The 123,344-nt window shown below is 42.6% G+C and overlaps 3 protein-coding genes, 2 long non-coding RNA genes and 1 other non-coding gene across 14 annotated transcripts; 3 read left to right on the top strand and 3 right to left on the bottom strand.

Annotated features, from left to right (window-relative positions):
- Nucleotides 1-3,788: 3,788 nt before the first annotated feature.
- On the bottom strand, nt 3,789-68,602 carry BRCA1 (BRCA1 DNA repair associated). Of its 2 annotated transcripts, none has more exons than XM_010594486.3 (23): nt 67,782-68,602; nt 66,675-66,773; nt 59,272-59,325; nt 51,568-51,645; nt 50,794-50,882; nt 50,086-50,225; nt 48,979-49,081; nt 48,011-48,056; nt 46,872-46,948; nt 42,863-46,255; nt 42,377-42,465; nt 34,487-34,658; nt 26,312-26,441; nt 23,955-24,148; nt 22,091-22,401; nt 19,729-19,816; nt 16,663-16,740; nt 16,114-16,154; nt 13,128-13,211; nt 10,281-10,335; nt 5,809-5,882; nt 5,393-5,453; nt 3,789-4,667 (listed from the first exon to the last, which is right to left on the bottom strand). In XM_010594486.3, exons 2-23 carry the CDS (start codon nt 66,767-66,769, stop codon nt 4,543-4,545), a joined length of 5,577 nt encoding a protein of 1,858 aa, XP_010592788.2. In that variant the 5' UTR covers nt 66,770-66,773; nt 67,782-68,602; the 3' UTR covers nt 3,789-4,542. The 2 variants fall into 2 exon arrangements, with proteins under 2 accessions (XP_010592788.2, XP_003414318.3); XM_003414270.4 differs by having other exon boundaries at nt 68,061-68,602.
- NBR1 (NBR1 autophagy cargo receptor) lies at nt 68,450-93,364 on the top strand. Of its 7 annotated transcripts, none has more exons than XM_010594491.3 (21): nt 68,450-68,563; nt 72,177-72,287; nt 75,001-75,063; nt 75,761-75,779; nt 76,426-76,448; nt 78,513-78,707; nt 79,058-79,135; nt 79,620-79,834; nt 80,352-80,519; nt 81,015-81,224; nt 82,483-82,642; nt 82,728-83,018; nt 83,864-84,013; nt 84,509-84,584; nt 85,088-85,198; nt 85,460-85,624; nt 86,771-87,185; nt 88,124-88,218; nt 88,904-88,961; nt 89,631-89,736; nt 91,794-93,364. In XM_010594491.3, the coding sequence occupies exons 2-21, from the start codon at nt 72,186-72,188 to the stop codon at nt 91,965-91,967; spliced, it is 2,874 nt and encodes a 957-aa protein (XP_010592793.1). In that variant the 5' UTR covers nt 68,450-68,563; nt 72,177-72,185; the 3' UTR covers nt 91,968-93,364. The 7 variants fall into 7 exon arrangements, 6 of the variants coding, with proteins under 6 accessions (XP_010592793.1, XP_010592791.1, XP_010592792.1 ...); XM_010594489.3 differs by lacking the exon at nt 68,450-68,563 and adding an exon at nt 68,680-68,805; XM_010594490.3 differs by lacking the exon at nt 68,450-68,563 and adding an exon at nt 68,882-68,901.
- A 354-nt stretch (nt 93,365-93,718) lies between these two features.
- Nucleotides 93,719-100,058, top strand: TMEM106A (transmembrane protein 106A). Its single transcript, XM_010594494.3, has 9 exons — nt 93,719-93,816; nt 93,998-94,252; nt 95,003-95,226; nt 95,780-95,843; nt 97,394-97,547; nt 98,062-98,202; nt 98,310-98,353; nt 98,820-98,873; nt 99,188-100,058. The coding sequence occupies exons 3-9, from the start codon at nt 95,022-95,024 to the stop codon at nt 99,306-99,308; spliced, it is 783 nt and encodes a 260-aa protein (XP_010592796.1). The 5' UTR covers nt 93,719-93,816; nt 93,998-94,252; nt 95,003-95,021; the 3' UTR covers nt 99,309-100,058.
- A 1,731-nt stretch (nt 100,059-101,789) lies between these two features.
- On the bottom strand, nt 101,790-115,269 carry LOC104846289 (uncharacterized). 2 transcript variants are annotated; one of them, XR_010318246.1, is made up of 4 exons: nt 111,082-115,269; nt 109,218-109,380; nt 108,590-108,648; nt 101,790-101,903 (listed from the first exon to the last, which is right to left on the bottom strand). It is a non-coding gene; the product is annotated as an uncharacterized LOC104846289 (long non-coding RNA). The 2 variants fall into 2 exon arrangements; XR_002786865.2 differs by having other exon boundaries at nt 108,590-109,380.
- LOC135228188 (U2 spliceosomal RNA) lies at nt 114,705-114,895 on the top strand. The gene has a single exon (XR_010318518.1). It is a non-coding gene; the product is annotated as a U2 spliceosomal RNA (small nuclear RNA).
- A 1,947-nt stretch (nt 115,270-117,216) lies between the features above and the next one.
- LOC135228007 (uncharacterized) lies at nt 117,217-119,980 on the bottom strand. Its single transcript, XR_010318244.1, has 2 exons — nt 119,441-119,980; nt 117,217-118,791 (listed from the first exon to the last, which is right to left on the bottom strand). It is a non-coding gene; the product is annotated as an uncharacterized LOC135228007 (long non-coding RNA).
- Between the last annotated feature and the right edge of the window lie 3,364 nt (nt 119,981-123,344).

Here is a 123,344-nt window from a genome sequence, read left to right as displayed (position 1 = left end):
ACAGGCCCAAGATTCACCTCTCCTGGAGACAAAAGAATAGACCATAGGTAACAATTTATACCAATTAGCAGCCCCTTACACTAAACCAAAGGAGCCCTGGTGGTACAGTGGTTAAAGCACTCGGCTGCCAACCAAAGGGTTTGAACCCATCAGCTGCTCTGCAGAAGAAAGATGTGGCAGTCTGCTTCTGTGAAGACGTACAGCCTTGGAAACTCAATGGGGCAGTTCTCTGTCCTGTAGGTCGCTATGAGTCGGAATCGGCTTGAAGGCAGTGGGTACACTAAAACAGTGGCTCTCAAACATGCATTAGAATCACAGATGGCAGGGCCTCACACCAGGAATTTCTGATTCATTAGGTCTCAGGTGAGGCCCCAAACCAAAAACAAACCCACTGTCGTCAAGTTGACTCCGACTCATAGTGACCCTATAGGACAGAGTAGAACTGCCTATAGAATTTCCAAGGAGCACCTGGCGGATTCAAGCTGCTGACCTTTTGGTTAGAAGCCTTAGCACTTAACCACTACACCACCAGGGTTTCCGAGGTGAGGCCCAGGAGTATGCCCAGGAGTATGCGTATCTAACAAGTTCCCAGGTGATGCTGTGGCCCCGGCAGGGGACCATGCTTTGAGAACCAGGGCATTCAGCTGGGTAATTAAGCTGCTTTAGCATTCCAGGTCACTAAAGCGAGCCCTCCAAAATTCTTGTTCCTCAGCTACCTTAATGCAGGATGAGTCTCTCCAGTTCTCTTGATTCCTTCTAGACCCTCAAATCACTCCTTAGATTTTTCTGATTATGCAGACTTGCTTTGGGATCGGCTTCTTCCACACCTCCCCAGTCCTTGCTCTCCACAGGAGCTGGCTGTCTCCAGTTCTCCTTAATTTTCTATTTGTCCAGATTCATTTCTTTAATTTTCTCCTTGTCGTGGGCAGATTTACAGGCTGTGTGAGGGCTTGTGGAGCGAAGCCTCGCTGAAGCGTGGGGAAGGGGGCCTCTGGCTCAGCCATTTTACGGCTGATGATAGCAAGCTCCTGCGGTCCCTGTTAGCAGGCCCCATTCCCCCTCGGTTTCTTTGGGCAGATCTGCAGTCCCCTCAGGCTGCCACTCTCTGTACCGCCTGCCTCTGGGACTGCCCTTATCTGCTCCTCGCAGCCTTCACAGGATACATTCTGGGCAGCTTGGCTCCTTCCGCTCCAACCACCCCAACACTGATTTCTTTCTCTCCCCCCTCCCCCCCACCGGGAGTGTTTCTGAGCCGATGCTTTGTTGATGACCGTGGTTGCATTTTTTAGGAGATAATCTGCCCGAACTCTTCTCCAGGTCCCCTCCCTGTGCCTGCACGATGATAGTCCTTCCTCTCCTTCCTTTCCAGAAGTTCATTTTGTGAAAGGAGATAAAGTCAGTATAGGAACTGCTTCCCAAGTGCTGCTGTGCCCGGGGGGTGCTAAGGATTGTGGGTGGGAAAGTGGGAGGACATCTTAAAGCCAGAGGTCAAGGGAACAAGACTGACTCCATTATCAGATGAAACTGTTAAACGGGTTAGGCGGTGTGAGACCAGGACTTGAGGTTGACTTCCAAGAAAGGTTATACAGAGGTCAAAACAGATGGGCTGTGTATTTGTTTGAAGACCTTGAGGGCCAATGACAAAAAACTCTTTAATGTGTTTTAGTTACCTCTGCTTTTCCCTCTTAATTTCTCTGGCATGAAGAGAAAAAATCCTTTCCAGGACTCCTGGAAAGGCAAGTTATGCTAGATGGATGTTGCTTTTCCTATTAACCCATCAATGATGGGGACAGCCCATTGAGGCCTGGCTCACCCTCAGGCCCTGGTAGCACTTCCACTCGGTTCCTGCCTGCCTTTACTGCTAATACTGAGACCCCTAGTCTCCCTGGCAGGTAGCAGAGGAGCTGGCATGGGCTCTACAGAGGACATGCATACATGAGGGTGACCTGGAAGGCTTTGACAACTGTAAGATACACAATCATAAGCTGGGAGGCCAGATAGTAGTAGAAATTGAAACAGCTATGACCTGATCCTGTATGCCCCTTGCCTGACATCGGGCTGCTCTCCCAGGCAGAGCTGCCACTTGGGAGGCAGAAGAAATCTTCTATGGCCTTCTACCATCACCTACAAAAGGTAAACAAGGGAGTGCTGATTTCCCTTACAACCAACTCCTCTCCCAAAATTCCCTTGGAGGTTGAACTGATGCCTCTGTCCTGGGATCAGTTACTGATGCAGGTGGAAAGCTGAGTGATGAGGTGGAAAGCACACAACTTCTGATCTCCATGTGGTCACTTATTAGCTGTGCAAACCCTGAGCTAAATTTTAGACAAATAAGGAATTTGATCCTCAGTTCCCATTTTTCATATGAGGTGATAAATACCCACTTCATAGGGCTGTGATGAAGTCAGTCAGCTAAAGATATAATAAATGGTGACAGTTAGCTCCATTTTCTCTATTCTTCCTTCACCCCCACCCTCCTACAAATACGGCAGTACAGAATTTTGCTGACGATTTCATTCTTTGCCTCAGAGGATTCCAATCTCAGGACAGTGTGAGGACCAGGAAATGATGATACAGAGTTGTCGGTGGATAAAGCTTGTTAAATGGGAGTGGTAGGCAGAATTCTCAAGGTCTCCTCTTTAGAATCCTGTCCCCTGGGTTATTCAATCAAACACTAATCTAGGTACTGCTGTGCGGGGCCTTTGCAGCTGTAATTAAGGTTATGGACTTCGAGATGTGGAGATTACTCTGGATTATTCTGTGGGCCCAATCTAGTTACCAAAATAAAAACCCAAACCCAGTGCCGTCAAGTCGATTCTGACTCATAGTGACCCTACAGGACAGAGTAGAACTGCTCCATAGAACTGCAAGGAGCGCCTGGCAGATTCGAACTACGCCAGCAGGGTTTCCAATCTAGTCACAGGAGCCCTGAAAAGCAGATAAATTTCTCTGGTGGGAATTAGAGATGCAACAGTCAGAGAGTTTCAAAATGTGAGAAAGACTTTACCTGCCATTTCTGGCTTTGAAGATGGAAGTAGGGTGGCTGTGAATCAAGAAATATGGGTGGCCTCTAGACACAGAGAATGACCCTTGGCTGACAGCCAGCAAGGAAATGGGGATCTCAGTCCTACATCTGCAAGGAACTAACTGTGGCCAACCACCTGAATGACCCTGGAAGCAAGTTCCTCCCCAGAACCTCTAGAAGCAATGCAAGCCTGCCAAGGAACAAAGACACCAGCTGAGCCAACTCGGACTTCTGACCTATACAACTGTGAGATAATAAGTGGGTGTTGTTTTAAGCCACTAAATACGTGACAATTTGTTATGGCAGCAATGGTAACCTAATATAATAGGTGCTTAAGCTGCCTCAATAACCCCAGGAGGTAGGTATTACCATTATCCCCATTTTGCAGATGAGGAGACTGAAGCACACTGAAAAGACTCTGAGAAAGTCTGCAGGTATAAGTCACATGAACAGTGATGCTCGGTGAAAGTGTTTGCTACCAAGTTTATTTGCAAGTGAACAGAACAGCATTTACAAAACATATTTTGTACAATCAAGTCTGCACTGCCCTCACACTGGGGGGCTAGGGAAGACCTACTCCTTCCAACAGCTATAAACAGTCCTGGATAATGAGTTTGTGAAAAACACTTTCTCTTCCTTCAGCAAGCAAAATTATTTAGGAAGCTGTATGGTTCAGCAATAGGGAGCAAAAGGAAAAAAAAATTACCTCAAGGAAAGCAATAGCTTTCCTTGGTGGGATCCATCATTTTATAGACATGAAATATTCATCTCAAAGATCTTATATTTTTAAAAGGAATGGTTACATATCAGAGCTACAGTAACATTTTATTTACTACTAATGGGGAATTAGAAGATTATCTTTTGATGCAGGTTTTTGGAAGGATTCTGCTGTTTCAGGGCACATCACAGCTAACAGGTTCTTTAGAAATCTAGCAACTATAACCCAGACTTTCTGGAGGAGACCAGGGTCAGCACAACTCCCCAATCCTATAATTAATCCTCACGTTCCATATTCATACCCACTGTCTGCCTCTGAATTCCATCCCCAGTGTTCCACTCCAACATTTGAGAGCTGTCTGAGGACTGTTCTGATTTTAAGTCACATCATAAATCCCCAAGTACTCTCCTTCCGTTGAAGGTCTGACTCTTGGTATCTATACACTACGGGTTTTAGAGAAACAAACTAGGAAACCGGTTATATTCTCTAGAGGCCAAGCCACTGTGTGCCTCCAAGCCCTAAGCCAACTGTTTCCCAACAGCCCTAGAACCAGGATAGGGCTGATAAATAATGGATCAGCCATCTTGCTCGACTGGTGGGGTTTAAATGGTTCTAAATCTTTTCAGGTGAAAAATTACCACAATTTTTGTGCTCATGGCAGATTTCAAAGGGAGACTTGAAGGAGAAAATCTTTAAGGGACCGTTACACAGCCAGAAATTCTCTGAGGTACATAAAATATTTAGTAACCGGGACTGTGGAAGCACTAGGATGAGAGGAGCTCCCAGGGCCTGGCTGGAATCAGTAGTGGCTATGAGGGATCTGGGGTATCAGGTAGGTGTCCAGCTCCTGGCGTTGGTAGAGGGCTACACTGTCCAACACCCACTCTCGGGTCACCACAGGTGCTTCACACAGTTGCCCAATCGCTGCAGACAGAGAACACGAGCAGAGATTAGTGTCAATTCACATTCTTCTAGGCCAGACTCCTCAATCTACTCCAGGGACTGGATTGTGTGAGTTCTTAGGGTTCATCAGATCAGAGCAGAATTGTTGATCTTAAGCAATGCTTCAGGACACAGGATCTTACTTAGAAGCCTGCGGAGTGGCTGCTGGTGAAAGCCTCAAGCCTCTGGCAACTTTATTAATATGCGTTTCAATCCGTTAAAGGCAAAACCACCGGAGAGAGCAAAACAGCACTGAGATTTAATGATGTGGAAAAATGCTTGCAATATCTTGAGTGAAAAAGCAGAACAGTATGATGAGCACAATCCCATCTGTGTAAAATACGTGTGTGTACATATACGTATCTACACACGCACATGTGCATGGAAACATCTTATGGGGCTTTATCTCCATGTGGTGGGTTTACTGCGATTGTTTTCTCGTTTTTATGCTTTCTGTGATGAACATTCGTATTTAACCTCCCTTTCCCCAATGGCAATTCTCATGCATTACTTTTATAATACAAAACAAACAGCAAAAAGTTTAGAAAAGACATTTTAGTCATTCATTCACTCACTCATTCATTCAACAAGTATTTATTGAACACCTAGGATGTGCTGGAACTGTGCTAATCAAGCACTGGGTAACCTGTGGTGAACTACACCAATCCAACAGGAGCCGGTATGACACACGCATGCAGGCACCTTACCATGAAAGCCACTGTCCTCTGTCCAGGCATCTGGCTGCACGACCACAATTGGGTGAGTACCCTGTATCCCCAGAGAACAGAATTGAGGGTGTCAGAGCAGGGCTTTTGGAACAGTCAGTCACTTCACTATTTCTTGATGGTTTGTTGAAGAAGACTCTTCTGGGGCAGCCACACAATGGGGAGAGGAAAGAGTCTTCCCTTGGTATCTGATACAGTCATAGCTCCCAGTTCCTTAGTCATCTCTTACAGATGGAGTGAGTCTGGCCTAGGTGCATGGCTGGAGAGGCTTGGGGGGTGAAGGGAGGCTTCTGAGGGTACATTAGGAGGGGTCCACAGGGACTGAACGGTGCCAGCCCTGCTCAATCGAAGGAGAGAATATTGTGTCTTTTCCTTTTGACAGGGCACCAAACACTTACCGTACCAAGGGTGAATGATAAAGGCTCTTTCACAACAGAAGCCCCACACAGCTGCACCATCCACTCCAGTTGATCTAAATAGGACATTTAGACCTACAATTACCACAGTAATCTACATATTTAACCTGGGCCCTCTACCCCATACCCATCTGAATGAAGGCTTACAGCAAGACTTCTCAGTGGCACAGTCCCCCATCTCTTCTGCCCCAGAGACAGAAGGACCTTAAACTAGAATCCCTACCAGGTGTTATGGACTGAATTGTGTCCCCCCAAAATATATTCAGAAATCTTAACCTCTACGCCAGTGGTTAGGAGCCCTGGTGGCATAGTGGTTAAGAGTTATGGCTGCTAAACAAAAGGTCAGCAGTTCAAATCCACCAGCTGCTGCTTGGAAACCCTATGGGGGCAGTTCTACTCTGTCCTAGAGGGTTGCTCTGAGTCAGAATCAACTCAACAGCAGGTTTTTTTTTTTTTTTTTTTTAATGCCTGTGGTTACAATTCCATTTGGGAATGGGTTGTCTTTATTATGTTAATGAGACAGATTAGTGTAGAGTGTGTCTTGGGTCAATCTCTTTTGAGATATAAGAGAGATTAAACAGGCAAGCAAGTGAGCAGAGATGGTGGAAGAGAGATGCCAAGACTCATGGGAATCTCCAAGGAACCAGGAACAAGCCAAAGAGACAAGGACCTTCCTCCAGAGCTGACAGAGAGAGAAAGCCTTCCCCTAGAGCTGGCACCCTGAATTCGGGCTTCTAGCCTCCTAAACTGTGAGAAAATAAATTTGTTAAAGCCATTCACTGTGGTATTTATGTTATAGCAGCACTAGATAACTAAGACAGAATTTGGTACTGAAAAGTGGGGGTGCTGCTCTAGCAAATACCTACAATGTAGAAGTGGTTTTGGAATTGGGTAATGGATGGAGGCCAGAAGAGTTTTAAGGTGCCTCATAGTAAAAGCCTAGATTGCCTTGAAGAGACTGTTGGTAGAATTATAGGCGTCAAAGGCAATTCTGGTGAGGACTAAGAAGGAAGCGAGGAGAGCCATAGAGAAAGTCTCTGTCATCTTAGAGAATACATATGGCGCCATCAACAGAATGTTGCTAGAAATGTGGACCTTAAATGTACTTCTGGTGAGGCTTTAAAAGAGAATGACGAACATGTGATTGTACAGTGGAGGAAGGGCGGTGCTTTTTATGCAGTGACAAAGAACTTGTCTGAATTATGTTCAAATCTTTGGTGGAAGGCAGAATTTATAAGTGATGAATTTGGATATCTGGCTGAGGAGATTTCTAAGTAAGATCTTAAAGGAGCCCGATGGTGTCTCCTTACTGGTTATAGTAAAATGTGAGAGGAAAGAGATGGACTTAAAAATGAACTGTGCAAAATGAAAACAAACCTTAAAGATTTGGAATATTCTGTTGTACAAACTAAGGACACGTGTCCTAGAATGTTCACCAAGGACATGGCTACACAATCTTTTATTAAAGAGATTAAGCCTGTGACTTAATCCAACCAACCGCCAAGCAGAAAACCCATCACCTTAGACTGAAGGAGACAGAAACGATGAAAGGACAGAAAGCTGTCTGCCTCTTAGAATTCTACAGGCAGGAAACAGGCCAAAGGGGCTACATCTGTTGTCCTCCAATAAAAAAAAAAAAAGATCATCTTTGGAGCAGCTCAGAGATCAGCAGAACTGTTGGAAGGAGCATGGGAAGCAGGGTTGCATTAGTTTCAAAGGATGGAGTCATGGCCTCCAGGTTTCAAAAAGTGAGGTCTTTGTCAACTGGGTTCTGGAGTATGGTACTGCCATTAAGGTGTGCCAAGGGGATGAAACCTCTGCCCAAAACTGAGGGGGGGGGTACCATGCCCAAAGGGCAGAAGAATGGGGCCTGCTGGGGTCGCCACTCAGATGGACTAGGAGAATGGGGCCACCCAAAGCCGAGGGAACAGAGTTGCCATCCCAGAGGGCCTGGAAGGTGGAGCTGAAGCCCAGGGTCAAGGAGCCCCCACCTGGAATCCAGAGAGCATGGCCAACACCCAGAGTCGAGGTCGGGGCCCTTGCCCAGATGGTCCTAAAGAACAGGATTATTTTTAAGCCTTGCGAACTAATGTAAATTGATCTGCTGGGTTTTAGACTTGCTTGGTACCTGTTATCCCTTCTTTCCCTCCAATTTCTACCATATGTAATGGAAATATCTACCTTGTGCCTGATCCACCATTGTACTTTGGAAATAGATAACTTGTAGTCCAGAGTTCACAGGTTCACAGAAGAAGGGGAATTTTGCCCCAGGATGGAATATACCTAAACTCTCACCCATATTTGATTTAGATGATTCAGAAGATGAGATTTTGGACTTGGAGTGGATTTAAGACTTTTTGGATGATGTGATGGGTTGAATGCGTTTTACATGTGGCAAGAACATGAATTTGGGTGGGGGGGTCAAAGGGTGGGATGTTATGGATTGAATTGTGTCCCCAAAAAATATGTGTTGTAAAGCCTAACCTCTATGCCTGTGGTTATAATCCCATTTGGGAATGAGTTGTCTGTGTTATGTTAATGGGCAAAATTAGTATAGGGTATGTCCTGAGTCAACCTCTCCTGAGATATAAAAGAAATTAAACAAGCAAGCTAGGTAGCAGAGATGGGGGAAGAGAGATGCCAAGCTTCATAAAGATTGCCAGGAGCAGAAGCTCAAAGAGACAAGGACCTTCCTCCAGAGTAGACAGAGAAAACCTTTCCCCAGAGCCGGGACCCTGAATTTGGACTTCCAATCTCCTAAACTGTAAGAAGGAGCCCTAGTAGCTTAGTGGTTAAGGGCTTGGCTGATAACCAAAAGGCTGGCAGTTCAAATCCACCAGCTGCTTCTTGGAAACCCTATGGGGCAGTTCTACTGTGTCCTATAGGGTTGCTATGAATTGGAACCGACTCGATGGCACCTAACAACAACAATAAAAACAAACTGTAAGAAAATAAATCTGTTTTTTAAAGCTATCCACTTGTGGTATTTCTGTTATAGCAGCACTAGATAACTAAGACACTAGGTATAGGGATTCTGAAATGCCATCTACTCTGGTTTTCAGTCCTTCATAAGGCATGCTGGTAGATCAGATTTGATAATCTCTCAAACACTTTGAAAGAAAAAAAAAAAAATCCAAGATCTAATTTTCATTAATTTGCTACATTGCTGGCTAAGACACTGTTGGGAAAAAGCACCCTCTTCCTCCTAACTCTGTGTTGGTAATTAATAATCATGGCCACTGAGAGCACCATACTTGGTAGTAATCAGTATAAATGTCAAGAGACAGAGAGATAATTCATACAGGCAAAAAAATAAACGTCATCCTGGACAAAGAGTCAGCACATTGGTGGGGAAAGCCTACATGCTGAACTGGAACCAGCATGCTCAGCTCGGGGGAATAGAAGTGAGAAGAAAGTGCAGAGATGTTCCACTTGCAGCTGGAGCAGCAGCAGAACTTACCAGTGGGCCTTCTAGGCACGTCTGGGTGTGCACATCAAACCATCCATGCATGTTGCTCTTTTCTATAAGCCCATTTCTGGGGATTGCTAAGATGCTCCTGTTTGTCCTAGTGAGTGAAGTCAGCTGATACTCCCTGAAAATGATACCTGCTAGAGGCCCTGGTTTTCATTAGACCAAAGTATAAGAACACTGAGGAGTCCTTGAGTGGCACTTGGAAATTTCATAAAAATCCAATCAATAACCAATAAAGAAGACAGAAGCAAAATTACTTTGCCAGGCTCTCCTGCTGCCTCTCCTCTGTCCCTGACCAGAGTGCTATGGTCTTCTTCTGAGGAGTAAGAGGACCTGCTTCCCTGGGGCGGAAGTGGGGGCACACGAGGCAAAGGTGGGTAGCCTTTGTTTGAAAAGAACAAACCAAATTTATACACACACCAGGGTCTCAGTGCTGCACGACTCCAGAGCTGAGCCCCACAGCATTCCTAAACATAACATTACATTCAGTGTCAGATTTAATTAGAAAATGTTCATCAAGAGTCTTGCCCTGCTCTGGGCCTGTGTGGGGACCCGGGCCCACAGAGCTTATCCAGCTCTGCTTTCTTCTCTGTATCAAATGAAGATGGTTCAGGAAAAGCAGAGCTCTTTCTTGACATTTACAAGACCAAAGGTATCTTCTCCCTAATTTATTAGTTCCCTTTTCTCAAAACAAATGGGCAGTATATCTGAAAAAAGAACATACTGTGTCCTAGACCCTCTTTGCTGCCTGCCTTCTTGTATTTTGAGAAAGGGTGCAAGGTCTAGCTTTTTGCCATAGGACAAAATTTAGGTACAGTTTTGCCTGGATGGTGGTAGAGAAACAGAATAACCTTTAGAACATCTCACCAATCTGAACAGCCCTCATAAGACCAAAACCAAGGCAAGGTGATCTCTTCTGTAACACTTCTCTCTGTAAGGGAAAGGCGAGTGCTGGGTTTCTGCAGTTCTCCCAGTCTCTTACCTGTAGGCATGTTGGTAAAGGCCCCATAGCAACAGATTTCTAGTCCCTTGAAGATCTGGGAGAAGACGGGAGAGATGGAGAGAAAGGAGTACTTGTTATAATAGAGAATGAGGTTTTAAAAAAACAATATACAGAGGCTCTCAGAAAAGAACTTTTCTTTTTAACCACCTGACGATTTTTGCTGCTACTTCTGAAAGACAGTCCAATGTCCAGAACACTAAGGGACTTCAGAAGACGTTTTTGAAATATGCATGTAGTCGATCTATATTATACAGTTATTTCAAGGGCTCAGCATCTCATCTTGTTACTAATCAGGCCCAGGCTCCTTCCTGATGACCCATGCAGGTGATTTCACTTCTTGTTAGAGATGAGAGGGGGACGCAACTTGATCTTCCTTCATGTTTAATAAAAGGCTTGGATGGCAAGAAATTCAAAGCAATTGGCTGAAGTGTGATGTTTACCCAGATTTGGTACATCAATATCAACATGACCCCAGTTGGCAGAGAGGTCTATGCTTATTTTATGCATATGTGCTCCTTTTTTTCTCTATTTTCTGGCCCCCGAACATCTGTTGCTTCCTTCACACCGCTCCAGAATGGTCATTGTTCCATCAGGTGGCCCAAACAGTTTTTAAAACTAGAAGTGAAGCCTGGTTCTGCCTCTCCTCATTAAGCTAGTCTGACTGCCTGGTTTTCAGAAGACACAGATTACACTGCACCTCCCAGGGGCCTCTTCCAATTATAGTGCTCAACAGCACTGCCCAAAAAGAACTTTCTGTGCTGAAGAAAATATATGTGCGCTAATACAGTAGCTATGAGCCACATGTGGCTATTGAACTTGAAATGTGGCTAGGGTGACAGAGGAACTGAATTTCTTATTTTATTTAATCTGAATTATTTAAAATTAAAATTTAAACAGCCCCACATGGCTGGCAGCTACCACGCTGTACAGTGCAAATTCCTGCACATACGTTGGCATGGGTTCTTAGGAAAAAAGTTGGACATCATTTAATAGAAAACCAAATTTGAGTCATTTGAGTGGGTTCATAGAACTTATCTTTTCATATATTGTCTTGGGTAACCTGTATTCTCTTGACCCTCTTCCTCCCTCCCCATTCCACTAAAAAAGAAAATTGCCCAGGCCTAGAACCTCAGGCCCCAAATAAGAGAGATCAGGATAAAGTTTAGAAAACTAAAAACATATGGATGGCTTTTTAGCAAACAACCCCGCTCCCCTCACACATACGTTCAACCACAGTCAGGAATCAGAAAGGACAGCAGGACAAGGCTGCTTTTGCTTTAAGGGACAGACTCCATCTGTGCCATTCTCACTATCTGTGTGAATAAACTGCACCCCCAAACTGTCAACAGGGCCTAGATGTTCATAATGTTAGAAGTTCTCCCCAGGCAGCTAGCTGAGCCAAATGCTGCTGTGAAAAGTACAAAAGATGAGGAATTTTTACATCCAGGCTGACACTCACGGATGAGGATGTCTAGTTATGAGATGAAAAATGTGGAATTTCATCTCTACCAATACATTTCTCTTCCACAGGAAAATACCATGATGACATTTAGTATCTTCAGAACATCATTACTTTGATCAGGCACTTTCCATCACTGCTGTCCTGAATGCAGGAAAAAACCCAAAGCACTGAACTTTCCTTTGAAGGAGGGAGGAATCTGGTACGAATTCTGCCCTGCATCCAGGGGCTGGCTCACACAGAGCTCCCATGGGGTTGTGGCAGCTTTGCTTGGCATCTGGGACAGTCACTTTGATAAGCTCAGAGGGTGAGAGGGCTGACCTCAAGGGTTCTGAGCTCTAGGGCTTAATTTGTGATCATCTCTCAAAGCAGTTTTCCTTAAAAAACCATCTCTACTCATTTCCTCTCAAGTTTCTGTAAAGGAGCAGAAGGTGCCCTGGATGGGGATGTTCTGAAATGCCCAGTGGTGCACTTAAAAAGGAAGAAATGCAGACCAGGAACATAAGAAGCAGTGTGCTCAGGCCCGACAGGCAGGTGTTCCATCTTGCCCAGACGCCTTCCTGAGAGGACACTGTCTGGCTACGTCATCTGCTGCAGTACGATCTGGGGAAAGTCACTGAATCTTCCAGGGCCTCTAGTGCTTCATTTGCCAAGTTGTAAGAATAATCTACCACTGTTTTTTTCTGTGAAGCCATCAATAACTTTCCAAAAACTGTGGTATTGTTGTTAAGAGCTCAGACTCTGGAGCCAGACTGCCTGGGTCCAACTTATAGTTCTATCACTCACTAGCTGTGTGACCCTGAGTAACTTACTCAACCTCTCTGAGCCTCAATCGCCTCATCTATAAAATAGGCATAGTAATAGCACCCACTTCACAAGACTGGTATAAAATTGTTAATTAGTTAAAATATAGTTGAGTGCTTAGAGCAGCCCCTGGCCATAGTGAACATTCTATAAATGTAGGCTATTATTACTCATCTTATCTTCTATGCTTCCACAGACCACACTGTGAACTTAGTACACTGCTTTAGAGAGAGACACCATGTTGAAAAAGAAAAAGCAAGGCTTTAGATTCAAACTTCAGCTCTGCCACTTACTGGCTGAGATCTGAACCCCAGACTGAACTCGAAATTATACAGCCTTTCTATAACTTTTAGTTCCTTCATTCATAAAATGGAGATAATACTTATTTACCTTGTTAGGCTGGGAGAATGAAAAAAGAACCTATGTGAAAGCATTTAGCTAGTGCCCTAGCAATGAATATGTAAAGAGCCTTACAAGATGAATTAGACCATTTCCATGCAGGGGGCTGGAACAGAGGGGTGAGGTAAGGTCTTTGTCTGCATGGGTGTGAGGGAGGGCTTTACCTTTCTGTCCTGGAATTCTCTTGCTCGCTTTGGACCTTGGTGGTTTCTTCCATTGACAACATCTCCTCTGACTTCAAAATCACACTGAAAAAAAAATCAAACCCCAAACCACAGGAGTCAGAGAAAAAGAAGTGGTACAGATATGTCATATTTAAGGAGTTCAGTATCACTAGGCAGAGGGTTTTTGTTTTTTTTTTTTAAATTGTGCCTTAGGTGAAGGTTTACAGGGCAGACTAGTTTCCCGTTCAACAATTTATATACAAACTGTTCTGTGACACTGGCTACAGTCCCCGCACTGTGTCAGCACTCTTCCCATTACCACCCTGAGTTCCCTGTATCCATTTGTTCAGTTTTCCTGCCCCTTTCTGTCCTTTCATCTTTGCTCTTCGGCAGATGTTGCCTTTTTGGTGTCATATAGGTGATTGTTCTAAGGAGCACCTTACTCACTGGTACAACTGTTTATTTTATAGGCCCATCTCTTATTTGGGTGAAAGGTGATCTCTGGGAGTGTTTTCAGTTCCAAGTTAGAGGGGTATCTAAGGGCCAAAATCTCGGGGGTTCCTCCAGTCATTATTGGGCCAGTAAATCTGGTCTTTTTTAATGAATTTGCGCTCTACTTTACATTTTTTGTAGATGGGCACCATCTAGTTTTCTGGTCTCCGGCTAGCAGAGGCTGTGGTTCCTGTGGTCCATTAGACCTTCGGATTAATTGCTTCCTTCAGTCTTTGGTTTTTTTCACTCTCCTTTGCTCCGAATGGAAAGAGACCAGTAGTTGTATCTCAGATGGTTCCTCGCAAGCTTTTAATACCCCAGACAGTACTCATTAAAGTAGGATGTAGAGCATTGCCTTATTGAACCATGTTATGCCAACTGACCTAGATGTCCTCCGAGGCTATGGTCCCTAGCCTTCAAGTCCAGTAACTCGGTCCCATGAGGTGCTAGGCAGAGTTTTGATCAAAAAATAAAATCATTCTTTATGGCTGACTGGATGAATGACCAGCATCTCAGCTGCCAAAATCGATTCACTGAATAAAACTTTGTGGGCAGAAATTAACAATTCACTTTTCACCTCACTGGGACTTAATGTATTTTAATTTTCAACATTTTTCTTCTCTCAAAACATTCACTTAGCATTTAGATTAAACTGCTAATACAGTGCTGTTATGATGATAACTGGAGAATTCCCAATCTCTTAAATCAACTATACATTACAGCTAAAGAACGGCTTTTCAGATTTCAGTTGAGAGATTTACACAGTAAATGAAACCAAAATGACATTTAATACACTGAAGAAAGTTACAGGTTTTTCATAATCACTAATTATGGTCAAAGATGAGGGAATAAGGAATAACGGGGTTGGGGAGAAATCTGGGGAAGAATGTTTAGAAAACACTTCACATTGAAACTCAAGCTTGTAGGGGAGACCATGAAGAGCATCATGAAGAAAAATAAAGGCATGAGCATAACTACACGGTGTTATTAGGTGAAAGAACACTTAACATTTCCTAGTGTCTTGAATGAGAAGATTTTAGTGAAAAATTTGTCCTCTATTTGAACATGACTCCCAAATTTATAATCCTGATTACACCCTTGAGCTTCATAAAATGTGTCCAATTGCCTATTTAACCTCTCCACCTGGACGTCTAGTATAAATCTCAAAATTAACGTGTCTAAAACAGAGCTCTTGATTCCATTCCTGCCTCACCCCCATCCCAACATGTTCCTTGCTCCTCTCCCATGTCTTCCTTATCTAATTTAAAATTACAAACATCCATCCTGATGCTCAGGCTAAAACCCTAAAAGTCATCCTAATTCTCTTTAACCTCATCCTTTAAATGTAATCCATTAGCAAGTCATATCTCCAAACACATCCCAAACCAACCTCTTCTACCATTTTCATGCCTCCAGTCACCCTACGAATAAAATCCATATTCCTTACCATGGCTTACCAGGCCTAACGGACCTGGGTCTAACCTCCATCCTCTACACATACTTCACCAGTTACTACTCTCCAGTTATACTGCCCTATTTTTTTTCAATAAACCAAGTTCATTCTTACCTCAAGACCTTTATGCTTGCTGTTCTTCTGCTTTTAACATTTGCTCCCAATATTTTTCGAGGCCGATTATTTCTCATCATTTAGGTCTCAGCTCAACCTCTTCGGAAAGGCCTACTTAACAAAAGTAGCCAACCCCCACCCCCAGGCAACAGCTAGCCCACTGTTCTGTATATTTCTTCATAGCATTTATTGGTATCTTAAATTGAATTCTATTTATTGTACATTTCACTAGAACATGAATCCCCACCACAGCAAAGACCTGGCCAGTCTTGTTTACTGCTACATCCCTAGTTTCTGGCACATAGTAGGCTCCCAATAAATAGTCAATGAAAGTTGCAACCAGCGGAAATGTCATTTAATTGATTATGAACATAGCAAATAGAGCATAGTAGTTTAAACTGCTTTCAATAATTTTATTTTGCCTGATCTGTTGTCACCAGCAGCTCCTAGATGGCTCTGTTCTAAAATTATTCCTCCTCCTACATTCTATCTTATTTACCTCTTGCTGTTCTCAGTATCATAAAGTGTAACATCTCTTTGAAGGAATTTGATTTCTAAACAGATACATTTGCATACTAATACAAAGGATTTTTCAACAACAGTGCACAGCCTGTTTTCCACAAAGATATATGTATGTAAGATTCAGGTGGGCCTGTTTCTGATCCTGAGGAATCTTTTCTTTCTGCTTTATAAATTCCTTTTCCACCCCCTCAGTAAAGGACTATTTCTTTAGAAACCTAGAACAAAAGAGGGAGCACAGAGAATTTCCAGATTTGCTCTGTGTAACTCTTGATGATCCCTATCATCAAGACAAGTTTGTAGAAAGTGGTACGTTGATGGAAGGAAGGAAGCATCGTCAATTTTCCTTGACTATCTGACTCCATGGCATCAAGTCTCTCTGGCTAGTTTGTAACATCAAGTACCTACCTCATCCAGCATCTTTCTTTCTTTAATAGACTGGGTCACCCCTAAAGAGATCACAGAAAATACTGGTCACTCAGAGCAGAAGAACATGCTCTCTTCATGGAAATGGATAGTCAGCGATTCACTTAAGACCATTGGAAGAACACCCTGAGTAGAGGTCCTCTCCCTACAAAGCCACAGCTCCTTAATAAGGCTGGTGGCAGAGATTTCTTTCTGGAGACACAGTTGATGTTTAATTTAAATATTATAAAAGTGCCTGCTGCACATGGATTTCTGTCCACTATTATATAAATTCTTAGTTCATATGCTAACATTGCTAGGAGCAGATTAGGTCCTATCGGTTTTGAAAAGAAATCCATTTTCCCAACACCACCAACTTATCTGAACAAAGCGATATGCATTAAAGATAAACCCAGTTTAGTGCTACCGTTAAAGACCTTTTGGTAATTCAGACTCAGCAGGAGCAAAAACCTTAGGTGTTAAAATGTTAGGTGTAAAAATGCAATTCTGGAAGTGTTAAAGGGAGGAGGGGAGAAATTACATTGTACTTACAGAAATAGCTAACTACCCATTTTCCTCCTGCAATTCCCAGAAAATATTTCAGTGTCCGTTCACACACAAAGTCAGCATCTACAGAATGAAAAACACACAAAGGATTAGTAGAAGTTGAACACAAAATCAGAAAGTGCTGCTGTAAGAAGCCCTAGCTCCTTATGCTACTCAAGATCAAACTGGATTGATGATTCCAACATCCCTGGGTGGCAGGTTCAGAGGCTGGAAGCATCCCTAGTTAGATCTTTGGAATCTTAGAAAAGGCTGATATAAAGTGAAGATCAGAGGAAATGTCTACCCTATCTTCTAGATGCCAAGGCTAGCTAATGATCACTGTTGTATTCACAGCATTACCCATGTCAGTAGTGTTGATATGATGGACAAAGAACTTTTTTACTGGATGCTAAAATGTGAAAGGAGAAGGAAAAGTAACTGTTGAAATTCCAAGTCCAAAATGTTAACATAAGGGACAAGCTTTCACCCCCAGATCTTCCACCTGGGGAATCCTAACTCCCTAATATTCCCCTGTGAGGGACAGGAAAATACAGAGTATTTTCATAGCTTTTCTCTTTTCTACATGCATAAGTATTGTGGAAAGCAGTAGCCGAGGAATCACTTCTGCTTGTTTCCTACTGTTTCAAAGGCCCCTTTGAAGAACTAAGCAAACTGGGGAAAGAACACTTAGTTTTAAACAAGAGAAGTGTATTTAACTAAGTCCTAAACACAGCAGGCCATCTGCCAGTAGTAGCAGCCGACCATTCTCCTTCACAGAATTCTTCACATTTTAATTTTTAAAGCTTTTTGTTTAACTGCTGCAAAAGTTGACTTAATAATGTGCTTTTAACTCAGAAATTTCAGCTCATTTTTATTTCAAACAAGCATATGTTGTATGGTCTTTGAGTTTAAAGAGTAAACTACTTTAGATTTAATTTGCATTTTACAGTTTTCTCCTTTCATCAGCTTTGATCCAAACCTATAGAAGATATATTAAACTTTAATGACATTTGTCTCTAAAATAGTAGTTTGTGGTACCTTGTTCGGGTGCCTGCTTCCAGTGAACACTGCCCTCTGGCCCTGTGGTACAACTTTCACACATAGAAACCTAAGATCTTAAAGGTTTCCAAAGCTATGTGTCCTTGCCAAGGGGTTTGGACCCTCTGCTCAAGCACCTGCAGCCACACGAACAGAAACATCCTGGAGTGGACCACTGTATTTCCAGAGAACTAATTTTGTTAGAAGGGCTTTAAGAGTTGAGCCACAATCTGCATGCTCTCCCACCCCACCATGCACTGGTCTTCACTCTGCTTTCTGAAGCCATGTAAGTGAGCCTAACTCCTCTTCCAGATAACAATTCTTTAGAGCTACTCTACAGAGAATACGCTGGGACAGGGTCGCTTTACCTTACTTGCTCCAGAATTAGGCTTGTATTGATAATGCCCCATTTCAAATGAGCTTTTTAGCAGCCCTGAATTGTTCACTCAGATTTAACTTACAGTGAACTCAAAATCCCCAGAGGTCTCCTTTATCACACAAGTCATAATTAAAAGGGGAAAGTGTAGGACAAATGAACTGTCCTCTCCTTTTATTCATTTTCTATATGCTAGGCTATCTCAGAGCTAACACCAGGCCTGTTTCCTGAAAAACTCTCAACTACACTCAAACTAGGTGTCACACGGGTCTAGATTTTGAGTGAAGACTCCCTTCTACCCTGTTCTCCTCTCTGCTCCACTTTTCTTATTCCTCCAGGATCTAGGTTCTGCCTCACCAGAAAACCCACCACCAGTAAGTCCAGTTAGGGTAAATCAGAAGAAATGGGTTCATCTTTTTGGCTTATCACCCTCCAAATCTTAACCCAAAACAAAAGGGTTTTTCTTTCATAAAAAAACAATTGATTGATTATTGGGAGACTACCATTCATGTTATGCTTAGTGCTATGGACTGAATTGTGTCCCCTCAAAATATGTGATAAATCCTAACCTCTGTGTCTGCAGTTGTGATCAATAGGCAACATCATGATAAATAATAAGCAACATCATGATAAACGGAGAAAATCTTGACGTTGTCAAGGATTTCATTTTACTTGGATCCACAATCAATGCCTATAGAAGCAGCAGTGAAGAAATCAAAGGACACATTGCATTGGGCAAATCTGCTGCAAAAAGACCTCTTTAAAATGTTAAAAAGCAAAGATGTCACTCTGAAGACTAAGGTACTCCTGACCCAAGCTACAGTGTTTTTAATCGCCTCACATACATTCAAAAGCTGGACAATGAATAAGGAAGAAGGAAGAAGAATTGATGCCTTTGAATTACGATGTTGGCAAAGAATATTGAATATATCATGGACTGCCAGAAGAATGAACAAATCTGTCTTGGAAGAAGTACAGCCAGAATGCTCCTTGGAAGCAAGGGTGGTGAGACTTTGTGTTATCAGGAGGGACCAGTCCCTGGAGAAGGACATGCTTGGTAAAGTGAAAAAGAGGAAGATCCTGAACACGATGGATTGACACAGTTCCTGCAACAATGGGCTCAGACATAGCAGTGATTATGAGGATGGCACAGGACTGGGCAGTGCTTCTTTCTGTTGTACACAGGGTTGCTATGAGTCAGAACTGACTCAAGGGCACGAAACAACAACAACAATGCCTTGGGTTATAATCTCATTTGGGAATGAGTTGTCTTTGTTATGTTAATGACCCGGGATTAGAGTAGGGTGTGTTTTGAGTCAATCTCACACAAGATATAAAAGGAGTAGATTAAGTAAGTGGAAACAGGGTAAGAGAGAAGGGAATCCCAGTGAAGATCACCCAGGAGCAAAAGCTCAATGAGACAAGGACCTTCCTCCAGAGCCAAGAGAGAAAGCCTTCCCCTCAAACTGGCATCCTGAATTTGGATTTCTAGCCTCCTAAACTGTGAGAAAATAAGTTTCTGTTTGTTGGAGCCACCCACTTGCAGTATTTCTATCATAGCAGTACTAGATAACTAAGACACTTATCAAAAGAGTCCTCTTTCTTCAAGCGGTTTTATGCAGCAGATGCAACATGTTTTGGTAAGGTTCTTGGCATACCTGTTTTCATAATAACATGAGTAGTCTCTTCAGTAATCTGATTAGTTAAAGTGCAGTGGTGTTTTCTGGCAAATTTGTGCACGAGCATCTGAAATCAAATAAGTATTGCACTGTAATAAATTATTTCATGTAAATGGTTTAGAAGATTAGTTATCCTAGCTTTGAGCCTTCATTTTTCTCAGAAAAGGTACATCATTTTTGTTCTAACATGGCTGATGTCTCAAAATAAATAGTAATTCAATAAAAATTATGTACAAATCAGAGGAAGAAATACTAAAATAGTTCATGCTAGCAGACATGGAATTACAACCTAGATACAAAACAATATTAATTCTGCCTTTAATAGCAGATATCATTTGATTCTCTAAGATAGTTTCTTTGCAGAGTGACAGTCCACTATACTATAATTTATATTTATTAGTCTACGCTTTATAAGCTGACAATCAACTAGCCAGTATGGAAAGTTATGTTACAGATATATGTGGCTAAAAAAATAAGGTCTAACCCTCTGACAGTTACAAAACATTCAAGTCAAGACGCTTTTAAAGGTCAGTGCAAAAACTATCAATTCCATCTTAAGAAGGACTGGAAGAGGCTCATATTCTTCTCAGAAGAAATCTGGAGCCTTCTAGCCATTTTCTATCAACCAAATAAAAATCAATAGGCAATAAAAAAAATTTTTTTTTTTTTAACCAGATCCATCATGGGTGCAGTTGATATAATTGGTAGCTACTGTTTGGTAAATAACTTTGTTTACCAAGGGCCACCAATTACTAGCCCTCACCACCCATGCCAATATTTATGTGCTCACAGTATTGCTACGGAGATCAGGCCATCTTTCTTTCATGCTGCCTCACTCCACACTGCCACAGGGCACTGAATAAGGCAGGCTAGAGAAGCTAATGATATCCTCCCCCTTTTACCACTGCCCTCTGCCAGGATCATTAGCAATTCTGAACTGATTAATTGCTGAAATCCCAGGCTTGAAACAGTGTTCAGTTAGAAGAGCAACTGCTGAAAAGATCATCTGAATATGGGCTTCAGAATTAATCATGTGTAATACAGTCAGCAGCTTTCATCATAAATTTACCACACTTCAGCAAGTCTGAATAGAGCTCAGAAGTTTTTCTCTTTGCTTGTTTAAAGACAACATGCACCCAAGCCACTTATAGTCTAATCTGCAGCTCAGAATTGCCCATGGTAAGAAAGATTAGACAATTTTAGTCATCTCTGAAAAGCTGAACTTTCAAAACAAAGGAATAGGAATGCTAATTTTCAATGAATAAATGGGCATGCTGGATGTGGGGTAAGTGAGCAAGAGCAATATAAACAGACATAGGTCTGAGGTCTGAATTTTGAGAGCAAATAGCTGATCTGGCAGGTAGTTGGAAGATAAGAATCTTAAAAGCCATGATCTTGTATTTATTCACTGTAACAACCAGGGCAAACCCATTACTTTGCCCTTTTAGTAGTGGGACACATTTGGCCACATAGAGAACTGTATCCTGAGTCATCCTAAATATGCAGAAGTTAGGAAGAGAAATAGTTCTTATCCTAGGAAAGATACATTAAGGAAAATAGTTAAGAATGACTCAGTGTCGTTTCTCAGTGTGCAACAAGTGTCACCTAGTACAGAAATCCATTTGATACTCTGGTGTGTTATCTCACCATGGTTTCAAAGAGATAGTCACTTAACTACTTCAGTAGGAAGTGGCACCAATGCTGATTAATCACAGAGGAGGTAAATGTTCCGGGATGTCTGAACAAGGTTTCAGTGGTCTTAATATTTCAATGGGTATTATTCCATAATGTGAAACAATTTCCATTTCTGGCATGAGGGGCCCAAGGAGATGCCAAAACTCTAATAGCAAGGGGTGTCGCAGGGAAGATTTGATAGGGCAGGCTACTGCATAAACTGTTACAAGCCAGGAATGAAGACTAATAAATACTGGGGAAATGGCACTCTCTGGCAGTATGCTGGAACCAGTGTGGATTTAGTTAATCAGATGTGAACCAATGCGGGGAAACATTGTTTTCTGGGGAGTAGTGTTACATCTACTTGCCTTTTTAGGTACAAAGAAATTCAAATTCAGAAACTCTATGTCATACTCAAAATTATAACTTTTCTGCTAATATCTAATAATTATTTCCCCAAATAAATGTATACAAAATAATCCATGTTATAATATGCTTTATCTAGGTCCAAAATTTCAGAAATTAGTAATGAAATTACATTACATAGAATTGTGCTTGTTTCCCAGATGTCTTCCTACAGGTTATTCATTGCTTGTACCTACTTAAATCTACTTGCAGTGTGAGATAAAGTCTCAGTCATGAGGGAAATACATACAGATACACTCACAAATTCTTTTTGAGTCAAGCCTGATGCCACCATGGATGCTCTCCTGTTGGCCCTTTCTGCTGAAGACGTCACTCCTGGCGTCTCCTTGTTCACACTCTCTTCCCTCGCGTTGTATGCAGTGGTATTATTAGTATGAGCGTCAGCTGAATCGCTGGCAGATTCTGCAACTTGAAATTGGGGTAACTTCAAAGCAGAAGATGAAGCTGGACTGCTGCAAACATGAGCTGGGTCTGGGGCTCTGTCTTCAGAGGGATCAGATTCAGGGTCATCGGAGAAGAGGCTGACTCCAGATTCTAGGCAAGGGGTTCCCTCTGAAAGGTACGAGGGAGTAAGTTTAATCTACATGACGATGAATCTTGATTATAACTTTCCTATCTCTACTAAAAATTAAAAAGAGAGATTAAATTAGATTAAGAGAAAAATGGCTAAATTAATACACTGTTTATGGTACTGCAAAATGGCTTAACTTTTCTAGAGAAGAATTTGGCATTATGTAGCAAAAATCTTAATACATATATACACTTTCAATAATTTTAGTTCCAGAAATGTATTCTAAAAAAATGAAAGATGTATGCAAGGGTTTAGTCATAGGAATGTTCACTACAATGCTGTTTATAGTAGGAAAAGCTTAGAAACAACCTAAACATCCAATAATGGAGACTAAATAAATTATGGAATATTCATTCCAATACAATACTCTTTACTCATTAGAGTTTGAACATAAATGTTCATTTATAATAAGTTGGAAAAATGTCCATAATATATTAAAGAAATAGCTACAAAATATTATTTATCATGATTTTATATATTTTAAAAATAAAATTTTAAGTAAAATGACTAAAAAAAGCAATATTTTATCACTAAGTGATAAGAATATAAACCAATAAAGCCCCCAAAACCCACTGCCCTCAAGTTGATTCCGACTCATAGAGACTCTATAGAACAGAATAGGGCTGCCCCATAGGATTTCCAAGGAGCACCTGGTGGATTCAAATTGCTGACCTCTTCGTTAGCAGTCATAGCTCTTAACCGCCATGCCACCAGGGTTTCCTAGAATATAGGTAATTAAATATTTTCCTTTTTTATTACCTATGCTCTCCAATTTTTTTGGCAATAAACATATAGCACTTTTATAAAAAAGTTGAAAAAAGAGATGCTCTATTTTTGTTTCTTCATCCATTATGATAGCATTACCCTTTTCACTTAATAAATCAACAGATAATATTCCCAAATTAAAAATAGCACAGACCATCCCTGAAACATTTCCAAAAAAGTCATGCCAACAGAAAGTAAGCACAGCCAAGTAGAATGTATGAGGTTCCTAAAATGACCCTAGTCAACATGGCCAAATACCACATTTAGATGCCAAATAGAACCTTTTATGATAATGTGTTTTTGAGGATTAATTTAAAACTTTCTTTACTGATTAAAATTTTGATTTACAAACCATAAAACACACTATTCATTAAAAGTGATTTATAAGGCATAAACTATACAGTCATTTATATTCATTAATTCATAAAAGAAGAACTTGCTTTGGGGATTTGACTCATTTTTCAATAACAGACAGGTCTAAAACTTAACTCAAGGGCCCTTTTGTCTAACGGTTGAAGTAAAATATTTGAAGTACTCCAAGACTTCCTCATCCTCAAAACTGTTAGATGTGTTAAACCAATAAGGACAATTAATGGCTACAATAATTTTCAAGCAAACTTGGATCAGCACTCATTATTCCTCCAAAAGGGGCTTAAGTATCAGAGGTGCATCCACGATAGACTTATACATCTGAAGCTTGATTAACCAGAATATCTTTACAGAGAGTAAAATAAAAGTGTTTTTTCCATCATAGCAGATGAAATATTACCTAAATCTTGCAGTGGCAAGTAAGGCTGCTCTATTAAACCACGTGCCTCAGACTTTTCCACTTGTTGCTCCTCCACATCCACAATTTTAACGAGCTCCTCCTGAGACAGGCGGTTTCCATTCTGAAGACTCCTTGAGTGGCTGTGCACATCCCACCTATTATTGTCTAACAGCTGGAATTTAGAAGGAGAAGACCTAGAGAGAAGGATGAAAGGAGAAAAGCATCACAACAGCTTGCAAAAGGACTAGTCAAGCGGTCAAAGTATATGCAAAACAGTTCACTGTTGGAGAGACATCAGGAATGATTCGCAAAAAAAAAAAAAAAAAGCCAACATGACAGCTTAGAAGCCTGGATTCATGATGCCTACCAGCAAGTCAGGCCTTCCCTTAGGGCTTGGTCTGAGGCAGTATACCTCCTAGCTGTTTAAAAGCATGTTGGCAAGTTTCACCAAATTATCCACTGTCATTCACTCAAATTCTATACACTGTTGCACTTGGTCAGCAGTTCGAATCTACCAGATGCTCCTTGGGAACGCTATGGGGCAGTTCTATTCTGTCCTATAGGGTTGCTATGAGTTGGAATGGATTCAGTGGCAACAGGTTTGGTTTTCGGTCTTTATTCCACTTGAGTTCTAATGGATGTGCTAAACTCAGATCTCCCACGAAAACAGAAAGTTGATTAATTCTAACACCTCTACACTCACCCTTTCTATCCGATTTTAGCAGAATAAATAGAATCATCCTATCCCCTGCCTTTTAAGTGTCCAGAGTCATTCTAAAAACAAAGCTATAAAACATTAAGTTAGAAGACCAGATGCAGCTAGTAAGTAATTCCTCAACTCTTTCAAGACTTTAGGACTTCGTGGAATAAAATACTCATCAATAGATTTAAAGGACCTCAGAGATCAATTAATTAATTCAAACAATAATTGGGTGGTTACTATGAGTCAGACGCTGAGCAAGGCCCAGTGGATTGAGCAAGACCTGAATTGCTACTGTCTAGTCACCTAGTAGAGCGAGGATGTTCAATCAATGTATAGGTCCTGTGATAGAAATCTCTATAGGGTATATTCTGTGTGGGGTGTGGGGGGCAGGAACATTTAGTCTGAATATTCAGTAGGTTTTTAGCTCAATTGGTTAAAGCATGGTAATGAGTCCATTGCCTCATTACCTCTAAACATGGGGTTAGTGTCTATGGAGGCCAGATCTTTTCATTCTCTGTGACAGTCACAACGCCAGTACACCAGCCTAAAAAATATTATGTTCAGTCCAGTCCAAGGGGCTTGGAAAAGATAATGTGATTAGATTATTGCCAGCCTGTCACCATTCCCAGAAAAGTTAAAAAAAAAAAAATATATATATACCTACTACCAAAAACCCAAACCAAACCCAGTGCCATCGAGTTGATTCCGACTCATAGCGACCCTATAGGACAGAGTAGAACTGCCCCGTAGAGTTTCCAAGGAGCGCCTGGCAGATTTGAACTGCCGACCCTAGGGTTAGCAACTGTAGCACTTAACCACTATGCCACCAGGGTTTCCATACACTTACTAAGGACTAAATAAATAGGAATTCCTTTTCTTTCCTAGAGTGGTGAGATGTGTACTCCTAATAGCTTTGCTTCTTCTCTTCCTAAACTATCAGAGATGATTAACAGTCTAGAACTTGTCCTTTTACCTTTACCTCATTTGTAAATAGATCAAATGAGGAAGTAGGTACAGTCCTTTTGGAAATATAAAAGTGCTGTGGAGTCTAATATCAATAGTGATTTGAATAGCCATTCCTGAAAGATACTCTGAATATTTCCTGGGGTAAATCAACTGCTAAACTTTTCCTAGAAAAGAAAAACTTCAGTTATGGGAAGGGTTGCCTGGAAGGCATCTACCAACAGGTTCCAGGCTTGTTCAGTTTTCAGACAAAAAAACAAACCCATTGCCATCGAGTCGGTTCTGACTCACAGTGATCCTATAGGACAGAGCAGAACTGCCCCACAGGGTTTGCAAGGAGCGGCTGCTGTATTTAAACTGTTGACCTCTTGGTTAGTAGCTGTAGTTCTTAACCACTGCGCCACCAGGGCTCTGTTCAGGTTTTAGTTCTATAATATTTTATTTTGATGTTCAGAAGGGACAGATCTTTCTAACTGTACATTTCTCATGTTATAGCTTATGGTATGGTCCTAAAAAAAAAAAAAAAAAAAAAAAAGCTTATATACAATGAAACAAAAGAAGTATCCTAAAGCAATGAGAGGTTAATGTCTGTATACATAAAACTGGAGAAAATATGGCAGAAAAAAGTTAACAATAAGAGTTCAATATAAGTAAAGGCATTACTTAGATACTACAACTTAACATTTTTTACCTTTCCATTCCTGGGTCTTTATTTTTGCTGGTAGCACTATCTAGAGATGGTCGGAACTTGTCAGCAGAAAGGCCTTCTGGATTCTCACTTACAGGATGTTCATTACTTTTCTCTGAAGTTGATATGGATCCTTTAAATGGAATGAGAAAACAAAGAAATCTACTTTACTGCTTTGTCCTCATGGTGATAATTCAGGTGAGGATATCGATTTTTTCAAAAGCTGCAATCTGTGACAATCAAATTGGTTTTTAAACAAGTAAATCAGACAGAATTTTATAAACACAAGGGAGGCAACAGACAGATGCTAGCACCAAATGGAACTAAATGATTAAAAAATAATGATAATAAAAGGAACACTTTAAGATCAGGTAAATAAAGACACCCAGCTGAGACAAGCCTGAACAAATCATTTATATTTTTTGGTCCTGAATGACAAGAAAACAAGAATAGGGAACAAACTTCTATCTCTGCAGCAAACTAAATTATGCCCAAACCTCCTTAGATAACAGAAACAAAATGTACTAGAAAGCACAAAGTTTTTCCAACCCTACTGCTTCCACATCAAAGACATAGGATGGGGGTTGGGGTTTTGCAAGTGTGGGAAAACAGGAGGCGGGAGTCAGGTGAGAAAGAAAAAGAGATGACATTTTGCTTCACATTTTCAATTACTAAAAAACAACAACAACAAAACAAGGTGCTGAATAAGGAATCTTGAAATAACACATAGAACTAATGATGAAATGGCACAAGGGAAAAACACAAAACAGACCTGAAGTGAAGTTCTGGCATGTGGAGTACAACCTTCCTATTTATTAACTTTAATAAATATTTATTTATTAATTCCTCTAAATGTGTTACTGTGCCAGTGCCTTCTAGGAAGTGGCTTAAAGGCAGAAATATCTAAAAAGGAAACACAAATACTTAAAAATTACAAGTCTTCTATCCAATAAAAAGCCACCGATGACTGTTTTAATTATCTGTTGTAGTTAGGTACTGTTGAGTTGGTTCCAACTCATAGCGACCCTATGTACAACAGAACGAAACATTGCCTGGTCCTGCACCATCTCCACAATGGTTGTTATGCTTGTTGCAGCCACTGTGTCAATTCATCTCATTGAAGGTCTTTTTCTTTTTCACTGACCCTCTATTTTACCAAGCTTGGTATCTTTCTGCAGGGACTAGTCTCTCCTGATATATATATATATATACAACATGTCCAAAATATGTGAGATGAAGCCTCCTCATCCTTGCTTCTAAAGAGCATTCTGGCTGTGCCTCTTCCAAAACAGATTTGTTCATTCTTTTGGCAGTCCATGGTATATCCAAAAGAAATTTATTTTCTCATTGTGTAGGAGGCTAGAAGTCTGAATTCGAAGTGTCAGCTCTAGGGAAAGGCCTTCTCTGTCAGCTCTGGAGGAAGGTCCTTGTCTCTTCTGAGCTTCTGCACCTGGGCAATCTTCATGTGGCTTGGCATCTCTTTTTCCTCATCTCTGTTTCCTAGCTTGCTTGTTTAATCTGTTTTATATCTCAAAAGAGGCTGGCTCAAGATATACCCTATACTAATGCTGCCTCATTAACAAAATAAAGACAACCCATTTCCAAATGGGATTATAACCACAGGAACAGAGGTTAGGATTTATAACATATTTTGGGGGGACACAATTCAATCCACAACATCCCACCTTTTGGACCCCCCAAAGTTCACATCCTTGTCACATGTAAAACACATTCACTCCATGACATCATGCCAAAAGTCTTAAATCTACTCTAAGTCCAAAATCTCATCTTCTGAATCATCTAAATCAAATATGGGTGAGATGTCAGGCATATTCCATCCTGCAGCAGTATTCTTCATCTGATAACCTGTGAAATCTAGAATGCAGGTTATCTGGCTCTAAAATACAGTGGTGGAACAGGCACAAGGTACATATTTTCATTACAAATGGGAGAAATTAGAGGGAAAAAGGGGATAATGGGGATCAAGAAAATCCAAAACCTGGAAGAATAATTTACATTCTCTCTCAAGGCTTGAAAATAATTCTCTGTTCTCTGAGACCAACTAGGCAATGGCCCTGCGCTTTGGATTCTGGGCGGAGGCCCCACAGTCCTGTGCTTCAGGTCTACCTTCTAGGCCCACTGGGATGGCAGCTTGCTCCCTGGGCTTTGGGTGACGCCATTCTCCTAGTCCCTCTGAGTGGCAACATTGTTCCTTCAGTGCTGGCAGGTCCCATTCTTCTGCACCTTGAGTATGACAGCCCCACACTCCAGAACCAAGTTGGTGAAGATCTGATGAAACCTAGGAGGCTGTAGGTCTACCCTTTGACACCCCAGAGGCCGTGGTCCCACCTTTTGACACCAGGGCAGCTCTGCTTCCAACAGTTGCAGTGATCTCTGAGCTATTCCAGGACTAGTTCTTTCTTTTTCTTGGAGGACAACAGGTATATCTCCTTCAGCCTGTTTCCTGCCTGTAGCATTCCAAGAGGCAGACGGTGTTCTTTCCTTTCATTCTTTCTGACTCTTTCAGTCTAAGCTGATGGGTTTTCTGCTGTGGTAATTAGTTACATCTATCAGTCACAGGCTTAATTTCTTTAACAAAAGATTGTATAGCCACATCCTTGGTGAACATTCTAGGACATAGGTCTTTAGTTTGTATAACAGAATTTTCTAAGTCTTTGAGTTCAGTTTTCATTTTGCATAATTCATTTTTAAGTCCATCTCTTTCCTCTTGTATTTTACTATAAGCACCAAACCACGCAGCCCCTTTAAGATCTGGTTTTGAAATCTCCTCAGCCAGATATCCAAATTCATCACTTACAAGTTCTACCTTCCACCAAACATCTAAACATAATTCAGACAAGCTCTTTGCCATTGCATAAAAAGCATCGCCTTCCTCCACTGTCCAATCACATATTCATTATTTTTTTAAAAAGCCTTACCAGAGGTACATTTAATGTCCACATTTCTAACAACATTCTGTTGCTGGTACCATATGTATTCTCCAAGATGACAGAGACTTTCTCTATGGCTCTCCTCACTTCCTTCTGAGTCCTCATCAGAATTGCCTTTGATGTCCATATCTCTACCAACAGTCTCTTCAAGGCAATGCAGGCACCTTAAAACTCTTCCAGCCTCTACCCATTACCCAATTCCAAAACCACTTCCACACTGTAAGTATTTGTTAGAGCAGCACCCCTACTTCTCGATACCAAATTCTTAGTTACCTAGTGTGGCTATAACAGAAATACCACGAGTGGGTGGCTTTAACAAACAAATTTATTTTTTCACAGTTTAGGAAGCTAGAATTCTGAATTCAGAGTGCTGGCTCTAGGGGAAGGCTTTTTCTGTCAGCTCTGGAGGAAGGTCTTTATCTCTTCTGAGCAATTTTCATGTAGCTTAGCATTTATCTTCCTCCAAGTTGGCTTCCTAGCTTGCTTGTTTACTCTCTTAAATCTCAAAAGAAACTACACCAATCCTGCCTCATTAACAAAGACAACCCATTCCCAAATGGAATCATAACCACAGGCATAACCTAAACCAAACCAATTGCCATCGAGTTGATTCCGACTCATAGCAACCCTATAGGACAGAGTGGAACTGCCCCACAGGGTTTTCAAGGAGAGTCTGGTGGATTTGAACTGCCGATCTTTTGGTTAGCGCCATAGCTCTTAACCACTATGCCACCAAGGTTTCCAACACTAGGTAGCCTCAAATTCATTATTTATAGTTTCTTTAATGCCCGTCTTTTCAGGACCTGTGAGTTTCTAGGAATGCAAGGGGAACTTTGCCTGGAGGTGCCAGCTGCTAAAAGCAAGCAGGGCCTAACCATGAAACCAGCAGGGTTTTTTTTTTCCTTTCAGCTAGGTATGTAAAGCTTTCAAATATAGGTATATTTTCCCCCAAAATATAATCGATGAAGGGTAATGTGCAGCTTCTCAAGAAACCACACTAAATAGAGTTAACCATTAGAAAGGGTTTTAACAAAAAAAGTGAAAGAGGGGGAAGAGCCCCAGACACAAACATAGCTATTAAATAGTCATTCACCTGAACCTTTAGCATATAAAATCCTTTTTTCATTACAGTGGGCCTTGGGGCCTCAAGCTACAAAGTAAAAAAGGTACCCTGAATCAGGAGTCAGTAACTCAATAGCATCTAAACACATAGAAAAAACTTTTCTGTTCTTTTTCCTTAGTTCTTATTTCATTCTCTGAACAGCTGGCCCAAGTATCAGAACAGTACTGTAGTTCCCCTAAATCCTTTCCCTCATTTTGGGGTCTTAACATGTTATATTCTTCCTGGGTAGAAAATCTAGGCCAAAGCAAACATTTAATAAATTTAAACTGTCTATTTTTTTTATGGAGAAAAGACTGAAGTTGTCAAGGATTTCATTTTACTTGGATCCACAATCAACACCCATGGACGCAGGAGTCAAGAAATCAAACAACACACTGCATTGGGCAAATCTGCTGCAAAAGACCTCTTTAAAGTGTTAAAAAGTAAACATGTCGCTTAAGGACCAAGGAGTGCCTGACCCAAGCCATGAAGTTTTCAATCATCTCATATGCATACGAAAGCTGGGCAATGAATAAGGAAGACCAAAGAACTGACGCTTTTGAATTACAGTGCTGACAAGAATACTGAATACATCATGGATTGCCAGAAGAATGAACAAATCTGTCTTGGAAGTATAGCCAGAATGTTCCTTAGAAGCAAGGATGGCAAGACTTTGTCTCACATACTCTGGACATGTTATCAGGAGAGACCTGTCCCTGGAGAATGACATCAAGCTTGGTAAAGTAGAGGGTCAGCAAAAAGAGGAAGACCCTCAATGAGACAGAGTGACACGGCAGCTGCAACAATAAGCTCAAGCATAGCAATTGTGGGGATGGCGCAGGACTGAGCAGTGTTTTGTTCTGTTGCACACAGGGTCGCTATGAGTCGGAACTGACTCAAGTGCACAGAACAACAATAGCTACGTGCTACAGAATCCCAGGTGGCGCAGTGGTTAAGTACTTGGCTGCTAAGCAAAAGGTTGGCAATTTGAACCCTCCGTGGGAGAGATGTGGCAGTCTGCTTCCATAAAGATTTACAGCCTTGGAAACGCTATGGGGCAGTTCTACTCTATCCTGTAGGGTCACTACGAGTCGGAATCAACTCAAACAGCAGTGGGTTTGGTTTTGAGTACTATGTGCTAAGCATTGTGCTAAAAAAACCACCAAAAAAAAAAAGCATTGTGCTAAGTATTGGAAAAAATCAAGGGAAAAAAATTAGGGAGGCAGGAAAGAAATATTAAGAAATGGTAAACTATAAAATATAGAACCCATAATAAAAATCAGGTTTAAGAAGTATATAACCCACCCCATCCCAAGTGATTCAGAATTCCCAGGAGAGGAGCCTAGGAATTTCTAACGAGCGCCTCCAGGAAACGTATTATAGGATAGAAAAGCTCAGATGTGTCTGAAAATCACTTCCACGGTAACAGGCTATGATCTCACCCATGGTAATATTTGCTTTATGAATGATAGGAAATCTAGAAGAGGAAAAAAAAAAAGCCCAAATCACAAAGTATCTGATATGAAACAGCTTTAACTGCAGAAGGAAGTACACAAGTTATAATGTGTAAGTACACACCAAAGTATCGCACCAAAATATTATACAGGCTTGGGAATGACACTGAGACAAAACTAGGACAGATCAACGCTGTTGTTGTCGCTAGGTGCCATCGAGTCGGTTCCAACTCACAGCCACCCTATGTACCACAGAATGAAATTCTGCCCAGTCCTGCACCATGCTCACAATCGTTGCTAATTGCTTCAAGTCCTTTTCAGTTTCAGCAAGCAAGGTTGTGTTATCTGCATAACGCAGGTTGTTAATGAGTCTTCTTCCAATCCTGATGCCCCGTTCTTCTTCATACAGTCCAGCTTCTTGGATTATTTGTTCAGCATACAGATTAAATAGGTATGGTGAAAGAATACAACCCTGACACACACCTTTCCTAACTTTAAACCAATCAGTATCTCCTTTTTTTGTCCGAACAACTGCTTCTTGATCTATGTAAAGGTTCCTCAAGAGCACAATTAAGTGTTCTGGAATTCCCATTCTCCACAGTGTTATCCATAATTTGTTATGATCCACACAGTTGAATGCCTTTGCATAATCAATAAAACACAGGTAAACATCCTTCTGGTATTCTCTGCTTTCAGCCAGGATCCATCTGACATCACCAATGATATCCCTGGTTCCACGTCCTCTCCTGAATCCAGCCTGAGCTTCTGGCAGTTCCCTGTGGATACACTGCTGCAGCTGCTTTTGAATAATCTTCAGCAAAATTTTGCTTGTGTGTAATGTTAATGATATTGTTTGATAGATCTATGCTAAGGGCAGAGCATTTGATGTAAAGATCCTAGGAAAGCGCCTTTCATTATCTTAAGAACACTGGATCCTAAAAAATAAAAACTGGTAACATCAAAATAAAGTCTAGAGTTTCGTTAACAGTATTTGCACCAACGCTGGTTTTTTGATTTTGACAAATGTACCATGGTAATTTAAAGATGGTAACATTAGGGGAAACTGAAGCTAAGTGAGGGGACAGTATGGGAACTGCCTGTATTATCATTACATCTTTTCCATAAACCTAAAATTATTCCAAAATGACAACTGAAAAAATAGAAGTCACGCATACAGCTAAGGGCAAATGATACCTTATGCCAGAATTAAGAAGTTTGGTTGAGTTTCAGTTAGACTCACATCAACTCAAGTGGGGAAAAGGCTCAAAACTTGAGTTAGTATTAAGCTGATACTCAAAACATTTTAGAAATAAAGCCACAAAGAAACATCTACAGATCTTCAAGGAAAAAAATAAACATATGTATGCACCAAAGACCAGATAGTAGATTTACACAGATATTCAAAGTCAGACAATAACATTTTATATCTTGTGCATTAGAATCAAAAGCTTAGTCTGTTTTTAGACTGAAGACAGTGAAAGCACCCCAAAGAAGCAAACTGTGCTGAAAGCCGGACTTTGGGCTTCATTATCTGGGAGATAACTAAATGAAGATGTAGGTACAAAGAAAGTTTTAAGGAAATACATTTTGAACCACTGCCATAGCAAGAGTTCTAGCTTCTCAGGTGTGAGGTAGTTTCTCCCTGAACATAAAAATAATGCAAGACATACTCAAGAACCAAGGCCACTATTCTGAATAATTAATAGACTTGAGTTCCTAGGAAGACTCAAAAGGAAACCCTAAGAGTCCCCAGTAAGACTGGGGAAGGGAATGATAGAGAAGGAACTTTAACACTAACTCAGTTGGGGAGGTGTCACTGAGGTAGCAGCAAAGTACACTTTGGGAGGGCTCACCACTCCCACCTGCTTCCAAAGAACCAAGCTCCTCCTGTGGACCCCATGCCTGTGTCTAGCCTCTCTTCTACTTAATCACTCCTATTAAAAAACCTGCCTGGTGTGCTTTTACAAGATTCTTTCCAATTAAAAGTTCAAATTTTCATCTCATTTTCCTTCGTTTTTGCCAATGTGTTTTATTCCTTGGTTCAGCGCTCATTTCCTAAAGGAGGGCAGCTCCGATCAGTCCCACCTGCCTGGTTACTTCAATTCCCTCCTCTGAGAGGTCCATCTGGCCTTGTTGATAACTATAGCATTGTTATAAAACATCCAACTCTGACACACAGTTGGACTTTTTGTGGATCGAACTGAAGCTCCTGAAGTATAGGACATCTCTGCCTATAAAACAGAAAGCGCATTGAATAAGTAGTTGTGATCTGACACCAGTGTTATGAGGCGTATGTCCAAATTTTTCAATAAATTTTCTGAAATTATAGGGTTACCTATTTCCAATCTCCCCAATTACACTCAGCTGCCTAACAGCAAAGACTACAGTGTATGTCTCCCGAGCTCCCCATAGCACCTCCTCATCACAGGTGCTCAGTCAGATGATGACACTGAATGACTGTCCTGGGTCTTCTCTGAATGGTAAATTAGTCGTGAGCAGGGACTAGAACCAATGTTCTAAAATTACCCACGGTGTGACTCAGTAAATACGTGTTGAGCAAAGATCATAAAATCTTGGAGCTAGGTCCTTATTTTTCAAAAGGTAATAAAGGCTTAGGGAGGGGAAGAATTTTGTTTAAGATTAACAGAGCTTTGCTAATATTACATATCACCTTTTTCTGATGTGTTCTGTTCTGGATTTAGCAGATTCTTGGGGGCACGAGAGCCTGCTAGGAGGGAAGGGGAGCTGTTGGAAGGCTGGCTCCCCTGCTGCTCTAACACGGCCTCCAATTCAGCCATTTCCTGCTGGAGCTTTATCAGGTTGTCTTGCATGGTGTCCCTCTGCTGCAAACACAAGAAATGACACCAAGAAAGTTACATTCTTTGAGAAACTTGCCAGAAAGTGAAAACATGTCACAGTAATTAACTTTAGGATGTGAATTGAAATCACCAGTATAGAATTACGAGTTCTGACTGAACACCTTTTAATCCAGCCATATTCATACAATTAAACCCATTGCCGTTCAGTCAGTTCCGACTCACAGCGACCTTATAGGACAGAGTAGAACTGCCCCATAGGGTTTCCAAGGAGTGCCTGGTGGATTTGATGCCCATGAAATTATTCAGGATGATCTTAAAGTAGGAGAAAAAACCCTCAAAATCTTAAAATAGACTTGCTTTACTATGATAGCCTTTTGAAATTGGTTATTTTCTTTGAAAGCTAGGGAGTGAAAAAATAACTAAGGTACTTAAACACTTGATTTTTTTTTTTTATAATTTTTATTGTGCTTTAAGTGAAAGTTTACAAATCAAGCCAGTCTCTCACACAAAAACCCATATACGCCTTGCCACACACTCCCAATTACTCTCCCTCTAATGAGACAGCCTGCTCTCTCCCTCCATTCTCTCTTTTCGGAACACTTGATATTTTAAAATAGCATGATTCTAACTTTCATATAAGGAGCCCTGTTGGTGCAGTGGTTAAGTGCTCGTCTGTTAACTGAAAGGCTGATGGTTTAAACCCACCAGCTACCGTACAGGAGAAAGATGTGGCATTCTGCTTCTGTAAAGATTTAGAGCCTTGGAAACCCCATGGGGCACTTCTACTCTGTCCTTTACGGTTGTTATGAGTTGGAATTGAGTTTGGTTTTGGTTTTTAACAAACATGACCCAGCAATTCCATTCCTAGGTATATACCCAAAAGACTTGAAAACAGAGACTCAGACAGGTACTTGTACACCAGTGTTCTCTGCAGCTCCATTCACAATAGCTAAAAGGTGGAAACAACCTAAATGCCCATCAACAGATGAATGGATAAACAAAATGTGGTACATACAAATACAATGGAATACTATTTAGCCAGTAATAAAAAAAAATGAATCCTTGATACATGCTACAATATGGATGGAGCTTAAAGACATTATGCTGAGTGAAATAAGTCAATCACAAAAAGATAAATATTATATGACCTCACTTATATAAACAGATAAGAACAGGCAAATATATAGAGACCAAAGTTTATTAGAGGTTACCAGGGATGGGAGGGAGGGAGGAGAGGTAATTGCTTATGGAATACTCAGTTTGTTTCTGGTGATAGAAAAATCACACTGATTAAAGGTAGGGTTGCACAGCCGATTAATGTAATTTGCTATAAATAAGTTGTAAACCTGTAAGAAGTTGAATTGGCAAAAGTTGTGTGATAGATATATTTTTAACAAGACAAAAAAAAAAAAGACTAGTTGCTGAGGCTGCTTATGTACAACCAAATATCTCACGGGATTTTGCTTGGTTTGGAGGTTTATGGTCATAGTTTCATGGGACACCCCAGTTCATCGGCCTAATAATGTATTTAGTACTTCTGTTCTACCTCCTAGTTTGTTTTGTAGTGCCTGGTTCTTAAAAGCTTGCAAGTAGTCATCCAAGGCATAACTGGTCACTATTTGTCTGGAGCAACAGAGGAAGGAATAGTAGGAGGAAAGAGAATGTGAGGCTAATTGCCTTCATGAACAACTGCCTCCTTTGTCACGAGACCGGAATAACTAGGTAGTGCTCTGCTACTATTACTGAACATTTGATCAAGGAGTCTGTTGAAGAATCCTTATCAAAAGAGGGAAAATGCAGAATAGAATTTCAAATTCTCATGGACTGCAGACTTCCTGGAGCTATGAAGGTTGGATGAACCCCTGAAACTATTGCTCTGAGATAATCTTTAAACCTAAACCAAAAAAATCCCCGGAAGTCTTAAAACCAATCAATAGTTTAGCTGAACTAGTAAAAAATATCTGCCTTGAGCGTTATGCACTTTTAAGGTCTATGTATATGGGATCAAATTGACAACGGCAACTTGAAAAATTATATAGGAACGATAGGGGCAGTGAGTTTGTTACTGGGGAAAGAACAACTCAGAAAACGGGTGAAAATGGTTGTACAAGTTAAAGAATGTAATCAATGTCACTAAATTGTACTTGTAGAAACAGTTGAACTGGTGTATGTTTTGCTGTGTATATTCTCAACCACAAAAAATATATTAAAAAAACATGATTATGTTAACATTTTATTAGGCTGTGTCTCAAAAGCTTGGTATTATGAGACTCATAAGAAGCTACGGTTAGTTCATATACAAATGGCTGGCTTTTAGGATGATGAAATATCAGAAAAAGACTCCTTATGGCAATTTAGAAAAATATCTAACTGAATTATGAGGACTCTTCCTTTTCAGAGTTTCTTTTAGACCTTTAGTTTCTAACAGAGAAAGAAAAAAGCTAATTGATTAATTTATCTACTTGTCCTTTCTGTGACTGTTTATTGACCAGCTATTATGTGCCAGGCACTGTCCTGGTGTTGGTGATATAGCCTTCATGGTGCTGACATTCTAGGTGAGGACAGGGTACCTAAAGAGAAAGACCTACTAGAGGGAAGGATTCATCAGAAGGAGCCTAAGAAAGCCTGTAAGGATAGTTGTTTTCAGTTCAAGATGGTGGGCTCTTCTTGTTTACGGGGCATCTGAAGGCGATTGGGCTTTTTCAAGAAGAAATCTGCTAAGTCTAAGGTTTTTGATAAGCAAATAATTTAGATGAGTAAGGAGCTTTAAATATACACTTCTTCAGTTTTAGAAGGAATAACAATGATCGTAGCAAAACTGGGGGAAATAGATCGCTTCACCCTTTCTTCTTTTGATCCTTGAAAATGACTTTCCCCTCTACTAAAAACGAGCCATCTTCTTTCTCTTGCTACACTGAATGCGGTTTCAGGTTCTTACGACCAGAAAATGTATCCCCAGCTTCCCAAAGGTTTCCACTGCTTCTTTGAGACTGCTTTGCTGCCAATTTCCACAGCAGTGCCATTGCCACCACGTGGTGCTTGTGAGTAGTTACATCCCTTGATCAAGGCCTTGCTTCAGTGAACTGGGAACGAAGCCACACACAAGCATCTGATCAATGCTTCAGAAACTGTATTAATCACTACTGTCACGACCATTTAACCTCTATGCCCATTACACAGATTAGAAAATCTAACGAGGATGAGAGCTATATAGCTTTCCTTTAGGTTTTCCCAAAGAAAAACTTCACAACTTAGACAAATCTCCCAGCAGACAACTGGTCAACTACATTTGGAGACCAAAACCAAATTGAATACAAAGTTCTCTTGATTCTAATTCTGAAGCATTTCTTGAATTAGCCCTACTTCTCTTTTCTATTCCCACTATGCTGCTCTGATCTCTACTTTTAATACGGCTACATTGCTACAGAAGCTCTCTAAAAGCCTTGTTTATCACATCTCCTTCTTTCATAAGGAATTCAGTGGACGCCACTGCTCAGATAAATGAATGCTTTCTGAACACTATATAACTGTTAGTCACTGTTACCCTCAAGATATAGTTCAAATTCCTTAGCATAGATTCAAAAGGACCTTTACATCCTGGTCTTATCTCTTTATTTCTCCCTCAACACTACCCATATGCCCTGATTTCCAGCCACATACGACATTTCATGGCTCTGTGCCTTTGCCTCAACTGCTGCCTCCCCTCTCTTTCCCCTTGGAAAAATTCTCATCTTTCAAGGCCCAGCTCAAATATCTCCTTCAGAAATCCCCATCAATAAAACTTCTCTTTTCAAGAGTAGATGATCTCTCACTATTTCATTTTGAGGTACAGTGAATTACTTAATACGGCTCTTTTAGCCATGCATAGTCTTGTAAATACCACACAATGATTGGGTGGAACTATGTAAATAAGGTGCTTGTGGCCCACCAAAGGGATCGGACAGCTTGCTAGCAACGCAAATAAGGTGCATGGAACCCTTTGGGTGTGGGACAATGCAAATAAGGTGCATGGAACCCTAGCAAGGGGATTGGTCAGTTTTGCCATACACCTAGGCTTAAAAAGACAGCCAATCCCAGAGCAGAGGGAGGATCTTACTACCATCAAGAAAGAGCCAGGAGTGGAGTGTGTCCTTGGGACCCAGGTTCCCTGCACTGAGAACCTCCTAGACTTAGGAGACAGAGAGAGCTATAACACTGGAGAAGGGACAAGACAGCAAATACTGACAGCAAGCATGGCACAGAATGACAGCAGCAAAACCAGGTGTCCTGTACAAAATAGCACAGTGGGTTTCCCAGTCCATGGAGTAAGGTGGCTACAGTGAGTGCCACAACCCATGGAGCATGAGAGCTGAGTGCCTTCAGGCTGAGCCCTACTGGCAGAGTAGGGTGCCTCCAGGCATTTACTGGAGGAGCTAAAGAGCTCTGTAACACTAGCCCAAGCAGGGCAGAGGCCAGGCTGACAGGCCAAGAGCTAAAAAGAGGTCTGACTGCGGCATGACTGAGAAGCTGTCCTGATTGAGGAACTGCATATTAAGTCATTCCTGAGCATGAACTGTAACCTGTTCCTTAATAAACCCCACAACTGTTAATATGGTCTCTTGAGTTCTGTGTAGCCACTACAACAAATTATTGAACCCAGCAAAGAAGTAGAGAGGGCCGTGGGAGGGGCAGCTGGTGTCAGAATTGGTAAAAAAGGTTACAGACAGGAGGTATGTCTGACTTCCACCTCATAGGAACCGCTTTGGGCTGATGATGATGGTGATTCTCTCTTTCTCCTTGTGAAGTTAGATAAGGAGGTCTGATGCTTCCGTGCCATTTTTCACACGTTTATACTACTAACATCTTAGAATAATGAAGTGGGATACGAGACCTCATTGATGGGAGGAATCTTCCCTTAATCACTTTTGTGTCCCCAACACCTAGCAGATAGTAAGCATTCAGTAAATATTTAACGCAGAAATGAATTAATGAATGAATATAGTTAAAGTTTATTAGTCTTTGGTTAAAAACAGATACTAATGATACCAAATTAAGAATTCTCAAGCTCCTATATACTTCTCAGTTCTCTACGCCACCAGGGTTTCCCTGTAATAAACAAGCAGAGAAATCTCTGGGAAAAATCCCATCTTAATCATTTTGCCTGTCTGTGCTAACTCCAGATGTGGTTAGCCTGAAATCTGACTGCAGCTCTGTTTTGGGTAGATGCTTGTTAAAAAAAAATACTTTGCAAAAAGAATCTTGAACAAATAGTCATATCTCTGGGAAAAGATCAGGGATACAAAAAAAAGGAGGTAGTTTATTCAATGTCAAATATAATACAGTATGACTAAGGCAGACAGAATTAGAAAGTGGAACCTAAAACTTCTAACTACGAGGGGCAAAATTAGGGGAAAGGCATATTGACAGAGCTCCAAATCCACATCCAGAAAGGATCACAGGAATTGCAAACAGAGAAAAGGCCTCCTAGTCTTTTCATCAGTTTAGTCACCACAGCTATCCTGCAGAAGCAGAGATTTTACTTAGGTGCAGAATGGGCAATCACTTCAAATGTTTCCTCCCTGCTCCAACACGTTTCAGGCCTAGAGGGATTTATTCTGCACAGAGAATGGGCAGTAGAGGACAATCCCTCTCTATCTACAGTCCTCATAGCAATGCCAAGATTTGGAAGATTTTAGAATAGGATACCACCCAGTGATGGAAAAGGTGCAGGGAAATAAGAACTATCAAATACTACCAGTACTGGTTCAGTCTTTCTAAAGAACAATTTAACAATATGTACCAAAGACCAAAAATTCTAGTCCTAGGAATTTATACTGAAGAAATTATCAGAGATGTGGGCAAATATTCAGCTACCAGGATGCCTACCACAGTGCTATGTAATAGCAATCTGTGCCTCCTACCCTGAAACTCTCAATGTTCAGCAATAGGTCAAATATATCATGATACATACAAAGAATAGAATGCTATATGGTAATTAAAACCATTGAAGAAAATTTGATGATAGAGTAAAAACTAGGCTACAATGTAAGTATGTAAAGTATTATCTAAAACAATTTAAAAGGTATACACACACCCCTATGCATACACAGGAATCAGACTTGAAGGATATGTACAAATAAGTTAACAGTAAATATTTCTGGATGACTTGTAAAATTTAATACTTTAATAATATAAGCACATGGCATAAAATCCAAAGCACAAAAGGATATTCAGAGAAAAATAAAGCTTCCTCCTTCCCCTTCTCACAGCCATCTGGTTCCCCACCTAGAGGCAACTAAGCTTACCTGCCTTTTGTGTATCCTTCCAGAGATGCACTGTGCATACACAAACATATACATATGTATTCTCCCATCACCACCATAGTAATATATCCTACACATTATTCTGCATCTTGCTTTCTCTACTTAATGCTACATCTTAGAAATCACTCCATTTCAGATGCTTCGATTTTTTAAATGAGACTATAGTATTTCATTGTATAGATATGCTAAAATTTATTCACCTGTCCCCTTTGGATGATTTTTGTTTACCTGTCTTTTTCTACGAGGCACATATGTCACTTTGTAAGAACATCAGGGTGCTTTATAAGAATACCAGGGTTTTCTCAGTTCCATCTAATCTGGTACTTCAGGAAGTTCAAGAAAAAATGTCATTCACTTGCTGGTAGCTAAAAGTATATTTAAGGTTTATGTGACAGAAAAAAAAAGCCAGGGTAGCATGATTCAAGGGGTATATATATTTTCATTTTAAGAATGTAGATATTACAGTCAGAGGAATTAAGTAAATTGCCTAGGATTGCACAGCCAGGCACAGAATTTCACCGATATTATCACCAGCAGTCACTGTGTGCCTCCTCTGCATAGGACCCCGTGCTAGGAATACAAAGATAACAATGAGACACCTAAGAAGTTAAGCAATGGGAGACAAATACGTGAAAAAATAAGTTCAGGTGACTTTGAATTTTTGGATATAAGAACTTGGAAAATTTTGGTACCACTCCTACAAAATAAAAATTAGGAGACAGAGCCAGGCTCTGTGAGAAAGTTATTTTTAAAATGTTGTGATGGAGAATGCTTTTTCTAGGAGACTATTCTGCCTTGAGTACTGAAACAATCATATTAACTAATGTTGTAGATACAATAAAGCTGTTCTTTTAATAAGTAACCAAATTATTGGCCTTCACAACTAGGTATAAGAAGTAAAACCGTATACTTTGTTTTTAAAAGGAAAAAGATTGACTTACAGGCACTAAAGAAGAAGAAAAAAAAAAGAACAACTAGTAAATTAAAAAAGATACAAAAAGGAAAATCCACAAAACAGTGAAATGCTAGGCAGTCTGTAATAGGAAGTGAACCCTGTAGGCTCCAACTTGGTACCGATAATAAAGATGCCCCCCTCTCTGACACAATAGTGCTTTCACATATGTTTTTGCTACAGGGCAAATGGGTTTCGAAGGTTTAGCTTATTCATTAAGTTCAATATTTAGTGTCCAGCAATAGGCTAGATGGTGGGTGGGTGTGTGTGGGTGTGTGTGTGTGTGTGTGTGTGTGTGTGTGTATTAACTTTCAGTGTGTTTGAACTAAAAGGTAGAATGAGTTCCATCAAGGTGCTTTTAATTTAATTTGAGGAGATAAGGCACCAAACATCATCATAAGGCCATTAATTCTAAGACATAACACAAGTAAACTTAAAATGTGGGATGCACACTACTCAATGCAAAGGACACCACACACACGTTTTACCTGAGTGGTTAGAATATCACTCTGAGAGGACGGCCCTGAACCAGCTTCAGAGAGGCTTGATTCACTTTCATACCCGGATGCTACTTCATCTTAAAGGATAATGAACATAGAGATTCAGATGTAAAAACAAACAGTAAACATTGTAACTTGCTGAATCTGTTTCTTCCTACCGGCAGAAAATTGTATTTCACTTTTAAGACACACAAAATGATTTTAGTCCTCACTTTGGGACACCCGGATTCCCTCTTAGAAATCGTAACAGTAAAAACCAGAAGCAAGTCCACGAACAATTAGGGCATTAAATCTCATTCAGAAACCTTTGAGCTGGGTAAAAGACTTGACTTTTAAGGAAAACCACCTTACTTTAAGAAGTAGTTACTTTAACTGTACATAGAAACCCATAAAATGTGCTCCCCAAAGGGAACACATATTTAGTTCATTTATGTGAAACAGACTGGGGCAAACACAAAAACGTGGTTCCAATACCTAAGTTCGAATCCACACTCTGGTCATCTTGGTGATTATCCTCTTCCAGGCCAGGTCCCCTTTTGTACTCATCTGAAACCAATTCCTCGTCACTCAGAACAACTTCCTGGTTTTCAGACTGATGCCTCGCTTGTTTGGAAGGAGAACCAAACATCAAGAAAGGATCCTGAGTGTTTGTATTTGTAGCCAAGTCTTCCATTACACTGCACTGTGAAGAAAATAAGCTACTAGAACATCTCACTTCCTCACTAAGGTGACGTTCCTGGGATGCCTTTGCTGATGTTACCTGGTTACTGCAGTCATTTATGCTATTCTGCACTGATCCTAGGTTCTCTTCTGTGTTCTTAGAAAGACACTGTATGGCATCAGCATTATGTCTGGTAGATTGAGAAGGTATATTGGTTACTTCACCAAATAATAAGTGTTGAAAGCAGGGAAGCTCTTCATCCTCACTAGATATGTTCTCTTGTGAGGGCTCCAATTCCCTGGCCCCTCTTAGGCAACCCTGAGCCAAACCTGAATGGGATAAAGGGCTTGGGTTCCTTCTGAACTCTCTTCTCTGGTCATCTTTAATAAAAACAGATCTTTCCTTAATGCCGTTTTCAGCAAAGCTGATATTTTCCTTTATTTCATCATCATCTAACAGGTCGTCGGGAGTCTCAGAACAAACCTGAGAAGCACGACTAGTTCCCACAGGTTGTTCTAGGTTATCTGAAATTAGACATGGGGAGAAATCTGTATTAACAGCCTGAACTACTCCTTCATTTTCTCCTTGCGTTTTTATTCCAGGATGTTTACAGTCACTTATAGGAAGACTTTGTTTATAAACTTCAGGTTGCATAAGACCTAATCTGAGCACAGCATTTAATTTAGGTCCTCTCTTCCTACTTATTTCTGCTTGAATGTTTTCACCACTAGAACCTACTTCATTAATACTGGAACATACTTCATTAATACTGCTTGAGCTGGCTTCTTTAGAAGCACTTTCCCTAATGTTATTTTGGCTAACTGTGCTCACTGTACTTTGAATGACGTTCTCATTTCTCATTGCTCTTTCAAGTGATATTGTATGTTCCTCAAACCTTTCTTCCAACAGGTTTGTCTTACATTTAGTTTTAACAGATGACCTGGTGGGAGAAAGTGATGGTATTTGATCTGGGTTTTGTGAGATTCCATGTCCATCTGCAGTAATGAGTTCAGATTCACTGCCTCTGAACTGAGATGACTGACAAAGCCCAGAGACTCCTTTAATGCTATATTTGGTATAGTCACTTGGCTTCTCTTTCTGACAAGCCTCAGGATAGCCTGTAGGCATATGAACTGCCTGCTCATGCTTGATTTTAGGCTCTCTGTTCCCTTGATTTTCTTCTTTTTCTCCACACACAAGAGTGACTTTTGGGCTTTGCTTCCTTAAGGACTTGGAGTGGGCACAAATTGTTGCACATTTCTTTTCTGGATTTGAAAACAGAGCAAATGACTGACGCTTTGAAACCTTGAATGTACTCTGTAAATACTGAGTATCAAGTTCACTCTCTTCTATTTCTATGCATGTCTCCTGAATGTGGCTAGCTTCACATCTCAATAGATCCTTAAAACCCTCTGTGTCATTTCTAGTATCTTTAGGACAACTGTTGGTAAGTTCACTTGGGTTTTCAATTGCTGTACACTGACTTGCACATCGATTTGGTGCTGTTTTTGCCTTCCCTGGGGTGTCAGCTCCCAGCAATGAGACGCTGTCCTGAGTGCCATAAACAGTATCAGGTATCACTGAGATATTGGTACTCTCAATAGATTTTTTGGTTTGCAAATCTCTTCCTCCATTTAACACTAGATCCTTGGGCTCTTTGGTAATATTAGACACTTGAATTGTTTCCAGGTTTTCTTCTGTTTTCTCTCCTTGAAGGCTAGGATTGACAAATTCTTGAAGATTATCAGAACTTGAACACTTAGTAATAAAGCCAGCTGTGGTTGTTAAATGTAGTTCTGGGTAAGAGTCAGCGCCATGTCTTTTACTTATTTGTTCCTTTGGCTTGTTACTCTTCTTGGCTCCAGTTGCGGTTTCTTGATTTTTCATGAGTTGAAGGTTTCTGTTGTGTCTGATTGGCTTTTGCTCAGAACTTTTTTTCTTTGTCTCTTCACTGCTAGACCAACTGTCAATTTGTAGTTCAGTATGAGTAGGTGGACTTGGATTTCTATTGACTACTAGTTCAAGTGCATGAATATGTCTGGTTGACGACTTCCTCCTCAGCCTATTCTTCTTTGGTGCTTTTGAATTATGCATATTTAATTCTAGTTCCATATTGCTTATACTGCTGCTTATAGGTTCAGCTTTAGTTCTGAAAGCAGATTCTTTTGCCAATGATTCTGTTGGGATAGCATTCTTCTCTTTCTGAACATAATCACCTTTTGTTTCATTCTCACGACCACCATTAGCAATATTCATCACTTGACCGTTCTGCTCCACATGGTCAGTTTCCTGATTTATCTTTTCAGGGATCTTTTGAACAACTGCCAAATCTACTTTCTTGATAAAATCCTCAGGATGAAGGCCTGATGTTCTCCTTTTACGCTTTAATTTATTTGTAAAAGGATGTTCTCGTGCTATCTGAGGTTCTGAAGCAATAGCTCCCATAATCAGATCTTCAGTTATGTGGCTCAAATGAGACATACCTGCCTTCCTCCGATAGGTTTTCCCAAATATTTTATCTTCGATGTTACTTTCTGCTGGTTTGGAGGGGACTCTTTCACTTTCACATATTAAAGCACCATGCAGATCACTGGCCATTAGGTCTATTTTCTCTGAAGAATTAGAATGTACTTCATTTGGAACTTCTAATGCACCAGCTACTTCTGCACTGGATTCAGGCCCCTCATCATTTAAGACATCCAGGCCGTCACTTCTGAAAAACCACTCATTAACTTTCTGAATGCTACTATTCAGTGTTATCCAAGGAATATCTTGGGTGTCTCTAAGATTCTCAGAGCGTGGAGGTTTCTGCTTATTCACTTCTTTTCTCTCATACAAGGGATCAGCATTCACATCTACCTTTTTCTCTGTGCTAGGAGTCTGCCTATCATTACATGTTTCCTTACTTTCAGCCCATCTGCTCTGTTGGCTTCTTGCTAAGCCAGGCTGTTTGCTTTTGTTACAGAATTCAGCCTTTTCTACATTCATTCTGTCTTTAGTGAGTAATAAACTGCTGTTCTTATGCTGTAATGAGCTGGCATGAGTATTTGTGCCACATGGCTCCACATTCAAGTTTGAAACAGAAATGCCCCGATACTTTTCTGGATGCTTCTCAGCTGCATGCTTCTTAATGGTATTCAAATCTTTATTACTGGATTGACGATATTCAAGGTTTGTGATGTCCTTCTCAGAAAACTCACAAGCAGCTGAAAATATACAAAAATAACAAGATACTTAAAAACTAAATTACCATAAAAAAATAAATACTTAATACAACTTAGGGGTGGAAATCAAGCAATGGCTATTTTTAGAGACACTAACCTCATAAACTACCAAGTATACTGAAGATGCAGTCCATACCCCTTCATTTAATTCCTATTTATCTAGACTCTGGTTATTTCCATTTGAGATAATTAAAATTTTAATTTCAGAATATTTCCTACTCATAAACCATACCTCTTATTTCCCTAACCTCTAAGAGTAAAATAAAAAGCAGACTGCTTGGGTATCAGACACACAGTGCTCTCTTCTATCTTCAGACTCATATTATTCCCTGTATTTAAAAACTAGTAGGCAAAAGATAAAATACACATCAATTAAAAGTAAAGGGCAACAATCAGTTACACAGGGTACTATTATAACCTAGCACCACTGAAATGTATCAGGCTATACCATGACTTCTGAGAAAGAAGGATATTCTAACTCTGCCAAGTGATGTTGTGAATTATAAATGTCCCAAATGGTCTTCCGTATAATCTAATTACAGGACTGCATCTACCCATTTTCTCAAGTGCCTGTTAAGTTGGGAAGACTTGCCACTACCTTTTTTTGTAGGATCCAAACTGGCTTCAGCCTTGGCTCCTTGTGGGGCAATGTGTAACAATTCTTGGTCTACCACACTATAGGGAAAACAGAAGCCCTAATGAGAAAGACTAGTTACATCCTTAAAGAATAAACAAATGAGCAAGGTCAAATATTTTAGCTCCCCCAGGTAGAGCTGCAGCAATTTGACCAATCTGATTCATTCTTTGAAATTTGTTCTCTCCTTTTTTTTTTTTTTTTTTTTCCGTAACTTCTAATTGAAATGAAATGGTCAAAGACTGAGGACACACAGTCACAAAAATCAGAGTAGCAGTGTAGAACAGTCCCTTATGGACATGCAAATGAGAACCAAAATGTAAATGACAGCCAAAAGATAGTAAAAAAAAAAAAAAAAACTTAAAAGTATATCTTAAAACCTCAAAAAAAAAAAAAAAAAACAAGTATAGCTTAATGAGAAGGCAGGAAAGAAGATATATAAACAAAGGGAGCACTTGAGCACTAGAGGGAATAAGGCTTATGAGAATGAGAATAAACCATGAAGATGTCCCAAGAGAATGCAAAGACCACGTTCCTACGATGTCTTCTGGGCTTCTTTTCAAGCTAAAAAAAACTTCCTGCCAATGGTAAGATTATGCAAACAAAAACTGATTAGCAATGATACCATCATAGTTTAGACAAGCTATCACAGATCTTAGACAAGATCAAGCAGTGATTTCTATGGAAAGCAATCTGGCAGGCAACCCAGTTGGAGGTTGCTTGTAGATTAATGTATAATTTATATAGACAAAGATTGAAGGACAGGTAGAATTAAGGAGCAAAGAAAGAAAAGAATTGAAATTGGAGTCCTCCAAAATTTTCATCAGCCACAATTACCACTATGTGTATGTGAGGAACAAGGTGAAGAACCACCACCTTCTGTTAGTAAGTCTGTGCAGAGTTCGCCTGTTATCTTAAATTCCTCTGGACATTACTAATAAAGCAAACAAACACAAAGGTATTTCCTCAGCTCTCAAATGATGGGATTAAACTAGATGATTTCTAACGTCTCTTACAATGCCTTGATTCTAACCTAGAGAAACCAGTCCTTAATATATAGCTTAAAATACCAGCTTCACAGAGAAAGGCTCTCTTTGACTCACCTATAATAACTTTCTTTATTAACTGTATCTTCAGAAGAATCAGATCCTAAAAAAATCCCCCAAATACCCCCCCAAAATAAATCAGTAAGAGGTTTTCTTTTATTGAAAGGGTTAAACTCAAAAAAAACAAACATGCTGCAAAACAGATATTCATCTAAGACATATTTACTATGCACCCAGTATGTGGCAGGCACAGCAACAGATATATCAGGCAATACAGAGAAGTGGTTAAACGCACTGGCTCTGAAGTCAGATTTCCTAGGTTTGAATTTTGACTCTGCTACCTACTAGCTTTACTGCTTTGGCAAAATTTCTTAACCTCTCTGTGCATCAATTTCCTCATCTGTCAAATGAGTATATAAAATAGTAGCAACCCCAGAGGTCTGTCATGCACCTTAAATGAGTAGTTTAAGTGCTCCTAAATGTTAGCTATTATAATTATTTTCGTGACACAACACCTGTTGTCCAGCAACTTTATGATCTTAAGGGGAGGAGAAAGACACATAGGTAATTTCAATAAAATCCAGTAAGTGCTATAGTAAACATAAGGAAGTGAGATTGGGAACTCAAAGGAGGCCACCTTTTCCAATTCTAAATATATTCTAAAAGATAAGGCAATTGGAGAGACCTGTTTGAATTTTGAGTTCAGCTCTTCTCTAAAAAAGGCTTCCTACTCTAGTACAATTTACCTCTGATCTCTCCAGATGCTAGAACTCCCCATATTTCCTAAGTGTATCTACAAATACTTATAACCACACATCCTTTCTTTTGCTCCCTTTATAAAGTAACATTCTTCCAGGTGAAAACTGTAGTTTTTACATTATTTATAGGGCTAGCAAAATTATTTTATTTTCACTTCCCAAATCTCACTGCCGCATGTATAAATCATGACCAAAGTTTTTGGTAAGACTGGAAGACAAGAAAATCAGCAATTATTATTCTAAACCTACAAAATGTGAGACCCTTACCTAATTCAATGTAGACAGATTTATTCTGAAGTTGTGTGTGCTGCTTTGTCCTCAAAGATCTCACAATTCCAAAGTTAGAGAGTTGGGCATTAAGACTGGTTTCCTGGTAAGCAATACAGTAAAGAAAGTCAACTAATTTTTGTCCAGTTCTGTGTTTTTTTCCTGAAGAGAAACTTGAGGCCATAGACAATTAAGTAAAAATAACTAAAATTTATATGACACCTGGAAAAGATGTCTGGCAAATTATACACCAAAATGTCTGGGTCATGTGTGATTTGAATATTTTTTCCTCTCTGTTCCAAATTTTTCTAAACTGATTATGTATTATTTGTGTAAGTTTTTAAAGCATAAGAAAAACATACTTTGAAGCTAATAATTTATATTACAGTGTAGGACGGGAATGAGATTCATTTAGCACGTATCTTCAATCACATCTGACAATAGGATTGGCAACTAGGATGAATTAAATTTTTAAGAAGAGTAAATGAAGATAATAAAAACCTGACCTTCTTAAGAACACTTAGTAAGAGAAAGATTTAAAAGCCCAACAGTACTTTGATGAAACTTTCCTTCTTCTTTTTGTCTTTCTGAAGCCACTGAAAAATGAATGCTGGTACCATGAATGCTATTATTTAAGGTCTCCATTATACACATAACAACAGAACAAATCACTGCATAGTCTCTGACAATTACACCTTTTAAAAAGGTTGAAGTAATTTTCAAATATTAAAACCTGTCCCCGCTCCACCAGGAAACTTTTCAGAAGAAATAAGATAGAAGATTTTTCCTCATGCCTAAAAAATTGCCATAAGATGGTTATTTCCAAAACCATTAAGCTTAAAGACATCAGTTTTAGACAAGCAACAGAGCAGATAAAAAGCACCAAAGCAGGAAAAGGGCCCATAAGGTCTCTCTTCACCACACCAGGTACACCAACCTTCCTGAACTCGTCGAACTCTTGCTGATTAAAACACTCATTCACACACTTATTTTACCATCTCACCTTCTTTACTGACTGTTTATGTAAGTCACTGAGCATCTAGCACGTTTGCTAACTCACAATGCTCAGTGAAGAGATGTTGCCAGAATAAATGAAAGCGACTTTACCAAGGTAGGATTTTCAGGTTCACTTTGTCGAAGTCTTTTGGCACGGTTTCGGTAGCCCATACTTTGAATGATAGAAACTTCCTCCTTTACATGCTCAGGGGAGTTATTTTCCTTTTTTGCAAAGTTGTAACTGTTTGCAACTGTTGAATTATAAGAGAAAACATTATTTTTGTAGTTAGAAAAAGAATTATTCATTATAATCAAGGAAACCAAAAGAAATCCTATGTATGCTGCTTGTTGTATTAAGACACTACATTAAGATTACCTTCTTTTTTTTAATCGACTTTGAAAATTCTACTCCTATGAAATAAAGACCATCAACATTATTTCCACTCCTTTTTTCCCACCTCAATACTAACAAATTTGCCTACTATGACCATATATCGTTGAATCTAATATCAATGACATAAGACGCACCATTATTTTCTGCACCCCCAAGAAAGAAAACACACTAAATTAAATAATGACACACCATCAATGGTAAAATGCTCCTAATTTTGGAGATGTTAAAATGTGAATCTTAGAATTGATAAAATAAGGTGTGAGACCAGTGTAAGTGATTTAAAAAAATAGGTTACAGATATAGAGCTAAAATTAACCTAGACCAAAACGTCCCATCATCTATTCATAGAAAATAATTGTGCAAACTTCTTGAGTTTTAACGGCCGGCCACTTGAACATCAGCCTCTGGGGCTATGCAACACTTACACTGTAATCCCGTGTCAAGTTCAAAAGCACGAATGATCTTCAATAGCTCTTCAACAAGTTGACTAAACCTTGTACTTTCTTGTAGGCTCCTGAAATTAAATTGAGGGATATACTTAAGAGCAAATTATTATCAACTTTTTAAAGACACTGCACAAAAAACAAACTTTTCTTAACATCTGAACCCTGCCCAAACTCCCATTTCTAGCTTTCCTTCTCAGGGATTTCTGTCAAACAATGACTACATTATTTTGAAAATACAGATAGATTACAATGTCCAAAGAAAGATTTTGGCTTAAGAAAAGTTGAAGGAAAATATAATTCATTCATTCCTTTAAATATTTGAGTGTTAAGACAAAGTCACTGCCCTAACAGAACTTACACTCTGGCAGGAGAGATAGGCAATAAATAAATACGTGGTGTGTGTGTATAATTATGTAGAAATAAACGCAATGAAGAAAAATCAAAACAGGATCAGCAGACGGAATGGGGAATGGGGACAGGGTGGTTGGTACAGTCTTATTTAGGTAAGCCTGCAAGTTCTTGAGCCATTCAGAAACATTAGAAGAAGGCAATCAATTGCCAATACCTTTATAAGGCAGATGCTCCATAAAGCTTTCAGGAAAACGGCTTTAGAAATAACTTACTCTATCTGCTAAACACACTTTTATACGTTTTTCTACCGATGGATAGTTTGATAGGAACACAAGCTATGATATTAAAGAACATTTACTTTTTCCTGCTGTTGTTGCAGCCACCTCTACCCAAATTATATACCTTTTGGTTATATGATTCTTACACAAAGGGCACTGTGAAGGCCCTTTCTTCTGGTTGAGAAGTTTCAGCATACAAAATCTATAAATTAAAAAAAAGAACAATTCAAGTTACTTTCTTTAGTAGAGAGACTATTCAAAAGGCAAATAGCCATGAAAAGATAATCTCACAACTGCCCTTAAGAAGCCATTTTAAAGGTGATGACAGGTGTATTACAACAAATGACTTTCTCTAATTGTTTTTAGATGCTGCCTAAGCAGAAAACCACACTACGTAAGCAATGATCTATGAAAACTGAACTTAACATACATATGGCTTACTGTTACGATCAAATAAAATTTATTAAAAAGTTAATATGGCATATTTAATGATATATTCATAATTGTTTCATGCTGTATAATCTGACATAAATGGTAAGTAGTTCATATAAAATGATTATAAGTAGTTTAAAAACTTAGTTTCTTACTACAAAGCTAAAGTAATCAAGACCATGTGGTACTGCCATAACGATAAACGTACTGATCAGTGGAATAGAATTGAGAGTCCAGAAACAAACCCATAAATCTGTTGAATCGTCAATTGGTCAGTGATTAAATTATTTACCACATGGATGCCAAGACAATTAAATGAGAAAAGAATAGTCTTTTCAACAAATGGTACTGGGACAACTGGCTGGATATCCATATGCAAAAGAATGAAGTTAGACTCTTACAAAAATTAACTCAATTCAAAAAAAATTAACTCAAAAGGGATGATGAACCTAAATGTAAAGGCTAAAACTATAAATCTTTGTGACCTTGGGTCAGGCAATAGTTTCTTACATATGACACCCCAAAAGGACAAGCAACAAAGAAAAAAACAGTTGCATCAAAATTAAATGTGCAAATGATACCATAAGGTGGGCATCATTGATCTCAACCCACCTGGAGCAAAGGAGAATGAAGAACACCAAAGACACAAGATAATTATGAGCCCAGGAGACAGAAAGGGCCACATAAATCAGAGACTATATCGGCTTGGAACCAGAAGAGCTAGATAGTGCCCAGCTACCAACTGATGACTGCCCTGACAAGGAACACAACAGAGAATCCCTGATGGAGCAGGAATGCAGTGGGATGCAGGCCAGACTTAGTGGTTGGACTGAGACTAGAAGGACCCCAGAGGTCATGATCCCCAGACCTTATGTTAGCCAAGACCGGAACCATTCCTAAAGCCAACTCTTCAGACAGGGATTGGACTAGACTATAAGATAGAAAATGGTACAGATAAGGAGTGAGCTTCTTGGCTCAAGTAGACACATGAGACTATGTGGGCAGCTCCTGTCTGGAAGGGAGATGAGAACACAGAGGGGGACAGAAGGTGGCTGAATGGACACAGGGAATACAGGGTGGAGAGGGGTATGCTGTCTCATTGTGGGAGGGCAACTAGGAGTACATAGCAAGGTGTGTATAAATTTTTGTATGAGAGACAGATTTGATTTGTAAACTTTAACTTAAAAAAAAAAAAAAAACCACACCCACTGCCGTGAAGTCGATCCCGACTCATAGGGACCCTTTAGGACAGAGTAGAACTGTCCCATGGAGTTTCCAAGGAGTGCCTGGTGGATTCAAACTGCCAACCTCTTGGTTAGCAGCTGTAGTATTCTGCCACTACGCCACCAGGGTTTCCAAACTTTCACTTAGAGCACGATAAAAAAAATAAAAAAGAAAGTGAAACACTCCATAGAACGGGAGAAAATATTTGGAAATCATCTACCTGATAAGGAACTTATATCCAGAATATATAAAGAACTCACATAACTCAATAATAAAAGAAAACCTAATTAATAAGATGAGCAGAGGATTTGAATAAACATGTCTCCAAAGGAGACACGCAAATAATATGGTGTGATGGGTCGCTTTTGTGTGGCCTTTCTTACCATGGTCTTGTAACTCCCACTCAGGCGACTGGGTGGGACTGTGCAGATAGGGTAATTGTAGCCCACCAAAGGGATTGGTCAGTTTTACCATCCTGCTGGGCATGAAACAGGACACCTGAGTCAGGAGAGAGAAGATCCCACCACCACCAAAGAATAACAACCAGGAGCGGAGAGCATGTCATTTGGAACAGAGATCCCTGCATTGAGAAGCTCCTGGACCCAGGAGACAGAAAGGGAGCTATAACTCTGAGGACAGCGAGAAGTAGTAGCAGGAGACCAGGCAGCAGAGATCCTGCATCAGGAGACAGCATGGTGGGCTTCCCAGCCCATGGAGCAAGAAAGCTGAGGGCCTTCGGGCAGAGGCCTAGGGCCAGAGAGAAGTGTGCCCGCAAGTACAGAGGAAAAGAGGCTGTCCTGATGGAAGAAAGGTATCCTGCATGTTCTTGAGCCTGAACTGTAACCTGTTACTTCCCTAATAAATCCCATAATCGTGAGTATTGTCAGCAAGCCCTGTATGGCCACTGCAATGAATTATCGAACTCAGCAAAGTAGACAGTTCCATGAGACTGAAAGTTGGTGTCAGAACGGGTAAAGATGGAGGAGAGAGGATGTCTGACCTCGGCCTCATAGGAATCAGCCTTGGGCTATTGATTTTGATTCTCCTTCTCCCTTAAAAAAGACAGAGGAGGTCAGATACCACTCCCAGACTATTTCTACAAATGGCCAATAAGCACATGAAAAAACGGTCAATGTCATTAGTCACTGGGAAAATGCAAATCAAAATCACAGTGAGATAGATATTATTTCACACCCTCTAAACCTAAAAAACCCACTGTCATTGAGTTGATTCCAACTAATAGTGACCCTATAGGATAGAGTAGAACTACCCCATAGGGTTTCCAAGGAGCTGCTGGCAGATTAAAGCTGCCGACCTTTTGCTTAGCAGCTGAGTTCTTAACCACTGTGCCATCAGGGCTCCAAGGTTACCATATGACTCAGCAATTCCACTCCTAGGTATTTACCCAGGAGAAATGAAAACATATGTCTACACAAATATTTGTACATAAATGTTCATGGCAACATTATTCATAGTAGCCAAAAAGTAGAAATAATCCAAATGTGCATTAATTGATGAATGCATAAGCAAAATGTGATACCCATACAATGGAATATTATCTAGCCATAAAAAAGAATGAAGTATGATACACGCTACAACATGGATGAACCTTGAAAACATTGTTAACTGAAAGAAACCAGAAACAAAAGGCCACATTTTATATGAAATATCCAGAAAAGAAATATCCATAGAGATAGAAAGTAGATAAGTTGCCTAGGGCTGTCGGGGGTGAGAACTGGCAATGGGGAGTAGCTACTAATGAGTATGGGGTTTTTCTGGGGGGTGGTGAAAATGTTCTAAACTTAGATTGTACGATGGCTGCATAAACAGCTTAGGAACCATAATTAACAATACACAAACACCAGAATTTTAATTTTATTTGGGTGAATTTTATGGTATGTGAATCACATCTTGATAAAAAGTGTTTAAAAAACAAAACCAACTCGGGGCAGGGACCAAAACTAGCTCATTTTTGCATTTTACCTAACATAGAAAAACTGCTCACTAGAAGACTAAGGAATGAAGAAGGCTTTGGCTTTTTGGGACTCTTAGGCTTTGGGAATGGCTCTGGACCTAGAGTGACTTTGTTGGTTGTCTCAGGTTTTGTAGCAATAAATGAATATGGCTAAGAAGACTTGAAGAACACATGCAACATATTCTGATGGGTTAGTCTCCTATGCAAATACTGTTCCCATTGGCTGGTCTTATCTATAAAGGTCAATATCTCACAAGAAGACGACGAAAGAAAAAACAAAACAACAAAAAGCCACAGTGCTATGTATCCTTTCAGGAATTTTTAAAGAATTCTTAACTTGGGGCTCATGAATGGTCTTTACGAATTTCCAAAAATCAAGTTTAAATTCAATTGCATTCAAAACTATGGGCATGGGGTGGGAGAGAAATATATTTCGTATTATATACTTTGCTGCTAGTAAACTCATTATCGTGTACATGGCTTGCTTTTTCAATTAAAAAAAAAAAATACTTGAAAAGAAATTAGGCTGGCAATCAGGGCAAGACTAGATCCTAGTTTAACCATAGGGAAAGAAAGCCCCTAGTCCCACCAAATTACCTACCCTACTTTTTCTGAAATTCTTCTATCAAGAAACAAAGATGTTCACAAAAACTAATTCAAAATGGATCAAAGACCTAAATATAAAACCAAAATCTTATGAAGATCATGGAAGAAAAAATAGGGTCAACACTAGAGGCCCTAATATACAGCATAATCAGCATACAAACCATAATTAACAATACACAAACACTACAAGATTAGCTAGGTAAATGGGATTTCCTAAAAATTAAACACTTATGCTCATCCAAAGACTTCACCAAAAAAGAAAACCTGCAGACTGGGAAAAAAATTTTGGCTATAACATATCCAGCAAAGGTTTAATCTACAACATATAGGAAAATCCAACACCCCTACAATAAAAAGACAAATAGTTCAATTAAAAAATGAGCAACGGATATGAACAGACGTTTCACCGAAGAAATTCAGGAGGCTAACAGAAGCAAGAGGAAATGCTTGTAATCACTACTGTAAAAACTGCTTGGGGGAGGTGTCTGACCTCCTGCAACCCCACAAGGGGGAAGGGGAACCAAGGCTAATTCCTATGAGGCAGAGGTCAGACACACCTCTCTCAACCATCTCTACTAACTCTGATACCAACTGTCCCTCACACATCACCCTCTACTGGGTTCAATAATTCATTGCAATGGCCACACAACTCACAGACCATACTCAAAATTATGGGGTTTATTAGAGGTTTATTAGTTACAATTCAGACTCAAGAACGCTCAGGATACAGCCTTCTATCAGGATAGGCTTTTCCCAGACATGCTCACAGGCATGTCTCTCCCTGGCCCTCAGTCTCTGCCCAAAGCTTTCTCTCTCTGTGGGCTAGGAAGCCCACCACGCTGTCTTGTGCTGCTGGGTCTCTCCTTCCTTGGTGGTGCTGGGCTCTTCTCTCTGCTCTGGAATTGACTCTTTAAGGCAAAGCTGACCAATCCCCTCAGTAGGCCACAATTATCTTATTTGCACAGCTCCAACCAATCACCTGGGTGGGAGTCACAGGACCATGGCTAGAAAGGCCACACACAAAAGCAATTAATCACACTGCACTAGCCATTAGAGAAATGCAAATCAAAACTACAATGAGATACCATCTTACCCTGACATTACTGGCACAAATCAAAAAAACAGAAAATAAACAATGTTGGAGAGGTTGTAGGGAGATTGGAACTTTTATGTACTGCTGCCAGGAATGCAAAACGGTACAACCACTTTGGAAAACAATATGGCACTTCCTTAAAAAGCTAGAAATAGAATACCATGATCCAGCAATCCCACTCCTAAGAATATATCCTAGAGAAATAAGAGCCATTGTACGAACAGAAATGTGCACACCCATGTTCACTGCAGCATATTACAATAGCAAAAAGATGGAAACAACCTAAATGCCCATCAACAGATGAATGGATAAACAAACTGGTACACACACACAAAGGAATACTACGCATGATAAAGAACAATGATCAATCTGGGAAATATCTAACAACATGGGTGAATCTGGAGGGCATTATGCTGAGTGAAATAAGTCAATCACAAAAGAACAAATACTGTAAAAGACCACTATTACAAAAAAAAAAAAAATTTTTTTTTTTTAAGCACATGAAAATGTTCCCACACAGAAACAATCTTTGATGGTTATGAGGGCGGGGAGGGGTGGGGAAGAAAAAACACCAACTAGATAATAGATAAGTGGTAACTTTGGTAAAGGGTAAGGCAGTACACAATACTAGGGAAGTCAGCACAACTTGACCAGGGCGAAGTCATAGAAGCTTCAGAAACACACCCAAACGCCCTGAGGTAAGACAGGGAACAGAGGGCCCTCCAAATCTGCAAGCAAAGTAGCAAGAAATGGGCCAGAAACAAAGCCATTTGCAGAACAATGGGGCAGGGTATCAGAAAATAGCCCGCAAACTTCTTTAAAGTTGTCTTTCAGAAGCAGGTGGCGAAAACCAGCCCCAGGGACACGCGCAGAACATCCACCTGTGACTGCTGTGTGACCTTCCACCAGGGGCAGTAAGGGGCTGCAGAAGCAGCCCAGAGACTGCGCAGGTGGGACACCCCGTACGTCCTGCAACGAGTCCCAGAGGCCTACCGGACAGAAGCCATCTTAGAAAGCTGCTGCGGGTGCACCAGAGTTAACATATCCCCACCTATGCCTGTGAATAAACATGAATCTTTTCCGCCCAAGAAATTTTAAAAATTCAGGCTAGTCTTTTGTTCTGTGAGACAAGGGTAATTGTTGCTCTAGGCTCTCCTCGTCTCCACTTGTAAGCCTCTTCAATAAAGCATTGCTCGTGTGGAAAATTCTGCATGCCTTACCTGTTCATTCTTGACCAGTGAGAGGCAAGAACTTTTTCAGGTAACCAAGGGACTGAGCTACTGGGCTGAGGGCTGGGGACCATGGTCTCAAGGGACATCTAGCTCAAATGGCATAACATAGTCTATAAAGAAAACGTTCTATATCCAACTGTGATGAGTAGTGACTGCAGTCTTACAAGCCTGTAAGCAGTCATCTAAGATGGTCCCATCCTGGCTGGGGCAAAGGAGAATGAAAAAGGCCAAAGACACAAGGAAAAGATTAATCCAAAGGACTAATTGGCCACAACTACCACAACCTCCACCAGACTGAGCCCAGAACAACTAGATGGTACCTGGTTGCCACCACCAACTGCTCTGGCAGAGATCACAATAGACTGTCCTGGACATAGCGTGAAAAAATTTAGAACAAAATTCATATTCACACACACACAAAAAAACAGGGTTACTGGTCTGATAGGGACTGGAGAGCTTCCGAGAGTATGGCTCCCAGATGCCCTTTTAACTCAGTACTGAAGTCACTCCTGAGGCTCACCCTTCAGCCAAAGATTAGAAAGGTCTATAGGGCCAACAGTAACACACATGAGGGACATGTGTCATAGTTCAATCATGTATATGAGACTAATGGGCACAATGGGTCAAAAGGAAGGATGAGAAGGACACAGGGAAGGACAGGAAAACTGTACGAATGGAAATGGAACCCAAGGTGGAGGAGGGGAGAGTGTTGACACACTGTGGGATTGCCAACTAATGTCACAAAATAATTTGGGTATTAACTGTTTAGAAAAAGAAAAAAAAAAAGATTTTCATTTGAAAGGGCAAAATCTTTAAATATGTAAATATCACTTGAATCATTAATATGAATTATCAGCCTAAATATAAACTAATATCAGATCTTTTTCTATCTTTACAAGGGTTATAAGGCAAGCAAACAATAAAGCTTAGAAGGGGAAAAGCAGAGAAGGCTGAACCTTGACTTGTTCATTTCACAATTGCTTGCAGTTTGCTTTCACCCAAGGACACAAAGAACACACAGCTGTTTGAAGTTATTTCATATCCTACTAGACAAAAAAAGACATGCCAATACTTTACCAGGAGCTACGGCCACAACCAACTTACACGGAGTTCATAAACACTCTCTGAGGCAGAGTGAAATAGATTCAGGTTGGCTATTTCTTCTGAACTGAAGAAGTTAAAGCTTCTGTAAATTAAATGTTTCCTTTTTTATGAAGGATAAGCACAAGAGCTAATAATGGAGCCACGTGAAACATTCAAACTTACTTGCAAAATATATGGTCACATTTTGTGGAAACAGGCTCTTTGATTAACTCCAGACTAGAAGAGTAGGGAGAAAAAACAAAAAAGAGAATAATAAATGAAGCTCAATAATTTATTTAAAAATAAATATATATATAGTAAAGAAGCTCAACTTGAAGCTGTTATCACTGAGTCAAGGTAAGGCTTAAAGTTCACTGAATAAATATTTATTAAATGTGTGTACTATGCTAGGTGACAAGAATACAGCAGAGACTATGATCCTTAGCTTCACTGAACTTATGGACATCAATACAGAATTACTGATTCCTTCAATACTCTCCACTTAGCATTTTAAAAAATTAGTTGCTAATACTTCATATTAATTAGTTTTCACTAATAAGGCTCTTTTGAGCTATCATTGTGGGTGTAAATCCTATTTCCTAGCTAAAGTCCAAGCTCTGTAAAGACAAAAACGTCTCTATCTCTTTTGGATTCCCTCACAGCACTTTTATTTTTAATGCTTTTCTCTGTGTGTGTGTTTGGTAAATATATAAGTAATACAATGTTTGCCATTTCAACAATATTCACATGCACAGTTCAGTGACATTAAATGTACTTCTTTCCAACGTGATTGCCTTTTTACTTTTAACCTCTTAATATGGAAAATTTCAAGCATTTATATAAATAGACTAGTAAACTCCTTGTACCATTACCCAGCTTCAATTATCAACTTATGGCCAATCTTATTTCATCTATACCCAGTCCCACCCCAGAGTATTTTAAAACAAATCCTGGTCATCATATCATAACATCTATAAATATTTCAGAATATATCTTTAAAAGATAAAGATTTTTTTAGCATAACCATGAAACCATCATTATTCCTTGAAAAACATAGTTTTCTTAATATCACGTAATACATAATTAATGTTCCAGTTTCTCTCATTGCCCCTTAGCACCGAATGGTTAAATTTGTTTAAATCAGGACCCAAATAAGGTATTCACGTTGCATTTAGTTGATATGTCTCAAGTCTCTTTTAATCTATAGACTTCCTTTCCTTTTCCCCCTTGCCATTTATTTAAGAAACGAGTCATCTAACTTAAAGAATTTTTCACATTCTGGATTTTGCCAGTAGTTTTTTTTTAATCCCATGATAGAATTCCCTGGGTAGCGCAAATGGTTAAGCGCTCTACTACTAGGGGAAAGGTTGGTGGTTCTAACCCACCCAGAGGCGCCTTGGACGACAGCCTTGGTGATCTGCTTCCAAAAGTTACAGCCTTGAAAATCTTATGGAGCAGTTCTACCCTGCACACATGAGGTCGTCATAAGTAAGAATCAACTCAACAGCAACTGACAACAACCACAACAACGCCACGGTTTAGTTTTAATATATTCCTCTAGCCTGTTTATTCCCTGTACACTAGACCAGACTTGATCAAATTCAGGTTTAATTTTTTGGCAAGAACACATTACAAGTGGTGCTGTGCACTTTCATTGCATCACTTCAGGAGGTACATGATGTATGCTTTGTGATTACTTTGTAAAAACAAAATAATAAACTACTCACTATAAACCAAAACCTGTAGCTGTCAGTTGATTCTGAGTCACAGTGACCCTATAAGACGGAGTAGAACTGCTCCACAGGGTTTCTAAGGAGCGGCTGGTGGATTCAAACTGCCAACATTTTTTTGGTAAGCAGCCAAACTCTTAATGCCTAAGGTTTCCATATTCATTACAAAAAATAATAAACTTAGAAAAGTATAAAAATTTTGAGAAAAGAAAATACCAAGTTTTCATCTATAAAGTTACCATCCGTATGTGTCCATCCACAAAATCTCCAAGCCTTCCTGAGATTCATTCATTTACTCATTTAACAAGTATTTATTGAGCATCTATTATATGCAAGCACTGTTCTTGGGGCTGGAAATATAGCAGTGAACAAAATAAAGTCTGTCTTCATAGAGCTTACATTCTAGTTGTTGTAGACAGTTGGTAGAAAAATAAAAAGATATGGGAATAAGTGCTAAAGAGAAAAATAAAGCAGGATAAGGCGGATAGGAAGTGCAGTTGGGGTAGGAGTGTTTATATGCCCATATAGGGTGGTCAGGAAAGGCCTCACTGAGAAGGTGACATTGGGACGACAGCTGAATAATATAAGTAAGCCCTGAAGCATTTAGGGGAAGAACATTCTAATAGAGGGAACAGAGAAGACAAAGATTCTGAACAGGGCTGGGCCTGGAGTATTTGAGGGATAGCAAGTAGGCCAGGGTCTGGGATGGAACGATAAAGAGGAAAGTAGAAGGAGATGGGGTCGGAAAGATAGTAGGAGGCCTAAGTAGGTAGGAAATTTGTGGGTCATTGTAAGTCTTTAATTTTTATTTTGAATGAGAGTTTTAGAAACTGATTTTTGGTAAAATCTAGGCAGAACATCAAAGAACAGGTGATGCTGTAGGTGACAGGAATGTGGCTCTTTTCATTAAATGTTTAACTTTTTTGAAAAGGATCACAAGAAAAGCTGGAAGACAATGGCTTCATTGTGAAGGGTTTGGTTTCTAACATAGCCCTGGGCAAAAAAAAAAGGCTAAGTCAGAAAGCAGAGTTTCTGCTACCAGTTTTTTTCATCAGCAGAGAGACTTTTTGGCCAAGCACTCTACCTGAACCTGTTTCCTTTTCTGTCACCTGCCCTGCCTTACCTAAGACTATTGTAAGAACCAAATTATATGCTACTTGGGAAAATGCTTTGCAATCCGAAATGCTTTGTACAAATGTTAATATTATTATTTGGACCAAAGGTGACTTTAAAAAGAAAAACAATGCCAACAAACAGAACTCTAATTTGTTACTAAGTCACTATTTCTAAGATGAGCTAGCTATCCTAGAAATTCTCAGTAAAAGAAAAATTGGATTTAGCTATGATACCAGATGGTTTTCATTCTCACCACTGACTCAATACTGAAATAATTATATTATATTTCAGTATGGTAATTATAATCCAAGCTATAATTATATTTCAGTATGGTAATTATAATCCAAGCTATACAAACATACTGTAAACACAAACTTTGAACAGATGAAAATTCCAATATGTAAAAAGGTAATGACTGCTCAAGGAAAAGCTTGAAGAGGCAATAGAAGTGAAAAGGAAAAAATAAAAATGTTCCTCTTATAGATGCTGATGACAGCAAATGTTTACTATGAAAGTGATTCAAATATTTTAAATACTTTTCAAACCAGGCAATATTTCTGGCCTACTACATATTTGCATTTTGAGTTCCAACATGAAAAAGTAAATGAAAAAAGAAGGTAGGTTAGGTTCCGGAAAAAAAACAACAACCCACGAGGGTACGTATTTTAACAAATTCTTCTGAAAGCCAAAATTGTTTTATATCCATGTATAAAAACATAGAAAGAACTACCAACTATCAAAAGTAACAGCCAAGGAATTTAAGAGGCCTGAAGGAATTCTAGTTCAAGAGACCTAAAGGAAGCTGAAAACATCCTGATTACCACAGGTAATACTGTTTCCAGTCATCACCAGGAATCCAATATTAAGACAAAACTACAGAAAAAAGGGGGGGAAAAACCCACATAACTGCAAATTGTATTGTTCTGGGTACTGTTAAAAAAAAAAATGAAGTAGGTGCGATCCCATTCAAACAAGTTTAAGGTTTTAAAAGGATCCCTGATGGGCAGCCTAGCTGGCACAAGCAATTAAGCACTTGACTACTAGCCAAAAGGTTGATAGTTTAGATCCACCCAGGAGTACCTAAGACAGGCCTGGCAATCTGTTTCCAAAAACCTTGAAAATCCTATGGAGCAATTATACTCTGCACACAGGAGATCACCATAAGTCAAAATCAACTCAATGGCAACAAGTTTAAAAATGACTAGGATGAATAGTTTGGGTTTAAAAGCCTAAATCTATTTCCAATAGAAAGTGAGTAAAATCAATAAGCTGCCAAACACACAACAATTGACTTAAAATGAAAATTTGGCATTAACTTTCATTCTTGCATCTTTAATTTTTATGTATCTGAGTTTTTAAATTGATGGTTTAATTTGCCAGAATGAGAAAGAACATTACATTTTTATAACTTAGTCCCATGGAAATGTAAAATAAATGGACCCAAATGCCACACTACGGAGGACTTGTTGATCACTCTTTGTAATTATCACAAGGATCTTGCATTAAGTTGTGCTTTCTCAAAAGCGCTTTTTTTTTTTCCAAATTGTCATTTCCTGCTTCCCTGGCTCTGATGTTTCATAAATTAGGCTGTAAATCTTGTTTAGCTCTTATGCTTTTGTTTAGTTGAAATGCTGAGGGGCAAGGGAGAGGAGGGTTACTTATAAATCTTGTCTACCTCCGAAAATATAAAACATAACTTGCATTTTCCTTAATCTTATTTATCTGACTCCATATACGAAAAGCTTCCATGAAACACAAAGGAAAACGTACCTGAATTTATCTTCCTTCTTTGAGAGTAGGTATAGCTTTTGATTTATTTTTTGAACGTTACTGCGGTGCAGTGAATTACTTGATATGGCCCTTTTAGCCATAGTCTTTGACTCCCATGTTATGACTGGATGGAACCAAGCAAATAAGGTATACAGGATATGGAACCTGTGATGGTTACAACTTGGCTAGGCCATGATTCCCACTATCGTGTAATTGCCCTCCATTTTCTGGTATTGTATGTGTTGTAAATCCTAAACCACAGGATTAGGGTGAGGTATATCTTGAATCCCACCCTTACTAAAGGGCATGACTGAAGTCACCACCTTGCTCAAATAAGGAGTTTCTCTGAAAAAGCTCTCTCACTCTGGATTCTGCATCTAGTTCATCATCATCTGATCTCTGGTTCTTGGAGCTTGAGCCAGTTGCCTTCCATCTGACCTGCCGATGCTGGGATTCGCCGGCTTCCACAGCCCCATGTGCCAGGTGTCTATCATCTGACCTAATTCGCCAGTTTCTGCAGCCTTGTAAGCCACAGCAACCTGTCATCTGGCTTGCCAGTTTGGGTTAGTTGGCCCCTGGGGCCAAGTGAGTCCAGAGAAGCCTATGCCTGACCTACGGATTTGGGACTTGGCAGTCTCCAAAACCACTTGAGCCATTTCCTTGATATGATTCATGAGTTCTGTGAGACACTGCAGTGAATTACAGAACCCAAAGACGGGAGGGAGAGTACCGAGGGAAGGAGTTGATGTTAGAGATGGAGTGGTACAGCAATTTGGGAAAGATGAACATTTGGGACATCTTTAACCTCCACGTCATAGGAACCATTTCGTCTTGATCCTTATAAATTATCCATTTAGTTACCCACCACTAACCATTACTATGTCAAAAAAAAACTACATTACTAAAGAACTAGTTTATTATTTAATTCAGTCAATAAATGTTGATCGAGTGCCTACTACATCCCAGGCATAGTTGTAACTACTGAGGACACAGAAGTAAATAAAACAAAAACCTCTGCTCTCATGGTGTTTACATATCCTGTGCGGGTGAGTTGGAATCGACTCCACGACAAGTTTTGGTGGCGGTGGAGAAAAAAAATAAATAAATTATGTAGAATATCAGATAGTAGTGAGTGCTATGAAGAAAAATTAAGCAGGAAAAGGGGATAAGGAATGTGTCAGGGGTGGGAGTGTTGCAACTTTAAATAGGGTTGTCTGAAAATACCTCTTTGAAAGGTGGGTATTTCAATTAAGATTTGTAAGCCATGCAGTTATCAGGGAAAAAGCATTCCAGGCAGTCGTTGTTGTTAGGTGCTAACAGTTGGTTCCGACTCATAGTGACCCCTATGTACAACAGAAGGGAACAGTGCCCGGTCTGGTGCCATCCTCACAAATGTTGCTGCGTTTGAATCCACTGTTGTAGCCACTGTGTCAATTCATCTTGCTGAAGGTCTTCCTCTTTTTTCACTTTACCAAGCATGATGTTCTTCTCCAGGGATTGGTCCCTGATAATATGTCCAAAGTACGTGTGACGAAGTCTCGCCATCCTTGCTTCTAAGGAGCATTCTGGCTGTACTTCTTCCAAGACAGGTTTGTTTGTTCTTCTGGCAGTCCACAGTATATTCATTATTCTTTGCCAAAACCATAATTCAAAGGCATCAATTCTTCTTGGGTCTTCCTTATTCATTTTCCAAGCAGAGGAAATAGCAAATGTAAAGTTCAGAGGCAGAAGAGTATGTGGCATGTGTGAAGAACATTTAAGAGGCCAGAATGACCAGAATAAAGAGAACAAGCAGGGAAGGAAGTAGGCGATAATTATCCTAATTTTTCTTTCTGGCTTTTCACAAAGAGATCGTAGGTATGATTTCTACTTTATTTTGTAGACTTAAGAGAAACTGTAGAGATCATCTAGTGACTACTTGGGGTTCTCAACCTTTTTTGTGCCATGGACTCCCTTTGGCAGTTGGTGAAACTCATGGACCCCTTCTCAGAGCAATGCTTTTAAATGCATAAGAAATTTAAAATAAAACAACTAGTTATATTGAAATGCAGTTCATCCATAGGTTTCCAAGGGTCCTAGAATGTCCGCAGATTAAGAGCTCCTGAACATGCACAAAGAAACTTTCCGGGGTGATGGAGATGTTCTATATATTGATTGGTATTTGGGTTACAAACCAAAAACCAAACCCAAACCCAGCGCCGTCAAGTCGATTCCGACTCATAGCGACCCTATGACGGAGTAGAACTGCCCCATAGTTTCCAAGGGGCGCCTGGTGGATTCGAACTGCCAACCCTTTGGTTGGCAGCCGTAGCACTTAACCACTACGCACCAGGGTTTAGGGTTACAAAAGCATATAAAAAACAAACCAAACCCACTGCTGTCCAGTTGATTCCGACTCATAGCAACCCTATAGGACAGAGTAGAACTGCACTTGTCAAAACTCATTGACTAGCACATTTAAGATCTGAGCATTTCACTGTATGCAAATAACACCTAAAAAAAAAATCGAATGAATATTCTAAATTCCCTCTTCATTTTACAGATGAAGGAAAACAAAGGCTCAGAGTCAGAAAGACTTGCTAAAGGTTTTAATGACTTTTACCGTTATGAACTATGTCCATTCCAAATGATCAAGCTAGTTTTAGAGGTGGAATAAGAGCCCAATTGTTACTTAATCCAAACCAGATTCCCACCCCAGTACACAACCAATCATCTGTGGATTGGGAAAGATAAGGGGCTGTGTGCACTGAGGGGTAGAGACGGAGAGGAGAGTAACAGTGGAAAGAAAAGAGCAATATTTTCTATATTTTTAAAGCCCTGCAGTCAAGAAAAACAGCAACTTTGATAGTCTGATCTTAATAGCTTTTTTATAATTTTTCCTCTGACATAAGGTCACTTCTACTCATTCCACTCAAGGAGATAATCATATAAGGAAGAATCTTAAATCAAAAAACTCCTCTGTTGACTTACCAGATTGGACACTCCAAGATTTTCTGCATAGCATTAAGGACATTTTGTACTTCTTCAATGTGAGCCACAGAAAAATCCATTTCCTTCTGTTCCATTTCACTTTAATACATAAAGTACACATATATAAATACGTTAAAAGGCTTATAAACAACAGCTTAAGTTTATAAGTGTCATTTTTAGATAAGAAAAACTTAAGATTGGAATGTAATTAGACAGTTTATATTCTCTTGTTTCTTCACTTACAGTCTCCAGCCTCCTCCTTTTGATCCTTTCCTTTTTCCCAGGAAAGTCACTGTAGCTTTTCCTTATTGGAAACCCTGGTGGCATAGTGGTTAAGTGCTATGACTACTAACCAAAAGGTTGCCAGTTCAAATCCACTAGATTTTCCTTGGAAACTCTATGGGGCAGTTCTATTCTGTCCCACAAGGTTGCAATGAGTCGGAATTGACTTGATGGCAACGGGTTTGGTGTTGGTTCCCCAAAAAAGGAAAAGCCGCAGTGACTTTCCGGGGTCTGACTGGGTAGGTGGTGTAGCCTCAGCTTTCTCCAATCATCCTGACTGTTTTCTTTTTCATGTTTAAAAACAAAACCAAAACCCACCAACACTCCCCACTCCTATCCTAACTCCAGGTCACCAATTCATCTGCACTCATCTCAGAATCCTCAAGCACATCTCTGGCCTTCCTCCTCCTCAGGCACATTCCTGCCAACAGCACTTGTCACATCGACAACCCTCTACTTCCCTTTCTTCGACCTCTTGTCCTTATTTAGAAAGGCGTATGAACGGAGTGTTTAGGGTCTCTTTCCCAAAACATCCTGTCTCCTCCTCTTCCTCAGAGTACCTTTCCCAGACACATTCCTGCCCCACTGCTTCCTCAGGGTCTCCCCCCACCGCAACATATACCAGGCCCTCTTCTTATTTGCATATTCCCCCAAGACACATTCCAGTCCCTATCATGATCCACGCCCCCCCGACACACCGCGCCCTCTTCCTCTTCCTCAGTCTCTCTCCCGCGAGCCGCACCTGCCCACCTCCCCAGAATTTCCCCACACTAACAACGTCTAAGCCGCCTCAGGTTCCACACCCCGCCCCCACCAGATAAATACCCATTTTGCTCTCCTTCGTAGCCCTGATGGCGCAGTTGTTAAGAGCTTGGCTGTTAAACAAAAGGTCGGCAGTTCGAATCCACCAGACGCTCCATGGAAACCCTACGGGGCACTTCTACTCTATCCCACAGCGTCGCTATAAGTCGGAATCGACTCGACGGGAATGAGTTTTGCTCTCCTTCAGGCCTCTCCTTTAGGAGCCGCCTCCCCTTTACTCTCCCCACAACCAGTTTCCCAAACACCCCTCTGGGCCCCTCTTCCTGCCCCGGGCTCTCTCACCCTTATCCTGACTAAAGCTTCTGGGCTTCTCAGGCCCCGGGGCCTAGTTATCAGAACAGCCCGCAAAAGCCGCCCCGGCTCAGAAAGCGTTCGGCAGCTCTAGCCGAGCAGTCGCAGTTTCAATTTATCTGTAATTCCCGCGCTTTCCTGTCGCCACGGAAACTGGCCCGGGCTGCTGAGCGCGAGCCTCTCAGAACGCAGAGCTAGATACGTAAGCGGAAGGGCGGGGCAGAAAGAGCCGAGTCTATCCGGGCTCCGATTGGTCACCCATTCTTTCCCTGCGTGATGTAATTAGAAAGAGCCGGAAAAGAAAGAATTCTACCAGTGCCCGCCCCCTTCCCTCCACGCTTCTGGTGCGGGTTGTTACGTCACAGTAATCGCTATACTAGGGTCGGGATAGCTACCGGAGCCCCGAATATGGGTGCCAGATAGTGCCCAAAACAATCGTAAGATAAGGGCGTATTCTCCTGCTCTTTCTGCCGCAATGGAAATCTCCAGTTTAGGTAAATAAAGACGTTGGTGGGGGGGGGGGGTACTACGATTTCCAGCATGCATTGCGGAACGAAAGGCCTTAGCCACAGGGTTCCTTGGAAGCTGTAGTCTTATGGAGCAGTGCGTCCGATACCCGAAGCAGACACGATTCTCACGGAAACCGAGTTGCTAAATTAGAGACCTCCGCTCTCTTATGAACCTCGATACCTATGGATTGGAGTGTTATCGTGTTTTCGCATCTTGACAGCGGAAGGTAGGCTAAAAAAAAAAAAGGCTAAAGGACCCACAAATCCTAGGAAGACTACAATTCCCATCCAGCCCCGCAAGTCTCGGCTAGTAGTCCTTTAAGGTCAGTAACTTGAAGGAATGCAAAGTGGTGCCGAATTTGCCCGGGAAGTGGAAATCTGCTCTGGTCCACGTCTGCGCGCTCGTAGTTCCGCCCCTCTCTTCCAATGTTTGTTATTGTTTTGCGGTTTAGGCTGCTCCTGCCCCGCCTCGCCAGAGAACGCTTGGCCAATCAATGGGGTGGTAGCTTTGAGGGACAAATGGCAGGAACCAATCGTCTTGTCGGAAACTCAGAGACACAGAGGACTGGGCCCTGTCTCCATCCGCCATGTTAGATTCAACCCGCAGGGGTAGCAGTGGAGCTGGCAGCGAACAGTCCTTGCAGTGGCCTCGGGCAGGCGCCCCCCGGGGGCGGGAAGCTGGTAAGGTAGCACCCGAGGTTCTCTCGGGGTAGTGTCACGTCCCACTTAGGAGGTTGAGGAGGTCGTAGGGAGGAATCCTGCAAAGGAGAGGGGCGACTTATTCTGTGTGTGGGGGCAGCCGACCTTTTCAGAAACCTAGTGAGAGAGCCGTTCGTCTGAGGGAACGAGGGCGTGGATGCCGCCGGAAGGATGAAGCGTCGGTACCTCGGATCGCCCAGCTTATGCCAAAGGAAGGCCGAAACTTCCCAGCACGAAGAGGGCTAGGCAAAGAAAATGAGAGGAAATCTTCTGAGTGGTGACATTATCTTGGGGGCATGAAGTGCTAGGAAATGAAAACTGTAAGACTAGGATAAAAATGTCTAGGAAAAAAAGAATGACACTACTCACAGACTCTTCTTACCCCATACTCCTTTTCGAGAATCTTATAAAGAGGTCTCCTTGGTTAGGGACTTCCTGTATTGGAAAGGCATCGTTTTTCTCTATTGTCAAACACCCAGCTTTCAGGTCATCTTAAAGCACTTACAGCTTCTACAGGCCTCTGGTGGAGAGAATAATCAAAGCTCAGGTTCCCAGTTGTAGGTCTACTTTATTAAAGGGATTTTTAGGGTTGAAAAAATCGACATAGAGGAAGAGATGACTTTGTGCCAAGCAAAGGTGAGTCAGTGGCATGAGCTTACAGTAATGCCAGTTATGAAATCTGAAGGCCTAGGCCCCAGCTGCCTGGCTGTACTGACGTTAAACCTATAGGGGCAGATGGGGCTAACTATAGCTTTTTATTTCCACAAGTTCAAGATCGATGCTCTTGCTGAAAGAGTTTTCACAGGAAAGCCAAACAGAGATAGGCAGTTCTTTATGAAGATCTGGATATGGCCCAGTTAAGCTAGAATCTCCCACTTCCTGTTTTCTCCCCATCAGCCGACCAGCTGGATGAGCTCCAAAGTACCTAAATTAATTTCCAATTTGAGAAAAAGGGAGGAAGATTTCGTTTCCTGCTGGGCTGTCCAAAATGTGGAACTGTGTGTCTTAGAAGTTGGAAAGTAGGAATGTATTTCAAATTATCCACTTTTGGCAGGCTGTCAGTCACTCCCATTGCCTGATTTTTTGCCCAGAGTTCCTGGGGAGTTGGACAGACAGCCTCTCCAAATTTTAAGGACCCTAAGGATCACATTCCATGTGAATGAATTCTAGATGTCAGCAGGATTGGCACTCAAGACTCCCTGGCATTATTTTGGAGGTGAATTTGGCTCTAGGTGGCGACATAGAATGGAAAAAATTGAGTTTTGAGTTTTAAAAAAATCCTGATCCTCAGAGTTCAAGGTCGTTTTTAATGATAGTCTCAGTTGTATTACTTCACAGGGCAGTGGACAGCACTGGAAAACAAATTTTGAGTTCTAAAGACTGGTTTATTATAATCCTTTTTATATTTGAACGACATTTTCAGGGAATGTTATACACACACATTGATCTTATGATGATATTGTGAGGTAGGCAAAACAAAGGTATTAAACCTTTTTTACCGGTAAAGGATCTGAAGCTCAGAGGTTAAATGACTTGCTCAAGCTTATACGGCTAGTAACTTAATAGAGCCATGTCTGGACCCCAAGTCTTCTGATCCCTTTGCTCCCCCATAACAGTGTAAATTCCCAGGACTTGCACACCTCCTATCTCCTGTGTCTGCAGCAGAATCTGGTTCTTTGTAGATGCTCATTAAATATTTGTTGCTGAATATGTTTAAGAGCTGACTGTTTTCACTACAATTTAAGTTTAGATTTAAACAACTTCAGCTATTTTTCGTAAAGGCATCATAAATACAAACCAGCTCACCAGTACGTAAACTCCTTAATTAAAAACAAACAGCTGACCAGAATAGATGTTTGATGTCTACTAAGGAGTTATTGTTAACTTTTTAAGCATGATTATAGTGTCGTGGTTGAGTTTTTAATATTCTTATCTTGACCCTGGATTGGTAAATTGTGGAAGCTGGGTTATGGATCCATAGGAGTTCATTATATTATCCTACCTTTGTATAGGTGTGGAATTTTATAATAAATAATTTTAAATTTTAATTAGGTAACTGTCATTTGTTTAAAACATTAGCTGCTTACAGTCAATCCAGTGTTAGTGGTGATGGAGGAGAGTGGTGGGGTGGTGTAGAGGAAATGAGGGTACCCTTGAATTGATTGTTGTAGCTAGGTCTTTATTGCTCTCCACGTTTATGTTGTTTGAAATTTCCCAGTGAAAAAATTAGCAGACTACAAAAAACAGGTGAACTAGGTTGAAGGGTGTTGAAAGTGTAGTTTCTTGGCTGGAACTTTGGCTTCTAACTTTTTTAAATTGATCCAGTGGAGAACCTCAGTTTAGCTTAGGAAGAGATTGCTTCTTCAAGAAAAATGTAGAATGTTACTTTCAGGCATGCAAGGGTGTAAGCTCCCTGAGGGTACTTTATCTGTTTTGTTCACCTTACTTAGTATTTCCTGCTACTAGCACCTATTCAATAGGTATTGGTTTAGTAAGTCATTATAAAATGCCATGAAAGTCCATAAGGATTTTATAAAATCTAGATGATTTCTGAGTGTGGCCCAAATGTAAATACTCTCAGTAGACATCTATCTCTCATGTGGAGAGTCATTTTTATGACTTACGTAAGTACAAATCTTTATGGCATAGATTTAGCATTAATGTTTTTATTTCTTGGAAAGAAAAATTGTTATTTAACAGTGAGATCTGTTTTAAAGTACCCCCTAGATTGTAAGTTCTATAGGAGCAGGGATATTTTCTATCTTGTTCATTGCTGTGTTCCCCATGCATAGTATATATTAGGTGCACAGAAGTATTTGTGGAATGACTGAATGTTTATGCAATTTACAGAACCCATTCTAATGTGTTTTCTATCTCTCACCCACCTTTTCAACTCTAGCCCTACAACATGGAACCACAGGTTACTCTAAATGTGACTTTTAAAAATGAAACTCAAAGCTTTCTGGTTTCTGATCCAGAAAATACAACTTGGGCGGATATAGAAGCGATGGTGAGTGTTACTTTGGTTTCTCCATTATTTAAGCATAGATATTTTTAGGTAGCTATTTGTAGCTATAGCTAAAATGGTTGTCCATAGCTGTAACGGTTGGCATATTTACTATTTCTGGGTCTTTTGGGAAATTATTTTTGTCAGGGGTTGGGCATTCATATAGGAGATATGCCCCATAAAAGGAACAAACAGATAAGTTCCTTCTGAAGAGATTAAAAAGGGAAGGTAAAATTATTTTTTAAGTGAAATGATTTCAAAGACCTGTTAATATTGGAAATAGTTTGAGGAATGAATTGGTGTGGGCCGCACCCCAACAAGGCCTCAGGGGAATGTTTTCTTGCCTGGGAGCAGATATGTTACTGTTTTTGAGCCACCAAAGAAATGGGACTTGAAGCACTTACTGAAGAAGATCAAAGACCACAGCCTTCAGTGTGTATTACACTTCAACATAAAGAAAACAAAAATCTTCACAGCTGGACCAGTAAGGGACATCATGATAAATGATTGAAGTTGTCAAGAATTTCATCTTTACTTGGATCCACAATCAGTACCCACGGAAGCAGGAGTCAAGAAATCAAATGACACACTGCATTGGGCAAATCTGCTGCAAAAGACCTCTTTAAAGTGTTAAAAAGCAAAGATGTCGCCTTGAAGACTTAAGGTGGGCCTGATGTTTTCAGTCACCTCATGTGCATGCAAAAACTGGACAGTGAATAAGAAAGTCCAAAGAAGAATTGATGCTTTCGAATTGCTGTGTTGGTGAAGAACATTGACTATACCATGGACTGTCAAAAGAATGAACAAACCTGTCCTGGAAGAAGTACAGCCAGAATGTTCCTTAGAAGCAAGAACATGTCTCACATATTTGCACATGTTATCAGGAGGGATCAGTCTCTGGAGAAGGACATCATGCTTGGTAAAATAGAGGGTCAGTGGAAACGAGGAATACCCTCAACGAGATGGATTGGCACTGTGGCTGCAACAATGGGTTCAAGCATAATAACGATTGTGGGGATGACGCAGGATGGGGCAGTGTTTCATTCTGTTGTACATAGGGTCGCTATGAGTTGAAACCGACTCAACATCACCAAACAACAACAAAGGTATAACCTGTGTTTTACAAAAGCTGATAGATTGCCTTTATTGCTAGGTCAGAGGTTGAGTGTCTCAAAGTTGAGCAGCAAAAACTGTCCTGGGTGCTTCGACAGCAGTTCCGCTGTTCCTTTAATTTTTGTTAATACTTTTCCTGATCTTGGTTTGCCCTTTGTACTCTTCTGTTTCTGTTCAGGTTGCACTGGTGAATATTTTACTTCCTGCATGACTGACTATCTAACAAAACTATTTGGTAAAAGTCTCCTTTTATCTGGTTATATGTGATGGTAACTAAAAAGGAAAGGAAATGGTGGAGACTTTAAAAGAAGTTTAGTCCTGTGCCTTCGAGCAATTATCTATACTGTTCTAGACAGATGGTTATCCAGAAAGGAATTGGATCTTGTTTGTCAAGTGGTCTGAAAATCGAACACAGTTAGCTTTCTTTTGCTAGTACAGTAATACCTGTGAAAGCCAGAACCTGTGTAAGGTGGAAACCTGTCAGAGAGGGAAAACTCAAATATTTTCCAGTAATAGAGAGCCATAGAAAAGTGGTAAGGCTGCACGCTGTCAAAGGTGGAAAGCTTGTGAGACCGGAAAAACAGGGCAGTCCCATTGAGTTCCAGCTCTCACAGGTTTTTTCCTTTATTGAATTTTAGATTATAAAAGTGTAATACATGTCCATTATAAGAAGTGAAACAATCCAAACATATAAAAAGGAAAAGTTCATATTTCTTCCCTCCCTCCTTCCCACCCCTTTGGGGTAACCGGTGTTAATGACAGCCCTGTATGTGCTTACCCACATTTTCCATATTCATACAGACATCATATAGGATCAAGCTTATTTTGCAGCTTGCTTTCCTCACCCAATAGTAGGTTATAGACATAGTTCTATAGATAACAACCAAAGCTCGTTCTTTTGAAAACCAAGGAAAATTCACAATATTGTGGGTATTGTTGTACCATAATTTATTAATCATTTCATACTGAAAAATAAATAGTTGGATTGTTTCCAGTTTTTTTTTTTTTTTCTTTTTGCTCCTCCAAATAAAATGCAGGAGGTATACCTCTGTACATATAACCTCAAGTGAGATTAATGGGTCACACAGTATGTGATTTAAAATTTTAATACCTGTTACCCAGATTGCTTTGCAGAACGATTGTAGAAACTCACAGAAATAAATGACAGTGTCCTCAATTCTTGACAGCACTGGATGTTGTAGCTTTAAATAATTTTTGCCATTCTGATGAGATGGCATCTCCTTGCTTTAATTTGCATTGTTCTGACTACCAGTGAGGTCGAATATCTTTTCATATATTTGTTAAGCATGCTGATCTCCTCTTCTGTGAATTTTCAGTATATTTTTACCTGCATTGTTAATCTTATTCTTAGCAGCTTTGCAGATGCTCTTTGTATGTTAGAGATACTCCTTATCTATCATGGGTTCCATATATTTTTCTCAGTCTGTTGTCTTTTGACTTGGTTTATGGTACTTCTTACCATATAGAAATATTTAATTTTTATGTAATAAAATATGCCCATCTTTTCTTTTATGACTTCTAAGTTTCTGTCACAATTTGACTTTTTGATGTCTTATTCATATAGTATATTTTTTACTTGCAGGTAAAAGTTTCATTTGATCTGAACACTATTCAAATAAAATACCTGGATGAGGAGAATGAACAGGTAAAGTATTTTATGGTAGCCACTGCCAGCCATCCAGAATAGGGATCTGATTTCTCAAGAGCGATTGATGTAGAGCACAAAAAGTTTAGTGTTTATCTCATTTATTCAGGGATTTAAATGCATTTGCTAACTGCCTGTTCTAAGCAGAATTGTGCCATCTGAGATGGAGTTGAGAAATGCAGAAGCAGTTTGAAGAAGATTATCTGAGAGATAACTTTAAAATTACATAGTGTTCTTAAGTTCAAATATAGTCCAAGCTTCCAGTTAGTTTGTAATAAAATAGTAACCTTTATTGAGTGGCTATAATGTATCAGATTAACAGCAGTACTGTGTTTTAGGTACGTTATCATCTCTGTTTTATCCATGAGGAAACTGAGGCACAGAGAAGTTAAGTAATTTGCCCAGAAGCACATAGCTTGGAAGTAGTGGAGTAAGAGTTTAATCCATTCCCTCTGGCTCCAGAGCCCAGGCTCCTAACCACTATATTATGCTGTCTCTTGATATGGCTGGAATAATGGAGGGCACAGTAATTAAGCAATAAAATTCTTTAATGATTATTCATCACTTGCTTATGATACTAGAAAAGCTGAACCCCTAGGCTGAGATTTTGTGTCTATTCTGTGACGCTGGTCTTAGTAACAGAAATGCTCAGTTGATGAGATGCTTGTAATTCACTGTTGCTTTTTTCCTTTTACAGGTGTCCATCAACAGTCAAGGTAAGTCCCTCAGGGAACCTGTTCAGCTTTATTTAAAAGCCTTATCTGTTCACGGGTTTATGCATTTCCATTTACACTCAAACCTTGTAACAATATTTGTTTTAGATTAGAACTTGGCATGCAATAAATTGACATTGCACTCACTCATCCATGGACATAAGTTACATAGGGGATTTTTATTATATAGCAGTGTTTTATATATACAGTGATGACTTCAAATGGACCGTAAGGACAGCTTTAAGGAGAGCTGCTCTTATATTTCAAATGCTGCTACTCTGAAAACCACATGCCTCCCAATATGTTGCGTCTGTCCCTAATTTGTGTATATATATTCGTGTTGATTTATAAACACTATCCATGAACTCTCTTGAGTTCTGAGGTTCAGTAAGCCTAGAGTGAGGGAGTTGGGTCGAGGTCTCATAGCTGGAGGGTGCCAGTGGTAAAGAAAGGGGACTTTAAAGCAGAGAACTGTTGCAGTAGCTTCTCTTCCAGGATGAAAAGAGAATTTGTCATCAAAAAGGTAGTAGCTGTTCATATATTGAGGATTGTAAGCTAAGAATTCTAAAAAGTCAGGGTTGCCTGTACCTACTAGAATCTTTTTAGGCTAGTGAAGAGTTACCACAATGTCTGTTTTTTGTCCTTTTAGGAGAATATGAAGAAGCTCTTAAGGTAATGGTTATTTTGTATCATTTTCCAAATAATTTTTTTAATGTTTATTGACTGAAGCTCAAACCTGAATTCCATTACCCAGGAAGAGGAATTATTAATGAATGTAAACACAGTGAAACCTATTTTTAGGGAGATAGTACTGAGTAGGGCATACCATCCAGCAAAAGGGAGCTCCTCATGTAAAGTTTTCCCCCAGTTTTCTTCCCATCTCGTTGCTGATCTTTGTGCCACCATCCAAGTGTTTAAAAATACAGTGAGCTTCCTGGTTGGTCTTTGTCATTTCCTTCCTTCGCAGTATTCCAAATGGAACATTACAATGAAAATTTAAGGTACAGAGTTGCATACAATCTCTCGTTTAAGACATTGGTGCATTAGAGCATTCCCCAAACTCATTTATTTTTCTGGTGTATCAGCCTGTCTTTTCATTACCGCTTTTCTAATTAAGGTTTGACTATCTTTTATGAGCTTCTATTCCAAGACTGAGTTATTTTTGACAATCACTTTCATTCTAGGGAGGGAAAGGCAAGATTTTTTTCTAACTGGGGCTGAGTCTACCCTTTTTGGCTGCTGGACAAAACTGATATCCTTATTTCAGCAGTGTAACCAATGTGTTCCCAGTTTTATTGCATGAGCATCCTTATTTACCAGCCTCACTCTTTGTTTTGGATATTCAGATCTTTTCCTTGGTTTTCCTTAGTTGAGATACCTATTTCTGTATATAATCTCTCATTCCTCTTCCCTTCTGCTTCAGTTATTTTGTGGTTTTCCTATTTCTTCCCTGCCCTTAAGCTATTCTAGCATGCTGGTCCTCTACCCCCTTCACTCTTGTCCTACTCTTCCTGGCTTTTCTCTTTCCATATTCTTAGAAGCTATAGTAGTTTCACTAAAAAGTCTTCTAAGGTCATCGTAACTTTTCTGCCTTTCCCCAGCCCCTCTTAGCATCCTGTCAGGAAGCTCAGACCTCAGGAACCTAATGTTTATGTAAGCCTGTCTTGCCGTGCAAAGCAAGAATATTTTTACATTTTCATATATTGTACTGTATAGTTTTTAAGATTCCCTTATATTTCGACACATCTTCATTGCAGTCTTTTCTTGAGCAGTTTTTCCCACAGTCCCTCCCAAACAGTTTACTAAAAGCTTCTTGGTGGGTTATGGTCTAGAACAGGGGTTGACAAACTCCAGCCTCTGTGTTCACTGCCTGCTTTGTAATAAAATTTTATTAGAACGTAGCCACGCCGATTCATTTATGTGTTGTGTGTGACTGCTTGTGTGCTACAGCAGCAGAGTTGGATAGTTGTGTCCAAAACCATATGGCCTCCAAGCCTGAAATATTTACTGTGTGGCCTTTTAAGCAAACATTTGCTGACTCCTGGTCTAGAATAACAGGTTTCAAACTTTTTGGCCATGAAATGCTCTCTGTAAATGGAATCTTAAATCTAATGGGTAAAAATAGATAAAAGAAGAGCTGTTCTGGTTGACACTGGGGTACTAGAAGATGTTGCCCCTAAAATCTTAGACACTGGAGTACCTTCATGGAACCTCAGATGCTCCTTGAAGTACCATTTTCAAGTTAGGGCTTATAGGAAGATGCTTTTAAAAAGGAGGTGACCAGTTAAGCATGTTTTCCAAAATACTATTAGTGAAAAAATAAACACTTAGTTGCAGAACATAGTTTTAAGTTTCTTGAGTTTTCTTAGCATGGGATCAGCTTTTTTAGAAAATTAAGATTGGAGTCCCTAGATGGAGTCTTATGTAAAACCAGTTACACAGAAGTAGTAACCCAGCTATTTCAGATGAAACATCTGGTCTAATAAATTGCTACACTGTGAGGCTACGTTTGTCCTGATTTTTAGTAACAAAACCATTCCTAATTACAGTTCTTGGCAGAGCAACAAGTTGATCATCAACAGTGTATGTGTCGTTTGATTTAATAAAACAAACACAAATCCTGATATTGTCCCATATAATTAATTGATCACACTCTTCTGTTTAGGTGTTTTTGAAATTCCATTTGGAAAAGGAGACTCACACAATATGATTTTGTTTCATAATGTATTCTCTCAGATGGCAGTTAAACAGGGAAACCAACTGCAGATGCAAGTTCATGAAGGATACTACATTGTGGATGAAGCCTCAACACCAGTTGTATCAGAAAAACGACTAGCTGCCAGGGCAGGGAAGAAGCCACTTGCACATTATTCTTCATTGGTGAGAATCTTGGGATCAGATATGAGGCCCCCAGAGGCGCCTGCAACACAGGTATGAATTGAATGGACCTGTGTGTACAATTTTGCTAACCGTATGTTTCCTTGTCTTTGGTCCGTAATTTGAAATATTCATCAGAGATTTGAAGGATGTTGTGATCCTTCTTCATCTCTGATTGAAACTGGTAACAGTGGTTACTTCTGGAGAGGGGGAGTGAGTGGGATAGAGACTTTGTTTTCCATACTCCTCCATGCTATTTGATAGTTTTTTTTGTTTGTTTTTGCTTTGTTTTTAACCATACGCTTATATTACTTTACAAAAGAAACTTCAAAATAATACATTTCAGGAAAATTAAGTAGAAGGAAAAAGTAACCACCAAGATCTTGGATTGTGTTTTCTTGTAGCAATTTCCACGTGCTCCATGCAATGCAGACCAACCTCAAGACAAGCCCCCAGGCTGGTTCACAAGCTACTTGGAGACAGTGAGTGTTCTCTCTTGCTTGGTTTTAGCAGCAGCGTTGACACAGGTAGAATGTGGAAGAATAGAAAGCCAAACCCAGATGGCTGCTGCCTCTGGTGCAGGTGAATGAAGAGTGGTAGTTAATAATTTCTAAACTAGAGCAGCTCCAGTCAAGAAAGCTCTTAACTTTTACAGTGAGGTACCCAGAAAAAGGAAGAGTCTGATTCTAAAAATGTAAGAGAGAAGGACAAATCTCTGTGCCTGCGAAGAAAGCAGTTAGAAATTAACTCATTGAAAAGATTTCATAGTATTTTCTTTGAACCAGTGTAGCTGTGAAAGGAATAGACCTTTTGCTATGTTTTCATCCGTTCACTCAGCTGCTATTAGTTATTTATCACGTTCTTATATTATACTAGAGACTGCGAGGTTTCAGTTCTGTTTAATATATTCACACCTTTTTCTAATATTGGTACTGAATTTTTCCCTACCTTCTATTCTATATCTAGTTCAGAGAGCAAGTGGTTAAAGAAACAGTTGAGAAGCTTGAACAGAAATTACATGAGAAGCTTGTATTCCAAAGCCCAACCTTGGGTTCCTGTCCCTCAGAAGTCTCAATGCCTATTTCAGATGATACACTGTTTTTGCCAGAAAACCAGTTCAACTGGCATATTGCTTGCAGCAGCTGCCACAAAAGAATCGTGGGTGTGCGCTACCAGTGCAGGTAAGCAGTAACTTGGGAATAGTTGCCTATTGGTAGTCCTCAGAGCAACAACCTTGCTGGCATTCTGGATAGGTAAGGGAAATTGGGTGTATTCTATCTCTGAGCGTTAGATGTAGTAGCTCTGGATTGGAAACACAAACTGCTCTTCACTCACATGATATCTGAGTTGAGAGTTAAGTATTCAGATTGTTGTGTTCAGATGTGCACTTGGATTGACAATGAGGCAAAATTATGTTCCCCGAGACAAAATTAGGTCACCAAAGGTTGTCTCCCTCTTGTTCCAAATGCTTTCATAGATTGCTTCATCCTATAGATTTCCCTTTGAAATAGATATAGGTTAAGTGTTATTATCCCCATTTTATTTATGAGGAAAACTGAGACATGGCATGGTCAGATGACATGCTCCGATTACCTGCTAGCTGGCAATAGAGCAAATAGACAGGTCTGGTCTCTTATCTCCCTGCCTTGGGCACTTCCCACTCTGCCATTCTGCACCATGCCATTCTTTTCCCCACAGCCTGTGCCCATCCTACAATATCTGTGAAGATTGTGAGGCAGGGCCTTATGACCATGACTCTAACCACGTCCTACTGAAGTTGCGGAAACCTGTCATGGGATCCTCTGAACCGTTCTCACACTCAAAGTTCTCTACTCCTCGCCTTCCAGCTGCCCTGGAACAAGTCAGGTAAAATCATCTACATGGGGTGTTTAGGGTTTTTTGTTTTTCCTCTTTAAAAAAATTTTGTTGTGGTAAAAGATATATAACAAAATTTTGCCATTTTGGCCTTTTTTTTTCCTTTTTTTTAATTGTAAAAATGTACACAGCAAAACAGTTCTCTGGTTTCTTGGTTCTGGTGACAGGGTGTGAGTCACAGAAGTTTAGATAGTCTCCTTAGTTCCTGCTCATTTTCAGTTGATACGCAGTAATGAAGACAGTTACCCAAAGCTAATGAAATGGAAATGATAGCTAGAGAATGAAATTAAGAAACTAAACTAGAAGCTGATACTGATGGAGGCTGCAGTTGGCCCAAAATATCTTCAAGTCTTGTTCATGAGGTTTTTTTTTTTAAATAATTTTTTATTGTGCTTTAAGTGAAAGTTTACAAATCAAGTCAGTCTGTCACATATAAGCTTATAAGATTTGTTTTTTTTTTTAAGACTTCAATTTATTATCTCACAGGCTTCAGAAACAGGTTGACAAGAACTTTCTTAAAGCAGAAAAGCAAAGGTTGCGAGCTGAGAAGAAACAGCGTAAAGCGGAGGTCAAGGAACTTAAAAAGCAGCTTAAACTCCACAGGAAGATTCATCTGTGGAATTCCATCCATGGACTTCAGAGCCCCAAGTCTCCTTTGGGCCGACCCGAGAGCTTGCTGCAGTCTAACACCCTGATGTAAGCCTGGGGGCTTGCTGGGAGCCAAGACTTCAGGTTCAGCTCTCTAACACTAAAACATCAGTCAACTTCTGTCTTATTTATTCATAACACTTAGCACCCACACCCTTGAAACTTCGTGTTCTTTGACCCTAGCTTTATTAAAGAGTAGTTCAGTAGTCGTTTGTTTTTTCAATAGACTTTTTTTTTAATAGGCTTTATTTTTTAAAGTAGTTTTATGTCTACAGAAATTTGTGCTGAAAGTCCTGAATTCCCATATACCCCTCCCCCTCACACATTATTTCTTCTCCCCCTCACACATTATTTCTTCTCTTAGTGTCTTTCGTTCCTGTGGTACGTTTGTTACAGTTGATGAACCAGTGTTGCTACATTATTATTAATGTCTGTAGTTTGCATGAGAGCTCACTCTGTGTTGTACAGTCCCGTGGGTTTTGACAGATGCTTAATGTCATATGTCCACTGTTACAGTATGGTACAGAATAGTTTCACTGCCCTAAATATCTGCTGTGCTCCACCGGTTCATCCCTTCCTCCCTCTGCCTGTACCCCTGCAACCACTTATCTTTTCATTGTCTTTCTAGCTTTGCTTTTCTCAGAACGTTACATAACTGAAATCATTCAGTACATACAGCTTTTTTGGTCTGGCTTCTTAGCAGTTTGCATTTTAAGGTTCCTCCATGTCTTTTCGTGGCTTGGTAATTCATTTCTTTTTATTGCTGAGTTATACACTTTTGTATGGATGTGCCATGGTCTGTTTATTCATTCACCTTTTGAAGTACATCTTGGTTGCTTCCAATTTTTGATAGTTATGAATAAAGCTGCAGCATTCGTGTGCATGTTTTTATGTAAATAAGTTTTCATGTCGCTTGAGTAAATACCTAAGAGCACATTTGCTGAATGGGAGTTATATTTAACACTGGCTTTGGTGCCCTCCTCAGAAAGATAAAAACTAGTAGGTTGCAGAATTGGGGTTGTTTTGACCTCTCTTCACTGGAAGCAGCCTGTATTTGAAGCAAATTAGCAGGTGTTTCAAGAGCTTGGCTCTGTTGTTATTCTATTTATGGATCCTTTTGATTACCCTCACCATGGCTTCTTAGCTCAGGGGTCAAACCTTTTTATTAAATTTTTGTTAGTATTTTTTAAGGCAAATGCAGTAGGACATCCTCAAGAGTCACAGTCAGCCGCCCAGGCCACAGTGGTGGATATTCCAGGCCATCACATCCAATGGCAAATGACTAAGTGCGTGAATTTCTGTTCAGGCTCCCTTTGCAGCCCTGTGCCCCGGTTATACCAACCCTCAGCGCAGCATTTGTGGATGAGAATTTGCCTGATGGGACTCACCTTCAGCCGGGAACCAAGTTCATCAAACATTGGAGGATGAAAAATACAGGAAACATAAAATGGAGTGCAGACACAAAGGTATTCTTTCCCATAAATTGTGAAAATGATGTGAAGTGGCAGAGTACTCAGCTGACAAACTTTCCCTTGTCACTGTTCTTTTCAGCTCAAGTTCATGTGGGGAAACCTGACTTTGGCTTCTACAGAAAAGAAAGATGTCTTGGTTCCCTGCCTGAAAGCCGGCCATGTGGGAGTTGTATCTGTGGAATTCATCGCCCCAACCTTGGAGGGAACATATACTTCTCATTGGCGACTTTCTCATAAAGGCCAGCAGTTTGGGCCTCGGGTCTGGTGCAGTATCATAGTGGATCCTTTCACCTCCACAGAGAGCCCTGGTAACAATGAAAAGGGCATGATCAACTCAAGCAAAACTGATGATCTCACCTGCCAGCAAGAGGTGAGCACTGATGGGCTTTGGTCAGTATCCAAATATAGTTAGAGTTAGGGAAGCGGTGACTGAAATGAAAAGAGCCTACTCATAGCTGGTCATTCTTTCAGAGCTCATGAAAGACTACCCATTCTTCCCCACCCCAACACATTTATATGCTGAAATCCAGCCTAGTCCTCAAGGGCTTTGTTTGAGTGCTTTTCTCTCTCACTGTAGTGATGCTTGGCCAGTCTCTTTGCTGCCCAGTGGAAAGAAGGGTGGCCTGGCCTGGCCTATGGAACTAGTGGACTGATAGTTTTGCTCTTTAACGTTGTTCTCCCCTGAGATAACCCTTGTGTGTGGTCCCTAAATATTAATGAAACCTTGCTCGGGATGTTACTTGGTATGCAGTTTTTTAAGGCAACTTACCTCTATTAGTAGGGTACTTCTAGAATAATAATTGCTTAAATTTTGGAGTAATCACTAATAGTGCCCTATTAATAAAAAAAAAGCAAATGCTATGTGGTGAGTACCAGAGGACCGCGTGCATACTTCCTCCTCTTCTTTACAAAAGTAATGCATACTCATGGTAGAATATTGACAAAATGCAAATGAAAGGGGAGAAAAAGAACCAGTGTTAATTTCCTGGTTTTGACTGTTGTACTGTGGTTAATGTACGTTGTTATCAGTAGGGAAAGCTAGGTATAGGGCAATATGTGAACTCTGTACTATTTTTGCAACTTTTCTATGAATCTAAAATGATATGAACACAAAAAGCTAGAAGATGTAGAGATGCAGCAGTGTTTTTGTTTTTTTCTGGAGGCTTATCAACTGGTTGAGGGCCTAAAATCTGTCCTCATGGTTTGTCTCTATAGGAAGCTTTTCTTCTGGCCAAAGAAGAAATTCAGCTTGATGAAGTGACTGAGCAGACAGAAAGGACAGGGACCTGCATCCCTCAGAAGATAAAAAAGATTGCCAGGGAGAGGGAGCTCTACATCCCATCTGTGGATCTTCTGACTGCCCAGGTGGGGAATTCGACACTTTGAGGGATGAGGGACAGAGAGCATTGGGGAAAGTGTTTAACCACATTAATGAGAAGGTGGTAGCCTTAGGTGGTGCCCAGGACGGTCAAGATTATGCCCACTGTGATCCAGTTAGATGTGTTAGTGGCAGGGGAGCTCACTCATGGAAAGAACAGTTTCTAAACTAAATGTTTCACCTTTGAATTGTGGCCTCACTCCTGTGCTTCCCCACAATTCCCCTTTAGTTGCCTCTGCATTTCACCTTATATCTGGTTCACTTTCATACCTACTACATTTCTTCTCTTTGCTGCTCTTTGATGCTTTGAACATCTAGTTCCCATTTAACTCTCCTCCCCCTCAGTTGGCTATGGTGAGACATGAATGTGACAGAGTTGGATCTGGGTGATGTAGAGCTCAGTGGCCTACAAGTCCCATTGAGACAGAAGATGCCCCCAGTGTGCGCTGCAAGCAGCCTGACATTGCCCCTCTTTTTTCCAGGACCTGTTGTCCTTTGAGTTGTTGGATATAAACATAGTCCAAGAGTTGGAGAGAGTGCCCCACAACACCCCTGTGGGTAAGAATGTTACTAGATGCACCTTGTCTATTTTGTTATTAGACCCAAAAGTACTGCAGCATGGACTCTGTAGTTAGCGTTTTATTCTCCCACAATGTGATATGAACGCTGCATTCTTAGGTCTAGTTTCCTTCTTTCCTCGTTGTCCACCAGAGGCAGTGATACAAGTTTGTGTGAGGCTTCCCCACTATAAGGGACCCTTCTCTCCATCTATCTCTAGAGGTTTTACATCCCTTTGTTCCTTTACATTCATGGCTCTGTGTCTTGGCTGTAGTTCCCAAGCCAGATGACTGTTTATAATCCTTCCTACATTAATTGATCTGCCTGAGATACTTGCACACCTCATGGTCTGGAGAAATTCTTTCCAGCAGACTTTGAAGCATACCTGGGTTTACTTTAGCCCTGCAGGAGGCAAGAAGCCTGTGAGCTGCTGCTTCTAGACACTGACTGTGATGATGCGATGCTATTTCTTGGTTGATGGTTCTCCTTTCTTCATTCTCCAGATATGACTCCATGCATGTCTCCTCTGCCACATGACAGTCCTTTAATAGAGAAGCCAGGCTTGGGGCAGATACAGGAAGAGAGTGAAGGGGCGGGATTTAAAGCACTTCCTGGTAAGGGGTTAAATATTTATAAAGCATTTGTATTCTTTTTTCTATACTATACCCTGTTTTTATACCAACTCCCTACTAACCTGTCCTTGGTGTGTGAATAGGTTTTCTACAGCATCTTAGTTTTTGAAGTCTCCTCACCTTCAGATGGCACAGATAGCAGCTATTCCTTGCCATAGTATGAGCATGGGTGGTGACTGACCATGGCAAAAGCACCTCGACATTTGAAACACCAAACATAGATGAGGCTCTCATCTCTTTCAGATTACACAGTGTCAGTGAGGAATAAAACTGAGAGCACTGTTTCAATGGAGGAAGCAGAAGATGACCTGAGTGGGACCCAGTTTGTGTGTGAGACCGTGATCAGATCTCTTACTTTGGATGCTGCCCCGGATCACAACCCACCTTGCCGACAAAAGTCCCTACAAAGTGAGTGTCCCCGCATTTCCTCCACCTAGTAGGGTGGCACCCAAATAGTGATTGGCAAACATGATTAGTTAGAAGTGCTCTTTCTTGAGAGTAAAGGTAGGGTGGTCTTTGTTAGAAATTCTGGCCACATTTGTTTCCTCATGGTGTCCATAAGCTGCCTGACCATTTCAGTCACAGCTTTAGGAACAAAGAAGCCACCATACGTCCTCTCTGTGCTTCCTCAGGGGCAGCTGCATTCCACAGAGGAAAAGCTGCTGGTGCTGCCTGGACTCTGCAGTGAGGAGTCTTCCTATAAACTGGCAGAGTGCCTCCCAGAGGCCCCCGTTGGCAGCTCATTGTCTGCTTTCTCCTAGGGCAACAGTCCAGGAAATAGCCGGTAGAGGCAGGAGTACCAAACTGAGTTTCATCAAGGTTAAATTCCATAGCAAACAACAAACACCTTTATATCAGAAACTTCTAGATATCAGAACCAATACCATGTTTTTCAAGAACTATTTAAAAATTCAAATTCTAGTGCATCAAAATAATGGAAAATTTTGTTGTAATGAAATTTGACCTATGCCCTTAAATGTGATTTGGTCTACTTTTTTTTAAATATACATGTGTACAAATGCATAACAACAAGTCTGGAAGGGTTTAGACCAAAATACTCACAGTAGTTATTTTTGATGGGACTTTGGGTGCTTTTCTTCCCTTATCCAGATTTTGCCAGTTTTCTACCATGGACATGCTTTACTTTTGTAAAGAACAGGGGGAAGTATGCATGTGGTCCTGTGATCCTCACCACCTAGCATTTACTTTTATAGCACTATTAGCTAGTTGATCAGTTTGTTTCGAACCCTGTCTCTAACCATCACGTGAAGAGGAAAAAGGATGAGGCCTCCCTCATTTTAAGCTTCACAGTACTTCTCTGATGTCTGGATGTTTCTGCCTACCTTGTTTTTGTGAGCCTTGGGTCTGTCTGGTTTGGATGGCTTCAGACTTAGAATGTGGTCATGGTTCCAGCAGCAGCCCTTCCCTCTGGTTCTTCGTTCTTCTCTGACATTCATAATTCTAGCCCATGACCCCCAAGGCATTACCAACTAAGGGTACCACCAGTGGCTGCTTGTAGCTTGTACCTTTAAATTGGTTGCTTTCCTCCAATAGTGAAATCTGCCTCGTCTGAAGGAGAGGGACAGCTTGGTGATGAGAGAGAGGAGATTGTCCGTATCGCGGAGGAAGAAGTTGTGGAGGAGGATGAGCTCAAAGACGAAGTTCAGAGTCAGTCCTCTGCTTCCTCAGAGGATTACATCATCATCCTGCCTGAGTGCTTTGATACCAGCCGCCCCTTGGGGGACTCCATGTACAGCTCTGCCCTCTCTCAGCCAGGCCTGGAGCGAGGTGCTGAAGGCGAGCCTGGGGTTGAGGCTGGGCAGGAACCAGCCGAGGCTGGGGAGAGACTCCCTGGAGGGGAGAACCAGCTGCAGAGGCACAGCATCAGTGACATCCTCATGACCTCACAGACTCTGGAAGCAGTGCCCCTAACCCCAGAGGTGGTGGGGCCTCCACCTGTGCTGCCCAGGTACCATCCATATCCACCTTGCTGAGGTGTTTGGGAGAGGAAGAATAAGGAGAGGAATCAACTTGATCTCAAAACCTGTTTCTTCTTCAGCCTGGGAAGAGGTTATTTCCCTTAGTAAAGTCTCAATTTAGATGAATAAAAGCTGTATTTCCCAGCATTTGTGGATTCTGGGTTTAAAGAAATACTCGTTGTAGTCAACCTTAGAAAACCCTGGTGGCGTACTGGTTAAGAGCTACGGCTGTTAACCAAAAGGTTGGCGGTTCAGATCCACCAGGTGCTCCTTGGAAACAGTTCGGGGCAGTTCTACTCTGTTCTGTAGGGTCGCAATGAGTCAGAATCAACTCGATGAAAGGGTTTTTTTTTTTTTAGTCAACCTTAATTATCTGAGTACAATGTACTTATGTTTTGATTGTTTAGAGCCAGTTTTTAAACATAAAAATCCCTGTATCTCCCCTCCTTGTTCTGTTGATTTGGAAGCAAAGGCAGCAGAAGCTCATTCTTGTATTAGTCCACAAAATTCCTAAGCATAATTAAGAATTTAAAGCCATTATGGGGGAAAAAGGTACTGTGAAATCAAACAAATTATTTTTAATTCTCTACTGGATCTTTCTGCATCATTGCTTTCATAATGTAGAAAATGCTGGAGCGTTGACTATAGTTTAAACCATTCTCCCAGTGAGCTAGACATTTAGCTATCAGTACCACTTAGTATAGAATAAGTGGCCAAACTAAAGCCAGTCTTTCTAGCTTGACTGTGACCAAAGAGGAAAAGGAGTAGAATGCAGCCCTTCTGACCTGATCCCTAAATTCAGACATCTGATCTGGATCAGAAATGTGAAGTGTGCATAGAGAATTTGGCACTGCTGTGCCGTGTTTACTGTTTCTCCACCGTTACCGTTGGTACCATTTCAACTTTCAATATTGTGTCTTTCTGGAAGGAGCCCCCCTTGTACACAGCATCATGGTTCCCCAGGAGTGGATTTACCAGTTACCATCCGAGAAGTTTCTTCAGTCCCTGATCAGATGAGAGCAGGTAATGACCAGCTTGAGCTTTATCTGTTTTTCTCTGCTCCTTTCTAATGGAAACCAGGTATTACATGGGCTCTCTGTCTTTATGTTTCTTGGCAATTTTTAAGAACTTGCCTTTTCTCTCTGTTCCGCCCTCATACTCCTATTTGTATACTCTAGCTTAACATTTATTATATGAGACAGCATAGAAGTAGTCATTGCACTGTAGTTGGAAGAACACAGGCCTTGGAGCCAGACAAGTCTAGGTTCCAGCCCCAGTTCCAGCTTTCCTCACTGTGTGACCTTGTAGCAGTTCAGCAGGTGTATAACACCTATAGGTCTGTTTCTTCATCTGGAAAGTAAAGAGAATAGCACCATGAAGTTGTTGCAGGTAGACCTTCAAAGTCACTTCCCACTCTTTCTCCCAAAAAATGAAACCTAAAAGTCCTTATGAATTAATCAGTATGCTATGATTATAGAATTTATTCTGATACAGTAAACTGTCGCCTTGCATTACATTCTGAACAATTTATCATCACTTACCTAAACAACCACCCGTCACAAAACTTCCCAAATACTTAAAAAAAGAAAAAGAACTTCAAATGCTGTGATCAGATTGCCACCTGCCTGGAAAATAGCTTTGCTGTGAGTTAGAGAACACTTGGCACTTAATGGATGCTGCATCTAACCAACAGCTCTTTTGCTTTTAGAGCCCAGAGGCTCATCAGGACTTGTAAACGGCAGACAGAAGAGCTATGACCACTCAAGGTAACTGGACCTTGTGCAGTCTCTTCTCCAGAAGCAGGTGGATATGCTCTATTGCTTCTGCTTAAAAGAGCCCATGAGAGCAGGGAAGGAGAGCTGTCATTCATCCTTTTTTTTTTTTTTTTTAATTGAGCATGTCTCTCATTCTTATTTTCATTCCTCCTAAAACATAGGAGCAACACTGAGCAAAGGTCCAAAGCTGATGCTTAAGAATGTTCCCATTCCAAACCAGAAAGGAGTGCCCCGAGAGTCTTGTATCTGCCTGTTTGCTCCCAGTCACCTCAGAGCAGTATCAAGATGGGATCTTCCCTACAGAATCCAGAAAATCACATTTCCTCTGGAAGGCGTTTCCTCTGAGATGATAACCCAGCAGAGACGGACTGCTGGTACCCCAGTGTGCCCTTGACTATTATTTTTCAGCTAGGACTGGAAGCTGGCATGTTACCTAGAGCGGTGTGTTTTCTGCAGTGCCCAGATCTTGCAGCAGTGGAACTGGCCCTGTATAAAACCAAAATTTGTAGCTATAAAACAACCAATCATATTCTCTTCTTAAATTTGATGTTTCTCTCTTAAGGAAATATTTTTCTTTAAGGATTCAATTAGATCCCAGATTACTTTGTAGGAAGATCATGGTTTGTTTGTTTACGGAGATAATTTGGTTTTCCTCCACAGGCACCACCATGGGAGCAGCATTCCTGGAGGACTAGTGAAGGGGGCTTTGTCTCTTGCTGCCTCTGCATACAAGGTCCTGTTTGCTGGGCCACCAGTGACTGCACAGGTCAGTGTGTGTTTTCTTTTCCTGAACCAAATCCGATCACAAGTGAAAATGATGGCTTTGGGGTTGGAGAGTGGCATGGGCTTTAGGTTTAGTCTTTGGTTAGTACACAACCTCACCACTTACATGACTGGCCAGGTTACTTAAGGGAGGAAAGGAAAAGAACCTAATGTTGGTTGAGGACTTACTATGTGTAAGGAGCTACTCCAGGCTCTTGGGCTGTAAGATGAATAAGACATCAGCTCCTACCCAAAGCCTGGGAAGCGACAGGTAAAGAGACATTTACTCTACTGGGTAAGATCTTGTGCCAGTGCTGTCAGACAAATGGAGCACCTCATCTAGGCTGGTGGGGCCCAGGAAAGCTTCCTGGTAGATGGTGTCTGAACTAAGTCCTGAAAGACAAAGTGTTGGCCAGGAAAAAGGCAGAGAAAGGTAGATAAAGTAGTTGGGAAGAACGTCTTAGAAGTATAAGAGAGCAAGTTGGATTTGAGGAGCAGGACCATTTGGTCGGAGAAGCGGAGTAAGAAAAGGCCAAATATGTAGGCAGGAGACAGATCATCCTCCTCCTCCTATGCTGTGTGTTAAGGAGTTTGGATCTTAGGTCAAGCTCAGCAGGAGGCCGTTCAAGGGTTTTAAGGAAGTGATTAACAAGATCAGTCACGGTCTTAGTAAAAGCACTCTACTACAGTGAGGATGTTGGGGTGGGACAGGGAAAGAAAGCAGTTTGAGAAACCATGTGTAGGTAAAAAAAAAAAAAAAGGAAAAAGGAAAGATAATTAAAAGGTAGAAATGACAGAGCTTGGAGACCGTGATTAAGTGGCTACAAAGAAGTCAAGGATAAATTGCAAGTTTCTGACTTAGGTGATTAATAAAAGAAGATATGCAAGAAGAAGGATATATTTGGATGAGAGAAGAAAAAATTAGGTCAATTTTGAATGATGCTGAGTTTGAGGTGTGCAGGGCATAGCTAGGTAAAGATACCCAGAATGTAGCTGGATATACAAATACGGAGCACGGGGGAGAGATCTGGCCTAGAGATGAAGTGTGAGGGTTGCTTGCATACAGGTTAGCAGGAGCCATGTGATTGGATGAAATCACCCAGGAAGAGTAGGGAAGGCAAGAAGCAGCCTTTAAGGAACAGGGAAGGAAGGAGGAACCTGCAAAGAAGATAGGTAACTAAGGGGAAAATGAGAGTTCTGTGCTAGACCTTAGGGAAAGGAGTTTTAATAAGGGGGGAATTGGTCAACAATGTCAAATGCCTCAGAGAGGTATGACCGGGTCGTGAGGAATTTCAAAGTGCAAGTATGCCCCACTTTTCAAATAGCTGAGCTACAAAGGGAAAAATAGAGGGGAAGCTAGGATACTTAAGGCAGAGAAAGACATTTTTAAAGATAGGTGGGACTTTAAAGCTACTAGCGAAAGAGGTTAAAGATAAAGATGAGAGAGAATATAAAATGGCAAAAGATTTCTGAGGTAATGAGATCTAAAGCAAAGTTATCATGGAAGGATTAACCTTGAAAGGAGGATGGTAATCTATTCCGAAATAAGACGGAAGAAGGGAACAGTGGAATTAAGTGTAGCGGGAAATGCCAGAGACTCTGCTCAACATGCTTGCTTACAGACTTTCTCATAGGAATTCTCTCAAGAACCCTGAAAATAGGTATTTTGTATTTCCACTTCTATAAATAAGGGTTTATCATCACTGGGTTTCCAGAGCTTAATTTTATCTGGACAAAGAATGCTTGTTTCTGAAAGTCTCTGCTGAAGTATTCTCTTCCTAGTTCCAAGGACAGTTCATCAGTCCCCTGGTTTCCTTTCTCCTTCCAGCACAAACATAGCTAATCTATAGCAGGGCCTTCCCAATCCTTCTTACCCCTCAGAAGATCCATTGGTATAAGGTAGGCAAGTGCACTATACCCTTGTATCACGTTACCTAGAATTTTGAATAATCTAGGAAGATGAGTATGCTTTACAAGACAAACTTTTAACAATTTAGAGATCTACATGGATAAGCACTTAAATTATATAGAAAATGTTCTACTTTTCTTGTCTGTACACAGCCAGTAGATTCTGAAGACCAGACAGCAGCCTTGATGGCCCATCTCTTTGAAATGGGATTCTGTGACAGGCAGCTGAACCTAAGGCTGCTGAAGAAACACAACTGCAACATCCTGCAGGTTGTGACAGAGCTCCTTCAGGTTAACAACAATGACTGGTACAGCCACCGCTATTGAAGAGCTTCCTTGTATTAAATAACTGCCTGCTGCTCAGAGATGATCTTTATTCTGTTATTGGGGTGTGGGGTAGAAGCCCTTGTTTGTTTTTTAATCTGATGAATATTTATATAGCCCATCATTGAATTATCAAGACAATACCTGCAATACAGTATTTTTTGGAACCAATCAAAGACCAGAACTTAAATTGTCACTTCAGACACTGGATGAATTGTAGGAAGACAGATTTTCAGTTGATTTATGTAAAACTCCTTTCTCCATTTTAGTCTATTGAAGAGTTTAATTTGAACCTTCTGTAGGAGCCAGTTTTCTTCCTGCTCATATTAAATCTGAGTGTTTTTGTTTAGTTAATGTGGATATTTTTATGGGGATGTCTGTTAATTGTCAATTTTTAAATGAAATGAAGGTTGGAAGAAAGGCTATCAGTTGTTCTCAAGAATTCTTCTTACGGTTTCTCTAACCATACCCCCAGCCTCGTAGCTATGTGGATTGAAATGACACCCAGAGCATGACAGAAACATTGCTACTCTTCCTTTCTCAAGGAGGTCATTTCCCTGCAAGACTTGGTAATTGATGGCTTTGCTTTCTAAAGATCCATTGGTGTATTTAAGAGTATCTACCTTCTAAGTCTCTGCATTTCAGTGAAAGGAGGGAGGAGTGTGCTAGCTAAATAATTAACCCACCAGCACCTATTATGTCTATTGTAGTAATTTTGCATACATTTTTATGGGAAGAAATTGTTAGGTAGGTAGTGTGAAATATTTTGCTAATCCTATACAGGAAGAAAACCCTTCTATTAATTAAAGGGAAAAGTACATTTAACAATTATCTTTTTTTTTAATGTCAGGGCAGATCTTATTTTACAGCAGAGTAGGGGGAAATAGAAACATGAATGAAAGGCAGGCTCCTATGTTAATCTCAGTAAAGTTCACGTGTGGGCAAGTGAGCGTGTGTGAGGTATAGGATATTCTGATGACATATAGAATGTCTGAAGTTGGTTTAAAGGTATTAGCCTTAGAGACCCTACAACAGGAAGAGGCTGTATTTTTGTAAAACTTGGGTAGGGAGCAAACGCACTGAAAAAGTTTTGGTTTAATCCTAGGATGAGTGGGAAAGAGCTTGCTTCTTAGAGCCCAGGTCCAAGAAGGGAGTCTTGGATGCAGTTGATGAAGGAAGAGAAAGGGTAACAAAAAACGCTAAAGATTCAGTCATGAAAATGACTGTTGAAGAAAAAGAATCTGACCCCCAGCCCAAAGGAGGAAGGATAGTTAAAATAGTATTATTTAACTTGGTTGGTATTTATAATGACTGGTGATTTTAATTAATTGTTAACAATACTGTTTCTTTACAGTATAACTGTTGAATGCTATTAAATAAAAGCAAGATTCAGACCGCAAGCCAACCAGGCTGTCCATTATTTAGAAGGTTTTTATGGGGCTTCTGGGTAGAAGGCTGCGCGGCAGGGTGTGTGTAATTGGGTGCGTGGGGACTCTTCTGGGTCGGACCCGTCTTGACCACCTGAGTCGTATTGTAGAAGTCCAAGAGGGCCATGGGTCCGGTCGTCCACCCCGTTGTTGTACATAACCACTTAAAGAACGGTGAAATAAAGGTCCTTTGAAGTTCCTACCCGGTCCAGCACCTCCGTGCGGAAGCCGCGCCCAGAAGCCGGGCTTGAGTGGCAGAGCGTCACCCTCCGCCGGTGCCGAGGGGGCGGGCCCGGAAGGGAGGGGGCGTGGTCGGCCGGGCGGGGCGGGGCTTCCGAGGCACCGAGTCAAAGCTGGCTGCCGCCCGGGGCTTCCGCGCTTTCGATTCTGCTTGCAGCGGTTTCTGTCGCTGCCGTCGCCCGGGGGTAAGGTGCTCCCGGGACCCCCCTTCCTTGCTTTCCTTTCGGAGGCCAGGTCAAGGGGCCGCGAGTGCCTGCCCCTGGCTCAACACAGCCACACGCGGGTGCCAGGCTTAACTAAGGGCCTCTCAGGGTTTCTGGTGGGACTTCAAGTTCTCTCTCAATGAAGCCTCAGCTTCTCCTTCAGCGCCTGCCTCCCCGCCCCGCCGTCCGAACCCCCGAGGAGCGAGGAAACAGCTTTGATCTCGGAGACCAAGGTCCCTGCTCTCCGCTCCCTTCAGCGCGGCCCGTTCGCTCCCGCTAGGAGCGTGCTGAAGGGGGCCGGTTGCTGGAACGGCCCCAGTGCTCCTTGGCTCAGAGGCCCTTCTCCCCAAAGCCACGCTGCAGAAACCTTGCCCTCTTGCAGCTGAGAGGAGTCACACAGATCTCAGACCTGAACCAGGTGAGGCTCCCTTTATTTTGGCCCACGTTTGAGTTTGGCCCACCTTCCCTCATACTGCCACCACTTCTGAGTCTTTTGGGAAGAGACTGAGTTTAGCCTTTACTTTTGCCTAGTGAAGGGCAGACCCCGGCATCAATACGAGCCACCCCCAGGCTTGCTTTCCTATGCAGACCTCAAAAAGCAATGAGGAAGAAGTTCACAGGCCCTTCCAGGACTTCTTTAAATAACTTTCTTAGCCACACCTGTGACCTTTCTCCTTGTTTCAAAGGGTCCCTGCATTCCTATTAAGCAGCCACCTGCCCAGGCTCAGGAATGGAAGTTTTCCTTCCACAACTGGGCTGAAATACCTCCAGCATTTCTGCCCTGGTGCTCTAGAGACCTCTTTAGAATAGACTCGTCGAGAGGCTGAAGGGACTCTCCAGACTGCTGCAGCCCAGCCCTAGGCAACTTCCTTCCCTTGGAGTGAATGACAGCTCAGCAGCTTTCTCAGGAAAAGAACGAAGATTTATTTTCCCTCTTGTAGGCAGACTGAGCTCTCCTACAATGAGGGAAGAAATTACAAATGCATTGCAATTTCTGATCTCAGCATCCTGTGTAACTGCCAGTTTTCCACACCCTGTCTTCCTCAGGCTTGTGCTTGCTTGAGCCCCTTGCTGGGGCTCTTAACCAACCTCAAGAACTTAAAGGTAGCATTACAATCCGTGTCAGTGCTAACCAGCTGAGCACTGAACTTTGTTCTTGCCTCAATAGCGAAAAGGCTGCCTGAAGGATGGGTGAGACCTTCTCCCAGCTGGACTCTCTAGAGGAGAACAAGTCCATCCTGTCCCCGGACCCAGCCACTGGTCATAAAGCCAACAGCTACTCCAGCACCCGTAGGAGCAAGTCCTTTAGTTCCTGTGTGCCTCGTGAAGGGGCTGCTGGTGGTGGCTTTGTGACTTGTCCCACCTGCCAGGGCAGTGGGGAGATCCCCCGAGGTGAGTAGGCCAAGGTTCTGGAAGTAGCCTGGAATCCAGAAATAGCTCTGAGCTGGCCCAGGGCCAGACCCCCTGAGTGCTCCTTGAATGAAATTGGGTCTGCTCCCAGCTCTTGGTCACCCAGCTTCAGGCTGGCCAGGGAGAGGCTAACTACTGCAGGGCTTGCTGCAGAGACCCCCTCCTGCCCTGGTTGTATCCCCTGATGGGGTTTTCCAGCCACTCTGCTGCTCGAGCAAAGCTCTATGCCTTAGGATTCAGGAAGATACAAACTGCCTCTCCAAAGCTGGGCATCTCCGATTTGCTGGTGGACGTTCAGCAATTCATCACACCTGTTAATGAAAATCTCACTTCATTCTAGAGATGGAAAGCTGAGCTGCCTACTTCAGTAGTGCAGCCCAGTGCTCCCAATCCTGCTGGGGCGGGAGGTGGGGGAGCAGAGGCGGCATGCTTCTGACATTGCTCTGAGGTGGGCAGGTCTTTCTGGGAGGCTGGCACAAGAAACATTGGTCATAGCTGCTTCTTGGCCCTCCCTCTGCCATTCTTCTCTCTACAGAGCTAGAGAAGCAGCTGGTGGCCCTCATCCCCTACGGGGACCAGAGGCTGAAGCCCAGACACACGTAAGTCCCTCTTCCTCTGCTGGGGGCTGGTCCTCTTATTTGTCTTCCTCATTCTACTGCTCCCAACTTTTCTTCATTGGTTCTTCCCCAGAGAGCCTGAGCCTCCCTGGGCTCACACATACTAGCTCCTGTTTCCAAGGAGTTTCCTGTTTTCAGAAACCTCTGGCACAGCAGACACTGCATGCAGCCCCTTGATATCCTTCCTTGAGCATCACTGCTCCCCTCTGACACACACACACAACCTCTTGGCTCTTCATGTCCTCCTAAGGGGGAGGGGGTGGCTCTGGCTGCAATTGCTTTGAGGAACTTATTTCTCCTAAGAGCTTCCCTTGCTGTGGCAGTTAAGGCCATGTTACTCTCTTCCCAGTAGAGTTGGAAAACCAGCTGCTCCCTGTGCCGGCATACTTCAGAGCCTCAGAGGCAGCCCTGGGTTTCACTGGGGGCCCCATGACTCTGATTTTCATCTTGGTCCATTTGATTTGATGTGAATCCCTGCAACCTCCTCCTGAGGTTCTCAGCTTCAGCCTGGGAGCCCTGACCCAGCCCTCCCAAACCACTGCACCAGAATCAGAAACTGACAGTGCCCCTCCTGCAACAGTAACAAAGTGCTGTCTCTTTTGTTGTTGTTGCTGTTAGTTGCTATCAATTAGATTTTGACTCAAGATGACCCCATGTGTGCAGAGTAGAACTGCCTCAGAGGGTTTTCAGAGTGATGACTTTTCAGGGGCAGATTGCCAGGCCTCTTTCCTGAGGTGCCTCTGGGTGGGTTCAAACCACCAATCTCTCAGCTGGTAGTAGAATGCCTAACCATGGGCGCCACCCAGGGACTCCTGCTTCTTTCGTACTTTTCTCAGTTTTGAATTAGATGAATGGATGGATGGTCTCCTGTTCTGAATATTAATGGCAAACTTAGAACATTCATGTGGACTTATTTCTACTAGCTGACATTTGTTGTGCTCTTCCTGTGCATCAGGACCTGGGATTAGTGCCTTTTCACGTGTTAAAAACCAGTTGTCGCTAAGTGTGTTCCAGTCCGTGGCAACCCCGTGTGTTTCAGAGGATAACCGCACTCCACAGGGTTTTCAGTGGCTGATTTTTCAGAAGTAGACCACCAGGTCTTTCTTCCGAGGTGCCTCCGGGTGAATTCAAACCTCCAAACTTCTGGTTAAAAAAAAGCCAAGCTCATTAACCATTTGCACCTCCAGGGATTCCTTTCATACACTAGCCCATAACAAATTATAAGAGGTAGGTACAATTATTATCTCTTTTACAGGTGAGGAAACTGAGGCTTGGGGTGGTCAAGTGGGTTGCTCAGTGGATTTGCTGATAGGTCCTGAGAGCTGGGAATGGAAGCAGACTGTCTGCTTCCCTATCCTCTGCTCCTACCCACTCTGAGCCACAGTGGAGCCCAGGCTCACCTTCCATATCTGGGAGCTGAATGTGTAGTTGTAGAGAGGAGAGCCTTGTGGCTAGAGACAAGTGTCTGAACGCCCCTCAAGTTTCTTTGGTGTTCAGACCTCTCCTCCACCCCGGGTCTGGTTCTCCCATAGGAAACTCTTCGTGTTCCTAGCAGTGCTCATCTGCCTGGTGACCTCCACCCTTATCGTCTTTTTCCTGTTTCCCCGGTCCATCGCTGTGCAGCCTGCGGGCCTCAACTCCTCCACAGTGGCCTTTGGCAAGGCTGATATCCACCTCAACATAACGGTGAGTGGATGTCCCTGGGGTCCAACCCCACCTTCCCAACAGCCCTTCTCTGCAGCCTTTGTCCAGCATTGCAACCCTGGGCATGGGTAGCCAGGGATCTGATAGCACCCGGAGGGTGTTGGGAGCCTGGGGAGAAGCAGGGGTAGCCAGGAGCCCCTAGAAAATTGAGTAGGATTGAGACTCTGTACAGTGAGCAGTCTGAATCGAGACTACATAGATCACAGGGTGCAAGGAGAGGGAGGATGGGAATGCCTGAGACTCTGAGGTTGGACTGAGAGGAGAGAAGCCATGCGGGGTGGAGAAGGGATCCTGAGCCTGGTTAACGTCTTAGTTAAAGGTGACCCCTCACCATTAAGCACCCCTCTGGGGTGCTCCCTGGTACCAGTCCTCCACACCTGAGACCCGTCATGGGGAGTGGGGCCCAGTCAGGCTAGGGAGCTGGGTTTCTGCGACTGCTGGCTTTCCACCAAGGATGGCCACCATCATCCCTCACTTCCTTTGTCTTCATCCGCAGAATGTCTTGAACATCTCTAATCGCAACTACTACCCCATCACTGTGACCCAGCTGGCCATCGAGATCCTGCATCTCTCCCTCGTGGTGGGGCAGGTCTCTGAGAGCCTCTTCCTGCCCATCAGCCCTTTGGGCAATGAACAGGTACTCTCCTCTCCCTGGCCAGCCTGCCCACTGATGGGTGGATCTGTGTAGTGGTGGGAGGGGAGCAGCCAGCATTGGCACTGACCGTGTGCCCACTTGGTTGGCAGATGTTTTATGCGGTGGCCAGCAGGATATTGGATGAAAATACATAGTGAGTATCCCTTGATTTCTCCTCCCTTAGCCTCTTTCCTTCTTAGCAAACTCTACAGTGGATGTTTGGCCAGCCCTCTTGTGGCCAAGGCTGCAATGTGCAAGGGTTCAGCATCCCCAGCCTCTGCCTGTTTGGATCTAGATTGGAACAGAAAACAGGCCAGAATTTGGTTAATCCTTATAATATGTGACCTTGAGCTCTTCAGCCTGACTTGCTTTCTGCCAAGGGTGGGGGCAGCATGTGCCTGGGCCAAGCAGGGGGTGGTTGAGGAGGTGGTATTGCAGCAGGAGTGCCATGGTCACCTTAAAGGGAAGGGGGAGGGGTGGGAGCGGTATCTTGCAGGCTCCTGATGGAAGGGGGCCGGGCAGGCAAGGGAAGAGGCTGGGACCTGCAGTTCTCCTCTGAGCTTTCTGACAGGCCGCTTCATGTGAAACCTGATCTCATGTTCAGTCTTTCCCTCTCTCAGCAAAATATGTACCTGGCAGAAAATCAAAGTCCATCATGTGCTTTTGCACATCCAGTAAGTAGGGCTTGGGGCCCGGTCTCCCGTCGCCTACCCTGACTCCTGTCCCACCTCAGCTCCCTCTCAGAGTCATCCAGGCTGACTCCATGAATCTTTGTTGGCGCTTGGGAATAGCAAGTCCAGCCCCTTCTCTAGGTCCCACCTGGTTTATTAGCTATTGGCTGTGACGGCCACAGCGTTGTCTGGAAGCTGCTGGGACACAGGTGGGGCAGTTGTCTCAGGTACCCTGGCAGAGTAAGGAGCAGAAGGAAAGTGGGAGGTGCTGTCGGGAGCTGACCTTTCCCAGACAGCACAGCCTCCTCCCTCTCCAGGGGTACCCTGACCTGTTCCTACCTGAGCCATTCAGAGCAGCTGGTTTTCCAGAGCTATGAGTACGTGGACTGCCAGGAAAACTCGTCTGTGCCCCATTTGCTGGCCTCTCACCCACCGTGACCTGTCTACTGTCCCCTGTACTCCAGGAACCTACCAACCGGGTCTGTATCTTCCTCAACTCCGTTGTGCCCAAGGATGGACTGTAGTGACTCTTCCAAAGGAAAAACGCTGCTTTACCCTTCCCTCACCCCCACTTCCATACACACACACCTACACACACTCTGACATCCTCTGATTTTCCACAGGAATAGAAACGGGGTTCCCCCAGGGGCTAGAATCTGATTCTGCTCTTGGTCTGCCTTCAAGTCCCTGGAGTGGCACCTGCCCTTTCTGACTGAGCACCTCGCTGGTCACGCTCCCCAGGGCTGGCTCTTCTCTTCCTCCTCCTTTCTCTGTGGAAAAAGCTGAGATTTTATCTGGCTTTCCAGGTTCTCCACCCATAGGAGAGTAGCTTTGGGGGCATCCACTGCTACCTCCAAGGCCTTTTCAGATTCATAGATGCTCTCCTATCCCTCCCTGCTTTGATCATGTGACAAAGTGATGGTGGTGGACTGTCACTCTCCTAGTAACTTGTCCCCCGCCCATCTGACAGCAAGATTAGCCAAGTCCTTTGGCCCTCTGTCCCTTCTGATTGATGACTGCCCCAGGTTCCTAGGAAAACACTCCAGAGAAAGCTCTTCCTCTACATAAAATACTCTTATTCAGCAGGAGTCAAAGTAGCAGAGGAGAGGAGGAAGGCACCTGGGCACCCCCGGGGCCTACACAGGGAAAACTGAGCCAAAGTCATTTTATAAGAGTTTATTAAAGGACAGTTTCTGGCTCTTGGTGAGCCTGGGTGAGTGGACACAGGCAGGTCAAACATTGGTTTCTTTGCCCCAGGGGGGCCAGCTGTGCTCTCCCCCTGAAAGTCTGTGGAGATGAAGCTCTTAGTATCCAGCCAAAGCTCTTGGCTCTGCTCCGCCCCCAGCTTAGCACAGGGTGCACTCTGCTCTCTTCCTGGATTTATGGAGCAGCACATTGGCAGGCATAGACCTAGACCCTCTCTTTCCTGGTACTCCACTGGTACTAGCACCAGATAACCCCCCAGGTGCCCACTGGGCTCTGTGTGGAGGCGGTTTCTGTTCTTTAGCCAAGCAGGAATGGTATTTGCTTGCTAACAGGTGGCTATGGTTTTTATCGGTCAGACACGTGGAGCAAGGCATAGGTAATGGTGAAAGTGGAAATGTGGAGAAGAGAGGGTAGCAGGACCTGGTAACTAGCTGGCTGGGGGAGTGGTGGGAAGGAAGGAGTCCATGCCATCTCCAAGCTTTCACACATGGGTAACTGGGTAAAAGTGGTGTCAGCAAGAGCAACCCATCCAGGGAAGCCAGGCTGGAGCTTCTGCTGTACCTAGTTCACCAATGCAAAGCGTTTATGTTGTATTCAATAAACTACACTTAACAGTCTCTAAAAAAAGTCTCCTGTGCGTGGGATGCCCTGGTGGACATGCCCATTTCTCAGCCCGTTTCTTATATCCAGGTGGGTGGTAAGGTCTCCTTCCCCAGGCCTCTGAGCCCCCCTGAGAACATAGTCTGCTTTTCTGGCTTCTGAGAGATTGTGCACAGGAACTTGCTCACTTTTGCTCTCTATCTCTAAGATGCCTTCCAAATATAATTGGAACCCCATTCCTGTTCTGTTCCACCCCACCCACCCTGAGATGCTCCCCTCAGGAAACATCCCTGGATTGCACAGAGGTGGGGCTCCTTCAGTCTGGCCCAAAGGCGATGCTGTGCAGGCTACAATGAAAAGATCCTTCGGGACCATCAGAGCTGGGTTGTGATTGCGGTGACTGAGGCAGCCTTTCTGTAGGGCTGGTGGAGGAAAAGACTTCCCAAAGCCTGACACCCAGGGTCCCTTTGCGTTTTGGAGCCTCTTGGTCTTCTCTGCTGAATTGAAAGGCTGAGACCCAGGAAAGGAGAAGTCTGTGCGTTTTAGTAGACAAGTTTCCCTCTCCTGCCCAAGGTCAGGTTTCCTGTGCCTAAGACTACAGCCCCCCTGAGCTCTTGGTTTCCATCCCTGCTCCTCCCCACATCATCCTTTCCAAAGCTGAGTGCCTACTGTGAACCAGGCTTTGCACTTTGCTCCAGAGGTCCTTGCTTCCCACCTCCCTCTCTGCTGCTGCCCCAGGCCGGCTGTGCAGTGCCTCAACCCTTCCTTCCCTCAGCTGTATCTCTGTAAGTGTGGGATTGGGGGAGGGAGGGTTAGCTCCAGTGACAGTTATATATCCAAAGTCCCCTGCAGGTCTACCATTGCTGAATAGGGGCCAGTAGTGGAGTTGCAGACTTGGGAGTGGTCCAAGACCAAGTTCTCCCATTGACTTTGCCTAGAGAAGCATGAAACTGCCTTCCACTCTCTTTTCCTACCCTGTCCATCCCCTTCATGGGTCCTCTTGCCTCCTTCCCCACATCCCATCTCACAAAGCTGACCAGTCTCTGGATTCTTTGCAAGAAGAAACCATGTTTTTTTCTAGCTACCATCCTCTTCTAGGGTGGAACAGCAGGGGGTGGCTTTTGGAGTGGAGATGTTGCTGGGTGGTGAGGTGTGCTTGTTCCACTGGTGGCCAGTGGGGTCTTGAGGTCTGTTTCTGGATCACCACTGCTGTATGTAATTTGTTGACTGAGGAGAGAGAGAGAGCAAGCAAAACAGGTTAGTTTAGAAGTTTCTGGGAATGATGTCAGTAAGAAGGTGGAGTACGCAGCTCCAAGCTCCTGTCTCCTCACAGAAGCATTCAAAAACAAGCAGAAGCTGTTAGAACCAACTTTGTCAGAACTCTTGGAGAATTCTGGAGCTGAAAAGTACAATAACAGAAGCAAGCAAATGCCAAATCAAGAAGAAGGCAACTAAAAAACAGTAGGAAAGCTGTGTGGCTTTTTTGCTTGCACGTGTTGCACCCTTGCACGTGCTGCAGCTCCTCTCCATTGAGCAGTCTTGAAGACAGCAGCCCACAGGCTCAGTGTGGGTCCGTCATTCCGGAGGGAGCAAAGTTGATCTTTGCAAATTATTGTGTTCATCTGTTCTAACCTGTGTAGGGACTACCTGAAGGACTGACACAATGCACTCATTTGTTTCGACTATCTCAAACTCAGGGCAGAAAAGCAGCAGGCATTGCTTGAAAACGCTGCTGAGGCCAACAATCAATCCATAGCCACTTGGGGCAAAAGAGTACAGTTGAGACATACAACTAAGGCTTGGAAGGAGAAGCCAGAGAAAGAGTGTCTTTGGGAAATTAGATCATTCAGAAGCACCCAAGTATAAACATGGATGGGGCCCTGACCACATCAGCCACAGTAGATTAGTGTTGTTGTTGTTATAGTTATTCTACTTTTGTAAAAACAAGCAAATAAACCCTGTGTATTAATAGAAAAAGAATGTAACCAATGTCACTGAACTATATGTATAGAAATTATTGAGTGGGAACCTGTTTTGCTGTGTACACTTTCACCAAAAATATAATAAAACCTGGCCATCTGTGGACAACTGGTTTCCGACAAGGGCTCAAAGTCCATTCAATGGGGGATAAACAGTCTTTTTAATAAATAGTGCTGGCAAAACTGGATATCCGCTTACAGAAGAATGAAACAGAACGCATACCTCACACCACACACAAAAATTAACTCAAGATGGATCCAAGACCTAAATGTTCAAACCTAGAACTATAAAATTCCTGGAAGAAAAACATATAGAGAAAACTATGGGATCTAATCTTTTGTAGAGGAAAACAACAAATGCTCAAATAGAAAACAAAATAGATAAATGGGACCTCAAAAATTAAAAATTTGTGCTCATCAAAAGACATCAGAAGAGTAAAAAGAAAACCTACAGACTGGGAAAGAATATTTGGAAACGACATATCAGATAAGGGTGTAATCTCCAAAATTCATATAAAACTTCAATAACAAAAAGACGAACAACAGAGTTATAAAATGGACTAAGGACATGAACAGAGCCTTCACCAAAGAAGACATACAAGCAGCCAACAAACACATGAAAAGATGCTCATAACTGTTAGCATTTAGAGATGCAAATCAAAACTACAGTAAGATACCATCAAACTCAGACTAAAATGGCACTGATTTAAAAAACTGATAACATTGTCGAGGATATGGGGAAATTGGAACACTTATCCATTGCTGGTGGGACTGTAACATGGTATAACCACTGTGGAAAATGGTATGGCGCTTCCTCAAAAAACTAGAAATAGAACTACCCTAAGATCCAGCAATCCCACTCCTAGGGATATACCCTAGAGACCTAAAAGTAGTGACATGAACAGGTATATGCAGTCCTATGTTCATTGCAGCTTTATTCACAATAGCAAAAAAAAAATGGAAACAACCAAAGTACCCTTCAGCAGATGAATGGATAAGCAAAATGTGGTACATATATATAATGGAATACAACAGAACCATAAAGAACAATGATGAGTCTGCAAAACACAACATAGATGGACCTGGAGGGCATAATGCTAAGAGGAATAAGTACATAGGACAAATACTGTATGATCCTTCTTTTGTAAGAAGACAAGCATAGACATATAAAGAGAGCAATGTTCAATGGTGGTTACCAGGGGAAGGAGGGGAGGGAGAGGGAACCATGCTTCAGACAGTAAATACTTGTTATTTTTTGTGATGGGAAAAGTGGCACCAAATATGGGTGCAGGAAGCACAGCATGACCAAAATAAATGATGCTGCTGAGAAGCACTCATGAGAAAAGAATGCCTGCCCTAAAGAATTTGACATATGTAAGAGGGCAACGAATCCAACGAAGTACAAAAATTAGTGTAGGATCACATAAGGGTAAGTATAGACATATATGTATGTGGAAACAAGAATCTACATGTACATGTACACATTAGATATGTGTAGGTAGACATATATCCACTGAAGACATAACTGCAGATACTCCTCAGATATAACCAAATACCTTCCGAGATTGGTTTTCTGGGTTGAAGGCTTAGGACCATAGTCTCATGGAACAACTCAATTAGCATAATACAGCTCATAAAGTTCATGTTCCTAGTGGAGTAGTGTCTAGGTCTTACAAGCTTGTGAATGGCCATCTAAAATACAATTATCGGTTTTGTTCAGAGCAAAAGAGAAAGTAACCAAAATCAAAGAGAAGAAACAAGTATACAAGGCTGATAGCCTACATGAGCCATGACCTCAACTACCCTGAGACCAGAAGAACTTGGTGGTGCCCATCTACCACCACTGACCAATCTGACTTGGGGCACAATAGATGATCCTGGTTAGAATGGGAGAAAAAAAGCAGAACAAAACTCAAATTTTTAAAAATGGCCAGACTAACTGGACCACCTGAGACCAGAGGATTCCCGGAGGCTATTGCCCTGAGATGCTCTTTAAACCTTGAGCCAAAACTGTCCTCTGAGATCACTTCCTAACAGAAAAGCAGAATGACATACAAAATGAAGGATATTACCCATTAGATGGGCTGTACTTAAAAAAAAACCGTGTATGAGTCCAAAAGGTCAACATTTAATTCACAGCAAAGATGAGAAGGGGGCAAGGAAACTAGAGTACTGAAATGGAACAGCCTGAAAACAATTAATGAAAATGTTGACACACTGTGAAAAATGTAACTAATGCCATTAATCAATTTGAGTAGAAATTGTCAAAGGGAACCTAAGTTGCCATGTAAGCTTTCACCAAAAACACATTAAAATGACATTTATATATTATATATACATATATATAAACCCACTGCTGTCAAGTCGATTCCAACTCATAGCGACCCTATAGGACAGAGTAGAACTGCCCCCACAGAGTTTCCAAGGAGCGCCTGGTGGATTCGAACTGCCGACCTCTTGGTTGGCAGCCATAGTACTTAACCACTACGTAGTACTTAACCACTGTATGTATTAAAAAAAAAAAAAAAAATCCATGTATATAGGGAAATTCAGTAAGCGACACCATACCCGAGGTAGGACGGATGCTCAGAAAAGCCCTAAGGAAACCTTAAGCTTTCTCCTTGAGCTGATCTCTAGGCTCAATGTAAGCCTACAGGTATTTGTTTTGTTTGGTTTTTTGTTTCATTTTAGCTCCTGACATTTAAGGAAATCTGTCAAAACACTAGCTGAAACGGAACAGAGTGCAATGAAAGAGAATGTTGACATATTGTGGAAAATATAACTAATGTCACTAAATAATTTGTGTAGAAATTGTCAAATGGGAACCCAATTTGCTGTGTAAACTTTCACCAAAAACACAATACTATTTAAAAAAAAAAAAAGCACTTAGGTGAACACAAGCTAAAGGAACAGAGACTTCAATAACACCACACAACAAAGAATGCAGTCTTTACAAAAGAAAAAAAGTTTGGAAAAGTCACTAAAACAACCTACTACTACAGCCAACCTTCAAACAACAGACAAAAAGAGCAAACCCTAGGGAAGGGGAGAATTTAATTTCCAGGGTTACCACATTATAATATTTAAATATCCAGTCTTCAACAGTGTCATGGATTGCATTGTGTCCCCAAAAAATGTCTGTCAACTTGGCTAGGTCATGATTCCCAGTATTGTGTGATTGTCTACCATTTTGTCGTCTGATGTGATTTCCCTATGTGTTGTAAATCCTATCACTATGATGTAATGCGATGGATTAGTGGCAGCTATATTGATGAGATCTACAACATTAGTGTCTTAAGCCAATTTCTATTGAGATATAAAAGAGAGAAGTGAGCAGAGAGACATGCGGACTTCATACCACCAAGAAAGCAGTGCTGGGACCAGAGCCGGTCCTTTGGACCTGAGGTTCCTGAGAAGAGAAGCTCCTAGGCCAAGGGAAGATTGATGACATGGACCTTCCTCCAGAGCTGACAGAGAAAGCCTTCCCTTGGAACTGATGCCCTGGATTTGGACCCGTAGCCTACTAGACTGTGAGAAATTAAATTTCTCTTTGTTAAAGCCATACAATTGTGGTATTTCTGTTACAGTAGCACTAGATGACTAAGACAAAACTGTCTGACAGTTCCTCAAAAAATTAAACACAATTACCATATGACCTAGCATTTCCACTCTTAGATATACACCTGTTACAGGTTAAATTGTATCCCCCCAAAAGCTATGCTGAAGCCCTAACCCCCAGTACCTGTGAGTGTGACCTTTCCTAGAAATAGGGTCTTAGCAGATGTAATTAGTTAACATGAGGTCTCACTGGAGTAGGGTGGGCCCTAATCCCCATCCTGTGTGACTGGTGTCCTTATAAGAAGAGAAGACACACAGAGACAGGCTGGGAAGAATGCCATATGACAACGGAGGCAGAGATTGAAGTGATGCATCTACAAAGCTAAGGAACACCGAGGATGCCGACAACCACTGAAAACGAGGAGAGGCATGGAACAAGGCCTTCAGATGGGACCAACCTTCCCAACACCTTGATTTTGGACTTCTAGCTTCTAGAACTGTGGGACACTAAATTTCTGTTTTTCTAAGCCTCCTCGATTTGTGATATTTTGTTACAGCAGCTCTAGGAAACTAATACACTGCTTCCCCCCACACCCAAGAATTGAACACAGGGACTCAAACAGATACAAGTTTGCCAATGATCATAGCAACATTATTCACAATAACCAGAAAGTGGAAACAACCCAAGTGTTCATCAGCTGATAAATTAATGCACAAAACGTGAAAGATACACACATGGGATGTTATTCAGCCACAAAAAATGAATGAAATTCTTACACATCTTACACGGCTAAGCCTTGAAAACATCAAGCTAAGTGAAAGAAGCCGGGCACAAAAGGATAAATATTGCATGATTTCACTTACATGAAATATTTAGAATAGGCAAATTCATAAAGACAGAAAATGGAGGCTGCCAGGGGCTGGGGGAGGAGGAATGAGGAGTTAATCGCTCAATGAGTACAAACCTTATGTTTGGGGTGATGAAAAAATTTGGGGGATAGATAGTGGTGATGGTTGCCCAATACTGTGAGTGTAATAAATGCCACTGAAATGAACAATTAAAACGGTTAAAATTGCTAATATTATGTCATATGTATTTTAGCACAATAAAATTTTAAACAAATAGGATCATCACATTTAAAAAAAAAAAAAAGTTCCTGGACCGCCTGGTTTCAGAACACTGTATTAGGCTCTTTGGGGCTAGAGGGATCTAAATGCAACGCAGCAGCCCAGACTCATCGTAAAGTGCTAGCAATCAGGAGAGCTCAGTGCTTCCTTTGCACCTGCGTCATAGAAACCTTTCCAAAGCTTGCTGTGTTTCATCTCATCCTCATTAAGAGATATCATGGAGTCTCTGGGTAGCACACATGGTTTAGCACTGGACTACTAGCTGAAAGGTTGGTGGTTCAAACCCACCCAGAGGCACATTGGAAGACATGCCTGGTGATCTGCTTCTGAAAGGTGACAGCTTGGAAAACCCTATAAAGCAGTTCTACTCTGCACACGTGGGGTCACCATGCGTCGGAATAGACTGGATGGCAACTAACAACCAGCTATCGTCCTTATCCTGGGCTTGATGGCCTACTATGAGCCAGTCTCTATGCTAAATGCTTTTTTTTTTTTTTTTGCAAAAATAGAACAAAACTTCTATTCCCAGCTTCCCCAAATGTTAACACCTCACATATCTATAGTACTGTGAACAAAACCAGCAGGTTAAGTCTATGCTACATGCTTTTGATGTCTTCTGCTTTCATTGCCATGTTCAATCCTCACGATGCCTCTTTAAAGGAGGTGGTATTATCACTCTCATTTTATGGGTGATAATTGAGTTATGGCTCAAAGATATTAAATCACACTCCCAGGAGACGCGAAGCCGCCTCGCTTATGTCTGGTCTTGCCCTTCCTCCTGCTCTGGCTGCCTCCACCCAACCCAGCACTTAGAGGAGACCCTATAGTTTCACTCCTCGGCATCTCCTATTTTCCCAAATAGATTGTCAGCCCCTCCTTGTAAGCTTGTTGTTAGGTGCCCATAGGGTTTTCTAAGCTGTAATCTTTATGGAGGCAGACTGCCCGGTCTTTCTCCCACAGAGCCATTAGGTGGGTTCGAACCAACAACCTTTCAGTTACCAGCAAAATGTTTAAACATTTCTGCCACCAGGGTTCCTTCCTTTTTATGCTTAGCACTGACCAAAAGGTCCTACTCAGACATTTTTAGGGGGCAAGGAGTGGAGGCCCTTGGGACCATCCAGAAGTGACTTAAAATCATTCCAGCACCCCCCTCCCTCCAAGGAAGTTTCTCTAGATTCTGCACGCACACACACACAAGCACACTACACAGCCAGCGTGCATCTGCCTTTCACGTCACGTCTGTCTCACCGAGAATCGTGAGAACCCAGTGTATCTGACTGGGCTAGCCTGGCATGAGCTCTTCAGACCTGATGATGAAACAAAGCACACGTTACTCATCCAGCAGTTTCTGGGAATGGAACACAGCGAAGCCATGTGGAACATGGCAGGCCACCCTGATGATTCTCAACTAGGAGGTCACCCTGGGGCTTCCCCGTTTCAGACCCGACAGGAGATCTGTTGATAAGCCTACAACCATCTGACCACCCACCCCCTCTGTCACTCCCACCCTGGAGGAAGGGCTGAGGACTTGTCAGCCACCCTCTGCAGAAGTTGGCAGGCTTCTCTGCAGCCCTGGGTTGGCACAAACCCACCCCAGAGGGAGTGGTCGGCCAAGAAGGTAGTAAAGGCTGAGCATGCTGGGGAGAGTCAGAGAGGATGGGTGGCAGACACGGCAATAGGGCCGAAATGGGAGCGAGGGGCTCCCTTCTCACCACCTGCCCCCACTCCCACACCAGGGCCTGGAAAAGCTTTCAGCCCCACTTGGGATCTCTTGGATGGCCCTCCAACTATCTGACCCCCATTGAGCCACCCTGGGGACCCGGCCCGCTGGAATCCTTGTAGAATATGCACTTGGAGGCATACTGGTTATCAGGACCTCGGACATTTTGTTGCCTCGGCTGAGGCGGTGGCTGTGGCGACGGTGGCTGTGGCGACGGTGCCTGCTGTGGTTGCAATGGAGGTGGTGGCTGAGACTTCGGCTCCGGACATGGTCGAGACTTTTCAGGTTGCTTCTCTTCCTTTTGGAGTTTCTTCAGTTCCTGACAAGAACCCCCAGGCAAGTGGCATCCTCCTCCCTCTGGCCCCCCTTACCCGCCCTCCCACGTACCAGAGGGACTGCAGGGGAGCCAGGCGCACAGAGAGAGGTAGAGGTGGCCCGGGTGGTCTCTGTCCCCTGGAGTTGGAGGCTGGTGCTGGAGCCTGGGCTCTCTCCCCCTGCCCACCGCAGCACCCGCGAGCTTTCTGTGGTGACAGTGTCCCCTGGCACTGCCCCCGCCCAGGAAATAGCAGCGTTTCTCGGTACCTACCTCCGGGCTTGGGAGCTGAGCACTGTTTTCAGTGCCAGAGAATAAAGAATAACTCCTTGTGAACACTTTGGAACAGCACTGTCCAATAGAAACATGTGTGCCACATGGATCGTTTTAAATGTTCTAGGAGTTTTAAAAAGTAGCTTACTTTTGAAAAAGGGAAAGAGAAACAGGTGAAACTAATTGTAATGAGAGATTTTATTTACCCCAAAGAGTCAAAGCATGTGATCTATATGAAAATGTGAATGAGATATTTTACATTCTTTGTACTAAGTCTTCAAAACCCAGCAGGCATTTTACACTTACAGCGCATCTTAATTTGGATCCTAAAGTTCCCGCAAAAAGATTTATCTTTTTTTCCACAAAATTTATAGTTGAAAAAGTAGAGTCCCATATCCCAGTTGTTCCAAACATACCTAAAAGCCTTCCAAAAATTGTATCGAGTGTCTGTTTTCAATTCATAATGGTTGTGTTGCTGTTGTGTGCCGTCAAGTCAATTTTCGACTCACAGCGACCCCACGTGAACTGCCCCTTAGGGTTTTCTAGGCTGTAATCTTTTTGGAAGCAGATCACCAGGTCTCTCTCCCGAGGAACTGCTAGGTTGGTTCAAACTACCAACCTTTGGGTTAGCACCCGAGTGTTTCAACTTTGCACCACCAGGGCTCCTAATTTTTATTTAAATGAATTACATGTACAGGAAATTAAAAATTCAGTTCTTCAGTCTAAGTAGCCACATTTCAAGGGCTCGGTGGCAGACAGGTTTCTATATCGGACAGTGACGCTTTGAAACTCCCCAGGCCTGATCCCCCAACTTGGCTTAGTACAACAGCAGCCCTGAGCCCCCCAATATGCGCGTGTACACACGCACGTGCGCACACACAAGGAGCTGGTTCAAGAGAAGCCCAAACAACCTTTTTTGGGCCCTACCCCAGCAAAATAACACTCACCAGCCAGCAGACAGCTCCTAGGGCTCAATCTTCCCCACCCCGCCCCGCCCCCCACCCCCAGCCCCCGGAAGGACTCAGGAACCTGGCCCCTTTCAGGCACCTGCTCCTGCTCCTGCTCCTGCTCCTGCTGCTTCTGCTGCTGGGCTAGCAGCCACCTCCTACGGTCCAAAGCCATCTGCCTGCGCCGGGCCTCCCAGTGGTAGGCACTGCCCATGATAGTGCGGGGAGGTGGAAGACCCCCGCAGGGGGTGGGGGCAGGCAGAGCGGAGGACCCGGCCACCGCCCCCAGAACCACCCACAGCACCAACCCCACTGCCTGTAACCAGACCCACCCATCTCCTCCCACCCCAACCGCAGGGCCTGGAACCAGACCCACCTCACAATGTGGCCACTACCAGGGCAACTGGGCAGTCGCCCCCCCTCCTGCCCCTGCCTTGGGAACAGGGAGGTGTTCTTCCCAAGCCTCCTAGGGAATGTCTGTAAATACCTTTCTCTCCAGGGTCCTGAGCAGGTAGGTGACACCTTTCTACCTCAGTTTTTAGTCTCGGTGTGCCTAGGGATGGTTCTCTCAGGCTTCTTTCTCTAACCCTTTCCAGGCTTCCAGCACCCCATCTGGCCCTCTGCGGGGCCCCGCCCACCCCCAAATGCTCTGGAATTTCCTTTCCCTCAGTCCTCCACCTCCTCCCCCTGCTGGTACATGTCTGTCTGAGTCAAGAGGAAAGAAAATACAAAATCCAGCTCTCACTGGGGTCCCTAGAAGGCAAGGTGACTTGTTAGGAACCGGCCTAGCCCTGGGGGGTTTTCATGCTGAGCTCAAGCCTAGGGTCGGCCTCTTCCTGTGACCCTGGGGACCCTACCTACCCTCTCTGGGCCTCGGTTTCCTTCCTTGTAGAACAAGAAGGGTATTATTTGTTACCTTCTTCACAGGGCTGGCATGAGAATCAAATCAATTAATGGATTTGAAATATACAAGAGAAAGTGTAAAGTTGTTCACCTACAGGTTGGTATTATTCCTGTATTACTATTATTCTTCCTACACGACCAGGTGGGGAGAGGCATTCCCTGGAGCCCAGAAAGGCTTTTGGGGGAGGGACTGTGTGCTTTAACTCGTCCCAAGGAGGCTATTGACCTACCTCGTTCTCACACTCACACACATACAGGCACACACCTTTAACCCCAGAAATGCATCTTTCTGGAAGCAGCAGAGCCTGAGTTTGGCCTCAGGGCTGGGGGCAGGAGAAGGGTGTCCATGAAAAAGGGTCTTCAAACCCAGCCCCAGCCCCAAACACAGCCTCCAGTGTGGTGGTGGGGATGGGGTGGGGAGGCAGAAGCCCTTGAACCGGAGAATGAGTTCCTGGTTCTTGGAGAGCTTGTGGTGAAGTCAGCTTGGACTTTGGAGTCAAACAGACTCAGGTTCGATCCAGGCAGTGTCACTTACTACCTGGGGGAATGGGCAGGTCACTCAGCATCTCTGAGCCTTCATGGGAGGGTTGTCCAGACCCCAGAGAATGCTTGGGAAGTGCCTGCCCTCACAATGGGCAACCAGCTATGCCGGTGGTAGGGATGTCCCAGCTTTTTAAAATATCTACGTGGAAACAATGATAATAAGAGGAGGTGAAAGGCACTGGAATGTTTCAGTAATTAAATGGACAAGGGAGGAAGTGGGTTCTTTTTTGCAACTCTTCCTCTCTTAAGACAGAGATTCCACTGCCTCAAGCAGCTTGCTTGGCACGCTCCCTCTGTAGCTTTACATTAGAATCCCGGTTCCCCTCTCCTTAACTGCTGCCCTCAAACCAGAGGTAATTGGCAGAAACCAGTTTAGGCGCCAAGCTGACCTTCAGGGTACCCTTTTAGCTCGGTAAACAGCCTATGCATAGCAGCCTCCCCGCCTCTGGGCGGGGCTTCACCGCCATTTTCTGAGCGTGCGCTGCATCGTGCCTGCGCAGTCCGATTAAGGACATTGCGGAAGTAACTTGTCTGAACTTCCCACTTGTAAACCCCTGAAAAGTAACCTTTCCCCTCGCCCTCCCTGAGCAGTCTTGGCGGCAGCCGCCCCGACTGCTCCTTTCCTTGCACGATGAAATAAAGGGTCTTGCTACACTCCCACCTTTACTGGATGAGACGCGTCGGGCTGAGCAGAACCTGGGGTTTCAACCCGGCCATGCTCTCACTTTCCCTCTTATTCTCTTCTCATTCTGCAAGGAACAGGGATCAGATAGGAAGATGCTTGGAACGGGACCCTGGGCTGAATTGGGAAAATGATTCCAGCCCCCTGAATCAGTCCTCATGCTAGAGGAGGGATTTTCAGGGTCAGCTGGCCAAGACTGCGCCCTCCTCCTTCCCGCCTCCCTTTCTGAGCCCCTCTCCTGCCTGCCCTGTGCACGCCACCTCTTCCGACCCCACCTCTGACCTCAGGTTTCCCTCCAGCTCTAGGATTCCACTCCCCATCCCACCCAACCCCTTCCAGTCTGGAGTTTTAAACTCCCATTGTGTCTCAGGGCATCTTCCGTGCTGTCGCCTGATCGGAGTCACTTGTAAGTCTGCAGTTAAAGAAAAGAGCTTGTTATTATTCAAGACCCAGAATCTTGTCGTGGAGGGAGCAAAGTGTAGCGGTTAGAAGCGTGAGCCAGGTGAAAAGTCTGGTGAAATCGCAGCTCCGTTATTTATTGGCCGTACAAAAAGCAGTCAAGTTGCACTCACGCGGTCCCGGATAAGTTTCCTTCCCTGTAAAGGGAGATAATACCTTCATCCTAGAGGTGTTGTGATGAGTAAAGGGTTAAGGATCAGAATTCAACAAACAGAGGCTTTTAATATTACAGCATTTCACGAATCTAAGATGTCACTGATTGTGAGAGGCACCATTATTTTAGGTATCAGAAAGAGGGAGGGAGGGAGAGAGAAGAAAATACCACTGCCGCGTAAACAGTAGCAGGCTGACATCACACGTAAGATACATCCTGATTTCGGAGATACAAAATATGAAAAAAAAAAAAATGTGCATCTTGGAATGGATGAAATGAAGTACCATCGTGGAGAGCGGCTCTTAACACGAGGCCTGAGCGCTGAGCTCGGTCTTTCACCGGGATGACCTTGAAGTCTCCCTCTCTGGACCCTGGTTTACTTGTCTACCAGGTCAGCGCAGGCTGGATGACCTCACCCGGCTGGTGCGAGGCCAGGGCACACAGAGACGGAGGCTACCTTGGTTGCTCTCTGCTGCCCCCCGCTGCCGCGAAGAGGGAATGGGGTCTCGCCTGAGAGGATGACGGCGCCCCTAGGGGCGGTGAAGCGCAGGCAAAGGAGCGGGCTGAGTCAGCCCAGGGGCTCTGCGGACCTTGACCTGGGCTCTGTGGCCCGACGCAACCCCCAGCTCCCTTCGGATCTTCAGCGCTGGGCAGGGCTTCCCATATTCCGTCCTCAGCAGCCGTGACCCCTTCACGGGAACCTCGTCGGACACTAAGACCCATATTCTAGACTGTTCAGCCATTTAGCTCGGTTTATACTCCCCCAACCCGACGCGGTAGCCATGAACGTTTCTACTTCTCAGCTGGGGAAACTGAGGCTCGACGACCTCCTGGGGTCTCGACTCCTCTCTGAGGCCCCTTCCAGGCGGCGCCGTACCAGCACACCTGGGCTCTCAGCGATCGGCTCCGTCTTCGGCCCGGACCCAGCCTGCCGCCTTCACACTGGCGAAGCGGTGGCTCTCTTCCGGAAATGCCGAACTGCTCTCCACCAATAACTCCCTCCCACCGGCCCCTCCCGTCCCCCACTCAGTTCTGTCTCCGCCGGCTGCAACCGGGAGGTCCGCTCGCAGCGCTCGGAGGCGGCCTCAAGGGTGGAGCCCGCCGCGATAGCCACGCCTCCTCGGGGGGAGGGTACCTGGCGGGGCATGCAAATTAGGGATGGCGCGTCAGCCCGGAAACGAAGGCGTAAAAATGCGTATAAAAAGTCTCTTAAAAATGTACGGAATACACAATCTGTACAAGGTCCACCTACTTTCATACTACTGTGAAAGAGGTAAAGGAAGTAACATCCGGACTAAAAGAAGGGATCTCAGCATGACTGTAATATGTGTGATAGAAGATGGATAGCAGCGATCCCGAAGTGGTCGGTATCGCTTCTCGGCCTTTTGGCTAAGATCAAGTGTAGTATCTGTTCTTATCAGTTTAATATCTGATACGTCCTCTATCCGAGGACAATATATTAAATGGATTTTTGGAGCTGGGAGATGGAATAGGAGCTTGCTCCGTCCACTCCACGCATCGACCTGGTATTGCAGTACTTCCAGGAACGGTGCACCCCCTTCGGGGGGAAGTTTGTTTGGTATGAAAAAACAGACTGTAAATTTCTCTGGCAGCTTGTGCTTGCTCTGAACTTTTTTTCTGATAGTGGTGTGTTTTTTACGGCGTTTTTTTTTTTTTTCCCCGGTTTACACGCTTGGTTTCTTATGCAATCTGTTCTTTTACTTGTCAGTGTAGAAACAAAATTATCTTCGTTTTGGCGGCGTTGAGTAAGAATTACCGTAGTAGTTTTAGGCAAAGTCCGTCGCTTTCTCTTGTAGCGGCAAGTGGTTTTTGGTAGGGAGATTTAGTATCAAAAGGGGAAAAACACTTCCATACGTACCTAATCTGGTTGGTACCGTGCCACGCTGGAAGGTGAAGGGGGCCGGGGGCCGGGGGCCGGGGGCCGGGGGCCGGGGGCCGGGGGCCGGGGGCCGGGGGCCGGGGGCCGGGGGCCGGGGGCCGGGGGCCGGGGGCCGGGCTTGCAATGGAACCAAGTCGTCGGAGTCCCTGCTCTGAACAGATAACTTTCCACGTGGAAAGTGTACTGGTCCTCCGTCATGTGTTCGCTGACTGGTTTTGCAGCTCTCAGGACTAATCTCGTCCTACTGGGTTTCAGGCACTCCCCAAATTCAGGTCCTCCCTCACGCCCCATCTCTTACCTCCGTCCCCATCTCCTAAGTCTCTTTCAGTCATCTGCCAAAACTCCCTTTTATTTGCTGCCTCTTCTCTAACCGTTTCCTTCTTAAGCTTGCTTTACAAACTCCATGTCCTCCCCGGAGGATACCGCTGCTGCTCCTGCAGCCCTCTCACCTGGTGGATGTTTTCTCTCCCCACCCTTCATTCCGATGGCCCCAGAGGTGACAGACAAGGTGTTCTTTTGTCCTCATTGCTGCTTCCAGACCATTCTCCCTCAAGCCCTGCAGCTTCGAGTCTCGGTCTTCAGACCACACCCCTTACTATGCTCCTTGCTAAAGCCATCCACGGACCCCTCTTCACTTCATGCCTTGAAAATTTTTAGCTTCTGGCTTATTCTTGCTCCCTGGGAAAAACTACTTTGGTCATCACTTTCGGTACTTTCAACGTCCACACGGATGATCCTACCCGGGGCAGCTCTCTGACCTGCTGGGGGTCACTAAGATTTAACCTTCGTGTGACAGAAAATCATTTACATGACTGTAATGGATGATCCTTTTATTGTAATGTTTCCACAAATCCTAATCCTGGTCCTCAATCCAGGGATCCATCAGGGATGGAGAAGGAGAGGGGCCGAAGGAACCTGAGGTCCTCCTCCATACACGGTCGGTATTATCATTCTGAGGTTGTAAAGCAGTCTCCACCCTTTACCCCTCTGTCCCTTGGTCCACATTCTTTTCTCAGGCTCCAGTGCCTCAATTTCCCCCCTCACCTCAACCTGGGCCCCCATCCTTTAAGCCCGCCTAGCTGGTGCTCGGCCACTAACCGAAAGGTTGGAGGTTCCCGTCCACCCAGAGGCACCTCGGAAGAAAGTCCTGGTGACTGACTTCCCAACAGCCAACCCCTGGAAATCTTATGGAGGACAGTCTTGGTCTAATACACATGGGGCGGCCATGAGTCGGAGTCAACTCGACGGCAACTGAAATGAAAGCCGCCGTGAGGGCCTGCCTGATTCCACTGACTCCACGTTCTGTTCCATATTCTCATTTGTTGGGTATCCTCCTAGGAACACAGAGCCAAATACACCCCGGTCTTGGGCCTCATGGCCAGGTGGGAGCCCCAATCATCTATTTATCTCTCAAGGCCCCCTCCTAATTGTGCCTGGTGTTCTCCTAGTCATATGGGCAGGTGTCAGGTCCCATCCTGGGCTAGATGCTTCCTGAAGGCAGGGATGGTGGCTGGCCCATCTCTACTGCCAGCGCCAAGCACAGACCCTGGTGGTCCCGTCACAGGTGACTAGTGACCCTATGTTAAGTTGGAAGTGGAAGTGATGGCCGGAGGCCCAGAGACCGGTGGGGATGGACCCTGGCCCTGGCTTGACCAGGACCGCTCAGCCGTATTTCCCTGGGCAAATCCACTTCCTCAGGGAAAAGATGGGTTATCAGTCAGCATCCTGTTCAGCCTGATGGTCTGTTCACCTCTTAGTGATTCGCTACTGCCCGTCACTTCCAGAGATGACATTCGTTCCCATGAGAATTCTCCAGCCCACAACCTCCACTTGACCGCGAACTGCTGGTTTGCAAGAATGGATCACAGTCACCTCTCAGTGTTGAGCCCCCTGATGGTTGTGCAAAAAGCACCTTCATGGAATGAATGTGTCAACCCGAGGACTCAAAAGATCAAACGTGATGATCAGTGCGTTCTGTCTCTTTTAAAGAAAATCCAGGAATATTGTAAAAATAGGGTGTGACACAGTTTGTGTTGAAGGTAGCATGTCAAATTTGTGATGGAAAAAAAAAAAATGGACTCGTTTACCCCAGAATAAATACCAAATGCCTCAAAGATTTAAATGATTAAAAAGAAAAATAGAAACAGAGGAAGATTTAGGAAATTATTTTGTAACCCCAGAATGGTGAAGTCTTTTCTAACTTCGACTCCAAATCTGAAAGCTATTTTTTAAATGATAAATTTAATGATATGAATTTGGATTTTTAATGAAATCATCACCTTCAGCACAGCCAAAAGACAAGTATCAAACTGGGGAAAATATTCGCCACTTACATTACAGACAGAGGGTCAATCCCCCTAATATGTAAGTTGCAAATATAAGCCCTTAGGATAAAGCCCAAGACAAGGCAAGAAAAGGCACCAAGTCCCTGAACTAGGAGTTCCAAGAAAAGAAGCTAAACGTGGCTCTTAAACACACAGGAGGAAGCTCAACCTTACCCACGGAAAAAAAAAGAAAAAACAATCCCCTTGCCAATCCAGTCGATTCCGACTCATAGCGACCCTATAGGACAGAGTAGAACTGCCCCATAGGGTTTCCAAGGAGCGCCCGGTGGATTCCAACCGCCCACCTTTCGGTTAGCAGCCCTAGCTCCTAACCACTACGCCACGAGGGTTTCCTACCCACGGTAAGAGGGCTGCAAATTAAACTTCACTGAGGTATCATTTCCCACCTATAAGATCGGCCTCCACCCCCCAAAAAAAGGATCCCAGCCTTGGTCCCTGTTTTAATCATATTACCTTGGCTGAGGTATGGTAAGGCCAGATGCAGATCAAGAGAGAGAGGCCTTGAAGTTCTTAAAGGTGTCATTGTACTCACAGGTCCCTGGGGAGAACACTGCACTCCACGCAGGGCCATTCAGGGGTTGCACCTGGGGACAGGGTAACAACTACGGGCTGGAACTGAAGGGCAAGCAGGATGGGGTTAGCGAGGCTTCCCCAGGATTGAGACTGGATATGTTGAATTTCAATTCCGAAGGCTCCAGACATAGGGGCTGTCCCTCTTGTTAGGTCCCTGGCCGCAGGGCGTTTAGGGCGGGCGCACAGTGGCCCAGGAGTGGTTGGAGGATGGGCTTCATCAGCTGCTCAGGAAGGGGATTAGAGAGGCCTCTAGCTAGGGCCTCACCACCGGGTCAAAGCAGCAGGTTAAGAAAACACTCTGCTGATTACAATCGCACACAGTGTTGCCGGCGGGGTCCGGGAAAGAGGCGCTGCCGGAGAGCTCCCGCCGTGCTCTTCCATCACTGCCTGCCACCCCGTAGTTCCTGGCTCCCTCGCAGCGAGGACTGCCCCACCGTGAGGGCGTAAGGGCACCCGACTCGCCTCTCCGGACCTCCGCGCCGGGGCGGCGCAGCTTTGCAGGGGCTTGGGTCCGCTTTGAGCCAACTCCGCGGGAGTGAATCAGGCTGAGAAGGCACTCGAGAGCCTTATGCAGGAAGTGAAGAACTCAGACACGGAGCAAAGGCCCTGAGATCGGAGGGTGCCTGTTTGAGAAATAGCTAAGAGACTGCTGTGGTTAGAGGAGAAGCAAGTAAAAGAGAAACAGACTATACTATCAGGGCGGCAGTAGGGGGCTGAGTGTGGAACCTAGAGACTTAGTAAGGCAGAGAACAGAGGGGCCCCCAAATCTGCAAACAAAGTAACAAGAAGTGGGCCAGGGCGCAGAAACAAAGCCATTCTCCAGAACAATGGGGCAAGGTATCTAAAAATAGCCTGCAAACTTCTTTAAAGTTGCCTTTCAGAAGCAGTTGGAGAAAACCAGGCCCAGGGACATGCACAGAACATCCACCTGTGACCACTGTGTGACCTTCCACCAGGGGCAGTGAGGGGCTACAGCCCCAGCCCGGGAATCCAACCCGGGAGCGGGAGACTAGCAGGTGCGACACCCCATAATAAGTCCTGCTACGAATCCCAGAGGCCTCCATGACAGGAGCCATCTTGGAAAGCTGCTGCTCAAGCACCTTAGTTAACATGCCCCCGCCTGTGTCTATGAATAAACATGAATCTTTTCCCTCCCAAGAGCTTTTAAAAACTCCAGCCTGTCTTTTGTTCTGTGAGATGAGGGTATGCTTTGCTCTAGGCCCTCCTGGTCTCCCTTGCAAGCCTCTTCAAAAAAGCTTTGCTCCTGTGGAAAACTAGGAGCCTTACCTGCTCATTCTTGACCAGTGAGAGGCAAGAACCTTATTCCAGTAACAGAACGACAAGTGATTAATTTGCAATGGAACACGTTCCATCCCCGTGGGTGTAATTCAGGACATCCTCTTCTCAGGAGGAAACGACCTGGCGACCTGAAGAGGGGAGAGCCAAAGACCTTCTGAAGAAGAACCTGGACAGGAGCGTAGAGGCCCTGACGAAGTGTGGGGGGCGGGGGCGGGAGAGCCGCCTCCTCCCCTCGTGTCCGCCCTGGCTGAGCGGGTTGAAGGCGCGACCTCGGCTGTTGCTCAGCTATTGGGTGTGAAGCACCAGCAAGGGAAAGAACAGTGAACGAAACAGAGTCCCTGCTCCCAGGGGCGCCTTTGGCACCACGGGAACTGCAGCCGCGTCAGCGCTCCCTTCAGAGTCCCCGGCAGCCGCCCTTCCTCTCGGGTCTTCCCGGTGGACTCGCACAAGCCAGGAGGTCGGCCCCAGCGGGGCTTCGGCCCCCCGGCTAGCAGCAGCGCTCCGGGGTGTGGAGCCCGCCGCGGTAGCCACGCCTCCCGGCCTCCCGGCCTCCCGGGGGCGGAAACCGGCGGGGCAGCAAATTAGAAATGGCGCTTCAGCCCGGAAGCGACGCGGCAAGAACGGATATAATAATTCTCTCTAAAAATGTAGAGACTACAAAACCTGCACGGGGACCTATTTGCACAGCAGTGCCAAAGACGCAAAGGAAATTATATCTGGAGTAAGTGTTAGGGACGAGTCTCATCATGAACAGAATATGGATGACAGGAGGAGGGAGGGTGACACTGCCCAGTCCCGCACCATCCTCACAATTGTTGATAAGTTTGAGCCCATTGTTGCAGCCACTGCGTCAATCTGTCTCATTGAGGGTCTTCCTTTTATTTGCTGGCCCTCCTCTTTGCCAAGCATTGTGAATGATATCTTTCTCCAGGTACTGAACCCTTCTGGTAACGTGTCCAAAGTGCGTGAGAGGAAGTCTCCCTTGTAAGGAGCATTCTGGCCTTACCATGGCTTGGGTCTGGAGCACCTTAGTCCTCAAACTGATACCTTTTTTTTTTTTTTTTTAGGACTTTAAAGAGGTCTTTTGCAGCAGATTTGCCCAATGTAATACGCCATTTTTTTTTTCTTGACTGCTGCTTCATGGGCGTTGACTGTGGGTCCCAGTGAAATGCTGTGGGTCCCAGTGAAATGAAACGCTTGACAACTTCAGTGTTTGCTCCATTTGTCATAAGGATTTGTGTTTGTTTGTTTTCTTTATGCTGAGGTGTAATCCATACCAAAGGCTGTAGTCTTTGGTCTTCATCAATAAATGCTTCAAATCCTCTTCGCTTTCAGCAAGCAACGTTGTGTTATCTGCATAACAGGTTGTAATGAGTCTTCCTGCAATCCTGATGCCTCGTTCTTCTTCCTATAGCCCAGCTTCTTGGGTTATTTGCTCAGCATACAGATTGAATAAGTATGGCAAGAGGATACAACCCTGACGCACACCTTTCCTGATTTTAAACCACACGATATCCCCTTGTGTACAGGTTCCACATGAGCCCAATTAAGTGTTCTGGAATTCCCATTATTCTCAATGTTATGGTTCCCATAATTTGTTATGACCCACACAGTCGAATGCCTTTGCATAGTCAATAAAACACACGTAAACATCTTTCTGGTGTTTTCTGCTCTCAGCCAAGATCCATCTCATGTCGGCAATGATAGCCCTCATTCCACATCCTCTTCTGCATCTGGCTTGAATTTCTGACAGTTCCCTGTCGCTGTACTGCTGCAACCATGTATGAATTATCTTCAGCAAGCATTTACTTGCGGGTGGTATTGTTTGATAATTTCCACTTTCTGTTGGATCACCTTTCTCTGGAATGGGCACGTATATGGATCTCTTCCAGTCGGTTGACCAGGTAGCTGTCTTGCAAATTTCTTGGCATGGACAAGTGAGCCCTTCCAGTGTTGCATCCATTTGTTGAAACATCTCAATTGGTATTCTGTCAATTCCCGAAGCCTTGCTTTTCACCAATGCCTTCAGTGCAGCTCGGACCTCTTCCTTCAATACCATTGGCTCTTGATCACATCCCATCTCCTGAAATAGCTGGACTTCGACCAATTCTTTTTGGTCCAGTGATTCTGTGTGCTCCTTCCATCTCCTTTTGATGCTTCCTGCATCGTCCAATATTGTACCCATAGAATCCTTCAATATTGCAACTTGAGGCTTGAATTTTTCTTCAGTTCTTTAAACTTGAGAAATGCCAAGCGTGTTTGTGATGGTTAAGGTTGTATATCAACTAGGCTGGACCATGATTCTCAGTGGTTTGGCAGTTAGGTAGTAATGTAATTTGGCAGTTAGGTAATGATGTAGGCATCCTCCATGATGTGATCTGATGTGATCGGCCAATCAGTTTAAGGGGAGTTACTCAGGGGTGTGACCTGCATCCAATATATATGTGGACATTCTGGCAAAGCTCACTGGCTTTTTCTTGCTCTGGATCCTTTTCCAGCTCATCATCATCTGACTTCCAGTTCTTGGAACTCGAGCCAGTGGCCTGCTGTATTGCCTGCTGATCTTGGGATTCATCAGCCCCCATATCCTGTGAGTCAGGAGCCTGCTGACTTACCTGTCGATCTTGGATTCATCAGTCTCTGCAGGCTGTGAGCCAGCGGCTTGCCGTCTGAGCTGCCAATCTTGGGTTCATCAGCCCCTGCAGCTATGTGAGTTAGACGAAGCCTCCAGCCTCACACCTGATCCACAGACTTGGTACTTGCCAGCCTCTACAACCATGAGAGCCATTGTCTTGAGATCAACCTGTGTGTGTGTGTGTGTGTGTGTGTGTGTGTGTGGCTGTGTGTGTGTGTATGCTTCACTATGAGCCAGCCTAAGACATTGGTGCTGAGAGTGGTTCTACAGAAACAAAATAGTGAGGATGAGTTTTCTAAATTGGCTCTCAGGTCTGACTAGTCTTAAAGGTGCTGCCTCCAGTAGAAAAGAAGGCACTGCTAATCTGTGGCATGAGGTGGCAATATTAATATGCAAAATATCACCACCAATAGATAAGCGTTGGCGAGAAGCGAGGCTCTGGCTGATCGCCTGTTTCGTACTTTTCTACAGCTTTGTCAGAATGAGAAGTATAGGGAAGCTGGTTGGTTGGTCCCACTTTGTCTTAGTTATCTAGTGCTGCTATAAGAGAAAGACTACAAGTGAAAAGCTTTAATAAAGAGAAATTTATTCTCTTACACTTTAGGAGGCTAGAAGTCTAAACTCAGGGTGCCAGCTCTAGGGGAAGGCTTTCTCTCTGTGTCGGTTCTGGGGGAAGGTCTTTGTCATCAATCTTCCCCTGGTCTAGGAGCTTCTCAGCACAGGAACCCCGGGTCCAAAGGGCGTGCTCTGCTCCCAATGCTGCTTTCTTGGCGGTATGAGGTCCCTCTGTCCCTCTGCTTGCTTCTCTCTTTTATATCTCAAAAGAGATTGACTCAAAATACAATCTAATCTTATAAATTGAGTCCTGCCTGATTATCATAACTGCCCCTAACCCTGCCTCGTTAACATCATAAAGGTAGGATTTACAACACATAGGAAAATCACATCAGCTGACAAAATGGTGGACAATCACACAATACTGGGAATCATGGCCTAGGCAAGTTGACACACATGTTTGGGGGACACAGTTTAATCAGTAACGTACTTTCTCTAGATATAGTGGTAAGAAAGAGATGAGCTCAGGGCTTCAGAGTCACAGCTCAAGCGCCACATAAAAGACCTCAAAGTTGCCGCTTGTGCCCTGAAAGAAAGCCTTATTTCTTGTAGCAACAGAGCTGATATTGCCAAACACCAAACTCAGAGTCTTCCTGTAAGAGTGATTGAATTACAAGGCCAAGGCCACCTGAATTCCCAACC

This window comes from Loxodonta africana, chromosome 18, assembly GCF_030014295.1.
Source record: "Loxodonta africana isolate mLoxAfr1 chromosome 18, mLoxAfr1.hap2, whole genome shotgun sequence".
In the NCBI taxonomy this organism is placed as follows: Eukaryota; Metazoa; Chordata; class Mammalia; order Proboscidea; family Elephantidae; genus Loxodonta; species Loxodonta africana.
Note: the sequence above shows the minus strand (reverse complement) of the source record. Positions and strands in the feature narration are given on the sequence as shown.

Excerpts from the sequence above, each read along its gene's own strand:
- BRCA1 (XM_010594486.3), bottom strand. The coding sequence starts at position 66,769 with ATGGAACAGAAGGAAATGGATTTTTCTGTGGCTCACATTGAAGAAGTA. Across the intron at positions 50,226-50,793 it reads ACTTGACACGGGATTACAGT|TTGCAAACAGTTACAACTTT; the intron begins GTAAGTGTTGCA and ends ATAATTCAACAG. Across the intron at positions 42,466-42,862 it reads GAGTGTGGATTCGAACTTAG|ATGAAGTAGCATCCGGGTAT; the intron begins GTATTGGAACCA and ends TTATCCTTTAAG.
- NBR1 (XM_010594487.3), top strand. The coding sequence starts at position 69,893 with ATGACTTTGTGCCAAGCAAAG. Across the intron at positions 81,225-82,482 it reads CTGCAGTCTAACACCCTGAT|GCTCCCTTTGCAGCCCTGTG; the intron begins GTAAGCCTGGGG and ends ATTTCTGTTCAG. Across the intron at positions 84,585-85,087 it reads GCCCCACAACACCCCTGTGG|ATATGACTCCATGCATGTCT; the intron begins GTAAGAATGTTA and ends TTCATTCTCCAG.
- TMEM106A (XM_010594494.3), top strand. The coding sequence starts at position 95,022 with ATGGGTGAGACCTTCTCCCAGCTGGACTCTCTAGAGGAGAACAAGTCC. Across the intron at positions 95,227-95,779 it reads CAGTGGGGAGATCCCCCGAG|AGCTAGAGAAGCAGCTGGTG; the intron begins GTGAGTAGGCCA and ends TTCTCTCTACAG. Across the intron at positions 98,874-99,187 it reads CATGTGCTTTTGCACATCCA|GGGTACCCTGACCTGTTCCT; the intron begins GTAAGTAGGGCT and ends CTCCCTCTCCAG.